Source organism: Choloepus didactylus, chromosome 8 (assembly GCF_015220235.1).
Source record: "Choloepus didactylus isolate mChoDid1 chromosome 8, mChoDid1.pri, whole genome shotgun sequence".
NCBI lineage: Eukaryota > Metazoa > Chordata > Mammalia > Pilosa > Megalonychidae > Choloepus > Choloepus didactylus.
Window position 1 is genome coordinate 122,697,197 of NC_051314.1, and position 112,900 is coordinate 122,810,096.

A 112,900-nucleotide genomic window follows, 5' to 3' on the forward strand; every position below is an offset into this window, starting at 1 on the left:
TTTATAATTTGTTCCACAATTCTTCCTTAAGGAAGATTATGTGGAGTAATTTTCTGTAAAATTTAACATAATTTTTAAATCTACTGTACATCAGCCTTTGTGTTAATATTTTGCATGAATTACTTGATTTAGCCATCACAAAACCTATGAAATTGACAAGATTTCTTCCTGAATTTCATAATTGAAGGCACAGAGGTTTATGAAGGAGACATGTTCAAAATTCTCTAGCTAGAAATGGCTAGGTAAAGACTATCACTAATGTTTGACTAACTCTAGATCAATCAAAATGTAGGGAGCCATTCTGAATAATTCTAAGAAAATTGTATACCATTTAGCCTCAATTATCCTGATAACTTTGAGCTTCTGTTTGAATTTAGATATATAAACAACCACAAATACATTGGATGTATATTTATTATATAATATACATAATTTGCAAGTATATGTATATATATGTATATACCATATATGTGTATATATATATATGCATATGCACACATGACTATTTATTGTCTAATTTTTCTTACAGATGTAAAATCCAGATTTAGGCAGATAATTAAATTGTAGAAACTTACAATGCAATGTTATTAACAATATAAGAGAAATGTAAATAACATGCTCTGGGATAGTAGAGTTAGGTATTATAAGTCTGTTCCATGAGATGAAGTAGAAAATATAAATTATGTTTTGGTAGGAAAAAATTTGTCCTTGTCATGTTAAGGAAATTGATTTTATCCTATTATCTTTGGATAATTAACACTTCTTACATCATATAGAGTACGTTTTATTAAATATGAATTTTTCCTGACTATAGAACTCTTCAGAGTGCAGAAAACTGAAAAACAGACATTGTATTCTGTTTACTTCCTCCCACCTCTTTTAAATGTATTGATTCTCTTATTCTTGACACTGCTTTACCTGAGAAAAAGAGTGTTGAGTGCAGTTATTCCACTCTGGAAAACTGTAAGATGATTGATCCATCTGTGGAGGCATCCAAGAAGAAGAGCATAGAAATATTTCCTATAACATTGTCTCTAAATTATATGCTAAATGTTTTGAAATGGTCTTTAGTTAATCTGAATGATTTTTCACTCTTCCCCTTTGCCACTCCATAGTGAACAGAATACTATTTCTCATATTAAAATTACAAGATTTTTATAGATACAAAGTAAGAACAGCATTAATGGAAAATTGGAGCTAATATCTGAGTGGATTTAAATCATATTTCAAAATAAATCACTATTTAAAAGACATAATTAAATGATTTAGACTTTCCTTAATATTATAATAAAAATCAATACTTGTTTTGAAAATTTTTCAGACTAAAATGGATATCTTCATTTTAGAAATGATTACTGGATACCTGCTAAGCTCCAGGCACTCTTCTGGATGCATCCCTCACTAGAGACAGAGACCCCTGTCTTGGTAGGATTTTAATTCTATTACAGGAGTCTGAAGGTAAGAACATGCATGTGTAAATACTTTGTCAGATGAAGTAAGCATCGGGGAGAAATAGAAAACAAAAACAGAGAATTGGAAGCACTGGGATAGGTGTGAAGTGTGATTATAAGATTTTAAATTGGTAGTGAAGAAAGGTCTTACCGTGAAAAAGATATTTCAAGGATGCTTTGATAGAGGCGAGTGAGCAACCTATTCATTTGGGGGAAGCAATGTTTGCTCTGTGGTATCCACAGCTGAGGATGCAATGATATTTGTCACCCTTGCTTGGAAGAAATCCCAAACTGTTGCTAAGACATATGTAAGCCAATCGTAGAAGTACTTCCTTATGCTAAACCTACATATATCAAGATACAATGACCAACATTGTGCCAGGAATCCTAAATAATTTTATTTTCATTAGGGAATACCAAATAGACTTTTCTTTTAGTTTTTTTCCAAAGCAAATGTTTCTACCTTTAATCAGAAAAATCTAATAATTGTACTCAAACTTTTTAACAAGGAATATACCCAACAGCTCTCTGGTGCTTTAAGCAACAAAATATCAGTAACAGTGAAAAACAGGAAAGATTGTCAGGGGAGAAAAAAGCCTACAGTTGAAGAACTATTTCTAAACTTTTCTCAATTTTTACTTTGTATTGAGCTAATGGGACAGACAGAAGTTGTTATGAGGAGCACAAATCAGTAGCCCAAATCAAGATAAGGTTGCACTCAGAGTCTTGCCTACAAGTGCAGTAAAGAGCAGTTTAGGCAGCCTACCCATATCTGATGCAAAGAATGGCAAAGTCAACTCAACATTTAACCCTCTCCCTGCTTAGGATCAGATATATTCCTGTGCCTGTAACTGAGATCTGTCCTCCTCCTCAGGGAAGAAGGTTTTTTACCCTTTTCCCGATTTGAATTGCTCAAGAAGATGCTGAGAGTCAGAATTCTAATACCAAAAGGAGTTCCTTGAACACAGGAGTAAGAACTGGGCCAGTGTCCCCCAATTTCAGGACTGAATTAGAGTTGAAATGTAGAACAACAGGAGTAAAGGTATGAGTGGCCCATCCAGTGTGCATGGCATGAAAGTGTTTGCAAATTAACAACCATTCAGTTGGGTACAGCTTTCTTCCATCTTGGTGAGCTGTGCTTGGCATTTGTGGGGCGGTGCAAGCAGTGTCTTTGGAGGCTGTCTCTGTCAGGTCAGCCTACAGGCTTGAAGCATTAACAGTGCACTTGGCTCAGGTTACAGCACCTGGCATAACTGAATGCCTTTCTCATATAGTACATGGGAATCTTCAGTCCTGAACCAAGCGTCACTGATGGTTGAGTTAAGCACAACTGAAACCACTAATAGATTGCGCCACAGGAAAGGTGAAGAAGGGGCCCTTCCCAAATCTGGGTTCGTTGCTTCCGCGCAGCTAATAGAAGTCACACCGAACCAGGCTGAAGAGGAAAAGATAGTTTGTTACACCCGTGGAAGGCAGGGGAAGCTTTCTCAAATCTGCCTCCCCCAAGCGTCTCTTCAATTGGGTTTTACACCCAGGTTTGGAGACAAAGAAAGATAAGTCATTCAGTTATTTCCCATTTTCCTGTTTTCTTCAGGAGCGAGGTGACATCTGTGAAAGGCGCAAACTTTACATTTACATATGTAAACAAAAAAAGCTTATTTATATCTGGGAGGTTTGGGACAATCTCTCAGTGATTCTTTAATTGGCTAAACCCATTAGAGACAAAGGGAGTTATTTTAGTTAACATGTAACAGGTTTGGAGAACTTCAGTAATTTAATTAATTCCTGATTTCCTGTTTTCTTCAGGCGCTAGGAGACACCTGTGAAAGGTGCAAATTTTACATTTGACTATACATCTTGCTTTCCTGTGAGACCAAATGTCCTCACCCCAGCCCACTTCCCGGTTTCAAGATTACATTCAAAGCTACTTTAGGTTACATTCCAAGGTTAATTTACAATTTCCTGCTTGCTTACAGTTTTTGGTTATATTTTAAAAGTTACTGTTACAAAGGGATCCTGATTTGTTTCAACTTCACATCCTTATAAAGGGAGTATGGGTGACAGGAATTGTGTGGCCTGAGCTGTATTACCAGGTCATCCAGCAAGCTAACCAGCTTCTCTCTCCTAGAAAATCCTTAGAATGTGAAGTATCTGTGCTAATATTTTCTGTAAAATTTTTGATCAATATCTTGATGTTACATTTGTCTAAACTCTTCGTTGTGATATTGCAATCAAGGTTAGTATTGCTTTTTTTTTTTAAAGAACTTGGAATTTTTTTCAGTATTGTCTAGGTTCTGAAACATTTTATGTAGCATTGGACTATCTAGTTCCCAAAGGTTTTGTAGAATTCTGCTGTTAAACCTTCTGGGTCATGTGCATTTTTTGAGCAGTAGTTCCTTAACATCTTTTTCTTTATTTTTGATGGATATTATTTCATTTGACATTCTATATCTACTGATATTAATGAGAGTAAATGGAATTTTTAAAAGAAATTATCCATTTCCCTCAGGTTTTCAAATTTGTTTTCAGAGTAGTGGAAAGTAGTTTCATAATTTAAAATATATACATATCTTCTGTATCAATAGTTATTCTTCTCTTGCTGTTTCGTATTTTGTATATGTGTGTTTTTCTCTTACTCTTGATTGAACTGAAAATGTTTGCCTTTTTGTTGATTTTTTAAAAATCAGTATCTTAGTTTACAAATTAATCTCCTGTATATTCTTTTTTTTAATCTTCATTTTATTGAGATATATTCACATACCACGCAGTCATACAAAACAAATCGTACATTCGATTGTTCACAGTACCATTACATAGTTGTACATTCATCACCTAAATCAATCTCTGACACCTTCATTAGCACACACACAAAAATAAAAAGAATAATAATTAAAGTGAAAAAGAGCAATTGAAGTAAAAAAGAACACTGGGTACCTTTGTCTGTTTGTTTGTTTGTTTCCTTCCCCTATTTTTCTACTCATCCATCCATAAACTAGACAAAGTGGAGTGTGGTCCTTATGGCTTTCCCAATCCCATTGTCACCCCTCATAAGCTACATTTTTATACAATTGTCTTCGAGATTCATGGGTTCTGGGTTGTAGTTTGATAGTTTCAGGTATTTACTGCTAGCTATTCCAATTCATTAGAACCTAAACAGGTTGTCTATATTGTGCGTAAGAGTGCCCACCAGAGTGACCTCTCGGTTCCTTTTGGAATCTCTCTGCTACTGAAGCTTATTTCATTTCCTTTCACATCCCCCTTTTAGTCAAGAAGATGTCCTCCATCCCACCATGCCAGGTCTACATTCCTCCCCGGGAGTCATATTCCATGTTGCCAGGGAGATTCACTCCCCTGGGTGTCTGATCCCACGTAGTGGGGAGGGCAGTGATTTCACCTTTCAAGTTGGCTTAGCCAGAGAGAGAGGGCCACATCTGAGCAACAAAGAGGCATTCGGGAGGAGGCTCTTAGGCACAATTAGCCTCTCCTTTGCAGAAAACATCTTCCCAAGGGTAAAACCTATGGTAGAGAGCTCAACCCATCAAAACACCAGTTCCCTATGTCTGTGGTCATGTTAGCAACCATCGAGGTGGGGTAGGCCAATACCCCTGCATTCTCCACAGGCTCCTCAAGGGGGCACTACATATTTTTTTCCTTGTTTTTGTTTTTAACCTTTTTTTCCTTTTTAAATCAACTGTATGGAAAAAAAAAATTAAAAAAAAAACAAAAAACAAGAAAGAAAAACATACAATAAAAGAACATTTCAAAGAGACCGTAACAAGGGAGTAAGAAAAAGACAACTAACCTAAGATAACTGCTTTACTTCCAACCTGTTCCTACTTTACCCCAAGAAAGTTACATAATATAGCAACATTTCTATGAACTTGCTCCTACTATATCCATCAGAAATTAACAGACCATAGTCATTCGTGGGCATCCCCAGAACGTTAAATAGCATATCTGTTCTTCTTGGATTACTGTTCCCCCTTCCTTAATTGCTCTCTATTGCTAGTTCCCCTACATTCTACATTATAAACCATTTGTTTTACATTTTTCAAAGTTCACATTAGTGGTAGCATATAATATTTCTCTTTCTGTGCCTGGCTTATTTCGCTCAGCATTATGTCTTCAAGGTTCATCCATGTTGTCATATGTTTCACGAGGTCGTTCCTTCTTACTGCCATGTAGTATTCCATTGTGTGTATATACCACATTTTATTTATCCACTCATCTGTTGAAGGACATTTGGGTTGTTTCCATCTCTTGGCAATTGTGAATTTTATTTATCCACTCATCTGTTGAAGGACATTTGGGTTGTTTCCATCTCTTGGCAATTGTGAATAATGCTGCTACGAACATTGGCGTGCAGATATCTGTTCGTGTCACTGCTTTCCGATCTTCAGGGTATATACCGAGAAGTGCAATCACTGGATCGAATGGTAACTCTATTTCTAGTTTTCTAAGGAACTGCCAGACTGACTTCCAGAGTGGCTGAACCATTATACAGTCCCACCAACAATGAATAAGAGTTCCAATTTCTCCATATCCCCTCCAGCATTTGTAGTTTCCTGTTTGTTTAATGGCAGCCATTCTAATCGGTGTGAGATGGTATCTCCTTGTGGTCTTAATTTGCATGTCTCTAATACCTAGTGAAGCTGAACATTTGTTCATGTGTTTCTTGGCCATTTGTATTTCCTCTTCAGAGAACTGTCTTTTCATATCTTTTGCCCATTTTATAATTGGGCTGTCCGTACTATTGTCATTGAGTTGTAGGATTTCTTTATATATGCAAGATATCAGTCTTTTGTCAGATACATGGTTTCCAAAAATTTTTTCCCATTGAGTTGGCTGCCTCTTTACCTTTTTGAGAAATTCCTTTGAGGTGCAGAAACTTCTAAGCTTGAGGAGTTCCCATTTATCTATTTTTTCTTTTGTTGCTTGTGCTTTGGGTGTAAAGTCTAGGAAGTGGCCGCCTAATACAAGGTCTTGAAGATGTTTTCCTACATTATCTTCTAGGGGTTTTATGGTACTTTCTTTTATATTGAGATCTTTCGTCCATTTTGAGTTAATTTTTGTGTAGGGTGTGAGGTAGGGTCCCTCTTTCATTCTTTTGGATATGGATATCCAACTCTCCCAGCCCCATTTGTTGAGTAGACCATTATGACTCAGTTCAGTGACTTTGGGGGCCTTATCAAAGATCACTCGGCCATAGATCTGAGGGTCTATCTCTGAATTCTCAATTTGATTCCATTGATCTATATGTCTGTCTTTGTGCCAGTAACATGCAGTTTTTTTTTTTCATTTTTATTGAGATTGTTCAGATACCATACAATTATCCAAAGATCCAAAGTGTACAATCACTTGCCCCTGGGTACCCTCATACAGCTGTGCATCCATCACACTTAATTTTGGTTCAATTTTTAGAACCTTTTCATTACTCCAGACAAGAAATAAAGTGAAAGATGAAAAGGGAAAAAAAGAAAAGGAAACTCTAAACCTCCCCTATCCCTAACCAACTCCCCTCAATTGTTGACTCCTAGTATTGATATAGTACGTTTGTTACTGTTTATGAAAAAATGTTGAAATACTACTAACTGTAGTAAAGAGTTTGTAATAGGTATATAGTTCTTCCCTATATGCCCCTCTATTATTAACTTCTAATTGTATTGTCATACATTTGTTCTGGTTCATGAAGTGATTTCTAGTATTTGTACAGTTGATCATGGACATTGCCCACCATAGGATTCAGTTTTATACATTTCCATCTTTTGACCTCCAACTTTCCTTCTGGTGACATATATGACTCTGAGCTTCCCCTTTCTACTTCATTCACACACCATTCGGCACTGTTAGTTATTCTCACATCTTGCTACCAACACCCCTGTTCATTTCCAAACATTTAAGTTCATCCTAATTGAACATTCTGCTCATACTAAGCAGGAGCATCTACATTTCTTCCACAAGGCAGGAGGGAGAGTCATAGAAGGTAGAGAGGCAAAAGAAAGAGGAAGCAAAAAAATGGCAGCTAGGAAGTAGCAAAAGGAAAAATAACCTTAAATCAAAGTAGAATAAAGAATCAGACAATAACTCCAATGTCAAGTGTCTAACATGCCTCCCCTATCCCCCCTTCTTATCTGCATTCACCTTGGTATATCACCTTTGTTACATTAAAGGAAGCATAATACAATGATTCTATTAGTTACAGTCTCTAGTTTATGCTGATTGCATCCCTCCCCCAATGCCTCCCCATTTTTAACACCTTGCAAGGTTGACATTTGCTTGTTCTCCCTCGTAAAAGAACATATTTGTACATTTTATCACAATTGTTGAATACTCTAGATTTCACCAGGTTACACAGTCCCAGTCATTATCTTTCCTCCTTTCTTGTGGTGTCTCACATGCTCCCCACCTTCCTCTCTCAACCGTATTCATAGTTACCTTTGTTCAGTGTACTTACATTGTTGTGCTACCATCTCCCAAAATTGTGTTCCAAACCACACACTCCTGTCTTCTATCACCCTGTAGTGCTCCCTTTAGTATTTCCTGTAGGACAGGTGTCTTGTTCACAAAGTCTCTCATTGTCTGTTTGTCAGAAAATATTTTGAGCTCTCCCTCATATTTGAAGGACAGCTTTACTGGATACAGGATTCTTGGTTGGTGGTTTTTCTCTTTCAGTATCTTAAATACATCACACCACTTCCTTCTTGCCTCCATGGTTTCTGCTGAGAGATCCGCACATAGTCTTATTAAGCTTACTTTGTATGTAATGGATTGCTTTTCTCTTGCTGCTTTCAGGATTCTCTCCTTGTCTTTGACATTTGATAATCTGATTATTAAGTGTCTTGGCGTAGGCCTATTCATATCTCTTCTGTTTGGAGTACGCTGCGCTTCTTGGATCTGTAATTTTATGTCTTTCATAAGAGATGGGAAATTTTCATTAATTATTTCCTGTATTATTGCTTCTGCCCGTTTCCCTTCTCTTCTCCTTCTGGGACACCAATGATACGTACATTATTGTACTTTGTTTCATCCTTGAGTTCCCGGAGACGTTGCTCATATGTTTTCATTCTTTTCTCCATCTGCTCCTTTGCGTGTAGGCTTTCAGGTGTTTTGTTCTCCAGTTCCTGAGTGTTTTCTTCTGCCTCTTGAGATCTGCTGTTGTATGTTTCCATTGTGTCTTTCATCTCTTGTGTTGTGCCTTTCATTTCCATAGATTCTACTAGTAGGTTTTTTGAACTTTTGATTTCTGCCGTATACATGTCCAGTGCTTCCTTTACAGCCTCTATCTCTTTTGCAATGTCTTCTCTAAACTTTTTGAATTGATTTAGCATTAGTTGTTTAAATTCCTGTATCTCAGTTGAAGTGTACGTTTGTTCCTTTGACTGGGCCATAACTTTGTTTTTCTTAGTGTAGGTTGTAACTTTCTGTTGTCTGGGCATGGTTTCCTTGGTTATCCAAATCAGGTTTTCCCAGACCAGAACAGGCTCAGTTCCCAGAGGAAAGAAATATTCAGTATCTGGTTTCCCTGCGGGTGTGTCTTAGAAAATTGCTCCACCCTTTGATGCCTCGGGTCACTGTGCTTTTCTGCCCAACAGGTGGCGCCTGTCAGCCTATAATTCTTGACTGGTGTGAGGAGGTGTGGCCGTGTTCCCCCAGGCTCTGGGGTCTGGTTCTGAATGGAAAGGCCCCACCCCTTTCTTCCTAGAGGAGACAGACCCCTCACGTGGAGGTCATTAGCATTTCAATGGTATCCCTCTCTGCTTCTGGTGTCTCCACCCTTCCCAGAGTCACAACCCTGGAAACTGAAAATGACTGGGGCTTTCTCCACTGAGCCAAAAAAGAAACAGATAGTCCCCTTCAGACCCAGTCCAAGACAACCCTCCGGCTCTCCAAAGTCAGTCATCACCCAAAGCCTCTGTCTGTTTTTTGGGGCTGCGTACCTGTAGTAAGCAGTTCACACTCACTACTTAAAACCCCAGTTGGAGCTCAGCTGAGCTATATTCACTTGCTGGGAGAGAGCTTCTCTCTGGCACCACGCGGCTCTGCGGCTCGGGCTATGGGGGAGGGGGTCTCCCGACCTGGTTCCGCAGGTTTTACTTCCAGATTTTATGCTGTGTTCTCGGGCATTCCTCTCAATTCAGGTTGGTGTATGATGAGTGGATGGTCTCGTTTGTTCCTCCGCAGTTATTCTGGATTATTTACTAGTTGTTTCTGGTTTTTTGTAGTTGTTCCAGGGGGACTACTTAGCTTCCACTCCTCTCTATGCCGCCATCTTGCCGGAGTCTCCAGTACCATGCTGTTTTGACAACTGTGGCTTTATAATAAGCTTCAAAGTCAGGGAGTGTAAGTCCTCACACTTGGTTTTTCTTTTTTAGAGTGTCTTTAGCAATTCGAGGCATCTTCCCTTTCCAAATAAATTTGATTACTAGGTTTTCCAAGTCTGCAAAATACGTTGTTGGAATTTTGATTGGGATTACATTGAATCTGTAGATGACTTTGGGTAGAATTGACATCTTAATGACATTTAGCCTTCCTATCCATGAACATGGAATATTTTTCCATCTTTTAAGGCCCCCTTCTATTTCTTTTAGTAGAGTTACGTAGTTTTCTTTGTATAGGTCTTTTACATCTTGGTTAAGTTTATTCCTAGGTACTTGATTTTTTTAGTTGCTATTGAAAATGGTATCTTTTTCTTGAGTGTCTCTTCAGTTTGTTCATTTCTAGCATATAGAAACATTACTGACTTATGTGCATTAATCTTGTATCCCGCTACTTTGCTAAATACGTTTATTAGCTCTAGCAGCTGTATTGTCGATTTCTCAGAGTTTCCAGATATAAGGTCATATCATCTGCAAACAATGACAGTTTTACTTCTTCTTTTCCAATTTGGATGCCTTTTATTTCTTTGTCTTGTCGGATTGCCCTGGCTAGCACTTCCAGCACAATGTTGAATAACAGTGGTGACAGCGGGCATCCTTGTCTTGTTCCTGATCTTAGAGGGAAGGCTTTCAGTCTCTCACCATTGAGTACTATGCTGGCTGTGGGTTTTTCATATATGCTCTTTATCATATTGAGGAAGTTTCCTTCAATTCCTAACTTTTGAAGTGTTTTTATCAAAAACGGATGTTGGATTTTGTCAGATGCTTTTTCAGCATCTATTGAGATGATCATTTGATTTTTCCCTTTTGAATTTTTAATGTGTTGTAATACATTGATTGATTTTCTTATGTTGAACCATCCTTGCATGCCTGGAATGAACCCCACTTGGTCATGGTGTATGATTTTTTTAATGTGTCTTTGCATTCGATTTGCAAGTATTTTGTTGAGGATTTTTGCATCTATATTCATTAGGGAGATTGGCCTGTAGTTTTCCTTTTTTGTAGCATCTTTGCCTGGTTTTGGTATTAGATTGATGTTAGCTTCATAAAATGAGTTAGGTAGTGTTCCATTTTCTTCAATGTTTTGAAAGAGTTTGAGTAAGATTGGTGTCAGTTCTTTCTGGAAAGTTTGGTAGAATTCCCCTGTGAAGCCATCTGGCCCTGGGCATTTATTTGTGGGAAGATTTTTGATGACTGATTGGATCTCTTTGCTTGTGATGGGTTGATTGAGGTCTTCTATTTCTTCTCTGGTCAGTCTAGGTTGTTCATATGTTTCCAGGAAATTGTCCATTTCCTCTACATTATCCAGTCTGTTGGCATACAGTTGTTCATAGTATCCTCTTGTAATTTTTTTAATTTCTTCGGGATCTGCAGTTATGTCACCTTTTTCATTCATTATTTTGTTAATATGGGTCTTCTCTCTTTTTGATTTTGTCAGTGTAGCTAGGGGCTTGTCAATCTTGTTGATCTTCTCAAAGAACCAACTTTTGGTGATGTTTATCCTCTCTATTGTTTTTTTGTTCTCTACATCATTTATTTCTGCTTTAATCCTTGTTATTTCTTTTCTTCTACTTGGTTTAGGGTTGGTTTGCTGTTCATTTTGTAGCTTCTTTATCCATTAGTTCTTTGATTTTGGCTCTGTCTTCCTTTTTAATATATGCGTTTAGTGCTATAAATTTCCCCCTTAGCACTGCTTTTGCTGAATCCCATAGGTTTTGGTATGTTGTGTTCTCATTTTCATTCGTCTCTATATATTTAGCAATTTCTCTTGCTATTTCTTCTTTAACCCACTGATTGTTTAGGAGTGTGTTGTTTAACCTCCAGGTATTTGTGAATTTTCTAAGTCTCTGTTGGTTATTGACTTCTAATTGTATTCCATTGTGGTCAGAGAATGTGCTTTGAATAATTTCAATCTTTTTAAATTTACTGAGGCTTGTTTTATGTCCCAGCATATGATCTATTCTGGAGAAAGTTCCGTGAGCACTAGAAAAGTATGTGTATCCTGGTGATTTGGGATGTAATGTTCTGTATATGTCTGTTAAATCTAATTCATTTATCAGATTGTTTAGGTTTTCAATTTCCTTATTTGTCCTCTGGTTGATCTATCTATAGGAGAGAGTGATGTGTTGAAGTCTCCCACAATTATTGTGGAAACATCAATTGCTTCCTTTAGTTTTGCCAGTGTTTCTCTCATGTATTTTGTGGCACCTTGATTGGGTGCATAGACATTTATGATTGTTATTTCTTCTTGTTGAATTGTCCCTTTTATTAGTATGTAGTGGCCTTCTTTGTCTCTCAAAACATCCCTGCATTTAAAGTCTATTTTATCTGAGATTAATATTGCTACACCTGCTTTCTTTTGGCTGTAGCTTGCATGAAATAGTTTTTTCCATCCTTTCACTTTCAATTTCTTTGTGTTCCTGTGCCTAAGATGAGTCTCTTGCATGCAACATATTGATGGTTCATTTTATTTGATCCATTCTGCAAATCTATATCTTTTAATTGGGGAGTTTAATCCATTTACATTCAACGTTATAACCGTGAAGGCATTTCTTGAATCAGCCATCTTATCCTTTGGTTTATGTTTGTCATATATATTTTTTCCCCTCTCTCTATTAATATCCTTTATTGTACCCATACCGAATCTCTTTAGTACTGAACCTTTCTCCAAGTCTCTCTGTCATTTCTTTGTTTCTCTGTCTGTAGGGCTCCCTTTAGTGTCTCCAGTAGGACAGGTCTCTTGTTAGCAAATTCTCTCAGCACTTGTTTGTCTGTGAAAAATTTAAGCTCTCCCTCAAATTTGAAGGAGAGCTTTGCTGGATAAAGTATTCTTGGTTGGAAATGTTTCTCACTCAGAATTTTAAATATATAGTGCCACTGCCTTCTTGCCTCCATGGTGGCTGCTGAGTAGTCACTACTTAGTCTAATGCTGTTTCCTTTGTATATGGTGAATTGCTTTTCTCTTGCTGCGTTCAGAACTTGCTCCTTCTCTTCCGTGTTTGACAGTGTGATCAGAATATGTCTCGGAGTGGGTTTATTTGGATTTATTCTATTTGGAGTTCGCTGAGCATGTATGATTTGTGTATTTATGTTGTTTAGAAGATTTGGGAAGTTTTCCCCAACAATTTCTTTGAATACTCCTCCTAGACCTTTACCCTTTTCTTCCCCTTCTGGAACACCAATGAGTCTTATATTAGGACGTTTTATATTATCTATCATATCCCTGAGGTCCGTTTCGATTTTTTCAATTTTTTCCCCATTCTTTCTTTTATGCTTTCATTTTCCATTCTGTCATCTTCCAGGTCACTGATTCATTGTTCAACTTCCTCTAGTCTTGTACTATGAGTGTCCAGAATCTTTTTAATTTGGTCAACAGTTTCTTTAATTTCCATAAGATCATCTATTTTTTTAATTTAGTCTTGCAATGTCTTCTTTATGCTCTTCTAAGGTCTTCTTGATATCCTTTGTATCCCATACTATGGTCTCATTGTTCATCTTTAGTTCTTTGAGTAGCTGCTCTAGGTGCTGTGTCTCTTCTGATATTTTAATTTGGGTGCTTGGGCTTGGGTTATCCATATCGTCTGTTTTTTTCATATGCTTTAGAATTTTCTGTTGTTTTTGGTCTCTTGGCATTTGCTGAACTTGATAGGGTTCTTTTAGGATGTGTAGACCAATTGAAGTCCTTATCTCTAATTTATCAGATCTACAGCTTCGTGGAGTACACTTTCCCTAACTAACCAGCAGGTGGCATCCACGAGCCGCCTGTTCTCCACAAGTCAGTTCTCCCCTGCTTTGCCTTTGTGGTGAGTGGGGGAGTGAGTCTTGTAGGGTCCAATTGGTGTACCAAGCTTGCGTGTGTAGTTGGTGTTGCCCGCCCTGTATATGGGGCGTGTGTCTGAGCAGTCAGGGAGCAGGGGTGGCTCTAACAATCAAATCTCCCTGGTGATCCTAGAGTTTTAAAGCTGCTGCAATAGTCTAATCCTTCAGTTCAGTCCTGCCACAGTTTGTCTCCGCCACTGACCCACAAGTCCTTGGTATTGGCGTATGGCTCCTGAGACTTGCATGTGGGTCCCTCTTCCAGGCCATGCACCCCCTGGTCCTCTGTTGAGGGATGACTGTGCTATGTCACAGGTGAGTGCCATCCCCCCAGGGCAGTTGTGGGCTGCTAGGCTGTGTAGGGAGGCTCCCTGTCTGCTGAAATGATGGTTGAATGGGGCTTTGTTAATTCACACTGCTCTACCTTCCCAACTCTGGGACAATCAGCTGAGGTTTCAGGGAAGGCTAATGTCCACGCCCAGTTTTGTGGAGTGTGCCTGTTATTTGAAGCACTTCCGTCACACTGGGTTGTCTGGGGCAGCTCTGGGCTATGGGACTGGTGATGGGCAGGAGTGTTTTCTGTCCACCAGGATGATGGCTGTCAGCGGAAACCCCCCTTTTCTTGGGAAGTTGTGGTGTTTAGTAAAATTTCTCAGCCACTGGATTATTGCCTTTTGTCTCAGAGCTCTCTTAGTTCTGCTCTTGTCTTGACCTGCCCAAATTGCAAGTCTTTGAAGCTTTCTGTATTGGGCTTCTTAGAGTAATTGTTTTAGAAAAAGAAAAAAAGGATTAAAAAAAAAAAAAGGGGCCCTCCTCACAGATCTAATGGGGTAGTGAAATGCTAAGAGTCAAAGCAATTAGGGTTATTAAGGAAAGTTCCACAGGGCAGAGAGATCAGCTTTTCTTCGTGATTTGCATATGAGCCTGAGGGCCTGAGCTCTGCCCTTCCCCTTTCTATGTTCACCAGAACTCCAAAAATCCTCTGCTTTTATTTTGGAGTTTTTCGTGCTGTTTTTTTCTATGTCTGTCTCCTCTCTGCTGGGCCGGCTGCTCTCAGATTCTCTGGTGTCTGGTCTCAGTCTATCTATGGTTGGAGTTTGGATCAGTAGAATGAGTTTCTGATAAGGGCTGCCACTTCAGTTCTCCCTTCTCCTTCCCGGAGCTGACAGTCCCTCCTCCCACGGGACTGAGCCTGGCAGGGAGGGGCGCGGGTCCCCTGGCCACAAAAACTTACAGATTTCACTGATCTCAGCAGTTCCACATTTTCATGAGTGTTGTATGAAGTATGCTCAAAGTCACATTGCTCTGTGGTGTCCAGTCCACGCAGTTTCTGGCTTTCTACCTACTTTCCTGGAGGAGTAACTAAAACATACAGCTCACCCGTCCACCATCTTGCCCCGCCTCCTGTATATTCTTATATATACTTCCTTATGCATTTTTTTTTTCTTATTTTACTATGTGGCTCATTTTTCTTGAATTTTGAGTTAGAGTATCTCCACCTTATGGAAGCTACTGATGTTTTCTTTGTGCCCTTCTGTATGATCAATCTTGATATACTGTCTCTTTCATACAGTATATGATATTTATATGTGCTTCTTTTGCTCAGCTTTATGTTTGGGAAATTCACTCGTTCTGTGTAGCAGTGATTTCTTCATTCCTATTACTGAATTACATGCTGTTTTACTATTTTATTAATTTAGCTTTTATCTTTATTTCATTTATTTTGTTTTTTCAGTTCAATCTGTTGTTCATTGTCTAGCATCTTGAGAGAGATTATTAGATTATTGATTGAAAATTTTCTTTTCTGATATATGCATTTCAGGCTATGAATTTCCCCCTTAAGTACATCTTTAGCTGTATCTCACAAGTTTTAATATGTCATATTTCATATTTTCCATTTTGATTTCTTCTTTGATAATATTAAAGTTAATTGCTTAATTTGCAAATACTTAAGGGTTTTCCATTTAGCTCTTTTTATAAATTTCCCAACTTAATTCCTGAGAACAAACTGTGTATATGTCAATCCTTTGTTTCAGTGATCATGAAATGATCACTTTTTATAAATGACCACTTTTTATATATATTCCATGTATAATTAAAGAGTACTAAAGGAGACTGAAGGAGGCTGTTGAGTCCAGTTTGTCAATTAAGTCACACTCTTAGTTTTATTTTTTTCCAGGCATTATATAACTGTACTGATATTCTAATGTACATTTTAGGTCAATTACTGAGGGAGTTGTTAAAGTTGACCTCACCTAATATTAGTATAGCTACACCAGATTATTTTTGTTTAGTGTTTTCATACTATATATTTTTTTCTGTTCTTTTATTTTTCATACTTTCTGTGTCATTATATGTTAGATGTATCTCATAAATACTATACAGTGGGATTTAATGCAAACTGACAATATTAATGGAACATCTATTTCATTTACAGTAATTAAGGTTATTAATATAATGCATTTATAGCTACCATTTTACTAACTCTTTTTATATTCACCCCTCCTTTTGCATGTTCCTTGTACTCTCTGCTGTTAATATCTTGTTAATTATGTTCATTTCTTGCTGAATTTCTTATGTATTTCATATATTATAATTATTTTAATTTTTCTTTATTATTATCCAAGATTTTCATTTAACAGCTTATTAGTTATACAGTCTGTTGCTACCATTTGAGTGATTAACTGAGAGACTACAACATTGACCCTTTCACTTATAAAGTCTAATATGAGTAGTTTGACTATGTCTACAACTGTTATTCTATAAATTCACAGGCCTGAGAACACTTTACTGGAGGTTAACCATACTTACCTACTTCCTACCTTTTAATTTTTGATTGTAATACATTTAAGTTCTACATATATATTAAACTGTACAGAGTATTATCATTGTTGTTATTACTGCTGTTGTGTTAATTCACATGTGTAAAATGTTCATTGCTCCTCATGCCTTCTTTTATTTCTCTTTTAAGTTATGGGATAATTTTTTTTCTCTAAGAACTACTTTATTGTATTTCTTTGATTATTTCTTAAATTTTTATTTCTCTAAATTCTACTTTTTTAGGAAATACCCTTTTCCCTTTTTTTTAAAGGTAAAGATAATTTTGGCTGGGTTGAGAATTTTAGATTGGAATTTGTTTTCTTTTGGCACATTGAATAAATTCTTATATTTTTTCCTAGCTTCTATAGTTTCAGTTAGGAAGTCAACTGTCTGTGTTATTAATACTCCTCTGTAAGGGATGTATCTCTTCACAATTACCTTTATGATTTTCCTTTTGTCTTTGTTTTTTAAGCATTTTACCCCAATGTACTGAAATGTGGTTTTCTCTCTTATTTATCCTCTTTGGGGTTTAATACACTTTTTATCCACTTTGTGGATAATTTGCAGACATTATTGCTACAAATATTACTGTTTCCTACATCTCCTAAGATATTTTATAAATTTTTCATCCTTTAAGCTCTCCGGGCTTTACTCTCTCTGTTTTCTTTTAGCAATATATTTTTAATATATTCTTATATTAACATCTGGCTTCTGTAATTTGTTTATCATACTATTCTTTAAGCAAGAATGAAATAAATAAGGCCATTTAAAGATGCTGAGGAATATTTGCATAAACATAAAGTAGCAGAAAACTTCATAGACATTCTGTAAACCACAAAAATCAATAAATGAAATTCCAAGATAATATTTAACTACATAGCCATTAAAATTGTATGTCAAAACTCTAAAAGTCAAGAAAAATAATGGAAAAAATATGTAAAACTCATATAAGCTAATGTTTATTAAAAAGCCCTAAAATTAATTAATAAAAGTTTAAATAACTCAATCAAAAATGCCCAAAATAGATGAATTCATTTAGAAGGATATACAAATAGTCAATTAAAAATGAAAAGTTGCCCAGGCACTAGTTACCAATGAAATGCCAATTAAAAAATCAATTAAATTTATAGTTTATTATCTATGATGTTAGTAAAATTGCTGCCATTCTGATAGGACAAGAAAGAGGGAAAGCCTTGTTCTTTGTATATAATACAATTAATTCTGATTTGTCTTTTGGTAGAGTAGTCACTTATTTTAGATCTATTCTATAGAAATAAGGACACTACATAAGTATATAAGCAAAAAGTAGCTTATTGGGAAATTTATTGCACTGGCAAGATTTTTTTGTACATAATAAACAAACAGAAGTAAACAGGAATCTAATAGAAACTTGATGTTGTCTGACCCGCTAGTCATGCATGTAATTCACTTGAGAGCAATTTTGTAAGCAGTCACTATATGTTTATGGTTGCTTATTCAGAATTTCTAAGATAAATAGCTTTTTTATTCCATTAGATCATATAGATTGAAATTAAACAAAAAAAAAAATGAAGGGTCCTTTCATGGGCTAAGTTAGTATAATGAAATAGTTGTTTGTAAAAGAAAAGATATCCAACAGAATTGCTTATTTTTAGAATTACAGGGAGTTTCAAAAGTGATGGAGCAAAAAAATTATTTAACCTTCCCCCTCAATTTACAGCTCAGGAAACTGTGCAAGGGAATATTAGTTATTTTCCAAAATGGCTACTGCTTCTTTCCTCCCAAAATATTGATTACATTCAAGATTTATGGAGCCTCTGCCTTGTGTTTATGCTACTACAATGTATTAACTGACATTATGTGCACCTGGTGCACTGCATAATATCTAGCTGAATGTGCAATAGGTTATTAATAAATATTTCCTCAAGTGTGTTGCAGTTTTTACTTTTATGTTGCTCATTATTTCACTTCTGTTTCAATATGCCTCTGCAAAGACTCAGCTCTGTTTCTCCTGGTCCCATTTATTTGCTTCATTGCCCATGTGAATTTTAGAATTTATCTTTTTTGACATATCTCTTATCTATCTGATCACATTTATCGAAAAGTCAAGATGACAAAATCTTCACTTTGCAGTAGCCACACTTGTGTTTTCATTTCTCAGCAACTATCCAGTAAACACCCCTGACCACATCCAGTTTTAGTGTCACAGTTTGACATGAGCATCCTGCCCAGAGGATGTTTCCTACCAGCGAGTGTCACTGAGCCTCAGCACTTCCTACTCTTGGGGCACAAGCAGGGCTCAATACATGTTCAGCCACGGACATCTGCCTGAAGCTTAACTGGCCAAGAAGAAGGCCACTTCGATAGCCCTTGTTGTTGGTTCTTCTCAATTAGCTAAGGTAACTTCTAACGAGTTTCTTGTGATTGCCATTGATTTCAAGTGACTTGAAGATAGGCTATTTTCAATAGCAGTGTGACTTTCTTCTCCACTAGTGTTAAGAGGTCAGATGAAGCTCATACTTGCACTATTATAATCAGTTTTATTTTTCTGCATAAATTCTTTTCTTGGTTTCATTGCAATTTTTATGTAGTATATTTTCTGAAAGCTATGCTATGTACTTTCAATTCCACATGTCACAAACATTCACTAATGCTCAGCAAATCCTCAAAAAATATTCCATCATAAATGACAGTTACAGGGTGAGTATATGCACATCAAGAAAGAAATTGGAGTTTCTAGGCAAAAGCTATTTTTTTCCAAATGTTTTTTTAAAACTGTCTTTTTTTATTCACCTTCTAACACTCATCTTAGAGTTTGTCTAATTTAGAATCCTTTCCTTATGCTATCAATTTGTTTAGGGGTGCCTATATATGCGGCCATAGCTCCCTGCGCTTATATGGTACTTGTTCCAGTTTATTAATGCTGCCATTATGCAAAACACCAGAAAAAAGGGGGTTTGTTTGGTTACAAAGTTACAGTCTTAAGGCCATAAAGTGTCCAAGGGTAAGGCATCAATAATAGGGTACCTTCAGTGAAGGATGGCTGATGGCACCCAGAAAACCTCTGTTTGCTGGGAAGGCACATGGCTGGTGTCTGCTTGCTCCAAAGTGGCATTTCAAAATGGTGTTCTCCAAAATGTCAGAGTCAGCATTCAACTGCCATCTTAAAAATGTCTTTTTAAGCTGCAGCAGTGAGCTCCTTCTGTCTGAGTTCTTACATGGCTCCAGTGATTTAATTAAGACCCACACTGAATGGGTGGGGCCACACCTCCATGGAAATAGTTGAATCAAAGGTGTTACCCACAGTTGGGTGGGTCACATCTCCATGGAAACTACCTAATCCAAAGATTCCAACCTAATTAACACTAATACATCTGACCCCACAAGATTGCATTAAAGAACATGACATTTGGGGGGACATAATACATCCAAACCGGCACAGTACTTTATCATGGTATTTTATTCAAGGAACTGTCATCAAAGATATGTCTTTTTGATTTCCTCATAGGACTGTAAGTTTCTTGGTTGCCAGGAAAATATCACATAAAGTTTTGTATTCCCATTGCCTAATGAGTACCCACCCAGCAGAAATACATAACAAATATTTGTTTATAAATTAACATGGGGCTTATGCTTCTACATCCATTTCTGAATTTGTTGTGTAGCTCCTATATGACATAAGTAGAAATATACAAGTAAAAACTAAAATGTCACTGGTGTAAAAGTCTCACATATTCACCTTCCTTGACCATCAAAGAATGTAAATAATGTAGCAAAATCTTATAACTTATAAGTAAGTTTATAAGTACTCTGTGAGAAATCAATACTTTTACATCTATTATTTAAACCAAATGAAGTGTATAGGGCATTCAGATGCCCTGTTTCTACCCTATTTCTATCTCTTTTTCTCTATCTTATATTTGGGAGTTGAATAATCCCAATTTAAATCTAAAACTATGAATAGAAAAATAACACTTAAGGAAAGTGTGATCCAGGTTTCTACATAAACATCCCGCATTTAAGCTTCCATTCATTTCCTTTTTTAAGCCAAATATCTATAATAATGTGGTTGAGTGCAAATTATCAGCTTGAATTTTAGTTACTAAAAGTAGAAACTACAATAGTTAAGGAAAAGTATTGACTAGCTGTAAAGAATATTGATGTAAGAATGTCAGATATTACCTTTTCTTCAACTTGTTTTAGATTCATTTATCTTGCTAAATCCTAAACTTACTTTATACTGACTTGTTCATTTTCTATCAGCTAGACTGAAACATAAACTCCACGAGAGCAAGCAATTTTGTTGGACTGTTCACTTTTATATTCCCAAGGCCTGGGAAATGGAAAAGTCTTTTGCAAACAGTAGTTGCTTAAAAAAAAATGTGTTGAATAAACTTCACTTGGAGAGCAAGTTCCTGAATTTGTGGGAGTTTATCATCCACCCTGCCATCAGAGGTGTGATAACACCAGAGTCAGGGCTAGTCAGACTAAGGCTTCTGATTTGTCAACCAATTAGGCATCATTTATATAGTTGAATGTCTGAGGCATCAGACGGTACAGGCACTCCTGCTGAATCCTGACCTGCTCACTAGTGGCAATGAACAGGGAACGATGTACCTCTAACACTTCTCTACATATATCTCTTCCAATCAAAGGAACCTTTCTGGCACTTAACTAGATACAGAAGTACAAGCATGTAACACATCAATTTTTTCTATATATTCAAATGTGGAAGCAACAGCAATGGTGCATTGAATTGGCCCAAAGGGGGTTCCAACCACAGGGTCATGTTAGGTTCTCTTTTCCACTGTGAATTGTGCCAAACCCCAGCTAAATATGGTGCCCATTTCTGGAGGAGAATGGGTATGATGTGGAACCTTAGTATATATGGTTTAATATTCAATACTTTATTAGTTGTTCTATTTGATTTCTATGTAACAGAATTCCAAGAGAGCTTTTTCGTTTAGGCAAAGGATATTTGATAATGTGCCTATCAAGTAAAGATGCTAATTTTAAATGGACTCTGACTGAATATTTGAATACTCAATTTTTTTTAAGCATGCAAAAATCAACAATGAGTAGGCATTAGGTGTGAGTATGCATACGTGGAATTATCTTGCTTTTGGTTTTATTTGCTTAAATTTTCTTCTCATTTTTATTTTGATTTAGTTTTGGGTCTGGTGTAGATAGAAGGAAATTTGTCTAAATTCACATTATAAATTAGTCATAAAAATGCTTTGAGTTGGCATTAATTATAAAAAAGGAGAAATGGAATGTTAAGCATAGAAATGGGACTTAAAATATGTAAAGACACAGATTTATATATTTTTGTAAAGCACACTTTGATAAGGCAAACTACTTTTCTATTAAAGAAAAAAATCTTACAGCAGGCTGTGTCAGTGGGAGGTATGGTATCCAAAAGAAGGTGCTTGGCAAAATTTCTTGTGATCTGAATTCAATGTACCTTAGAAGTGCTAAGGTGAAAGTTTGATAAATACACTTTGGAGCACAGAAATGTCTTAATTAGCTACTAAATTTAATTTACACAAAATTTTCCTTATTATAGAATCCAAAGAATTGTGTGTTTTAGAAGTAATCAGGAAAACAGAGATGAACATTAACAATCCCTGCATGAGACTTGGGTAGCACCCTTCTCTTTCTGCCAATATTTCTCTAAAGAGTGATAAGTAAAATACCCGGCTCTGTATCGTCTGTCCTACTGGCTTACAGTGTAGATTCCTTTGCCTTGCCTCAGACTTATGGACTCATAATGTCCAGGTTGGGACATAGGAATCTGAATTTTGGGTAGACACAGGAAATTATTATGAGTAATTAAAATCAAAAAACATATGCTATATTTTCATGAATTTTCACCTGTGTAAATTAATTTAAACATAATTTTCTAACATGAGCACACCCAGGCTTATCAGAGAAGTACGAAAGAACCAAACTGTCCTCATTAACATCATATCTTTCCTTCTATCTTCTCTCTTTTTCTGCTCTTTCTGTGGAACTCCTTATTGACTAGGGACATTTTACATGACCCTAAACTAAGCTTTCTGCTTTAAATCTCTCGCCTTCCTCCACCCTACTGTTCTACTTCTAGATTCTCACTGTCAAACTGTTCTCGTAAGAAACTGACTCCCAGAGAAGGTTCAAATCATGAAGAGTCTCAGACTGTTAAGGTTTTATCCTCAATCAAAGCAGAGCAAATAGCACTGCATCAAAAACCTGACTCAAAATCCATAAAGATGGTGGAGAGGAAATCATCATATCTGGAAATAGTGCCCTGGAATTAGGGCTGTCAAATGAAGTTATAAAACACCAAAGATAAGAATTGACCAGCTAAGGGAAACAAAATCAGCTGAGATTAATATCACTTATTGTCTTAAATCTGAAAATCACACTTAACAACATGGAAGAATTACAAAAACATTACACTGAAGGAAAAAAGCTTTACACAAAAGAATACATTTTGTTTTGTTCAAATTTTGCGATGTAGAATAGGGAGAAATAATCTATAGTATTGAAACATCAGGAAGGTGGTTATCTCTTGGGAGTTTTTATTGGAATGCGCTTGGGGGAAATTCCTGGGATATAGTAATTTTACTTCTTGATCACGTTTTGGTTACACAGATGTAAGCAAAAACCCATTAATGGTAGACTAAGATTTGTGAATTTCATTGTATGTTTGTATATAAACTTGATTTCAAAAGAAAAAAAGAAGTGTGAACAAATATTGAAAGGCAGTTAGTGATAAGCATGCTGAAGTACTTAAGTAGAAGTGATTTTGAAACTACTGTGAAATACATTTTAAAATGCATCCAAAATATATTGATCAATGGACTGAGGGATGGATAGATATGTGATAAAGCAAGAATAGTAAAATGTTAATGGTAAAATCTAGGTAGTGTATATAAATGCTGTAAAATTATTTCAACATTACTAGTATTTTGAAATTTTCACTATATAATAATAATGGTGGGGGTGGGGGTGGGGAGCAGGTTCTGATCAGCGACATTTTGAAGAGTCCACACAGACTTGGTGCACAGTTAGTGCATGGCAGTCTTGGGGGAGCACGGCAACCAAGAACTCAGGATCCCAGGGGCCAGCCCTGAGTAGTCGCAAATCTGCAGTCCTAAACCCAGGTGCCTCAAACGCTGAAATACACACTACCTGGAATAAAGGAGGATACTGATATCAGCATCTCAGGAAGAAAAACAACCATTTATTACAAAAACAAAGTGTTTTTATCCATTTCTTTTTAGCGCCTGTTGAAAACAACAGTTCTGAGTTTTATGAAAGTTGGGATATTCAGAATAGTTTTCTCTCCATCTAAAGTGTAATGCTACCACCCTAACTACCCTTAATTGACAAATTAACATATGTATATACTGCAATTGTGAGTTACCTCTTACAACATCCTCATGAAGATACATACTAGGGCAAAATCTAAACTATGGGAGATTGCTGCTGGTTTGCTTTTTAATTCAGAATGACCATCTGGAAAGGGAAATATTTGAGAAGAAAAGTGCAGTAAACTAGGCAGCATGGAAAGGAAAGAACTAATGTTTGGTATATAGAATAATTATGTCATAATCAAGCTGTTTCTGATGGAATAAAATGAATATATTGGTAAATCATAGTTTTTCATTCTTTGTGTTTCATTTTTTTTTCTTTTTTTAATCTTCATTTTATTGAGATATATTCACATACCACGCAGTCATACAAAACAAATCGTACTTTCAATTGTTTACAGTACCATTACATAGTTGTACATTCATCACCTAAATCAATCCCTGACACCTTCATTAGCACACACACAAAAATAACAAGAATAATAATTAGAGTGAAAAAGAGCAATTGAAGTAAAAAAGAACACTGGGTACCTTTGTCTGTTTGTTTCCTTCCCCTGTTTTTCTACTCATCCATCCATAAACTAGACAAAGTGGAGTGTGGTCCTTATGGCTTTCCCAATCCCATTGTCACCCCTCATAAGCTACATTTTTATACAACTGTCTTCGAGATTCATGGGTTCTGGGTTGTAGTTTGATAGTTTCAGGTATCCACCACCAGCTACCCCAATTCTTTAGAACCTAAAAAGGGTTGTCTAAAGTGTGCGTAAGAGTGCCCACCAGAGTGACCTCTCGGCTCCTTTTGGAATCTCTCTGCCACTGAAGCTTATTTCATTTCCTTTCACATCCCCCTTTTGGTCAAGAAGATGTTCTCCGTCCCACGATGCCGGGTCTACATTCCTCCCCGGGAGTCATATTCCACGTTGCCAGGGAGATTCACTCCCCTGGGTGTCTGATCCCACGTAGGGGGGAGGGCAGTGATTTCACCTTTCAAGTTGGCTTAGCCAGAGAGAGAGGGCCACATCTGAGCAACAAAGAGGCATTCGGGAGGAGGCTCTTAGGCACAACCATAGGGAGGCCTAGCCTCTCCTTTGCAGCAACCGTCTTCCCAAGGGTAAAACTTATGGTAGAGGGCTCAACCCATCAAACCACCAGTCCCCTATGTCTGTGGTCATGTTAGCAACCATGGAGGTGGGGTAGGCGAAAACCCTTGCATTCTCCACAGGCTCCTCAAGGGGGCACTACATCTTTTTTTTTCCTTGTTTTTCTTTCTTTTTTTTTTAACTTTCCCTTCTTTTTTAAATCAACTGTATGAAAAAAAAGTTAAAAAGAAAACAAACATATGATAAAAGAACATTTCAAAGAGACCATAACAAGGGAGTAAAAAAAGACAACTAACCTAAGATAACTGCTTTACTTCCAACATGTTCCTACTTTACCCCAAGAAAGTTACATAATATAGCAACATTTCTGTGAACTTGTTCCTACTATATCCATCAGAAATTAACAGACCATAGTCATTGCTGGGCATCCCCAGAACGTTAAATAGCTTATCTGTTCTTCTTGGATTATTGTTCCCCCTTCCTTAATTGCTCTCTACTGCTAGTTCCCCTACATTCTACATTATAAACCATTTGTTTTACATTTTTCAAAGTTCACATTAGTGGTAGCATATAATATTTCTCTTTCTGTGCCTGGCTTATTTCGCTCAGCATTATGTCTTCAAGGTTCATCCATGTTGTCATATGTTTCACAAGGTCGTTCCTTCTTACTGCCGCGTAGTATTCCATCGTGTGTATGTACCACATTTTATTTATCCACTCATATGTTGAAGGACATTTGGGTTGTTTCCATCTCTTGGCAATTGTGAATAATGCTGCTATGAACATTGGCGTGCAGATATCTGTTCGTGTCACTGCTTTCCGATCTTCCAGGTATATACCGAGAAGTGCAATCGCTGGATCGAATGGTAACTCTATATCTAGTTTTCTAAGGAACTGCCAGACTGACTTCCAGAGTGGCTGAACCATTATACAGTCCCACCAACAATGAATAAGAGTTCCAATTTCTCCACATCCCCTCCAGCATTTGTAGTTTCCATTTGTTTAATGGCAGCCATTCTAACCGGTGTTAGATGGTATCTCATTGTGGTCTTAATTTGCATCTCTCTAATAGCTAGTGAAGCTGAACATTTTTTCATGTGTTTCTTGGCCATTTGTATTTCCTCTTCAGAGAACTGTCTTTTCATATCTTTTGCCCATTTTATAATTGGGCTGTCTGTACTATTGTCATTGAGTTGTAGGATTTCTTTATATATGCAAGATATCAGTCTTTTGTCAGATACATGGTTTCCAAAAATTTTTTCCCATTGAGTTGGCTGCCTCTTTACCTTTTTGAGAAATTCCTTTGAGGTGCAGAAACTTCTAAGCTTGAGGAGTTCCCATTTATCTATTTTCTCTTTTGTTGCTTGTGCCTTGGGTGTAAAGTCTAGGAAGTGGCCGCCTAATACAAGGTCTTGAAGATGTTTTCCTACATTATCTTCTAGGAGTTTTATGGAACTTTCTTTTATATTGAGATCTTTGGTCCATTTTGAGTTAATTTTTGTGTAGGGGGTGAGGTAGGGGTCCTCTTTCATTCTTTTGGATATGGATATCCAACTCTCCCAGCCCCATCTGTTGAAAAGACCATTATGACTCAGTTCAGTGACTTTGGGGGCCTTATCAAAGATCAGTTGGCCATAGATCTGAGGGTCTATCTCTGAATTCTCAATTCGATTCCATTGATCTATATGTCTATCTTTGTGCCAGTACCATGCTGTTTTGGCAACTGTGGCTTTATAATAAGCTTCAAAGTCAGGGAGTGTAAGTCCTCCCACTTCGTTTTTCTTTTTTAGAGTGTCTTTAGCAATTCGAGGCATCTTCCCTTTCCAAATAAATTTGATAACTAGCTTTTCCAAGTCTGCAAAGTAGGTTGTTGGAATTTTGATTGGGATTGCGTTGAATCTATAGATGAGTTTGGGTAGAATTGACATCTTAATAACATTTAGCCTTCCTATCCATGAACATGGAATGTTTTTCCATCTTTTTCCATCTTTTAAGGTCCCCTTCTATTTCTTTTAGTAGAGTTATGTAGTTTTCTTTGTATAGGTCTTTTACATCTTTGGTTAAGTTTATTCCTAGGTACTTGATTTTTTTAGTTGCTATTGAAAATGGTATCTTTTTCTTGAGTGTCTCTTCAGTTTGTTCATTTCTAGCATATAGAAACATTACTGACTTATGTGCATTAATCTTGTATCCCGCTACTTTGCTAAATTTGTTTATTAGCTCTAGTAGCTGTATCGTCGATTTCTCAGGGTTTTCTAGATATAAGATCATATCATCTGCAAACAATGGCAGTTTTACTTCTTCTTTTCCAATTTGGATGCCTTTTATTTCTTTGTCTTGCCGGATTGCCCTGGCTAGCACTTCCAGCACAATGTTGAATAATAGTGGTGACAGCGGGCATCCTTGTCTTGTTCCTGATCTTAGAGGGAAGGCTTTCAGTCTCTCACCATTGAGTACTATGCTGGCTGTGGGTATTTCATATATGCTCTTTATCATGTTGAGGAAGTTTCCTTCAATTCCTACCTTTTGAAGTGTTTTTATCAAAAAGGGATGTTGGATTTTGTCAAATGCTTTTTCAGCATCTATTGAGATGATCATTTGATTTTTCCCTTTTGACTTGTTAATGTGTTGTAATACATTGATTGATTTTCTTATGTTGAACCATCCTTGCATGCCTGGAATGAACCCCACTTGGTCATGGTGTATGATTTTTTTAATGTGTCTTTGCATTCGATTTGCAAGTATTTTGTTGAGGATTTTTGCATCTATATTCATTAGGGAGATTGGCCTGTAGTTTTCCTTTTTTGTAGCATCTTTGCCTGGTTTTGGTATTAGATTGATGTTAGCTTCATAAAATGAGTTAGGTAGTGTTCCATTTTCTTCAATGTTTTGAAAGAGTTTGAGTAAGATTGGTGTCAGTTCTTTCTGGAAAGTTTGGTAGAATTCCCCTGTGAAGCCATCTGGCCCTGGGCATTTATTTGTGGGAAGATTTTTGATGACTGATTGGATCTCTTTGCTTGTGATGGGTTGGTTGAGGTCTTCTAGTTTTTCTCTGGTCAGTCTAGGTTGTTCATATGTTTCCAGGAAATCGTCCATTTCTTCTACATTATCCAGTTTGTTGCCATACAGTTGTTCATAATATCCTCTTATAATTTTTTTAATTTCTTCAGGATCTGCAGTTATGTCACCTTTTTCATTCATTATTTTGTTTATATGGGTCTTCTCTCTTTTTGATTTTGTCAGTCTAGCTAGGGGCTTGTAATCTTGTTGATCTTCTCAAAGAACCAACTTTTGGTGATATTTATCCTCTCTATTGTTTTTTTGTTCTCCATGTCATTTATTTCTGCTTTAATTCTTGTTATTTCTTTTCTTCTACTTGGTTTAGGATTGGTTTGCTGTTCATTTTCTAGCTTCTTCAGTTGATCCATTAGTTCTTTGATTTTGGCTCTTTCTTCCTTTTTAATATATGCGTTTAGTGCTATAAATTTCCCCCTTAGCACTGCTTTTGCTGCATCCCATAGGTTTTGGTATGTTGTGTTCTCATTTTCATTCGTCTCTATATATTTAGCAATTTCTCTTGCTATTTCTTCTTTAACCCACTGATTGTTTAGGAGTGTGTTGTTTAACCTCCAGGTATTTGTGAATTTTCTAAGTCTCTGATGGTTATTGACTTCTAATTGTATTCCATTGTGGTCAGAGAATGTGCTTTGAATAATTTCAATCTTTTTAAATTTACTGAGGCTTGTTTTATGTCCCAGCATATGATCTATTCTGGAGAAAGTTCCGTGAGCACTAGAAAAGTATGTGTATCCTGGTGATTTGGGATGTAATGTTCTGTATATGTCTGTTAAATCTAATTCATTTATCAGATTGTTTAGGTTTTCAATTTCCTTATTGGTCTTCTGTCTGGTTGATCTATCTATAGGAGAGAGTGATGTGTTGAAGTCTCCCACAATTATTGTGGAAACATCAATTGCTTCCTTTAGTTTTGCCAGTGTTTCTCTCATGTATTTTGTGGCACCTTGATTGGGTGCATAGACATTTACGATTGTTATTTCTTCTTGTTGAATTGCCCCTTTTATTAGTATGTAGTGGCCTTCTTTGTCTCTCAAAACATCCCTGCATTTGAAGTCTATTTTATCTGAGATTAATATTGCTACACCTGCTTTCTTTTGGCTGTAGCTTGCATGAAATATTTTTTTCCATCCTTTCACTTTCAGTTTCTTTGTGTCCCTGTGTCTAAGATGAGTCTCTTGTATGCAACATATTGATGGTTCATTTTTTTTGACCCATTCTGAGAATCTATATCTTTTAATTGGGGAGTTTAATCCATTTACATTCAACGTTATAACCATGAAGGCATTTCGTGAATCAGCCATCTTATCCTTTGGTTTATATTTGTCATATTTTTCCCTCTCTCTATTAATATCCTTTATTGTACCAATACCGAATCTCTTTAGTACTGAACCTTTCTCTAAGCCTCTCTGTCCTTTCTTTGTTTCTCTGTCTGTAGGGCTCCCTTTAGTATCTCCAGTAGGGCAGGTCTCTTGTTAGCAAATTCTCTCAGCATTTGTTTGTCTGTGAAAAATTTAAGCTCTCCCTCAAATTTAAAGGAGAGCTTTGCTGGATAAAGTATTCTTGGCTGGAAATTTTTCTCACTCAGAATTTTAAATATATCGTGCCACTGCCTTCTTGCCTCCATGGTGGCTGCTGAGTAGTCACTACTTAGTGTAATGCTGTTTCCTTTGTATGTGGTGAATTGCTTTTCTCTTGCTGCTTTCAGAACTTGCTCCTTCTCTTCTGTGTTTGACAGTGTGATCAGTATATGTCTCGGAGTGGGTTTATTTGGATTTATTCTATTTGGAGTTCGCTGAGCATTTATGATTTGTGTATTTATGTTGTTTAGAAGATTTGGGAAGTTTTCCCCAACAATTTCTTTGAATACTCTTCCTAGACCTTTACCCCTTTCTTCCCCTTCTGGGACACCAATGAGTCTTATATTCGGACGTTTCATATTATCTATCATATCCCTGAGGTCCATTTCGATTTTTTCAATTTTTTTCCCCATTCTTTCTTTTATGCTTTCATTTTCAATTCTGTCATCTTCCAGGTCACTGATTCATTGTTCAACTTCCTCTAGTCTTGTACTATGAGTGTCCAGAATCTTTTTAATTTGGTCAACAGTTTCTTTAATTTCCATAAGATCATCCATTTTTTAATTTAGTCTTGCAATGTCTTCTTTATGCTCTTCTAGGGTCTTCTTGATTTCCTTTGTCTCCCGTACTATGGTCTCATTGTTCATCTTTAGTTCTTTGAGTAGCTGCTCTAGGTGCTGTGTCTCTTCGGATCTTTTGATTTGGGTGCTTGGGCTTGGGTTATCCATATCGTCTGGTTTTTTCATATGCTTTATAATTTTCTGTTGTTTTTGGCCTCTTGGCATTTGCTGAACTTGATAGGGTTCTTTTAGGATTTGTAGACCAATTGAAGTCCTTATCTCTAATTTATCAGATCTACAGCTTCGTGGAGTACACTTTCTCTAACTAACCAGCAGGTGGCGTCCATGAGCCACCTGTTCTGCACAAGCCAGTTCTCCCCTGCTTAGCCTTTTTGGTGTGTGGGGGAGTGAGTCTTGTGGGGTCCAATTGGTGTACCAAGCTTGCATGTGTAGTTGGTGTTGCCTGCCCTGTATATGGGGCATGTTTCTGGGCAGTCAGGGAGGGGGGGTGGCCCTAACAATCAAATCTCCCTGGTGATCCTAGAGTTTTAAAGCTGCTGCAATAGTCTAATCCTTCAATTCAGTCCTGCCACAGTTTGTCTCTGCCAATGACCCACAAGTCCTTGGTATTGGCGTATGGCTCCTGAGACTTGCAAGTGGGCCCCTCTTCCAGGCTGTGCACCCCGGGTCCTCTGTTGAGGGATGACTGTGCTATGTCACAGGTGAGTGCCATCCCCCCAGGGCAGTTCTGGGGTGCTGGTCTGTGTAGGGAGGCTCCCAGTCTGCTGAAATGATGGCTGAATGGGGCTTTGTTAATTCACACTGCTCCACCTTCCCAACTCTGGGACAATCAGCTGAGGTTGCAGGGAAGGCTAATGTCCACACCCAGTTTTGTGGTATGTGCCTGTTATTTGAAGCACTTCCGTCACACTGGGTTGTCTGGGGCAGCTCTGGGCTATGGGGCTGGCGATGGGCAGGAGTGTTTCCTGTCCACCAGGATGATGGCTGTGAGTGGACACCCCCCTTTTCTTGGGAAGTTGTGGTGTTTAGTGAATTTTCTCAGCCACTGGATTATTGCCTTTTGTCTCAGAGCTCTCTTAGTTCTGCACTTGAGTTGACCTGCCCAAATTGCAAGTCTTTGAAGCTTTCTGTATTGGGCTTCTTAGAGTAATTGTTTTAGAAAAAGAAAAAAGGATTAAAAAAAAAAAAAAAAAAAGATCTAATGGGTTATTGAAATGCTAAGAGACAAAGCAACCAGGGCCATTAAGGAAAGGTCCACAGGGCAGAGAGATCAGCTTTTCTTCGGGATTTGCATATGCGCCTTGGGGCCTGAGCTCTGCCCTTCCCCTTTCTATGTTCACCAGAACTCCAAAAATCCTCCACTTTTATTTTGGAATTTTTCGTGTTGTTTTTTTTCTATGCCTGTCTCCTCTCTGCTGGGCTGGCTGCTCTCAGATTCTCTGGTGTCTGGTCTCAGTCTATCTATGGTTGGAGTTTGGATCAGTAGAATGAGTTTCCGATAAGGGCTGCCACTGCAGTTCTCCCTTCTCCTTCCCGGAGCTGACAGCCCCTCCTCCCATGGGACTGAGCCTGGCAGGGAGGGGCACGGGTCCCCTGGCCGCAAAAACTTACAGATTTCGCTGATCTCAGCAGTTCGACGTTTTCATGAGTGTTGTATGAAGTATGCCCAAAGCCAGATTGCTCTGTGGTGTCCAGTCCACGCAGTTCCTGGCTTTCTGCCTACTTTCCTGGAGGAGTAACTAAAACATACAGCTCACCAGTCTGCCATCTTGCCCCGCCTCTGTGTTTCATTTTATATCAAATCTTGTGCAATGAGGAAAAAAGTGTTTATCAGTATGCATAGAAGCCATGGAAATCTTCACTTAGAAGAATGACTAGGAGAAGGGGAAATGTAGTCTCTGCTTAATACTGTTTTAATAATTCTAAAACAATTACTAATTTTTCATTTCTGATTTTTAAAAGACACTATCTCATTATAAAAGAACAATTTAAAGAAATGCAAATTTGACAATTGAAATCTTATTGCTGAATTCTTTAACACCACACTCTGACTTACACGTGTATTTTTAATTGTTGCATCAGAGTTCTATGGTGTAGAATAAGTTGGATTTATGGATTTCAGTGAAGCAGAAAACTGTTCTCCAAAATTTATAGAACACTTTTATTTCCTTTGTTATCACAGTTATCTTTTCTTATGGTTAAAATACTCAGTGTTTTATTGCTTAACAATATCCTTTGATTTTGTACTAAAAAAGCAATCTCTATTCAAAAAAAAAGAAAATAGGCAGTGACAATAGTGTAATCTTACATGTCAGCCTCTTTAATATCCAATACTGTCTGCATCAGAAACCATTTATTACAATATCTCCTAAAATTCATAGGCATAAATATATTCTCCTAAATATTGTCAGGGTTATTTTCTCAAGTCATCTATATCAAACTGTATTTGTTTAACAAAAGTATAGTATATTATGAAGAATGACATTGCAATACATTTTAGAAGATTCTATTTTTATTAAAACCAAAGATGTAAATTTACATGCTTTTTCCATAGAACAAGAAAAAAGACGGTTGGCAGTGTGTCAAGGTATAGCATGAGAGAAGAGTGACTCATCTCTCCTGTGATTTCGTAAAGTAAAAAAGGGGTTTCTTACAGATATAGGTCTGTTTATTTTCACAGCTTTCATCTACATAGACTTCTCTTGATTTGTAAGATAAACAGATTTGTTGCCTTTGATATCTAGGAAGAGAAAAGCTACAACAGAAGAAATGTCACAGTCATTATCATGAAATTCTATAATGTGCAAAGAGAAGAAATGTATAATTTATATTATACTGTAAAATATAATTTATGTGTTGTAATAATTATACTATAATTAATATACATATAAAACACAATTTCTATCACTAAGTAAAATGTTAATTTTTTATGTTATTGATACATTTAATAAAATGTCATTGATAGATTAGAGAGATTTAAATAATAATTAAAATCCAACAAAGGATAAGTATATCTAAAAGGGAAGAAAGCACATAGATTATCATCGGTTGTAAAGGTAGACAGACAAATTAAAAATAAAATGATAAAAAATCTATGAACAGGCTTAAGTAAATTCTTCTGGTGGAAAAACATATTTTTAGGCTCATAGTCTTTAGGCTGATAGTGACTGGAATATTAAAAAGCATGAGGAATTTAAGGTTATATTCCTGACTCAGGTTGGAAAAGAACTGTGTGGTTAGTAGCAAAGTAAGTAGACTTTTAGTCAGGGTTTGGAAGAAAAATTCTCAGGAGAATTTTGAAACTGAACTATGTCTTCGGTTTCTGGAATTTGTAATGCTGAATGTGGGACTGGGTTTAAGTTACAGTCTCTTTCTCCAAGTCCATAAATGTCTTGAAATTATTCCCCAGGCAATGTTTCTGTTTCTTTGGGCAAATACGGTAATTAAAGTATTGTGTCAGACAAGTACTTACATATCAGAGGACATAGTTGAATCATTTTCCCATAGCCATTGCTTATCAATTCCATTATGGTAGATTCCAATCCAAAAGAAAGATTTTAAAGAGAAGAAATGCTGGTGGTAAACAAATACACACAAATGTAACTTTCCCATTATTATCTTTTTGTCCACTGCATGAAAGTACTTGTAAAAAATTCAACATCACATGTATATTTATTCAATTTGTCCTTTCTAAAAATTAACGTCTTTTGCAGATGCTGATGATATGCAACTAAAAAAATAAACTCCTTGTCCTCCTGGGAAATATAGAAAATAAACAAATAAATATGAATCAATGATAGTACTGGCTTGGGCCATAAAGGAGATAGTGTTTTTAAAGAATACATCCCTCATGGACTTCTTGAAGATTAATTTTATCCCCACTGCCTATCTTCTCTCTCTCGAGAAGAGAGTACTGTATCTTTCAGGCGAGCTCAAATACAGAGGACTTGAACTTGATGCTGATTTGCATTGTTGGAGTTAGGGAAACTCCCCCATTTCTCACATAGTGTTCTAGATCCTGATGCACTAACTGGACAACGGTATTAGCTTTTGGTCTGCAAACACTATACCATCTTGATGCTGGGCTTCAGCAGGTTTTTTTTCTATGAAAGAGATAGTTCTTATAATAACTGTCTCTTTTAAAATCCAACCTCTATACACTTTTTCATGAAGGGCCTTTCAAATATTACCTCAAAACCTTTTATTCCTGTACCCAATATACACATCCTCTGCTGTATCTTGCATGTGAGTGTTGAAACAAAAGATCCACAAGTGATATCCTTCAGCCATTTGCCTAGTGTGGAACTCAGGTGATTTCACAGTTTAATAGTTAATTAACTCTGCATATCTCACATACTCATATGATGCTCAAAGTAATCACTTACCACCTCCTCCTTATTTATCTTCAGGAGACTGGCATTCTTAGACAAGCAGGCCTGTTGACTCTCTCTCCAAGTTAACTGTTCTTTGGAGAAGTAGTAACAACTGCATCTGAACCAAACCCAGTTCTTTGGGCAAGAATGACAACGAGGTCCTAGACAAAAATTCTCTATCATTGTCCTGAACAGATTCAGAAAGTTTGATGTTCATGTTTTTTTTTTTTTTTTTCCAAATGCAACTTGCAAGTAGAAGTACAATTTTTGTCATTACAGGAACATTATATAAAAACAGAAACTAGTCATAAAAATTAGAAATAAAAACTCTTGGTTTTATTTTTCTCTCAACTTGCTGCTACCTCTCAGATCCTTCATGTGTCATATCTGACAAGCCTTGATGCATCTATCGAATGATGTGAGTAGGCAAACCATTTAGTTTCTTACTTCATTGCCATTGTTATAGCACCTTTGTAAGATGGAATGTCTTCACCTTACATCACCGTAAGGCGAATTTTTGCTGAAATTTTGCCCTTCTAATACAAACTGTACCTCTTTAAATCTGTTCTCAGATTAATTAATTCTACCATCCCTACAAACCAATGGAATCTTACATGACTCCCTAATAAGAACTTATCTCTGTATTCTTATCTTGCAGTTAGTTTTACATAAACTTCTGTCTTACTAGATTATGTTTTTTAATAGCTGGGATCATGTTTTATTATATTTATATCATCTATAGCACATAGACTACCTTGCCTATAGAAAATTCTGTTTGTAGAGTTGATACAAATCAGGAATGGCTTTTGTTAGGGAAATCATAGACCCCTGTTAAGCAGCCATTACCCAGACTTCACCTATCCCCACCTCCTTCTCTGAGGAAGTCACAAACCCAGGCTAAGTGGCCATCCTCTGCTACCCCCACATCCTTTCTATTGTGTGCCATTCCACAACCCCAGGGCAGGAGATGCTAGGTCTAATAAAAAGACCCCTCCAGACCCTAAACCCAGAAACAGGGAACAAGCAGCACCTGACATTATCAGAACAGGAATTCTCAGTGGCAAGCCCCCATCCCACCCCTCAGGTGGATAAAACCTACATTCAAACAGTATAGATTGGTCTCTCTCCTCTGGCTCGAAGCGGGGCTTGTGGAGCTGCCATGTATGGCTCCTAACCGGAGCAGTTTTCGGCCACCCCCAGGGGACAGGGCACAATGGGACGTTATCCCCTGCTCTTTTGGACTCTTTCCGTTGAGTAGGTGACAAGGAGATTTGCCCTTTCTGGCCTCTTTATTCTGAACGCTAAGGGGATCATTTGCTGAAAGTTTCTGTTGTGCCCTGAATATGTGTCCCCACATGTCATCATTGTAGCAACTCACTCTACATCTTTGCTGCTTAAATCAATATTAAGGAAGCAGGTTATAAAACTGTGGCCTACCTTTTTGCTGGGTTGTGACATAAGTTTCTTTAGAAGATGCTACAAAAATAGACATAATAATTAGATCCTCCTTTAAACTGAAATATCAAAATAACTATCAAAATACTGCAATCTAGTGGCCCTCTCTAGCTAAACCAACGTGGCAGGTGAAATCACTGCCCTCCCCACTACGTGAGATCTGACACCCAAGGGAGTAAATCTCTCTGGCAACGTGGACTATGACTCCCAGAGAGGAATGTAGACCCGGCATCGTGGGATGGAGAACATCTTCTTGACCAAAACGGGGATGTGAAATGAAATGAAGTAAGTTTCAGTGGCAGAGAGATTCCAAAAGGAGCCGAGAGGTCACTCTGGTGGGCACTCTTATGCACAATATAGACAACCTTTTTAGGTTCTAATGAATTGGAATAGCTAGCAGTAAATACCTGAAACTATCAAACTACAACCCAGAACCCTTGAATCTTGAAGACAATTGTATAAAAAATGTAGCTTATGAAGGGTAGTAATGTGATCGGGAAAGCCATATGGACCACACTCCCCTTTGTCCAGTGTATGGATGAATGAGTAGAAAAATGGGGGCAAAAAAAAAAAGGCACCCAATGTTCTTTTTTACTTTAATTGTTCTTTTTCACTTTAATTTTTATTCTTATTATTTTTGTGTGTGTGGTAATGAAAATGTTCAAAAATTAATTTTGGTGATGAACACACAACTATATAATGGTACTGTGAACAACTGAATGTATGCTTTGTATGACAGCATGGTATGTGAATATATCTCAATAAAATTGAATTTTAAAAAATCCAAAAAAAAAAAAGATTACAATCTAGAGGAGTAAATAAGCAATTTTAGAGAAAGTAAAATAAAAAAAAAAAGAACTTTGATAAGGTAAAATTGTTCTGAGCCTAATTTTTGCTCATCCTATTCTACGAAATAAATAAAGTTCCGAAAGACAGAGCAATGCAGAATTCTCTGTAGTTACTTACAGTTTCCTGTGAAAGCAGCCACTGCAATGGCGATAGCCATCAGGAAAAAGCATGTGACCCCAAGCACCACAGACATGAGCCTCCATGGAAGAGGTGAGAAATCTATAATCAAAAGCAGAAGTAGCTGGAACAAGATTTTAGGACAAATAATAAAAATAATATTCACAAAGCACTTTACCGTTAAGAACACAATTCAAACACCTTTTTTATTCTTGATTCTGACAAGACTGTGAAATATTTTACCAGATTTTAGACAATAATGATGTAACTGAAGTAAAAGCCTCATTTTTTTATATGGGCTGCTTGCCCATACAAAGCATAAGCAAGTAATGGCAAAAACTGAATCACTAATTCACAAATCCTGCTTCCAAATCCTCTTCTCTTTCATTCCTTTTCACCATAAGATGAGGGAAAAAATTCAATAGACTGAGCAAGTAAACTATCTAAAACTAAAATGGCAATTGATTGAGCTCTTCCCTACAAAAAAATAAAAGTGACTACATTTTAAAATTGGTAGTCAAACAAATATCATTTGTTTATTCTTTTTCTTCCCCACTTTCCTCCCTCCCTTAACGTGAGAAACATTTATTAAGATTCTCAATGTGTCATACATGGATTAGAACCAGTAGTGAAGATATAGAAAGAATGAGATGTGGCCCCCACCTTTGACAGATTTACAAACCATTAGCTGTAGATAGTTAGAAGATCAGAAGCAGTGAAGTGCCAGCTTTATTTTTCTCTCTCTAACTTTGGAACATTAAATATATAAAATGATAACCTGTGAGGTACAATGTTTATCTTTCCTACTAGTTTCTCTCCTTCCACTGAATTTCTTCATTATCACTAACACATCCATCTCTTGCTTTTTATTTTCTCCTCATTCATTGCCATTGCCATGCCTTATCCATCCAACCCAGACTTAATCATGGATCACCTGAATGATTTTTTTTTATTAGAGAAGTTGTAGGTTTAAAGAAAAATCAAGCATAAAATACAGGGTCCCATTTACCACCCTATTATTAGCACCTTGCATTGGTGTGGTACATTTGTTACAATTGATAAAAGACTATTTTTATAATTGTACTATTTACTGTAGTCCATGATTTAACTTGGGGTTTACTGTGTTGTGCATTTCCATGGATTTTTTTTTAAATACTTTTATTCTAGTAACATATATACAACCTAAAATTTTCCCTTTTAACCACATACAAATATATAATTCAGTGCTGTTAATTATGTTCACAATGTTGTGCTACCATCACCACCATCATTACCAAAACTTTTCCATCAACCCAAATAGAAACAATGTATGTTTTAAGCTTAATTCCCTATTCCATACCCCCACCCCATCTCCTGGTAATCTATATTCTAGATTCTGACTCTAGAGTTTGTGTATTCTAATTATTTCATAACAATGAGATCATGCAATATTTGTCCTTTTTGTCACTCAACATGCTGTCTTCAAGGTCATCTATGTTGTCACATGTATCAGAATGATTCTAATGTCACTAACTGTTACTTTTCCACCACACTAAGTAACTGTTACACTAAGCTGAATTGAATTCCACCTTCTCTCTTTCTATACCTGGGTTGCACATATCTGATGAAGGAAATCAAACAGCCTGGTGCTAATTCATAATTCACATTAGGCTTTCAAACCTCACCTTGATTCTTAATGGAATTTGACAATTATCTTTCTTCTCTTGGTCAACTTCTGTCATTTTCAAAACCAGTTTTTTAAAAATATTCACTACTGTCCTTAACATCTCCCTTATTGCAAATGTGCAGAGACCAAAAGGTTTTGATGAGGGGAACTTGCAAAGGGCTTGATTTCCATTTCATTAGTGTTCTCTTTGGATTACAATCCCTTACTTTTTAATCTATTAAACTCCTACTTTACCTAATATTAGTATAGCTATGTCAGATTGTTTTTGGCTATTGTTTGTATATTATATATATTTCCATCCTTTTATTTTCAAAATTTTTGAACCCTTATATTTAAATATCACTTATAAACACTGTATGTTTGGATTTAATACAATCTGATAATATTTGTCTTTTAATTGGAGTATCTTTCATTTACATTTAATGAAAGTATTGATACACTTATGTCTACATCTGTTATTTTATGATTTCTTTTTATAGTTACCACTCCTTTTGCATGTTCCTTTTACACTGCTTTCTTACTTCCTTGTTTATATTTATTTAATTTTTATATTTATTCTCTTTATTATTTATCATTATTTATTTTATCCTTTATATTATTCTAGTTTTTTATTCCAAAAATAAAAGTTATACATCCTTTACTATCAACTGAATGTTTAACATAGATATTAAAACATGCATCCTTAACTTATTTGAGTCTAATATAAATTACTAGATTATAACCATAAATATTATAGTATAACTTCACAGATAATGACAAAACTTTAGAACAGGTTAACCACATTTATTTAACTTCTACCTTTTTTTTATGACTGTACTGCAATTAAGTTGTATACTAAACACCCCAGAGCAGCATTATTACTATTATTTGTATTCATTCATATCTACTCCCATGTTTAAGATTTCCATTGTTCTTCATTCTTTTCTTGGCTTCTCTTTTACCATGTGGGTTCATTTTATTTGGTTAGAACTACCTTATTGTACTTATTTGATTTTTTTGTTGTTGGGTGAAATTGTACTGTTTTGCTTAAGAATTATCTCTTTTCTTTTCCTTTCTTTCTTTTTTTTTTTAGGATTATTGTTGCTGGGTTGAGAATTTTAGTTTGGAAGTTATTTTCCTTTAACAGTTTGAATTGCATATGTCATTTTCTGGATTCCATAATTTCTGTTAAAAAGTCAGCTGTCTGTTTTATTAATTCTCCTTTGAAAATGATGTATGTTTTTGTGGTTACTTTAAAGATAAGATATCCTTTGGCTTTTTTCTTAGGCATCATACTAAGATGTTCCAAAATGTGGTTTTCTTTTTTATGTGTCCTTTTTGGGGTTTGATGCACTTTGTTGCATGTGTAGCTTGATAGCTTTTACCAGTGCTGGATAATTCTCATTCATTATTTCTTCAAATATTACTATGTTTCACATATCTCCTATGGTAATTTCTGAGTTTTTCATTGTCTAAGCCCTCTTTGCTTCAGTTTGTATATTTTCTTCTAATCTATCTTCCAGTTCACTGATTCTTTCTTTGGCTGTGTCCAACCAGTTATTAAATATCTCTGTAGTTCTAAATTCTGTTATTGTAGTTTTCATTTCTACAATTTCAATTTGATTTCTTTGCATAGATTCCAGCTATCTGGTAAAATTTTCCATCTTGTCTGTCACCTAGTACTTTGAACAAATTAATCACAGTTAGAATAAAGCCAATGCTTGATTCTCCTTTAGGTCACTACTATTAACTGATACTTTTTCCTATGAAGCTGCCATTATGCAAAATACCAGAAATGGATTGACTTTTATAAAGGCGATTTATTAGGTTACAAATTTACAGCTCTAAGGTCATAAAAGTGTCCAAACTAAGGCATCAACAAGAGGATAACTTCACTGAAGAAAGGCTGATGGAATCCAGAATACCTCTGTCAGCTGGGATGGCACATGGCTGGGATCTGCAGGTCCTTTGCTGCTGGGTTCTGGTTTCAAAATGGCTTTCTCCAAAATGTCTCTGGCCTTCTGTCTCTCTTAGCTTCTCTCTCTCAGCTCCTGTTCAACCTTACTTGTTCTCCCAGATCATTTTTCTCTAAGCATCTGGGAGTCCTCTCAACTTCTCCAGGGCAAACTCTGGGCTTCATCTTTTAGCTTAGCAAATCCAAACATCTTTCTGTCTGCATCTCCAAGTATCTGCATCTATGTTGGCCCCTGAGCTCTCTTAAAGACTCCAGTAAAATAATCAAAACCCACCTTGAATGGGTGGAGTCACACCCCCATGGAAATAACCTAAACAAAAAGTCTCACCCACAGTTGGTGGGTCACATCTCCATGGAAACAACCTAATCAAAATATCTCACCCACAGTACGTTTGCCTCTGCAAGACTGCATCAAAGAGCATGGCTTTTTATGGGGTACCTAAGATTCAAGCCAGTACGTTCACCTACATATTTAAACCAATGTTAAGAAATATTTCTCAAAATTCTTTATTTTTTCTACACAAGAATGTTTATATTCAAGTTTCATTTACCTGATCAGAAACAGAAGTTCTTCAATATCTTAAAGGATTGCTTTTTATCATCATGGCACATTAGAATTCTCAAAATAATATGTATCTTTTAAAATAATTTCATATTTGCTTTAAAATTTTTAAATGAAATTCATGGAGTGAAATTCCCCTTGATATCCACTACTCTTATCAGATAAGCATTCTAAATAGTTCAGTGTGTCTGCACAGCCTTAAAGAATAATTAGATAATACATATGTGTAAGTGTATAAAAAGATCATACTAGTATTCTGTATCATAATATGCTTTATTAATTCAACAATATATCCTATTATACATGTTTATATATAAATGCATTTAAATTTATTTTATTCTTTTTAATAGCTAGCTCTACAATATTCCACTGTTTGGATGAGGTATAAGTAATTTATCAATTACTCCCAGTAAAGGAGTTTTGGGTCATTTTTATCATTCACTTCTTGGCATCAAAAGACATGTATAAATTCATGCAGTTTCTAGGAAAGATGCTAGAATTTATTTCTGTTATTTATACATTAGTGCTATATATTTTAGCAATAATAAAAATTAAATTTTACATTCATAAAGAAAAAGCTTGCACCATTTAAATATTTGAGGGAAAAATGAAGTTTTTTTTTTTCTTCACTTCATAATATGCACCCAAATAAATTCCAAATAGTTAAAGGGGAGAAAGTTTAAATAAGAAACCATAAACAAAATGAAGCTATGGAAATTTCCATCTGATCTGAACTTCATGTATATGAAAGCAATCATAAAGAAAAATGGTAGTTCTAGTTTGCTAAAGTGAAACAAAAGTAAAAGAGAAATAAAATTTAAAAGGAGACAGCATACTGAGAAAAGTCATATGTTTAAAAGGACTGACAATGCATCAATATTATTAATATAAATTTTTTATACAAATTCTCTATGAAACCTCAAATGTCAATAGAAAAATGAGTAAAGGATACAGATATTTCACCAGAGAAATGCAAATGACAAATAAACATAAGATATAAAAATACTGTTCAGTATTTTAAAAGATGAAAATTAAAATGACATGAGATACTATTTTCTTCTATAATCAAAAAAAAAAAAAAAAAAAATTTAAAACATGGCAGTATCCAGTGCAGACGGGAGTATATTTAGCACACTCATTCACTGCTGGTCTGAGTGTTTCTTGTTACTTTTAGAAAATAATTTCATTGTGTGCATCAATAGCTTTAAATGCCTGAAATTATTTCATTCAGTATTTTTCCTCCTAGGATTTATTCTAAGGAGTACAAACAAAGAATTGTGCAAAGAACATTATCGCACTGACAAACCGAAACAAAATTAGTGCGTGGCAGTAGTGTATTATTTTTAAGGGAATGGCAAATTCATTCAATGGAATACAATACCTCTGTGCCACTTGGGAAAGTTCATTATATTATGCTAAATGGAAACTCTGTATATAAAGAATAAAAAATTAAAAACGTTTGGAAATGAGAAGCCTGCAGCAATCAGACTCAAGTATCCAGAAGCAAGCAATAATCTAAAACTTTACATGTTATGTTAAATATTACTGTATGTAATGTTCAATTTTTATCTTTGCTGGCCCTCCAAATTTAGAAGAAATATATTTATATTTTGCTTGCCTTAAAAAATAATTATGTCAAAGGCTATAGTTTCAGCTCTATTCCATACCCTGGCCCACTAACTGATCAATGCAATGACATCCTCACTTGTAGCTCAATAAATTTCTCTGTGCTTCAAAACAGCTTGCCTAAGCTTAGTGCACTCAAACATGTCCAACGATTTTTCCACACATCAACTCATACCATTCTCATCTCAAATCCTTTTCATTATACAAATTTTATTCTTCCTTTAAAGTCTAAATCAACTCTAAGTTTAACCATGAACTTTCTAAACTATTCAAGTTACCTTTTTTGTTGCTTTTTTTAGTTTTTTTAGCTTTATTTATAAAAAAATTAAAAACAAACAACAGAAAAATACATTTCAAACAAAACAAAGCAAAGGATTAAGAAAAACAAATAATCTAAAATAACTACATTGCTTCCAACATGTCCCTACCAAGTTACCTTTTAAATCATTTATATTTTTTGCCATTTTGCCCTTTATCACAATCTGCATTAAATTGATATTTAAATTTTTGCTTGCCTATTTTCTCCCTCTAACCAGGCTTAGACAGAAATTTTATGTTATATTTTTGTATTTCCCTAGTATGTTGTACACAGTTCGGTACATAATTTTAAACACTCTCTACATGTGTATTAAATACAGTATTTTAAAACATCTTACCTTTGCCACTGACATCTTCAGTTGAGTTTTTGTGCTGCTCTTTACAAGGTTTATGGTGTTTCAGCTCCTTCTTAGTTAATGACAATTCATTTGGACTAAATTTATATTCAGTGTTATTCTTGTATGTGTGCTTCTGCCAAGAGTCCTGGTTTAGTGTCACATAAATTATTGGCTCCTCGTTCATCTTTATATAGGAAAAAACTGTGTAAGATAAAAAGCTTAATTGTCAGTATATGGTTCTATAATTTGGGAAGGTATACTATAATAGGAAGTGGTATATTACAAAAAAGAGGAGTGAAGCAATAATAAAAAAATCTGGGTTGATAACAGCTCTGCCTGTTATCTTTGCTGATGCATGTTCTCAGCAGTTTGGAGCCCCAAATGCTGGAAAACATACCACCAAGAACTTAGAAGTAAAGGAAATAAGATAACCCTACAAGAATTCAGAGGTATTTAACCAATTCTTGTACAAAAAGTAGGAATCAATTCTAGATCTTCAGTGATCTCAAGTCTCCAAAATTTCTAGATCTCTCTCTAATATCCTTGCGGTTTGCCTCTTGAAAGGGGAAAATTATAGGCAGAGTTGATTTTTCACTACTGTCAGAGATCCTAGTGTTATGCATATTAGTTAGCTGTGCATTGCACAATTTCTGATTAAAGCATGAGGTTAATGTTCATAGTTTGCACTTTCCCTAGGTGATTAGATAATGAACGAGGTAAGTAGTGGGCAAATGCCTATTGTTTGCCCAATTGGTTTCAGATTTAAATAAAACCACAGCCTCATCTGTGTGCCAAGTCTATTGACTTACTAGCTTGTTTCTGTGTTTTATATAAACCCCCTTATTATTAAAGAGTAAATTATCAAAATAACTAAAATTCAAAAGTTTGATGAATTATACTGCCATAAATATTTCTTAGTATTGACTGTCGGCTTCAGAGCTGGCAAAACACTGGCCAGGATAAAGTCAGTTATTTGTCAGAGTTCAAAATACCTTCTATTAACACTTTTCAGAGACATTTCATTAAGAAATACTAATAGACATACATCAAATATTTGGGAAGAAAATAGTCAAATAAAACAATATGTTGACATCTTGAAGTCAGAAAAAGATACTATACCTAGTGTATTTTTTTAATGAAAAATGTAAAACAATGAAGATATCTCAAAGAAGACTTGTCTATTGGTCACATCTTCCAAGAGTTAGAGGAGATGGAATTAACCAGAAATGGTTAAACATACCTGAAGCGAGGAAGAAATTTCAAGGACTTGTGCTAAGAATTTAATGCCTGTAATCCTGAAGGAGGAGGAAGCAGGGCCTGGTAACTTGGAGCACAATTAAAAACATGGACTCCAGTTTAAAAAGTATTTGCTATGTAAAGTTTCATAATTAACCGAAAGAAAACTTCACACTTACTTTTTGTGTTTGCCCTGCACACCCACAAGACAGGGAAGTTTACTGTATTGCTTGTAATTCAGGTCAGTCTAGAAAGAATATCACATGCATTTCATTTTGATTCTTGCTAGGTAATACTTTGTGAATCAAAAGGAACAGTTTTGAGAACAAATCTTCCTTTCCAATTGGTGTATTTTTGTTAAGACTTTTACCAGATTTGCCACTCTGGAGCCGTGATTTAGATCAGATTATGTTATAACAACAAGAGAAATGCTCATGTGTATACTTAAATTTTATATGTCAGGACAGGGAAATCATACTGATCTTGTTTATTGAAGTTCTCTTGTGGTTGTGCTTCAGATCAGTTTCATTCTATTATTCATTAAATTTTTCAAAAATATATTAAGTGAAATAGTAACTCTTTAAATATGCTAATTCCTTAAAACACTTAAAAGAGTGCTTAGCACTTAGTTATGTTGATGAAAATACGACCCATGAGAACATTAATGAGAGGGTTTTATGGTTTTAATAGAAACTGGTATAGCCAGTTTTGAAATTTTCCAGCACCAAATCCTCCCATCCATGGTCTCTAGTGTGTGTATAACCATGTGTACCAACTTGATCATTCAGCCATGTATTAAAACATCTAAAGTTCTTGAGAAAAGAACTCCTATTTTATTGTAAAGGAATTTTGATGTGAGACCAAATAGTTCATCCAAATAAGTCAAGATTCATGGTTTGGATTCTTAGTCTCCACCCCAGGATATGAGTCTTCATTTTGTTTACTTCATCTCTGCGTGTATATGTCTATAGAGTTAATTTCACTCCTCCACCAAAATTGCTAAACTGTATGTCCTTTCTAGAGATTAAACACAAGAATACTCTTCCATAGAGCTTTTATTTGAATCCAAGATGAGAAAAGTGATAGTCAGAGATAATTCTTGATACGGAATCTATCCAATTTTGAGTTTATTATTAGGCCAAACTGAACCATCAGGAAGGTGTCCAGCTGTGCTCATAATTTTGCTCCCATGTAATACTGCCCTATCTGAATAGGAGAATAGGGTTATTCTTGCAGCCTTTGTTTTGGGGAGGAACAAATTTACAAAACATCTGATAGCATATGCTGCAAGGAATTTACTAGACTTCTAACCTGCAACATTTCCTTCCAGGAGGTATTCTGGATTTTGAAAAACCATGTTCAGCAAGAGTTAAATCATTCACTGTGGTTGTTTGATTGTTTGTTTTGTTTCTTCACATCTGTCACTGACTCAGGAGAGCAAAGCCAGCAAAATTGTTCCCAGTCAGGCTCTCCAGACCCAAGTCACAATTCACACTGCTGCACTTTCAATGCTGGCTCACTGCCTCCTGTGCACAGACAGTGGAACTATCTTTGCTCCATTACCATTCTCACCACCCATCGTCAGTGACATGTCTTGATTCACTTCAGTCAGCCTGCTGTGAAAGGTATTTCTCTTTTCCAAAGATGAAGAATCTTCATGCTCATTCACTTTGGCAGGAACTAGCTTCTCCCAGGTACACTTTCTTCTCTTGCCTATTGTTTTGAATTAAGTGAAGTTGGATTTTAAATTTGGGTCCCAGACTGCCATTGTAGTAGGCTGAGCCCTCAATCTTGGGGCTTGCCCTCATGAAGCTCATTACTGCAAAGGAGAGGCTAAGCCTCTTTATAATTGTGTCTAAGAGTCACCCCCAGAGAACTTCTTTTGTTGCTCAGATGTGGCCTCTCTCTCTAAGCCAACACTGCAGGTAAACTCACTGCCCTCCCCCCTACATAGAACAGGATTCCCAGGAGCGTAAATCTCCCTGGCAACTTGGGACATGACTCCCAGGGATGAGCTTGGACCCAGCATCATGGGATTTAGAAAGCCTTCTGGACCAAAAGAAGGAAGAGAAATGAAACAAAATAAAGTTTCAGTGACTGAGAGATTTCAAGTGGAGTTGAGAGTCATTCTGGAGGTAACTCTTATGCACTACATAAATATCCCTTTTTAGGTTTTAGTGTATTAGAATAGCTAGAAGGAAATACCTGAAACTGCTGAACTTGTAGCCTTGATTCTTGAAGACTATTGCATAACTATATAGCTTACACAGTGTGACTCTGTGATTGTGAAAACCTTGTGGCTCACACTCTCTTTATCCAGTGTATGGACAGATGAATAGAAAAATGGGGACAAAAAGTAAATGAATAATAGGAGGGGAGGAGGGGTATGAGATGTTTCAGGTGTTCTGTTTTACTTTTGTTTTTATTTTTATTTTTATTCTTATTTTTATTTTTTGGAGCAATGAAAATGTTCAAAAAATTGAGTGTGGTGATGAGTACACAACTATATGATGATACTGTGAACAATTGATTGTATACTTTGGATGATTGTAGGGTATGTGGAGATATCTCAATAAAATTGCATTATAAAAAATTTGGGTCCTGGAGATCAGGTGCGACACAATGGGAAGCTAAGGCCACAATGCTTGAGAAAAGAGAGTGTGTCACTCACAGTTCCCAGAGAGAGAGAGGGGCATCTGAGAGTCGATGCGAAGCGTTCTGGCTATTGGGTGTGGAGCACACAAACAGAGCCAGAGGGACTGTGGGCTTATCCCTTTATTGTGGTCCAGTGATGGAGGTTAGTAGATTTCCAGCGGGAGTCAAGGATTGGTTAGTTTAAAGCAAACATACGTGATAAGTTGGGTGGATGGTGGCCTCAGATGTAGGTTTGAGCTCTGCAAAGCTGCTTATTAACTAGGCAAAAGGTCAGTGTTAAGGCAAGTGGCTTAGCCAGAGTAAGATGGATGAGGAGGCAGCACACACAACAATTTTATAGTTATAACATCAGAATGACTGTTCATCTATTACTCTTGTTCAAGGCAACTGATGATTCTATACAATCATGAATCTTCATACAAATCTTGGAAAGGAACATCAAAGGTGGTGAAACTAACTTCTTATGAGAATATGATGTTTTTTTAACAACAGAAATAACAGTAAGATTATCCACTGCAATAAGCTACAGAGCAGTCATTTGATGTGACTATTAGGAAAATCTTTGCTGCTTCTGAGGAACTAATATGTTTTCTCCACACAATTAGGGAGAAATATGTAACTGACCAGGTCTTCCCTTTTTGCATTTGCTAAATAAAGATGATAAGCAGTTTTGTGGCTCAACCACAGCAACAAAAGACTGACAACCTGTACTCTTTATTTCTCTCTGATCTGTAACTTATATTCTAATTTACATTTTACCTAGTCATGATGGATTTTTAAAAAATCACATTTGTCTATTATATTGTATACATAATCTACAGAATGAGGCATAGTATGCATATCTACATACACATTTATACCTACAAAATGATTCAGTAAATAAATGTAGTGTAATATGATGATGCATTAAAGAAAAATATTAAGCATGTAAGAAAAACCAAAGAAAAGACCATTTTTATTTGCAATATTAAGAAGTAGTAAAAAAAGAAGAAAGTTAGGAAAGGTAAGCATCATTCTCCGAGCAGTTCTACGGCAGTTCTATAGTTCTAATATACCATAGATACTTGGGGCTTCATTTAAGGTTTTTTACAAATAATAAAATAAATAAATACAACTGGTGATTTGAAGTATTTCATTTATTTTGACTCAAAATGCGCACTGTTGCCTTTTGCACTGTTGCCAATAAGTTGAAGTCATGTGAATGATTTACCTTCCCCAAACTGCATGCTTGGTTTTCAAGAGTAAAATGTTACTGAGGATCTAACTAGAGAGGCACTACATATATATTCAGGTTTATGGGAACTTCAGTACAAAATTTTTTCCACCTTAAATAAGGCTCTGATAAGGATAGTGAACAAAAAAGGAACTTGACTGCCAGTCATATGAGGCTTTTTCAATGATTTTTTGCCTATGATCAGAAAACATGGTCATAAGGGCTAAGACTTTCTCCTGCTGTACATCTTCTCTAGCTTCACAGACTCAAGATATCTTATCTTCCCCTAATAAACCATTCATTCTAAAAGTATTTAGTTATCTGACTTTACCAACTTGTCTCAACTCAAGATAGAAGAATAATCAAAGGTGTGTTGTAGATGAAAATTAAAAGTGCTGAGCATTTTAAAATTAGCTAAATAAATGACCAAGCTTTATCATGTAGGAAAGTTTGGGATAATGTGGGGATCAGACACCCCCCAACTTTCTCTTCATCTACACGTAGGTCCCAGACTGAAGGGTAGGATTTTCCAAAGTAGCGGTGTAGGTCCCTGAAAGGACTCTGGATGGCTTTGGTATGAGAAAATGTTTGCGGTCAGAACCACCCAGGGGAGCTTTGTGTTTTGTCTCCAGAGGGACCCCAACATCTGGCCTAAGAGAAAACATACAGATGCACTCTGCCCTTCATCAGAGTTGAGAACCATAAAGCTGGAGATGTGAAATCTCCTGTGTGCTCAGATGAAACCAAACAGGAACTCTCTGAGTCAAGGAACTATTTATGGCTGCTTGACACATTCCCACCCTCTAGGTGACAGGGTTCAGGCTACAAGATCTTTCCTGTGTGACAGCCACTGGCTCAGCCCTCAGCCGCCTTCCCATGTAGGTGTGATGCAACGAGGAAGAATACACCTTGCTATTTATTTTTTTTATAGAAAATCAAGTATGTAGGAATAAGAGTATCTAGGTTGTTTCTCAATAAATAAAAGCAACTTGGTGATTTTCTGAGGGTTTTTTGCACTGGCTCCAAGCCCAACCTTCAACTTTCTAGTAAATATTTTGATGTTGAAGATTAAGATCACGACTTTGGCATCAGATAAGCCAGGAAATCAATTTTATTTTGCCATGTGTTACCTTTGTAAACTTTATCTGCTGAATTCTCTCACAGTAGCATGTCACGCATACCTCATCTATATGATTTCTTACGTGGCATTACACTCAATGCTTTGTTGGTTAGTCTTTCCACTAGACTGAGCACCTAAAAGATCAATATCGTATATTCTTATCATTTTATCTCCACCCAGGAAGGAGTGGAAAAATTCCCTATAACTTCCACCATCAGACTGTATCTCTCCAGCCAGAGGCGTCTCCTCACACACTGATACACACAGAGAGAACTAGAAAAGGAGGGAGCGAAGCACAATCAATGTGGACTGAGTTCAAATTCAGGTACATCCTAAGGACATGACAAAAGTGGTCCCCTTAATGACAATACCATAATAAGGTAAAATGTGTTATGTCGTAAAGTATCACAAAATTCTCAAATAGACGAATAAGGGAGAGATGATTATTTTTTAAAGTAAGTATATGTTCCTTAAGAGGCAGAGAACATGGAAAGAGAGAAACTAGGAAATAAGGCACATAATGAGAGTACACCTGAACTCCCCAAACCACTTTGGTTTTACTGGAAGTTGTTAGGTTTACTTATCTGTCAGAACTGATATTTTGACTCAATGAGGACAGGGAGATAGTACAGAGACACATAAAGGTACATCAATGTTAAGGACTAAATCAAGAGAGATGCAATATGTACAGTCTTTTTATATAGTTAATTCAAACAGAGGGCTACAAGATTACTGGGATAGATTAGGTTAAAAGAAATCTGATTTTCAAATAATTATGCACATTGTCTTTCTCCATGTTTATCTTTCTGGAATGAGAAAAACTGGTTAGACTACTAATTCTTCCAGTTGCTAGCTGGGTGAAATTGAGCACATTAATTAATAAGACTAATGTCCTTATCTATAAAATGTAAACAGTATTGTGATCTATCTTGTTGCATTTTGGCAGAGTTTATGAGCTAAAGCATGCAAATACCTAACACAAAGCCTGGCATATAATAAACACCAATGAAAATTAGCTATCGGTAGAGTTTATACTTAAATTAGATCAGTACTAGATTGTGACTCCACTGAAGGAGCATGGGTTCCTTAAATGAAATTTTAACAATAATCGAGTTCCTTGGTCATGAGTATTTCTCTTCCTCATATCAATTTCTGGCTTCTAGAATTGAACCCTCATAACCTGACTGAGAGTGAGTGGATGACAGTATTGGTTGCAAGTGGTGGTTTGTGAGTTCTTGAGCCTGACAGGTTGTTACAGATTTCCAGTTCCCTGTCCTCCCTGTCCTGAAGTTCTTTCCTGATCTGTCTTCAGGCATTTGCTTGTCTCCTTTATCTTTTACTTTTTAATTTTTTAAAAATTTTTTTAATGCTCAAGTTTCAGGAGTAGACAGACAGACCATAGAATATGGGGTTGCAGAAATTTTCTCCCAAACTCCCTTGCTGGAGAGTTCAGAACCATTTCACAGATGCTTAATAAAATTGCTTGAGTCTTTGACCAACCAGAAGTAACTAATCTGTCACTATCATTTTGCTAATTTCAGAATGAGAAACCTACAGCCCACGGACAACTCACCAGAAAAAACTGTTTCCAACCACATAATGGTAGGCAGCTGCAGAGTCCAGCTCTTTAAAGAACTTGCAGGAGGTATTAAGACCTTCCTTAGAAGTCCCACGTGCAAGCAGTAATTTATTATTAGTCATATGTTTATAATTGTTGAAATCATTGTATTTCCAATTCTATTGGTTCTTTTCCACTATGGTTTATAAAACTTCTTCCAATGAGACCCTCTAACAATGTTAATATTCTACATTATAACACCTTTATTTGCACACCTCCTCTCCTAGATAGCTGTCTCATTTTTCAAAGTAATTATTATACAATGTTGCACACTGATAAAGAAAATAACAATTTCAGGATCTTTCATATTGTTCCATATTTTCGTTTGTATTTGAGGAAACTATTTATTACAAACCAGATACTGAGTTGATAACTGCTTTAGATTTTTCAGAATAGGAAGACTGAAAGTGTGTTCTTGTTCATTCTCAAGCCTGAGGTTGGTGCAAATAGAAAATGGCATTGTGTAATGTGTTGGTTAACATTTTTGAATGATTCTGTTAAAGTCACTGCAAATTAACAAAATGTTAAAATTGCTCCATACTTGAAAAAGAAAATCAGTATGACATTGAAATGCACTGTGACTATTCTGGCCATAACTTTTGAGGACAAATCAAAATGGAGAGTGGAACAAGAAATTAAAATTAGCACTTATCTCCCATTTTCTCTCATTGCTTCCATGTGACTAGAAGCTGCAAGGTGGTCACCCTTCTCCTTGGTGAAAAATTGAGCAAGAGAAGTAAGAAATCAGGTCAACTCAACTCTTGGGTAAGTGTCTCCTGTTCTACAAGAAAACTATAACTAGCTGGCTTACTTAGATTGTGATGGCAGGCTTTCAAGCACCAGAACAGCTTTCAGATATGAGTAGGATTTTAGGAAATACACACTGAAATGTTTAGGGTGAAGAAAGCATCATGTCTGCAATGTACTTTAAATAGAACAGAAAGAAAACAGTTACATATGTGTGTGTCTGTGTGTGTGTGTAGAGAGAGAAGAGTAAAGCAGAAGTAGTAATGTGTTTCATGAGGAATATAGGTTAAGAATATCCGCTAATTCCTTGTACTATTCTTGCAATGTTTGCTCTAAATTTGTAAGTCTGAAACTATTTTATTTTATTTGACAAAAACTGGTAAAGTATTTCTCCTGCAAACTGTTTTTATACGTATTGTATTATAGGTTAACCAAATAATTGATGAGGTCAAGTTAATATTCATAGAAATATTTCAGCCAATAAATGAAGAAGGAATGATTGAGTGAAAATATCATCATTTTACAATGTGTTAATAATAGATCTAGTTAACAATCATCAACTGCTGCAAACATTACAAAAAAAGATACTGGATACTGAATAACTGTGAATGCAAGTACATAACCCTTATTATAAAGTCGTGGGATTTTTTTCCCAAAATCAAACCAATTGGAATATTATCAAGTGTCTGGTTCTTACTATCAATATACAGGAAAGCAGAGACAAAATGTGTCCAACACGAGAGAGAGAGGCAAGCAGCAAAGCCGAGACTGTGGAAACCTTAAAGGACAAATGATCCAGTTTCTTCAGCAACAAAAGCAACTATAACAACAGTGAAGGGGGAAGATGACTTCTCACAGAAGGTGAGAGATGACTTGGCCAATCACAAAAGTGACCCCTATTTAATCTGCTTAAAAACTATAAAACAATCAGGGAGAAGTGACTACAAATTAAAGAACTCAATGACATTAAGAAATCATTAATATTGAGATTTTGTTTTTAAAAGAAGCATTTGCTTCTGAAAGCTTACAGATGAAATGATAAACTTATAGATAAAATGGTAAAACAATGAAATGGTATTTGGGATATCAGATTAATCTGGTTTGGACAGTGGATTGATATTTGTTGAAGCTGGGCTATGCGTACATGGCAGTTCAAACTACTGTCTCTACCTTACTTAATGTACAAAATTTAGCTATAATAGAATGTTAAATAATTTTTTTAAAAAAAGCTTTTCCCTCTGCTAGCCACTGGGCACAGAGGACATCATGACTGATGCCTCTTCCACTGAGTAGTCATGGTCAGAAATGAGATGTTGACAAGAAACTGAACAACAAAGCAGCAGAAGAAAAGGAATCATGAAGAAAGTAGAAATGCTCATCATCCCAGAGCTTCTTGGCAGTCCACCTGCAGTAATTTCATTCTAAAGATTACTATGGTGAAACCAAGCAAGGAAATTTAGCATTGGGCAGAATGTTTTAAGAAAGACAACGATGTAGCACAGGGATTCCATTGACAGTGGAAAAAATAATATGAGGTAATATTTATTGTGAATTTGCCGAGTGCAAAGTGCTTTTCCAAGCATGTTTCACATATTAATGTACTCCATAACCACCCTATGAGGTAGGTGCTCTGATTATCTCCGTTCATCAGATAGAACATCTAAACCACAGAAGGCATACACATCTTGCCCAAAGTTTTACAGCTAGAAAATGGAGAAGCTGGGACCTGAGTGTAGGCAGCCTGGCTTTAGAACCCATGTGCATGCATTCTTTCTAATCAGACAAGAGGTTGGGCCCGTCAGTGCTTAAACACTCCTCTCTGACTGTGTAATTACTATATCAGAGTTTTGAACCAGGGTGCCTAATTGCATGCACATATCTGATTTAACATCATAGAACCCCAATGCTCAATTTCAAGGATGGGTAGATGATTCATAACAATTACATACTGTAAGCTGCTTCCAAGACTATGTGGTTGGAAAACCCTAGTAATTTTGACCACAAATATGCTGATTTTCTACTCATTTCACCAACTTTATTTCAACTCATCACTTTGTTATTTGAATGGATGTTGCATACTAGGTTATTTTAGACAGGATATTTCTCTATCTGTGATGTAAATTTATATATTTATACATATATAAATCATATATGTATATAGTCAGTATATATATATTCTTAAATGACTTGGTTATCTCTTACTTAATATTCTTATCTTTCAAATTTCTTTCTCATGGAGATTCAAATGAAATTATCCACTTACGATAAGTTCTAAGAGTATGAATTCTTTCTAATTGCTTCACAATTCATATGTAGATTTAAAAGGGGGTGTTTCCTTCTAAAGAGGTCCTGCTATTTATTTAACAAATATTTGTGTGCCAACCAGCATAGTGCCTGACACCTGGAGGCACACAATCTATATTTAAGTGATAAAGTGATTACGTGTATGAAAACTAGACATGGTCTCTGGCCTCATTCTTTCTAATAAAAGGAATGACAACATCTAAATAAAAAGGCAAATAAAAAATAATACAAGTTCCGATTAGTGCTAGAAATGAAACAGATAAGAGTCTGCAATTCAGAACCATAGTAGAGGAGCCCTACAACCTCTAATTGGGCAATCAGAGACTGTAATATTTCAGAGAAGACAAAGTGAGAGAATGAGCTGGCCATAAAGGGAGGAGCACTTCCGCAGAACATGTCAGTATATGCACAGACCCGAGAGAGGAAGGAGGTCAATGTAGTTCAAGAAAAAAGGCCAGGGTGGCTCCAGACTAATTAGTGAGAGAATGATGATGTCATGGATTAAGTCAGAGAGATAAAGAAATCACTACTCTATATGTGTATGTACATATGCATATATACGTAAAATATATGACATAATCTCTTTGGAAGATTTGAACATTATGAACAATATTATCTAGGTGTATACTTTGTGGCTGTAGGGGTTTTTTTTGTTTGTGATTATTGCTTTATTTTGTTTTTCTTTTTTTTTTCATAGTGAGGCAATACCAAAATGCATTTCTAGTCTTTCTTTTTTACCCAAGTCTGTGACCTTGATTTTCTAAATAAACAAGGAGTATAGTGCATTTCAGAAAAGCTGCTCAAAGAAATGCTCATTCCCTTTTCCCTATCTGGTCTCCACTATCCACCTCAGCTTAGTAAGTTCTTCATTAATTATAAAAGTCTGTAGATGGGACAAGGCAACAGGGCAAAGTCAGTTCTGAGGACAGAGACACTTAAGGAAACTTAAAATTGATACCTACCTTCTTGGATTTCAGTGACAGACTATAACCAAATTTTCAAGTGAGATTTTGTGTGAATTCTTTTATAGAGGCAAAGAGTGAGATTAAAAAAAAAAAAAAGCACTTTGCCCCCCACCATAAACCTTTATTTGGTCTTCTCCCCAGCACCCCACCCCACCCCTCCACATTTTCCTACCTCTTAGTTAACTCAAACAAAAAAAAATAAGGGAACAAATCTGTGTTATATTATTTCCTTTTAAAAATGTCTCCATTTCCTTCAATAACTGCATTCTTGGATTTGCATCTTTCCGTTTCTTTATTGAACAGAAGAATTTCCATGTGTCTGAGATATGAGTTTTTTATCTAGATGGTGAAAGAGACAGGAGGGGTTGGGATAACATTTCAAAATGTGTCATGCATCCCCTTATTAGGGAAAAATTAAAAAAAGAAAAGTCGCAAGTCAGTGAACTAGATGAACTCTCATACTTCTGTCTAGCACTGGAAATTCTGTGGTCTTTGTTTACAGAAAGGTGACTCACTCTTTATTAGTGGCACATTGGTTGAAAAGAGAAAATAGTAGATATTTGCGGCTAGTGAAGGGGCTGAGAGTCGTTAAACGGATCTTGCCCGCCACTTAGTGGCGATAAGTGCAACAAACATAAGTGTTTCAGAATCCTAGACTCCTTAAGTAATGGAGTCGGGGCTGGGGGGCTGCCTTGCAAGAGAGCTCCAAAGTCCTGCAGGCAGATCAGAGCAGCATCAAAGTCAAAGCTACCTTACTTCTTAAAAATATACAAGAATCCTCATGCTGTCTGGTCTGGTTTGCTAGAACTGGCAGTATGCAAAATGCCAGAAAAGGATTGGTTTTTATAAAGGGGATTTATTTGGTTACACAGTTACAGTTCTAAGGCCATAAAAGTGTCCAAACTAAGGCATCAATAAGAGGACACCTTCATTGAAGAGCGGCAGAAGGCATCTGGAACGCCTCTGTCAGCTGGGAAGGCACCTGGCTGGTGTCTGTTGGTCCTTTGCTCCTGGGTTGTTTCAAATGGCTTTCTCCAAAATGTCTCTGGGCTTCTGTGTTAGCTCCTTTCTCTCAGCTCCTGTGCATCCTTCCTTCTTTCTCCCAGGGCATTTCTCTCTAAGCATCTGGGGGTCCTCTGTTAGCTTCTCCAGGGCAAACTTTGGGCTTCATCTCTTAGCTTAGCATCTCCAAATGTCCTTCTGTCTGCATCTCCTAGTGTCAGCATCAGTGTCGGCTCTTGAGCTCTCTTAAGTAGTCCAGTGAACTAATCAAGACCCACTCTGAATGGGCAGGGTCCACACCTCCATGGAAATAATTTAATCAGAGTTCTCACCCACAGTTGACTGGGTTACATCTCCATGGAAATACTCAATCAAAAGTTCCACCCAACAAGATTGGGTTAAAAGATCACGGCTCTTTTGGGGTCCATAACAGTTCCCAACTGGCACGCTATGGTTTCCACTAATCTGTAGCAGAAATATAACTCACCAACTAGGATTGTTTTAGATTCCGCAGAATGGCAAGAGAATTGATGAAAAAGAATTATGGATCTGAGAAGACCCAGTCTACATGTTAGAAGGAAAACAAGGCAAATTTAGAAGAGCAGCTCCTACTTCTAGAACCGTTCATTACCATTGTGCTTACTGTTTAACAAAGAACAATTACTGATCTCCTGGAGCAGTTATTCATGACCCAGGCTACCCATAATCTCTTGAAGAGCTTATAGAAAGTAAAGATGCCCCCCCACCTCCATCCCCACCCCCACCCAAACAGAATGACACTGGCCTTGGTGCCAGTGTTTATTAGCTCACCACTGATATTACTGCTCAGCCAGAATCAGAAACCACAACATGGTTTAACCCAGTTCATTAGAATGAATGATGATTTTAATAGACTGTAGCTATAAAGACTCAGGTTATTTTGTTCAAGAATAAATGAGAGTGCAGCTGTGAGTGACGTTTTGAAGAAGAGCAAGCTTGCTAGAGAGGAATGTCCTGGGAGAAAGCCATTTTGAAACCAGAACTTTGGAGCAGATGCCAGCCTTGTGCCTTCCCAGCTAACAGAGGTTTTCCGGACGCTGTTTGCCATCCTCCAGTGAAGGTACCTGATTACTGATGTGTTACCTTGGACACTTATGGCCTTAAGACTGTAACTGTATAGCCAAATAAATCCCCTTTTTATAAAAGCCAGTCCATCTCTGGTGTTTTGCATTCTGCAGCATTAGCAAACTAGGACAGATTTTGGTACCAGAGAAGTGGGGTGCTTTTGCTGCTGAGTTTGCAAATACCGAACATGTTGGAACGGCTTTTTAAATGGATAATGGGGAGTTTCTGGAAGAGTTGTGAGGAGCTTGATAGAAAAGGCCAAAACTGCTTTAAAGAGACTGTTTGTGGAAATATGGACTCTAAAGATACTTCTGATGAGGCCTTGAACAGAGATGATCAATGTGTTGTTGTGAACAGGAAGAAAGGCGAACCTTGTTTTAAAGTGGCAGAGAATTTGGCAAAATTGAGTCCTGGTGTCAGATGGAAGGAAGAATTTAAAAGTGACAACCTGGAATACTTAGCTGAGGAGATCTCCAGACTACCTGTGGAGGATGTATCCTGGCTTCTCCTTGCAGCTTATAGTAAAATGCGAGCAGAGAGAGATAAACTTAGAACTGAACTCATGGGTTCAAAGAAACCAGAAGCTGATGGCTTGGAAAATTATGAGCTTCCAGGGGGTGGAATCCCAGAAGCTACAGCCCAACGTGAGGATGTAACCAAACATGGAACCCAGCCGCCATTTCAGTACAAGCCGAGATTGGAGATGGAATTATCCAGAAAAGATTTGTGGAAAGTCCTATTGTCTGATGGCTTTGACCCCTGTATACTTCATGCAAAGCCAACAGAATTTTTGCGAGATCTTTATAGACAGAGCCATTGCTGGTCTGTACTGGAGGAGACAGACAAGGAAAAAATTAAAGGAAAAATCTCTTCAAAGACAGAGCCATGGAGGTTGAGGTCTGGAGTCAAGAGGTCTCGGGCTGGGAGAGCGGAGCAGCCCACATGCATGGGAAGGGTGAGTTTGCCCTGGAGGTCGAGGGCGGGCTTTCCACCTCGATGCTCTGGAACAGTTTTGCCACCTCAGGTCCCAAAGAGGTTGGAGCACATTCCCAGGGAATTGGGGAGAGCCTGGCTGCCACCACACTGTTCTGAAGGGGTTGAGCGTGTGCCCCAGAGATGGAAGGGAATCTGGGAGCTGCCCCGATGTTTGAGGAGGGTGGGGCCGAGAAGGTGGTCTCCCCAATGTGTGGGTATGTTGGAGCACTCCCCTAAGCATTTGGAGAGGAAAGGGCTGCCGAAAAGGCCCTTGGGAAGGGTTAGGCTCCCACTCTCTCAAGCCCCAAGGATGCAACGTTGTTCTGTTAATGACTCTCAGACTTTGAAATCTAATGGAGTTTGTCCTGCAGGTTTTAAGAACTGTTTTGGTCCTGTTAACCCTGTTTTCCTTACTCTTTCTCCTTATGGCAATGGGAATGTTTATCCTGTGAATGTCCCTCCTTTGTATATTGGAAGCATATAACTTGTTCTAAGTCCACAGATCCAAAGCTAAAGGAAAAGTATGCCTTAGGACTGACCATGTCGATATTTGATTTTGATGGGATCTTGTACTTAACTATTGTTACTGAAATGATTCAAGTTTCTGTGGTATTGTGGGATGAATGTATTTTGTATTTGGAAAGAATATGTTTTTCTGGGGTCCAGGGGGTAGAATGTGCCGGTTTGAATGTATTATGTCCCCCAGAAAAAGCCATATTCTTTGATGCAATCTTGTGGGGCAGACAGAATAGTGGGGATTAAGTTGGAACATTTGAATTAGGTTGTTTGCTTTGAGATGTGCCCCACCCAACTGTAGATGATAACTGATAGGATATTTCCATGGAGGCGTGGCCCCACCCATTTGGGGTGGGCCTTGATCAGTGGAGCCATATAAATGAGCTGGCTCAAGGAGAGGAAACGGAGTGCAGCTGTGAGTGACGTTTTGAAGAAGAGCAAGCTTGCTAGAGAGGAATGTCCTGGGAGAAAGCCATTTTGAAACCAGAACTTTGGAGCAGACACCAGCCTTGTGCCTTCCCAGCTAACAGAGGTTTTCCGGATGCCATTTGCCATCCTCCAGTGAAGGTACCTGATTACTGATGTGTTACCTTGGACACTTTATGGCCTTAAGACTGTAACTGTATAGCCAAATAAACCCCCTTTTTATAAAAGCCAGTCCATCTCTGGTGTTTTGCATTCTGCAGCATTAGCAAACTAGGGCATTATCTAATGACAATGACAATAAAATATATCTGGTTATTTAGTTTGTAAACTATAAATTTATTCTAGCTTGAAACATGATTATTTAATTTATTTTAAAATGTTAATCCCACATTTTACGCAAATTGATACTGATGAATCCAAACACAAATAACATCTTTGTTCATATGTGATTTAGAGCCATTTTACATCTTGTTTATAATACTTTAAAAACTTTGCATTATAGTTCTCATAAGAATTCAATTTTCTTTCAGAAGATGATGCTGTATATTTGTCTCCAATCCATTATATATGACAGCTGCAAATGGACTATTCCATGCAAGCTAGGAATAACATGGAAATAAATTTCAATGCTAGAATAAGGATTAAGAGAGTAAAATAATTATATGTTATTAGTACAAGCAATAGGTGTATGAAAAAAAGCTTTTAATAAAAAACATTGAAGACTCAAAAGTCCTTTCTCTGCCAACATGTTAGAAAATACCAGGTTTCTATGGATTGAAGATGAAAAGATAGAAGTCTACTTCAGTGGGGTTTTTTTTTTTTTTTTTTTTAATACTGAGTTGATCTGTTGTGTCAGAGCCATGAACATTCAGAAGCCACGCTTACCCTGTGTTGAGAGGTTATATGTTCTATCAATAGCTGCAGGACAAGGTGAGAGTAAATGTCGCCAAGACATAAGAGGTGCCCAAGAGCCGAAAAACAGATTAACAGCAACCAGTATTCTGACCACAAGTCTAAGTGAAAAGGACTTTCAGTACACATTAGGTTCACCTGGGGAGATTTCAAAAATAGGATGTCCAGACTACGTCAGACCAATTAAATCAGAATCTCTAGGAGTAGGTTTCAAGTATGAGTATATTTTTTAAGTTCCCAGATAATTTTGATATGAGATAAAGTGGGGAATCACAGACTTAGAGACTGAGACAAAGAAACATTGTAGGTATCAGAGAAAAAGGGATTTGACATGTGCGTATCAATTGCTCACTTTTACATGCTTTCATTTTAGATGGAGTCATTTCTGAAAGAATATTGACCTAATGCTTACAGATAGGATTAGTGAAATTTAGTGTAGTTATTTAGTGGTAGCAAAAAAAAGCTGATGTGTCATAAAAACTAATCAATATAGAAATTGGGTGAAAAGTGATACCTAGAATTAGAAGAGAGAGTTAATATATAAAAGCTAGATGCCATAGTATCTACTTGTACCTAGGTATTTGCATTTCTTTAAATTTTGCTCTAACTTTGAATTCAATAACACAATTCTAAAATGCTAACAAATATTATTGCTTAGTTGTTCAACCAAAAAATGATTTAAAAGTTATTGAAAAGAAAGGCATGCAAATAATTTATTTCTAAATTAAAATAATCTTTTCAAACTTGTTCATTCAATCAAAGAGATTTTAACAAAAACCTTGAGTTATCTTTTCATGTTCCAGGGTTTCTTAAAGTGTGGTTTATATTTCACATGAATTGGAATAAAACTGATTGTCTTTTCAAAGTAAAAAAAAAAAAAAAAAAAAAAGAATAAATGAAACCACCTTCATTACAGCAGTCATATGCAGATAATAACAAACCAATATTAATCCAAGTTCTAAAAAAATGATTGGAAGATTAAAAGAAACCCAAAGTTTTATTTTAAAGATTTTCCCTGGATAGGCCCCAACAGATCTGTTCTACAAAAAATTATATCCCAGTTGAGGGGCCTGTGTTTAATGGGAGCTCTGCCGACACCAGAGCCAAACTCCGCTCCAGGCTCAGGGTCTCACAGCTGGAAATAATTCAAGGACGAGAAAGGCCAGTAGCAGCAATTACTCAAGTTGAAAGGATAGTACACGCTAGAGGAATTAGCGCGGCGAGCTCGAGGGAGGGAGTGTGTGTGTGAGAGAGAGAGAGAGATACACCCCTAATAGCAGGGTTTAATTTGTTTTACAGGGAGGTCTTTGCTGGCAGTAGCAACCTTGGAACACCAGGTACTTACATTGTTTGCATTGTTTCTGGACGAGATAACCTCCAGTGTTGGTAGCTCTTTTGATATGTACCAAGAGTTCTTTCTGGGCTCTCGGTTTTGCAAGTTTCATGGTTTGGGGTTTGCTATAGGGAGTTAGTAGCTGCGTATTAACCCCTTCGGAGCTAGGCGGAAGACCAGGGACCACAGCCTAAAATGCCCTATTCTAACCTGCCTCACATGGACCCACATATCTGCATACATAGAATCTTGTTTGAAATGCAATTTTCTCTACCCTCAGGAATTCACTTTTACTAAGCCTGGGTGGACAGTAGAGATCTCCCTTCTTTAACAAGCAATACAGATGAATCTGATGCAGGTGATTTAATGCATCTCACTTTGAGAAACACTGCTAAGTCATATTGCTGCTTGATAATTCACTGTGGGCTGTAGGGATGTACTGGGTAAGGGATGTTCTAATATTTATTTTCTGCTACAGTGGTTTTTGAAGTATGATTCCTAGATCAGCAGCAGCACTGATACGGAACAAAAGCAGTGGGTTATCTGCCCAGTGACCAGTTACTCAAATGACCAATTCCTGAGACACTGGAGTTTCAAAGAGAGAAAGAGTGTATTCATTAGCTAAAACACTTTCATTGGCTTGGTGTGAGGGCTGCTGAGAATTTGCATTTCTAACAAGTTCCCAGTTGATGCTGTAACCGAGCGGTTAGGATTTAATAAATATGACTATTGATTCATATAGATATTTCTTTTTAATTTCTAGTGTATTAGAATAGCCAGAAGAAAATACCTGAAATTGCTGAACTATAATCCAGGTGATTCTGATGCACGCTTAAATTTGAGAACTACTGGTCTCCTTGATGGTTTTGATGGGGTTTTGATGTAGCTTCTCTTTGTTCTTAGAATTTTGTCTTCACATTTCTAACTCATGGATTAAGAAGGTTACCACATCCCACACCTAAAAACCAATATAAGGGAAAGAGCATGGGATTTAAAATTACAAGTCCTGGGTGGTATTCCCAGCTCTGCCACTCACTAGGAATAAAATCATGCCTAAATATTTTCACCCTCTCAGTCCATTTCCTCATTTTGAACAAGAAATTATCCAGGACCTATGGCCAAGAACTTTGCTTGAAGTTTCACTATTATCTCATCTGATCACCCCCATACACCTGCGGTTGGTTTTACTTCTGGTTTACAGGTGAAAAGACAGAGACACACGGAAGACTCAGAAGAGTGAAGAAGCGTGCCTGACCCTGATGTATTGGACACAAACCCTTTGACAGCGTTTCCTTATCTGCAAAATGTAGACAGATGTTTGTTGACAAATGTTTGTTGGGAAGAGTAAATAAGGCATGAAGCTTCAAAGGTAAACATGTTTGTGTTGATTGTCTTAGTGGTCTGGTGTGTTGGCTGGAATCAGCACCCGCAAACTGCAGGTGAGAGAAATCGGCCAGAGAAAGGAAAGGAGGAGGCCCCTTGTGGCGATTTGATAACTCCAGAGTTCTCCCGCCTGACTTAGGAGACCTCGTAGGTGAGCCGGGTGGAACAGGAGCCGCTGTGCTGGTCAGAGGGGAAGGGCGGAGACTTACGCCCCTGAGAGGAGCACAAAGAGACACTGTTTCTAATGCCTGAGAGAAGCCTTTCAATTTCCAGATAAGCCATGCTGGTAAGAATCCTGCAGCTCTTTTCAGCTTAAAAAAAAGCAAACAAACAGGCTCTGCTACCCCCTCAATTCCGTGCTGCAATTCAGAGCAGGCAGCACAGATGTCCCTAAGCCCTGCAAGCAGGGAGCGGATGTGTGACGTCTGCGCCCCTGACCGCGGCGGTGGGGAGCGCACAGCGGGGAGAAACGCCCGCGGACGTGCCTCGCCGGGTAAAGCCTATCATCTTCTTCTAGGAGAAACTGCCCTTCAACCCAAATTTCTGGCGGCACTATTGTAAATCCTGCTTTTTTGCCTTGTCTTTTGCTTCCTGATGGATATTCCTTCACTTGATTATCTTGCCAAATAAATACATTTCTCTTTTATCAAGATGGGTTAAAAATTGTTGTGTGTGTTTCAAGTAAAAGGTGAGTAAAACCTGAAGATAGAATCGTACACTGCTAGTGTTGGTGTTTGCCTATTTAAGAGACAGGTTATGAAGAATAATAAACAGGGTAAGCACTTAGAAAGAAATTATGTATGTAATGTTAATGTCATGAGTGGGTAATTTTTTTTACATAAACTAGTTAAATGTTGAGTTTTCAAACTATGCATTTTTGCATATTTTTTCTTAATTAAGAAATTAAAACAAGGCATGCTGAATACATTAAATATTAAGATATATTTCTGAAATGCTGGAAGTACACATTAATGTTCACGAAAGTAAGGGAGTGGTTCTGTTAAAAAATATAAAAAGATTGAAAACTTGCATCTGGATTATGAGATTACTTTTGGCTCTAAAATTCTTTGTCAATGGAACAATTACTAGAACAAATTTATATTAATGGTTAATTAGGAGATTAAAAATAAAGCAGAAAAAAAAAAAAAAACCAAAAAGAAATAGGACCACGTTTGAAATTGAACATAATTTCTAAAAATTCTTCACAAAAACCTCTCCAATTACCAGGAGTATTTAAAATGAACTGTGGGTGTCAGATGGTGCCGTCAGGTCCTCTTACTCGAAGACTAGTTGTCTTGAGAACATGTATGTAATGGGTTGTATCTGCTTGGCGTATAAAAGGGTGAGATTTTTCTGTCTTTGCAATCTCTTGAGTGGACTGCATGTGATGTAAGACATTCTGGTTTAATGCTTATTCAATAATAAAATTGTTTTCTTACCCTTTTACCCTGTGGAGAGGTTGTCTGGGTTGGGAGAAGATTTTGGTTTTCATTATATTTCCCCAACAAATACACACACACACACACACACACACACACACACACAGTTGTCATTTGAAAAAGGACTACTACAAATGTGTTCACAAAGAATATACCAATAATTATCTCTCCAAAATAGGTTGAAAATTATTGAAAGTGGAAGCATTAGGCAAGTCATTTGACTTGTCTCCAATTCCTTATAAGCAGAAAAAAAGGATTATAATAGAGATTCAAATTACCAATTTTACTTCTACCCACCTTATGTTGATTGTGACTTTTTTAACCAAGGTGGGGATAAAAGACCAGTGCAATTAGCCTTATAACTCATGAAAATAACTCAGTCTCTTTTATTATCCTAGTAATAAATTGACCATGGAAATTTAAGAACAGTAATACTGTTCTTTTCTATGAACCTACATATAAACATTTATTTATAATTGCATTACAATGATTCCACATTTTAAACTCATTTTATACTGTTTTCCATACACTTTGATGAAAATCATTTCACTAATGAGATAGAAGGATTCCTTCCTGTCAGGAGACTGTATATTTAGTTGAGAGAGCTCAGGAGAAATGTTATGAGTTCGAAGTAAATCTCGTTTCCTAGTATAGACATTCATATACTTATTTACTCATTCCTTCATTTAACTATCATTAGCTCCTAGGCACCTAATGGCTACTGAAACAAATGAGTTATGGTCCCAACCCTCAAGAACCTAAAATACAATTTGGGATGAAAGAGAAGTTAAAAACAAAATACAAAACACAATACAAAAAAGAGCACAATAAAATATGGTTGTTTTAACAGAAGTACAGTGATACAGGATACAGTGGGTATACAATTATGTTGCTAAATTTTTATGAGTGTTAGAGGAGATACTAGTAAATGGATCATATAAGAGTATCCATTATCCACTGCATCCATGGTAACAAAATTTTTAGCCAGGCACATGGCCACCCAGAATAAAGGCTAGATTTTCCAACTCCACTTGCAGCTATATGTGGCCACGTTACTAAGTTCTGGCCCAGAGAAATAAGTCTAAGTTCTGAGTGGCTTCAGGGAGTCGTCCTTAAGAGATGGCTAATCTGCACTCTTTGCCTTCTCCTTGACTTCTTCATGTGGCTGCAGGGAAGAGAGATGTGGCTATGCCCGGTTGACAGGGAGCAGAGGGCAGGAGCAGCCTGGGTCTCAGGAGGCAAAGCTGTCATACCAAACCTGGACTTTTACATGACAGTGCAATCAACTATCTTCTTTAATCCACTGTTATTTTAGGTTTTTTTTTTGGTCATTTGCAGTCAAAGCCAAGCCTGACTGTTCCTGGGGAGAGCTCACTAGGCAGGTGGGATAGTGAAGGGAATTCCGGTTACAGGCAGCAATGCACGCAGAGGCCCTGAGGTGTAACATAACCTGGTGTATTTGGTGAACAGCAAAGAGAGGCAACCCTAAATCAGTGTCAGTGATAGGACAAGGAACCATCACAAACCAAAACTGAAATATGATACAACTTCCATCTTTTCTCCCTTTAAAACTATATGGAATCATTAAAAGGCCCAACTTTGCTTTGACCATGGTGAGGGCACATGCATGAGATTTGGAATTAGATCTAGGTTTGAATCTAGCTACATAGCTCTACATTATTAGCTATCTGATCTTGGAAAAATTATTCTCCCTCCTACAGCAGTCAAATTGAATTAACATATTCACTCTACAGTATTTTTTAAAGATACAGAGAATATCTAGCTCAGGGGTTTATACATAAATTGGCCAACAAAAGCTTGTTCTCTTTCCCCATTAATTTCCCTTCTTGCTCATTAGTGGGTGATTAAGAAGCATGGGTCCCCGAGGGATTTGCCATTTAGGGATTATAAAGTTGATTAAAAGAAGGCAAAAAGAAAGGACTCATAAATTGCCATTCCATAACTAGCTCATTCTCCAGCATTGGGCAGCACTCAGCGGGGAGAAAGTGCTTTCAAAGCCCGGGGGAAGCAGCTCCTGGCTGCAGAGGACACCAAACCACAGGTACTTCTTTGGAAGTCAACAGTTTACATAGTTCATTCTGCTCTGGATGGTATAAAACTGAAGGGAAAGCAGATGGTTGTATCGGTTAATGTGTGTACAGTATGATGAATATTGATCTAGACATTTTATAATTAGCTCCCCAAAATGTCAAAATTAAGAAAAGATTCATGGTATTGATTCTAGCCTGATAGGCCTGGAAAGTGTTCTGTCTACCTGTGTCCCACATCTAGGTTTTATCTGCTGCTGGGGAAAAGGACACCAATAGTACCATCTTTGCAGGTAAATGGTAGCTACAACCAACTAGAGACATGCAGTCATGAAGGAGATGGTTTAACAGGAGGGAGACAAGGCCTCACTGCTGTGCACCATGTCAATGTCTGAGCTGGGGCACTTGAGACATCAGTTCAGCATATTCCACTTCATTTCTCCCGGCTCATGCCATATCCTGCATTTGCTATAACCAATGAATTAAACAAATAAAATAGCCACAAAGAGGATTCTTGACAGCTAGCCTAAGTTATTTGCCATTTCAGTTTTAAATATGTATTCTTAATATGCAATAATGCTTTCAATGGTTTAATATGCACAACAACCTGTGATGTAATGATTATATTTTAACAGGAAAGGAACTCAGAATTTGTACAGAAAATGCTTCCAATTTGTACAGAAAGTTAATTGGTCCAGGTCACAGGGCCAGTTAAGCAGAAGAACTGGGATTCGAGCTCTAGTTCCAGCCTTCGGATTTTCTCTTTTAAGCTCCTTGGTGCTCCTGAAGTTCCTTTATGGCCACCTTGTAGTTTCTGCTTATCTGGATAATTTATTTCTCAACCGAATACCTAGTCCTTGAACAGAAGCCTTCAGTCCTCAGTAGAAGCTATTATTCTTTCAATATATATTTTTTTGAGCACTAGCAATGTGTCAGGCACAGTTCTGGCCAGTTTGCATAAATCAAAACAAAGTTTCTGCCTTTGTGGAGCTTACAATTTAGTGGGAGAAGACACACAATTAATGAATTGAGAAAATTACGTTAGGTGGTCAATGCTAAGCAAAAAAGGCTGAGTAGAACAGGGCAAGGATGGCTGAGAAGGCTGGGAGTGGGTGGAGATTGTTGAATTAAAGACAAGTGCCCAGAGCAGGAGTCATTGAGATGACACCTCAGCAAAGACTTGGAGGTGAGGAGTTAGCCAATGTTTGCACATAAAATATGGCTTACTCTTACTTTGTCTTTGAATGCCATGTGCATGTTGCTTACATCAGGCAATAACCAATCTACATGTTTTGAGTGAATGTGAGGTGTCTCTGAGTCTCCTAGTAATCTAAAACTTGAAAATGTGTTTCAACCCCCATCCAAGAGCTCAGTATCACTTTACACAAGTACTGAGTGCTAAGCAACTCTAAATAGAAGCCACTAGGATCTTAAATACCCTGCCATGTTGAAAATACAACTGCCAAAATAGTTGGTCCACACTATTGAACTCATGCCAGAATGGCTTGTCTTTTGCCAGTCACTGCTGAAATATATGCAAGCGTCTACGACGGCATGTTGAAACGTGGCACTTGACTAGTTCTAAGGGTGGTTGTTTCCTGTTATTGTAAACTTTGAAAATAAGCTGGCCCATATGTATTTACAAAGTGTCAGACAGTGTGCCCCTAACTATAAGAATAAAAGAAAAAAAAAAGGGAAAAAATACAGGGAGTGGCACTGACACAACAGGGTGAATGAGCGGATACCATCACAGTCCCTCACAGCTTGTGGGACAGGGACTCCAACATGTTTGTTTTGAAGGATGAGTCCAAATCTATGAGAAAAACAAGTTCCGAAGCCCTGCGTCACCCACAGGCGGCCACTTGCCGACCAAATCACATACTGCAATATCCAGGAAGACAGAGGGGTGGGTGGGGAGCTGGGCCAGCAAGCAGAGCCTGGGAAGGGAACACTTCATCACTCAGGGTTGCCTGGAGGCAGCAGCCTGGACCCACGACCACTCAAGAACAAACTGGCCAGTTTCTGAAAATATTTAGAGGGTTCGTGAAACTTGAGCTTGTTCAAATGTCAGTAAAAAGGAAGGTTAAAAAAGAAAGAAAGCAAACATAGCCAGAAATAGTTAACAAGTTTTGTCTAGAGTTAAAACTGTTTGAAATGAACTTATCAACTAGTTGGTTTTCCGGGAATTACTGAGTTTTCTCATCATTACACTTACGCTGTATCATTGGGCAAGCAGACTTGCATGTGTCCACATGTCCACATGCATAGAATTCTGTCATGCCACACCTATTTTATCTGATGGTTAATGACACGCATATAGTGTCGAATTTGTAAGTTTAGTAAGTGTAACATTTCCCAGGCAGTTGGCAATAACTAACAGTATCGTGTCCTCAGGGACACTGCAGCGGCCAGAAGGACATGCAGCGGACATGCAGCCCCTGGGAATGCCATTTACATTAAGCTGTGATCTGAATGGTGACCACTGGAGTCGTGCAAGGCAGTGGACCTGTCTGCCTAGTTACCACTGTCCATTAGTTCACCATCATTTTTTTGATTCTTTTGCAATCTTAAAATCTAATTTCATAATATAAACTTTTTTTCTTTTTAGAAGTGTACATGCTTTGAAGGAAGAAAAGCAATTCCACATTCAGGTGGGGGTGGAGGAATGGAATAAAGCAGAAGAGTCTTCTGTTCAAGAGTGCAGTTCTTTTTCTCGTCTTGACCCAGAGTGAGAAACATACTGCGGCATGCTGGATCCGAGGGCTCAGCCGCTGTCTCTTGATGGAGTGACCTTCAATTTTTATACTAAATATATGTTGAGTGACATGACTTTTTTGTCCAAGATTAGATATATGCCAGTCCTATGTATAGATACAAATATTTGAGATCTTTCTAGGACCTAGGACTCACTCATCAAATGCTGATACATACTGGTCTCCAAGGGAAAGAATGAGCTAATTTGACACATTCATGCTTGTTCCCCAGAAAGAAGCATCAAGGTGAATTGGTCAATCTTACACAGGAAATGGGACCCAGGTTAGTGGAAGGACATTTCCTAAGCTGCTTTTAGTTCAAAACCTACCTCATAATGGCCTGAAGGTAGTAAGAAAGTGTAAACGGTTGGCTGGCAGCAAACAGGAGGGTGATGTTGAGACAGCCCCAGCAAAACTATTATAGAGTCCAGGAAATAGCATCATATGCAAATCAAATCACCAGATGCCCATGTTGGCTTTCCTCTGAATTTAGCTAAGTTATTTAAACTTTATTGCTCTGTAAAATTGGAGGGCTGGTCTAAAATGGTATGTAATGTCCCATCCATGTATAAAATTCTTCCACCAGGAAAGCTCAGAGAAAAAGACTAAAATAAGCAAAGGCCTCCTGGAGACAGAGAGTCTAATTTCAATGTACCTTTTTGGTTTAGCAATGGCCTGTGATCTCTTGCACCGCATATGCTTTTCAGATGTGTTGGGATCTGTCATGTTTTTGTTTTTGTTTTTGTTTTTTTAAAATATTTAATCTCATTCCTAGGTAGTGGGTAAGTCTATTGGATTCAAAATACACTTCAAATCTTAACATTCCACTGTTTCCATTTGGCATTCTCATCAGGGAACAGCACCCTGCCATCTTTCTCAGCAGACAAGTGTCCATTTTTAATGCTTTGATGTCACCATCAAAATTCCTTGGAGTTTTTCATAGTTTTCTGCATCTGGTGCTTTGTGGGCTTGAGCTTCTTCCTTTCCTTTCAACCCAACTTAGCTTTTTCAATCAATGGTTTGGTGGTTGGCAGAACCCTGCTAAGGTGTATGGACCACCTATTTCTTTTTTGGTGACTATATTTTATCAAACCCTAAACAGGTAGATACCACTTGGGGACAGAGCTGCAAAGGACTAAAGAGGGTTAGAGATGGGTTTTAAGGCTCTCTAAGAAAGGAGTTTCAACTACTCTGTTTTTCATTGTCTAAAATAACTCGTGTTCCCACCAAACACCCACATAATAGTTCCTGAATGACTGAGACTTTCTTACAGTCAGAAGACACTAAGCTTGTTCCGACCCCAGGGGCCTTACCTAGGTGCCATTTCCTTCTTTGGGAGATGGTGGTCTCAGACTGACAAGATGGAGCAGAAAAGGTGTGGTTGAGACAGCAAAACCAGGTGCACAGAGCAGTGATTCTCAAACTTCAGTGTGAAGCAGAATCACATGGGGAGTTTGTTAAAAATGCAGACGCCTACGCTGAGATTCTGAGTCAGCTAAATCTGGGACAAAGACTAGGTGCCTGCAGTTTTAATAAGCACCCCTCCCCCCTTCTCCATCCCAGATAGTCTGATGTATGCATCCTTCCAACTTCAGTTTTGAGAAACAAATAAAGCAATGGCAAAGCATTAATCTGCAGAGAAAATCACCACCAATGCACCAGACACATTGCCCCACCACACCATTCCCCTTTGGACAGTAATTCCTGCTCAGAAAAGAGCTGAGTGAATATGCCTATGTCTGACCATATGTGAGCATTCATTGCTAACAGCCACCCCCACTCAAAGTCTTCTTGCCTCACAGAAGCCACATGCCATCTATTTTAATACACATTAAAGACAATGTTTCTGAACCCATGGTGGAGTTTTCAGATATGCAATTATTTTATTTCCTTGACCTGACAGCGTATACTTCATTATACAAGCAACTGCAGCTGACAGAACTGACACACAGATTTTTCCCAACAGGAAAGACCCTTTTCATTAGCTGAGATGAACTGAAATGTCATGTCAGAGTGTAATTCCTGCTCCCCATCCCCACCCACATAATAACCCCTAGAGTGAAAATAATCAGAATCAATAAAGTCCCATAAATTACTAAAGCTATCCTCTCAAAACTGTCAAATGAGCAGCTGCAGTGGATGAAAACCCAAGGAGGGAAGCCGCTGGCCATCGCTTACCATTTGTGTGTGTGAGACCGAAGGGATGGTGGACAGCAAGCAGTAAAGGATCAAGAATTCTGGATGAATTGCTGAATTCCGGATAGATAATCTATCTCACATCATACCTGCCCCTTCAATACATAAGCCATCTCTGACCCTATACATGGAAAGAAGTTTGGACAATGCTAGAGGAGTGGATTCAGCCTGTGATTTGGCTCAGGCTCATTTAAAGTCCAGGGCAGATGTGGGATAAGAGGCACCAGAAACAGAGCAAGTTAGACAGATATGCTCAATGCTCAGTCAATTCCAGTTTAATGCCATCACATCTATCTTGGTAATCATAATAATCTCATGTCTAACTCCTGTTTTCCAAAGGTAAGAGAGCTGCATTTACATTTCTGTGTCTGGTGTCCATCACCCCTACCAGGGTGTCCTGTGATGTTTGTGTCTGAGATTACGAGTGAGATGAGAGGGAAGTGATGTGGAGATCTGAGAGCAATCACCAGTCACAATGCTTTAATTACAGTGGATTTCTCTTTTGGTCCCCAGGCATGGTCCACTATCACTAGTCCTAAAACAATCCTGGTCCACTTTCCCTACCTGTCTTGCACAAATGTCAAAAACAGAATCTCTGCCCAAAGAGAAGGAAGAACAGGAAATTGCTGCTGGATCGAAGTCATCTCTGGCCTCAACTTCCTACCTCCTGACCCTTCTGTGAAACTGCACACAAATTAATTCCCAGCGATGCTGTGAAATTAAATCATTCCAATTACTCTATCAAAGCCAGTCCAACAGCTCTGTCCTGACATGCTTTCTCCCTGGGCCAAGGAAGCAGCAAAAAACATCAATTGAGCATGTGAAAATATGATGAAGGCATGTGCAGTGTAGTGTTTCCAGATGTCTTCCCTTTCTTTCTCCTCCATGGTGGGAGCCCTCCCTCTTTTGCCCTAAGTCCCACACACACCCCACCCCCAGCCCCCAAGTCCAGGCGCTCCCATCTGCTGGGCTGTCACCACTCACTTCCCATAGACACTCTCATCACTGTAGGCCACATACAGAAAATAGTCTTCCTCATGGTTGTCCTAGGGGAAGAGACATAAGATGACAGTTTAGAAAACACATTCCTGTTAATTATTTGTAGGATTCTGAGCTTCACACTACATTGTGAATAGGTCTAAAATATATCTTTAGCCCCAGTTAAAAAGAAAAACAAAGAATAAGTGGAAGCACTTGGAGTCAAAGTTTGAGCTGAGTTCACAAATAAAAAACCTTCACCAAGAACCTAATACACATGGGTACCAGGGATGTGAAGGAGGCTAGGGCATAGTCCTTACCATTACTCATTCTAGCAAGGAAAACAAAGATACAACAAAACATATATACTGAATGGTACATTATTAGGGAATAGTTGCTACTAGGGAACACAAGCTATGGAATAAAAGTTAGCTCAGAGGTTATTAGAAGTTTCTATGACTCACTAATGGGGCACTATAATATGGCAACATCTTATGTGAAATCCCTTAAGGAATAACAGTTACAGTCTCAAGTTAGACTTAGAGCATGATAAAGTGTTTGACTATAGCCTTATATTAGATTCTGACAGATTACTAACTAAACTAAATAAAATCACATATATTATTCTCCCCAATTGAATTTCTCTATTAAAGACAAATGAATCAATTCTATAGACTTTGCCTTAATTTTAAATTTCATTTCATCTGACTCACTATTGCTCAGGGAATCTGCTTCACAGTTTTAGTTCTATCCTTAGAAGAAAAGGTTTCCTTGTTTGAGTATATGTAGTTTTTTTAAGCTAAAACTTCAGAGTTTACAGAGGGAATTAAATTTTGAGCCAAATCTTTGGAGCTGGAAGAAGTTACTTTCAGAATTAGAAGGGGCCAGCTTTCCTATTTTGGGGAAATAAAAAAATGATTTAAGATATAAACACATAGTTTGCTTATAAATTATATTAACCAACAAGAATGAGAAGAACTGCAGCAGGAAGCGGCTTTGGGTTTTTTGTAATCAGAAACCATTTCCTGCTATTTCAATAAAGATAATCCAACATTAAAATATCACAGTAAGGCAGGACTGAGAATTCAAAAGGATTAGACCTAGTCGGGTGCTTGATTCCTAAAGGACAATGGGTGTCTAATCTCCTGGAGCCTTACACTGCCATGTGTAAGAGGATCCTGATAAATAACACCTCTTGCCCCACTTCCCAGGTGTGTTATCAACACACACTGAAACAAAAGCTAGAGGACGCCCGACCACGTGGTTTGTGGTGACTGAGACCATTACCTCATACAGCTGGCCCATGGTAGCACTAGTGGGGGGGATAGTGTTGTTGACAAAGAAGAATAAGGCGTCCTCAGGTCGCAGGTGGATCCTCTTCCGGATTAAGAAGTAGAACTGGCCAACTGGATGAAGGAAGGAGGTAGATTTTAGAGAAGTAATGCAAAAAGGGGAGAAGACAAGGGATTAGCAGAAGGGTAAGTCCCAGAATTCCATTGCGCCTGTTTCCTCTGGGAGTAAGTACCAGTCTTACAAACTATCGAAGCAGAGCCAAAAGCTTTCCTAGAGCTTTAGAAATAAAACTCAAACTGGCCTGCACCTTCCCTCACTTGCCATCATGGAGTTTACTCCTCAGTTCTTTCTCCATCTTTCCATTTCAGACACTCAAATCGGAGGACTACTTGGAGGGAATACCATGGTATGTCCAGGCCAAAACACCACTGCCATTGTTGAAATCTGACCTAAAATACACCTCTATCACCACCTCCATCCCCTAAGACAAACTGCAGCGATGGAAAGAAGTCCCCTGGTGCCGGTAATCTTAACGTGACACCTCTCCCAGTATCAGAGCAATGAGCTGAGTTCAATGCTTTACCTTTTCTTGAGAATACTGAAAAATGTGCAGAAGTCTGATAGTCAACTCTAATAACCCTGTAGCAAACATATCTACAAAGTCTCCTGGATTCTGTGGGTATTCCCAGAAACGATCAAGATGAAATACGAACATATTCTTTATGAATCTCTAAAATGTAATCATCCCAAGAAACTAGTCTGTTTTTCCTTTGGGAATAAACTGATATCACAATCACAAAGCCGAATTTTAAAAGTGGTTTAAAAAATATGTTGGGTTTTAAGTGTTGAACATGCTCCTTGAAGGAGCATGATGCATACAACCTACACTCAAGTGTTCAGAAAATGGATTGACAGATAGCTGGACAACCAGACAGATGGCTGATAATTTGATAGCTCTATAGACAGCAGTTCTCTGGAGAATCTCAATCACCTCCTTCAACTCTGTACTTCCTCTCAATCTCACAATCTCAGGCACAGAATAAGGACTGAGAATGCTTCGCCATGGGAGGAAGGGTCGGGGGAGGGGAAGAGCATTACCGGTGAGGTCAGAGGGCACGAGGTACTTCCTCTTGTCCAGATCAGGCACTCTGGCTTTAGGAGCCTTCTCCACGATCACCTGGGAGAAGAGGAGAAAGGGAATGAAAGCTACAGAATCCAACCTCGTATTTTAACTTCCACATCCTATAGTCGCTGTAGTCGCTCTATTTGAAGTGAGTTTGTCACATAAGATGAGGCCTGACACGACTTTTCCATTTCCCATTCCCCCTCCTCCTTACAAATTAACAGGAAAATGCAATTCCTTAGTGAGGTCATAGCTTCATTTCTGGAGTAAGAAGAGGATAGAGAAGGTTGTGATGAAAAGTAAAGAGAACCTTGATTTTAAGTAATTACAAGTTACCTGCGAGGTATACTATAGGGCATACACCTTCAAGTATTTAATTAGCGTCAAGAAGACTGTCTGCATGTTCTTGGATGGTCCTGATTACTTCCTAGTTTTGTTTATTCTTATAACTGCTTTTTATTAAAGGTATGGAAAATGTGGTTTACATCTTTGTCAAATTTTTTTAGAACAAGTTCCAAGGAAATTTGTTCAAGACACTACTTTATTAAGTGAGATAAAGCAAGAATTAAAACAGTTCATTATAGTATAATGACATTTTTAAATATAAAGTCAGTACAACAATCTATATATCAGTGTTGATTCTCTGTTAGGCTTTTAAGGGATTTTCAATATCTACATTAAAGACTTCTCTAATACTTTGGGTTTTATAAAGATCATATATTTTTTTAATAAAAAGAAAAAAATGAAGGTATATGAAATTTGGAACTTTTATACAAAAATTTATAAAACAGAAAAGTATTTGTGGTAAAAACATGAGCTTTATATTTTTAACTTAGAAAATAGGATCATTCTAGATAAATGATACGGGAGTACAGGAAAGTTCAAGTGAGCCGCAGAAACAAACACTGAACAAGAACCTCTTTAGTTGTGTGATCTTCAACTACAAACTCTCTGAGCTTCAGCAATCCAACGAGCAAAAGGAAGATGAAGAATTTCCAATGCATCTTTTACAAAGTCATGGGATAGACACCATGTGAACTTGAGTAATGTTTAAAACTTTATGTTAAAATGCTTTGGAAATTATTTTTAAAATTACATAAACAAAGATTAATTTGAAGGGAGGAGTTTGAAGCTTTTAAATTGAAGGGACAGATTAAAACAGTGAAAAACTTATTTTGTGTTTACAAAGAAGAAGAATCCTGCACCAGGAATATCACAGGGACACAATCATACTTTATATTTAAAAATAAAATCTGAGGTAGAGAGATGTCAGTCAAAATTAAAAAGAAAAAGTAGAAAGAGCTTCCTGGAGAACTCAACAAAGGCCCAACAATGAGATTGACAGAAGGCAGCAGAATTAAAATCACAGGGAAACAGGGAGTCTAGCTTTGTGTCTCCCCCAAAGTCTTGAGTCTCAGCAGCTCCTATCACTAAAAAGAGATGGAAACTACAGAGGACAGGAGCCAAAGAAGAGAGACACCTGCAAAGGCAGGCCAGGAAAGCATTAAAAATGGCCCTGGTTTAGAAGAAAGAGTTCAGGTTTCCAGGAATCCCATCCCTATTCTTCACTTACAGTGGACCCTTGGGCTAGATGCTTGCTTCTTTGGGCCTCATCTGTGAAAAGTGGCTAATATTCTATAGGCTTGTTAACAAATTAAAGAAAACAGACATTCTGCTGGCTCTTAGCAGCTTCCTATTAGGTCACAAGTTTGCAAATAAACTGTAGCTATAAAGATAATTTCAAGATCTCATGAGCTCCTTCCCTCCCAAAGCACCAGCACACTTATTCTTCTAGATGGTAGCTATACAAAGATTTATAGCTAGATGGGGCTAAACTCAGGTTATGTGAGTAGACAGGGGATGAGATTGCTCTAATCACACCTATGCTCCAGCTGGGAGGGGCTGTAGAAATCATTTACCTGAACCCTATTTTCCCTATACAGGTCATTTTAGCACCGTGAGATTGAGAAAGGGTGCTGCCTGAGAACACAGGAATTCAAGCAAAGCCAGAACTAGAACCCAAATCACAGAACTAAGAGAGCATATAGCCTCTTCTCCCTGCGTCACAACTGCTGGAAAGACCACCAGCTGAGCACCTAACAAGCGGTTTGGAAGTCTGGCACTGGTTAAAACATAACTAGAAAAATCCTGAGAGCTGAGTGAGGGCCACAGTGGCTTACTTATTACCACGGAGAAAAATATTTAACACAAAACTAGAAACAGGAAAAGAATAGGAGGATCATCTCAAATATGCTTGGTGAATGCGGGTAAACGGTTGAAATGTGGAAGGCTTGGTTTTGAGGAATTATATGGGAATTTTAATTAGCTTTAGGAAAAGGTACATTTCAGAGTTTGTGAATTATGTAAAACTATTGGCACAGAGCCTCATATTTAGTGAGCCCTGAATAAATGGCCGTCATTTTGCTTACTGGCTTACTTCTCTGGTACCATATTACCCTGTGAGCTCTGGAGAGTAGCAAGTTTCTTATTTTTCTTCTCTATTTCCAACACCTAACAGTGCGAGGCATACAGTGTGCACTTAATTCTAGTTAACAGAACTGTATTTGAAATTGGGAAACATATGGAATGGAGATTAGGGGCTCTCAAATCTCCAGAGCCTGACAGCTGGGGATGGAATCCCAATTCTGATAATGGCAAACCACCAGCAATGTGCAACCTTCAGAAAATTACTTTATTTCTCTGTGCTTCAGATTCTTCATCTGTAGAATGGGGGTTTTAACTGTGAGGATTAACTGACTGAATATACAGAAAGCATTTAGAATAGCGCAGGGCAAGTGGTAAGTTATCAATAAAGATGAGCTGTCAGTTCTTAACATTACTTTTAAAGAGGGAGATTAGAATCAGGGGAAGCTTTTAAAACAGTCACCCAAGGTCCAGACATCAGTAAAGTAATTTGTGAAGCACCCTTTACTGAGTAATAAGACTAGCGCCAATTCTGGGCAATGGCAAGGCCCTAAACTCTCCTCTTCCTTATAAGAAAAGGACTACAAGGGGCTTCTACTGTTGGGCTAGTTAAGGCCCAAGTTACCTAGCATAACTATAAGACAAAGTTAGGTAAGTACTGTAGAGAAGATCCAAGGAGTGAGTACCTGCGGTCAAGAAAGGACATCAGATAATTGCAATTCCTTTACTTACAAATTACACGTAATACTTCTCCTAATGTCCCTGCCTGAATTTAAAACAGCACAACCTTAAGGTCGCTGCGCCACCATCTCCAAAACCTACCACCCTTCTTCCTCCTTCCATTCCGGCTGCGCAGCCTGTATTAGAGAAAAACCAGGCAAGTGGGCGGGGGACGGGGAAATGGGAAAAGCGCCCGGATGCTAACGGATGCCTTAATATTTCTCTTCCTCCTCACTGATCGCACTACTTTTAACGCCATATGCCAGGTTCCAAAACAGAGAGAAAGGGGCCTCGGCCCTGCCTTGTTATGTCCAGGTACACTTTGATCAGAATAAGTAGCGGAGGGAAGGCTGGCCTTCCCCACACATGCCCCCTGGAGCCAAGAAGGATGAGGCCAGCGGGCCGCTGCGCAGAGAACGTGACCTTGTTTCCCCGGCCAGGCCTGCCCCGTGGTGCGCGCCCCCTCCCCGCCCCCTTTCCTAACAGTGATGGAACCCAAGAAAGAGCCCACTGCCTTCTCACCCTTTCCTTCCCAAGCCCAATTATACCAGGGTCAAAGCCAACTTGATTAAAGAATCATCTAAGGCATAGATGGATACGAGCGAAGTCCATCTTCTCCGCGGCTTCCGTAACAATATCCCTGCGCTCTTAAAGGCAGGAAATCAAGGGCCCCAACTTAATCACTCTCGCATAAAAGGGCCACATTTTGTGCAAATTTCGACCTCCACATCGGAATTGCTGAGTCACTGAGACGTAGGCTCCGCTCTAAAGATGCGATCAGCCATAAAGATGGAAACGGGCCCTGGGGATACGGGCTTTAAAAGGTCCACAGTCGGAACGCCCACTGGCTCCCACTGCTAGTGAAGGGCGTTCAGGATTAAGTAATTTATAGGGACCTTTCTTCTCCCTTCCGGTCCTCAGCGCAGCCATCCTTCACGACAGCCACCCTCGCCCCGGTCTTTTCCCATTTCCCCTCCCCCTCCCTGTTCCCATTACACTCACTGGGACCCTGTCCGGATATTTCTTCCTGATCTTTTCGCCTTCCTTTTTTCGATACTCAAAGGGATGGTCCTCCTTATACTGGAACTTCATGATGGACCGCAGGGTTTCTGAGATTCCCCGGTCGGGGCCTGCCTCCCTGGCTGAAGATCGCGTCTCTCGCGTATTGCTTCCCTGCGCCAAATTTCAATATGAATCAGGATCGCTTCGGAATGCCAGCTCCCGCCGCAACACTCGGCAGAGCGATCAGAAAGGTTCTAGGGTCCCCTCGTCTGGCGCTAGGGGACAGCCTGGCAAAGAAATCCCAAAGGCTTTCCCAAAGAGCTCGGGACACAAAAACAACACAGCAGCGTACTGGTATCGTGAAGTCACGAAACCCCTCCCTTCGCCCCGCCCCAGAGCTCCAGACCGCGCGGTATAGGGGTGCTCAGAAATATCTTCTGTTTCATTTTATTTTCTTTCTGTCGAGGTTTATCCTAACTGGATTCCATTGCATACCTGAAATTGTTTCCCTTACTGTTTTATTGTAAATTTCAAATGAACGGTCGTTTTAAAACGAAAAGTGTGTTCTAAAGATGTCTTCTTCCCTCTCCCTCGCTGTTTCTTGGTAGGGCCCCAAAACAAATACAAAGGGCTAAAATCCAGACTTTTCCAGCTGGTTGGAATCTGGGGTTTGGAAAAAGACGAATGGAGGGCCTGGGATCCCATTGGCCAGTGCAGATATGACCCATGCTTGTATTTTGCCCTTTGCCCATTTAATTGGACCTGCCCACCTCCCCAGGTGCTAGGCTGGCCTCCTCCCCCCCAGGGCCTCTCCTCCCCCACATTCGCGTCAGTTTTGTTTGGATGCTTGCCACAGTTTGCTCCTAGAGCGACAACATAAACACAGCGTGACTCAGGAATCTGAGAAGATGTCCTACGATGAAGGGCATGAAGTATAATCCGTATCCAGAGGGGATGCCGGCGTAACTAGTAAGGCTGCACGCATGTCCAAGTACAGAAATGATGCACTTTCTCTTATAATCCAGAAGTTGGGCTAGTCTTCCAGAGAAGAAAATATCAGGCAATTTTAAGTGATTCATTCAGCAGCTCTCGAACATTTTTTTTTTTTTTCCCTTCTGTGAAAATTCATTTGAAGGATAGTAGGGTTAATTGTGCTTCCGGTGAATAGGCTGCCCCGGGAGGAAGGATGGTGGAAGACTCTGGGCGGTGAGGCGGCTGGGAGTGGCGCCTCCCTCCCTACCAAGAATGAAAGAACTAAGGCTTTTCCAACTGCTGGTAACGGCGACAATTCCTGGGGCCCGTGGCGGGAAGGAGGGCAGAATTTGTGAAAGATAAAGAGTGAGGAAGGTCCGCTTTTCCCTAAAAGAGTCCAATAAGTCATTTTTAAAAAGGGTTTTTACAACAGCTCTTTAATTGAGAAGTTAAGATTTAGGGGATGATTATGATTACTGAACCATTATATAAATATTCCTTTTTACTCTGTGGTATATTGGAGTACATGGAGGGAAATACCTGAAATCTCTGAACTGTTATCCAGCTGCCTTGATCTCTGATAATGATTGTAAAGCCTTTATCTTGTACTGTTGGGATTGTAAAATCCTTGTGGACTGACCCTCACTTATACCCCTTTAACCTGTTTTTCAAGTTTAGAGCCTTATGATCACTAAGACAGCCTCTAATATTATTAACCAAAGGCCTGGAATCAGCCGGAACTAACCCTCCCCAATTCCAAGGCTATTTTGACAAACGGAGCTGGAGCTGGATCTAACCAAAATGGGCCCATCTGACATGCACAGTAGCTTAAGCTTTAACCTATAAGTGACCTATACCTCATTATAAAACTAAAAATCACATCCATCATCATTCTAAGGCTGCCATTTTCTTACATACATTCTGTGACTAAGCATGTAATCAGTCAGTGCATGCTCAAAAATTAGATAATGTCCAACTTCTTCATCTTAAATCACTGTGCTGTTATACCAAAACCTGCCCATCTTTTGATACTATAAAACTATCTGAATTACTGCATTTCGAGGAGACAGATTTTTAGGCAGATAGGCCATGTGATCTCCTGCTTTGCACCTAGCAATATATTTTTTCTTTCTTTGAAGACTTTTGGTGTCTCAGGAATTGGTCATTTGAGTGCTTGGGGCAGAGAACCTACCGCTTTTGATCGATATCAGCATTCCTTAATGTCTGTCTTCTTTTATCAGGGTCCCAATGTCTCTGATTTTAAAAAACAAACCTATAAAATAAATGAAACCAAATTTCATAATTGAAACAAGGAAGATGAATTGAAGAGTCCCACTTCTTGATGTTAATTACTTTTTTCCATGGCCTCTTTCAGTCCTTTTTACAGATGAAAATTTATGAATGTTTGATCACATTAAGTGTTTATAATTTTCAGTCCCTGTTTTCAAGCTGAAAATAGTTTAATCAACTTCTAGTCACTCTTTTAGCTTTGATCCAAATGTATTTAGATCTTTCAAAGCAATACGTAACTACTAGTGGAGAAAGATAATTATGGTAGAGATTGAACTGTTTTCTGAGTAAATCAACTGGAAACAATCATGTCTAGTTAAAATGCTGTTTTTAACCTTTATTTTAAAAAAAGTACAGTAGCAATTTATATATTAAAAAAAATTGGAGATGAAATTTTCACTAATCATACTACCAAAAAGCTGTCGTAGATGCTAATACTTTGTCTTAGAATACCCGTGTTGGCAATTTCCAAGATTTGCTTTCCTCTTTTATTTAAAGATATTGTACAGGAGGTTATTTTAAATCTATAACACATTCAATCAGATAAAAATATTTCAAAATTCCTTTTTTAATCAAAGAAAAATAATACATTAAAAAGCTCACATTTTCCCAAATACCCGTTGCAATTTTTTATATAATCTAACTTTTTATGCTTTCAAGAATTAGAATCTTTCTAAACTTTTATGAGTATTTTCAAACATGTAAAAAAATTCAAATGTGATGAACACCCGTATACTCACCGCCTTGATTTTTTTCCTTTTTTTTTTTGGTCTGGAGCATTTGAAAGTAAATCAGAAACAACATGATTTACTATGCTCAGTGTGTTCCTCCTAAGACTGAGAACATGCTTCTACATAATCATAATATTGCAATCACACTTGTATTATTTTCTTAGGGCTGTTCTAACAAAGTATGACAAATTGGGTGGCTTAAAACAATAGAAATATGTCTTCTCACAGTCTGGAGACTACAAGTGCTAAATCAAAGTGTCAAGTGTCCCATGGTCTACTTTCTCCGAAGGTGCTCCGGGAGGATCTTCCCTTGCTTCTTCCTGGCTTCTGGTGGTTGCCAGCAATCCTTGGCTTTCCCCGGCTTGTGGACATTATCACTCCAATTTCTCCTTCTGCCATCAATGTGCTGTTCTCCCTTGTGTCTGTGTGCCTGTCTGTGTCTCTGTCTTAATTTATCTTTCTTACTAATTATATCTGCAAAGATCCTATTTCCAAAAAGATAGAAAATGGAGGGTGGGTGGGGAGGAGTAAATTAGAGGTCCAACATTCAAATACCGGAAGTCTCAGAGAGACAGAACAAAGAAAACAGAGGAGGAGGGAGGCAGGTTTATTTAAAGCTTGCTATGCTTTCAGAATTTTAAGGGAAATTAATTCCAGCCTAGAATTTCATACCAAGACAGACTATCATATAAGTGTGAGAGTAGCATAATATGTTCTTAGCCATGCAAGCTCTCCTAAAATTTACTTCTTGTGTACATATTTTTGGAAAGCACCCCTAAAGTAAACCAAGAAAGAAGACATGAGATATAGAAAATGGGATTTAACACAAGAAAGAGATAAAGGTAATTTACAAGATAATAAAAATGGTTAGCATTTATTAATCACTACATGCTTTACATATATACTCTATATAGTAGCTCCCATAATCCTCAATAATATGAGGTAGATGTACTCATTTTATCATCATTTTACAGATGAAGAAATTGAGGCACAGAATGATTAAGTGACCAGACCAAGGTTGGAAAGGGAATAAGGGGTAGAGCCATCATTTTAACCCATAAAGCCTGGTTTCACACGCTTAATCATTAGAGCTCTCTTTCTTGCTTCCCATAATACTGATGTAATGGAGGAGGGGAACAAGAAATGTTCAGATGTGTGATGGTAATAAAGGTGAGATGGTGGTGATAAAAAAAAGGCTGACTTTTCATCTTTCTCAATGGAACATCAATAGATTGTACCCCAAACAACTGAAATGAAAATCAGGAATAGAAACATATGCATAGAATTTGGAGACATGTACATTAAAAACAATTAGCTAAAAAATTGGGAGTAGAAAATGCTTGTGTGGTGAGGAGATGCTATTTTTCTTCACAAGCCTTGTAGATCTACTTGATTTTCTAATCTGTATAACAGTATACACTTAATTATAAAGAATAAAAATTAAATTGAAAAATAAAAGGGTTTCTCAGTTTGGTGTTTGAAATGAGGAAGTTGAGTTTAAAACTGAGCCCAGTCACTCAGCTCTGGGCAAGTTACATTACTTCCCTGCAACTCAGTCTCCAAAACTGGAAAAAGGGAATGAAGAGTTTGGAGAATTAAATTAGGTAATGTACTCGATGCATAATAGCCATTCAAATGGTTGTGATTACTTATCAGTTATTTGATTCTTGATGAACTTTTGTCCTCTTTGAATTGGATTTGAGTTGTTCTACTTTGGTATTTACTGAGTTTAAAATTACAGTCCGTTGGGAGAGGGAGAAGGTGGTACTCAACTTCACCACCTGTAATAATTAGCATGAATATCATAGGGGAGAACAGGTTCTAAAGTCTAGTCCAAGAGGAGAGGTACAAAAGAGGGAAACTGTATAGGCAAATTTGGTATACAAATTGGGACTCAAGAAATGACTTAATACTTGAAGCATTGATATCGTTTGTCAAACAAGAATGGCAAGAACCAAAGTGCAATATAATCAATTGAAAGATGAGTACCATCACTTTGGGATTGTATGTTATGTGAATATATCTCAATAAAATTGCATTTAAAAAAAAAAAAAAGAAAGTTGAGTACCATGAAGCTGAAATACAGAGAAGAGGCTTTAAATGTAGGCTGCCTTATTTCATAACATTGCCTATAACTAAGTTTTTATCCTAAAAATTAGAGAACTGTTGTCAAAGGGGATGGCTCAGTAACCCTAATGGTCTCCCTGACTCCATTTATTCATCTTCTAGTGATACCCAAGGTATCTTACAAGATGCATCATTTCTTTTCCCCCTTGAAAAACTTGCAATGCCTTTCACTGAATATAGGATAAAGTCCAAACTACTTAAGCTCACAAATAGGGCCTTCCATAAAAATATGCCAACCTATATATGACTCTCAGAATTTTTACTATTTTTTACTGTTTTATACTATTTTTACTATTCTCCATGATGCACATTGTCATTTTTTTTCTATCTTTGCTCATAGACAGAATGCCCTTTTATCATGTCTTTGGCTTTTAAAAGTATGTCATCCTTTGGGTTCAATTCAAACACTGCTACTTTCATGACACCTTTTCCAAAACATTGAAATTATGGGGAATTTTGAGGTGGGAAATTGTGCAACCCTGGATTCACCAAGGTGAAGGTGACAACGGAAGGACTTTGACCAACATTACTCAGAGGGAGCATGTTAAATATTTTCCACAGCTGAAATCACAATGTATCTTGGCCAAACCATAAATCACTGAAATCGTTTCCCAGCCAGTCTGCTCAAGGGCAGACTGACCATCCTGGCCTTTTATTATCTTTCAGCCAATCTGCTTACCCAAGGAAAAGAGAGCAAACTTCCATGTTCCCAGACTTTGCAATGTTTCTCCCCCCTCTCTTAATTTTCTAAAAATAAATCCCACTTTTGCTTTACTTCCAAACTCTCATATACAAGTAAACTCTTAGCAGGCTAACTAATCAGATTGTCTAGTATGGATCTTACAGCTACACCTATAAGACAAAATCAATAGGAATCTATGCTGCAATTCCTGACCTAGAACTGGACTGGAAACAGGCACACTGTGCTGTTCTATTTGCCTTTGGAACCAGAGATGGAACTAGTCATCACAGCTCAATCAATCTACTCTCAGATACAGCTTCCACCCCAGAAAAGAGCCTGCATTGCCCTTGTGTCAATTAAAATATGCTCATCTTTCAGGTCTCCACCACAGATTAGGAACTTTGTGCTGGCCAGAGTCGTTTCCTTCTGTCATTTCACATAGCACTGAACTCTGGCCCACCCTCCCTGTAGATATTGACACCTTCCTTCAGGTATTGGCATCACACTAGGAATAACCCTGATTTTTTCCAGGAGTTTGTTTTGGCAAATAAGAGCAACAGAGAATGTGTTTTCTTGCCCAGTGCAATCACCCCAGGAAACCCAGAGTAAGCTGTTGAAGATGGGGGCTGTAACTTCATTGCCAGGCTGCAGGGGAATTGTCATGTTTGTGTACTCTAGGGCTGAGACAGAGATGCCTGCTTAAAATTAGAGCAAAGACCTAGACAACAGTTGTGTAATAATAAGATTTCATAACCACTTGCATTTGAGCACAACTTAGATTTCTGCTGAAAAGAAGAAATAATTTATATTCATTTCATCATCACCCCAATGCCCAAGCCCTTATAGCTTTTAACTAGGATTTTTGCAATATGCTCCTAGCTGGAATTTAGTCCTGACTCCTTGATATTTCAGCTGAGAGCTCAAACCTTCATCGGAGTAATGTTTTTAAAACACTGATCACATTATGGAATTCTGCTAATAAAGCATTAAGTAGCTCCTCATTATCTTTAAGTTCAGTGTCCAGATTGCTTAGCACAAGGCTTGACAATGTGCCACTCTTCTTCCTTGACTCCAGGTTCCAGGCTCCCATATACAATTCATACAATACTATTGAAACTTTAAAGTACGTTCACATCTCAGTGCTTACGCTCCCATTATGTCCTCTCTCTAGGTGAATTTCCTCTCCGAAATGCATGCTCTCTGAAACTACTCTGGACTCTGCACGTAGGAAAATCAAACAAACTTCTCTCTACACAATATTCCCTTGGCACTTTATACAGTTGTGTACTAAAATGTAATTGCAAACAAATATATATAGGAAAATGCTGGTAGAAAGTGAGCAATAAAAGAAGGAGATAAGAGAAAGAAAAAGGAGGAGAACAAGTATGGGAACTAAGTCATTTCATTTATACCCACTTGTATGTATATACATTTTAAATTGATGGCTTCCAAATTTTTATCCTGCAGTCCAGACCCCAGAGTCCCAGGTGGGCAGTGTAGGTGTTGGGAAGAAATCATTTAGTTTCCTTGACCAGTGTTTAAGTTCTGAATGGTAAATGTGAGGAAAATTGAAAGGGTTCAAAAAGGTTGATAGCAATAGCGAAAGTAATTGAAGTGATTAATGGATATCTCAGATTGAGTAGGAAAGAACTGAAGCCAGATTGATGCCCATTGCTTGTGACAAAATGGGAGGATTTAGAAAGGGAAGACTTGAGCCAGGAGTTGTACTAAGATCATACAGATGAAGCAGATCGTGACAAAACACACTGAAGGCTGAAGACAGAAGATAGAGTAACTTAAAGTGAATGAACATGATTCCATATTTTAAATAAGGTGGGGGATGGGTGGATATCTCTTTAGAATAAAACCCTTAGGGACAGGGTTTCTTTCAAGACCTTTCTAAGCTCTTCAACATTTTAACTTCTTGAAGACTGTGGCATCTTGATGGATGGCTAGACTTGATTCTGGACTATTTTATGGTATGTTTGATGATGAAGTGATTCATCTGACAATGGTAAAACAAGGCCACGTCAGGTGCTATTAACAATTCATACATTTCAACAATTTCCAGAGGCAATCTGATAAATGACTCAGGATAAATTCAGATCACCAGCAGGTTATAATCATAACATTTTCCTCCTCCAGGCAGAGTGAGCATCCCAAGAAAGCATTTAATGATGTGCTGTACTAATCACTCATTCCCTGTGTCTGTATTGCCTTACAAAGTATTGGAATTAATTGCTTAATAAGCAACACATTTTCTCAAATATTCCTTACCGCTACACAGAACATAATAAAAAGAATCACATATCTTTAGTTAAGCTCAATCAACAAATATTTATTGATGAAATAACACCACTTCAGATGTGACTTGGGTATAACATAGCAAGCTGGCAAAGGGATGGGTTAGTATACAATTTGCAGATGAATCATAGCAGGCAGGTGAAAAATAGATGTCAATAATAAGAATAACAACAAGTACATATGCATAATACCTTATGAATCATGTCATGTATGTTTAGCTTATTTGATCTGCACACGAATTCTGAGGTGTTATTATCTCTTCTTTTACGATGAGAAAACTGAGTTTTAAAGATTTTAGTGACTTATCTAAGGTCCCTGGAGAGTAACTTTTCTCCAAATCTGCCTCACCTTCTAAATATTTCAATAAAAAACTGTGGGGTGGGAGTGTTTTATGTGGACAGCTTAGTCCTGCACAGCAAAGTGGTGCCATGGGAAGGAGCCACCGCAGGCTTAGTTCAGTGTTAGTTCTTCAAGAACTGGAGAGGTGTGCAAATAAGTCCAAAGGGGAGAGTGGATTTTCCACCTTGCAACCACTAGGTGGCAGTGAGGGCCATCACTAGAGACTAGTGTGTCTCACTGCAGGCATCTTGTGGCTTTAAGTAGCCAAGCTGGAAGGAGGAAAGAAGCAAAGCCATGCTATTCTTTCAGAGTTGTCATGTAATTAAGTTAGCAAAGGGTGTGCATGTGTGTGTGTGTATTTGTTTGCAGGACAGAGGAACTGAAAAAACTAATAGAACTCTTACTGTCCTCTATGCAGTATCTCATACTGCCTGGGGGTAGAGCCAGAGTGAAAGATCTTGATATTTGGTACTTCTATACTGTATTCCCTTAGCCCATACTGGCCATCCCACTATTGGATTCTGGATGTCTAGTTGGGTATTGTATGATGTCTAAAATGGTCATTCTCATTCAGTATGGAAATGGATATTCTCTCAAGAGCCATGAGTTTGCTGCACTGATGCTGATGGCTGGGCTTACACTGTTGTCTTTACCCTCCAGAGAAAAAGGTACCTTGCAGTATTATATGGGGATAAGAATGTTATATGCATTCCATAATTGAAGGCATTCGGGACACCTTTGATGCTTTCCTGGTGAGTAACGATCAGCATGGCTAACGATTAGCTGCCAATTTGGCCATTGTATAAAGAATGAGCTTTCCTGATCAGAGCATTCCATATCAGAAAATATGTGTAGCTGAGAATGAAGAGACAGTACCCATCTTTTCCATGGAATGATGTTTAGATGCTATCCTAAACCTTTTGAAAGTTAGAAAAGGAAATGTTTCATGTGACTGTGTCTGTGAATCTCTTCAGAATCTGGGGACATCATCCCTTACCCCATTTGTATAACCAAAGTTCCCATCAATTTGAAGAGTGTTCTATTCAAGGAGACCCCTTCTCCTTTGGAGGCAACTGCTTTTCTTCTGGCACTGGAGGTAGATCAGGTGCTTTCTGCCCACACCTTGCTACAGTGAAGCGACTCATATGAAGAGCTTCTTCATACCCTGGGAGTGTGTCCAGAGAGGAGGGCAACTGGCCCAGGGAGCCGTGGGAGTGAGCTACTGCCAGGATTCTTCGAGCTGCAGAGCCAAACACTGACTGGAGGGCTGGTGAAGAAAGAAGGATAGTGATATGGTAAACTTGACGTCATCAGAAATTCGAGACTTACTTTGCACTGAATGCCCCTTCCTTTTTAACAAGTGTCCAAACTCATTTTCACTCTCTGCTACAAATTTTATGAAAATTCTCTGGAGCTTGTTTAGAAACCAGCTTCACTCTCTGATAAAAGACTTGTCTGCTTCTGGTATCCTCAAATAGTCTAAATTTTGTTCCCATAACTGTATACACTTAGAACCCTTTACACCAACCTGAAGATACTGCAGACTCCTTAGGAACATTTATTTATACTTAATCTTTTTTCCAAGAAGACAGTGAGAAAAGAGAGATGGGAAAGATGAACCACAAAGAGTTTTATCATTCTTTCTTCATAAGAAAAATTAAGAGTGTGTTGGCAATTGGTGTTCTGCCTGGTATTTACTCCCCAGATTTTAGGAAAGAATAATATAGAACAGAAAGAAAAGGAAAGTGTCTTATGATCAAGAGGATATTGGAGTGAAAATGTAATGTATCAATACCTGAAAAATAAACTTCTAAAAGTACACACCACTAATTTCTCTAAAGATATAAAATAGTATAAAATTTACTATAGATATAAAATAGAATATCTATAACAGAATACCTTCAGAATATACTATAGGTTCAAAGAATAAAATAGGGCATATTGATTTTCACAAAATCCAAGACATTTTGGAAGAAGGATATGCTCAGGACTTAAAATAATTTCAGCAAAACGATTTACAAACTGGGTAATTCATGTATGGAGTTCATTATCCTAAGCTGTGGCAAGAACTTAAAAAAAATGTCATAATAGGTTCAAAAAGATCTTGAGATTACAATGATTCAAAAATGACAGAAATGTTGAGGTTTCAATTTATAAGATTAATCTATACAAGCTGATTTAAATGAGAAGAATCATTATTATAGAGAACATTCTAGGGTAAATGAGCCATGATTTGGTTTTTACATGTAGAACATCTCCAACAATCTTGTGTTGCCATTTTCAGGCCTTGGTCTCCATGTGAACCTTTTGGCTTTACACCTCACTACCACACACAGGCCCCTGCCATAAATTCCTGCTCTGACAAATTTCATCTTGTCTCCAAACTTTCACTTCCTTTCTTCACTTTATCATCATCCTCCAGATAAATGACTGAGATGAGAACAAGCAGAAGTGAGAGCTAAGATCACTATGCAACTAAGCTTCCAGAAATTAAGACTACCCAGAGTTCTAGAATTGCTAATACTATTAAACCAATATTTCTACGATTTTGTACCCTCCTAGTCCTTCCCATGTTATAATGTCCATGCACCCACAAGTGATAGTGCTCTGAAGAGTGCTGTCATGATCGAAAGCGATGACTGTCACTTCATAGGGAGGTGGGCCCCCATCTTCTCCATTTTGCTGGCGACTCAGGCAGCAGCAACGGAAGCACACAGAAGTCAGGCCGCACAGGAGAAGGAGCCCTCCGATTGCCACCAGCAACCTGCAAGGAGCCCAGGGAGTAAGTGAGAGCTCTGTGATTTGACTTGTTTCCCAACTCTGTCATAATCAGTCTTTAATCGGTGCATTTTGAATTCTTGTTTGAATGTCTTACAGAAAGATCATATGATTTTAATTCCAAGGCTGGAACTTCACCTCTTTACTCATTGGAACAATTGATAAGAGATTTGAAGGTGATTTGGAGGGGCTGTTTTTTCACTTCATTGAAGTAATCTCTCCCCTGCAGGGAAATTTCTAGAATAGACCCCAAGGGAAGGAAAAAACAATCTTTTGATGTTGGCCAAGGAGATGATATTGAAATAGGAAATCCTGACATTGTCACATAGGTTAGTGATGAGGAAAAGAAACTTTATGAGATGCTAGGCGTGTAGGCAGGCTGTCCCAAATATTTTCTTTATGCTGACAGTGTGTTTAAAAACTTAAAAAAAAAAAAAAGTGACCCTAGAAAAAATAAAGTCTGTTTTGAATGTCTTCCTGGGTATCATAGCTGAAACTTACCATATATACCAGAGGTGTACCCAGTCTGTGGTCAGGCAACTAGGAAGAAAAAGTAAAGTTTTTTTTAACAACAAAAATATAATCAATGCCTGCCATAATTCCAGAAGTAATATGACACTTTGTTACAATAAAAACATATCCTCTTCATTATAGTTTGTATTATTTAAGCTTCACTATAACCAGCTGAATCTGTCATGAAGTGGAATGTCTTAAATATGTTTTTATACCAAAAACAGCATTGTGCCAATCATATTGTACGACAAACTAAAGTAATGATTATGAACATAGTGTTACAAGAAAAAGGTAACCATGATGATTATAAACAGTTTTGATGACAATTATCAAGAAAGACCTTGGAATGCAAGTCTTGGAAATAACGGGTTTGAAAATGAATATGAAAACCAAGTTTTGCAAATATTTGCAGTAAAAAAAATAAGTAAAGAAAATTTCGATTATAAGCATGAAATCAGTACAATTAAGTTTGTAATTCATGTTTTGCAAGCTGTTGCAACACTCCCACCCAAAAGAGGGCCCTGAACTTTCACATCCAGGATTAAAACTGATATGCATACCCACTGAGACCAAGCAAGAAGGGGTAGAGTGAGGGGGTAGAAGCCAACTTCACCATGATGAACGCTAACTAAATATTCTGGATGAATTATGGCAATTATAAATGATAAATTTTCTCTGGAGGGATAAAAAAATAGAAATGGTATGAGAGAAAGAATGCATGATTAGAGCAGAGGCTGGAGGGGGAGGGAAAAGGAACTATTTTTGTATCTTTGAAGATGAGAACATTTTGTCATTCAATTATAATTTTTGGTACATAGAGCTATTGAAATCTAATTCTACTTCCTCTCTTTGGTCACATGTTTGTAGAAAATACAGTTTGCTTTTTCATTGAACAGTGTCACCTCCAGGTGTTCTCATGAGTGTCATTAGTTCAAGCCTCTTCTAGTTCTACAACTTCAGGCTTCTGATTCTATAGGAGAGAGCTCTTTCTTTGATGATAGGTATCTAAAACCTCAGGCAGCATGTGTTAAGTAACCAAGGTCCAATGTGCATGTGACAGGTAACCAAAGCCATCACCATTTCCCCTGGGTTTAACAGACATGTCTATTGGGAAACCCTTCCCGTGGCTAAATATGTCTTTTCCTTTAGCCTGAACAAATCTTTTATTCACACTGTCTCTGCTCTTTTTATAGTTTGCCACCAAATAGAATGACTCTCTTGCACTTTATCTTGATGTCCTCTTTGCATAAAGTTTAAATTAAGGGATAACTACATCAAAGCGGTAGCTAAATCAAGCGTGCAATAAATATTAACATGCTCTAAAAACTATAAAATGCTTTTTGGACTTGAAGTGGTGAAGCTACTTTGGAAATCACCCAGATACGGTTGTGACTAGATAGTGAATCCACTCTGCCTTGATGAGTCACAGAGAAGTATGGGTAAGGAAGTCTTTTCGCAAGTCTCTATGACTGTATACACAGAGACTAATTCTGTCACTTCGAAGGGAAGATTGGCTTTGAGAAAAAAGCCGTCAGCAATGTTATTTTGAGTAGCTAGGATGGCATAATAGATGTCTTATTTTGGGATAACCCGTCTATGATATTAGTAAGCTGATGCCTATTTAAGTAAAAATGAATAAAGGGAAGTCACAGATATCTAATGACATCTGGACCCTATTTTGGATAATGATGTTTTCATCTATCTTTCCCTCCTCCCGGCTGGGATTTCAGCATACTTACTGTTCAGGATTGACACAGTTTTCCTCACTTCTTGCCTCAGGAAGCTGTAAGAAGGGAGACAGTTTCAGACGGGGAAATAGTCTGATCTGCTGTGTTCAGAAGACTATCAGTCATCACTTGTGGTTGGGTTTGTTGGATGAGTTGGTGAGAGCAGGGTAAAGATGAGGACACGGTCATAAAGTCAGTCCATGTTTCTGAATGTTTGTTTTCACCCCTCCCATGCTTGCCCACTATAGTTCTTCAGGTGAGAGGACTTGGAAAAAAAATACCTAATCCATGTGATTTTGGTGGTGGGTGCACATGATCACATCTGTGAATGAGGAGCAGCCATAGATATCACTTTGTCTTAGACATTTCCTGATCTGTCCCTCAGGATATTGTTATTGGCCTCCTAATGCCTACCCAGTTGCAAATTAGATTCTATTCCACTGCCCTTTTCATTCCCTAAGCACCACATCATTAATTTACCATACAAAAGAAGAAGGGGAAAGGGAAACACAACACAATTTATGCATTGAATACCTACTACTTTCCAGCCTGCTAAGAATTTTAAATATTTTATAATGTTTAATCATAATAAATATTTTATAACAAATAAACATAATAACCATGGGTATAGGGTATATTTACTTCGATGTATTGAACTGTATTTTTAAAGGTTAAGGGATTATGGAATAGGTGTTTAAGTATCTTGACCAATTGCACACACCCATAGATGTAGCCAGAATTCAAATCAAACTCTATCATAAATTAGTACACATGCATCAATGTAACCTCATAATAAATAAACAAACATTCTGCTTATTTATCTCCCCAATTACTACCCCTCATATATCTCTACCCCCCAAGTCCCAAGATTCTTCTGAGATTTGTCTGACAAATTAAAACAAAAAACAAAAAGAAGGCTTCTTCCTGTCTTTTCACACTTGAACTCACCTTTTGGATGAAAAACACCAGGAGAGAGGAGCCCAGGGCATGGGATCCGGCACCCATCAGGCTGAACTCGTGTTTCTCCAGGCTCATACACTGAGGTTCTGTTGTCTCCTTTCCACGTCCTGTGCCATGCCTGACTTCTTGACCTAGAGGACTAAGGAGAGAAACTCTTCTCAGCAATAAATCAGTTTTCCCTTCTCTTTCTTTCCCTCTCTGTCTCCCTTATCCTTTTAGCTTCTATTTTCTGTGGTCTGTCTCTCCTCTTTCCTCCTGATTTCCTTCTCTACTTCTATTTATGTTTTTACAGTCTTCTCCACATTTGCTTCCATTCGCCTTCTTCCCTTCCCTTCCATTACTACTTCTTTCAATATATTTTTTGATTTTCTTTCTTCCACTGCCCCCAGAAGGAAGACAATCAAGGAGGACACATATATGCTCTGAATTGGTGTTTTTTTAGGCAATGATGAGGAACTTGGCTTTGAAGAGGGTCAAACGCAGATTGCTGGTGACCAACTATGTTCTCTTCCCCATTAGAAAACGTATAGTGTTCTTGGTCCCCCACCACGGCACTCTAGGGAGACTGTTGAAGGCTGAAAGTAACCTCGCCAGTCTCCATTCACCCTCCCCCAAACCCCACCCCCATGTTACTAGCTCCCCTCTCTTGCTCTTTGTAATGTAGGCCCTCCCCTTTGCTGTGTTGATAATCAACTCTCCTGGTTCTGGGTCATTTCTTCCTAGCCATTGCAGGAGGACTGAAACATTGTCAAATGAACTGGAAAGCCATTCCATTTTCGGAGAAAGCAGGATTGAAGGTTGGACTTTCCAGATGCTACTGATGACATCCCTCTCCACTCTGACTTCGGTTCCCGTTGAAACAGACAAGTCAGAGAGCCAACTATATTGTTTCATTTTGTTTTAAAACTGGATTCCAAGATGTATTGTAGTCTTTCCTCCTTCCTTTCTCCTCCCACCCACCTTCTCTCTTTCTTTCTTTTGTTCCTTTTCTGTTAAGTGTCATTGCTATTGAGAAATACATCTTGTCACCCAAGAAAATGAAGCCTAAGGTGGGAGTAAAAAGAAGTACACATGGAAAGAGGATCAAAAATTTAGAAAAAAACAAGCTACAGAAACAAATGAGTACTATACCAATTATTTATACATAAGAAGGTAATCTATTACTTAATACAAATTATTTCATAAGAAAATTTTAAGGTTTGATCATAAAATAGATACCAGTTATCATGGCACTTTGCACAGAGGCTGGTTGGAGCTTGTCAAAGATGATAGTTCACAAGGATGCAAACCAAAGCATCTTTCATATCCTTTCTCACTTTGAAAACTTAATAAACCAAGTGATTGTTGAGGACAGACAGGTGGGATGGATCCCACTCTAAGGGTCCTTGCACAGCATGTGAATGTGATATGAGAAGGGAGAATATAAACTTAATTTTTTTTCCTCAGCAAAAGAAATCAAATAGTAGGAGTGTAGCCTCTTATGATACCGGTGATTCAGAATCTGTCAGTTACACAACTAGATGAGCGATTGTATTCTTTCAAAATGTAAGGGAGTTAGGGTTAGGATAAAGAAGGTTTTACAAATTTAGCAGAGAGCTTGGTAAGGTGAAAGGTATTTACAGGACAAGAAGAGCAGAACTTGGCCTACCACTAAATTATTACAGAAGTTATCCAGCCCTAAAGTTTCTTGTTCATAAAACAGGAGCAGGAAATACCCACTTGACCTGCCTTTGATGTTGTTTTGAAGAGAAAATACAATCAGAGGCATGAAGGTGCTTTGAATAGAATGTTTCTATTCAGAGTTCTATGTAGCATCATTAATCTTTCCTTTCTCTTTCTCTTCTCAGCCAGACAGTAGGGCATCAAGGCTGAGTCTAGCTAGATTGCCTTGGTTTAAATACCTCCTTTGTCACTTAACTCTGTGAGCTTGGCAAGATATTACATCTCTCTGTTGACTCAGTTTCATTTTATATAATATGGAGTGATAATATTTACTTCATAGGCTTATGAAGAGTCAATAAGTTAATATGTGTGAAAAGCATATGATTTCCCTGATATTATAACAAGTACTTTATAAGTGTTAAGTAAGATTATCCTGGCTTCCATTCAATTTTACTACTGAGCTTCACCTCCAATATGCTTCATAATAGACGGCCCTTATATGTTGCTTTTATACCAATCTTCTCCAGACAGCTTTTTAGTTTCCCAATATTCCAACTCTTGAATATTTTCCCATGCTAGCTTGGACTTCTCTCAGACATGCTAGTCCTTCCCTGCATGAACAGGTTTGCTAATTAACAGGACTTTATTTTCTTCATTGCATTTCCCTGTCATGTGATTACCATCATCTTTTGCCCTCCAGCTTCCTAACAAGTTTGAACAAAATAGGACTCTGTTACTGACCTCCCTGTTATTTCTCTTTCATAGAATTGCTATTGCCACATTTTTTCCCCCTGACCAGATTATTCTCTGGGGAAATGAAGGCTGGGGAAATATAACTTCTTGTTTTCCTGATGAAAGTGATTGTGCCTTGTGGCAATTTGCATTCTGAGCTCAGTTGCTATCAAAGCCTCCATGGAGGAAATAATGAGACAGGAAAGAAATTTCTGGTGGGAAGACTTAGGAGGGTCTCCCATCAATCTCATGGAGAGATGGTAGACATGAGCGGGTGAGTAGGTGGGGTAGCAGGGAATGATCTCCTACAGAATCTTGTTACAATCCTACACAATCTTGTTGCAATTCCATTAAGCTTGTGAATCATTAACTTACACCCAGGCTGTTAAGGACTTGGAGTGGAGCCAATGGAAGGTTCGTGTACACGGGCGTTTTCACCTATAGCTTCAGGGAGTTGTTATACAACAGTAATAACAAGTGAGCTAAATAATTGCTTATTTCTGGTTCATTTGATTACCTTCTTTTTGACCTTGCCTAGGTCAGTTGACCCAACCTGGTTTCCCTTCCTTTCTGCACCTCAGTGAAATAAAGGTCAGGATATTATTAACCTGAGGCATCAAGCTCCAGCTACAAAGAGCTGAGTAAGTGAGGTGGGCCACAACTGTGGCTTTAAAAATAGACAACATGGCAAAAGAAGCCAGATCCATCTTGCAACTATTGGGAGCTCCACCAGCAAATGTCTCTGTCTTGTGAGCCAAGGCGTGGCAACTGCAGAGGCATTGAAAGTATAGGAAGAGTATTTGATTTAAAGAATTTTTGTAAGGCAAGAGAATTAAGTTTAATAGTTTTTTATACTGTATGAAAATTATGCGTGGCCATGTAAAGCAATAGACATGAATTATCTCACAGTTTCTGTGGACTGGGAATCTGGGCACAGCTTAGTTGTGTCCCTTGTTTAGGGACTGACAAGGCTGCAATCAATTCAGCTGGGCTGAATTCTCATCTCATGACCCAACTGGGGAAGGATCCACTTCTAAGCAGCCTCAGGTTGTTAGCAGAATCCATTTCTTGTAACTATAGGATCCATGACAGCTTGCTTCTTCATAGCCAGCAAGAGATCTAGAAAGAAAGAGAGATTCTGGCAAGATGGGTGCTATACCGTTATGTAATCACGTTTATGGCATCACATACATTTCATCACCTTTGTCACATTCCATTGATTAGAAGTAAATCACAGATCCTGCACACACCCAAGAGGAGGAGATTACACAAAGCTGTTTATGTTAGGAGGCAGGGATGTTGGAAACCATACCCCATGGATCTTTAAACCACTCCTGTAGACCTTTAAAAACAGGAGAGGAATCCGTTTGCTTCTGTTAGACTTGGCTAGAGAAGGGCAAAAAATGACAATTCTGAGGAGATGGATCCCACAGAAAACTGTGATTTCTCTAGCTTCCCAACTCTTCACTTTTGTGGGTACTAAATATAAACTTCTGTTTTGAGGAAGAGTTAAGAAGAGATTTGAGGGTAACCCTGGTGTCAGTATTCTCTGCTTCACTCTGTACTTTTAAAGTCTTTTATGAAATGAATACTCTCTACTTTGGTGATCCCCAAAGTCTCTCACTGGATCCTTTAGAGAGAGAATCATTACTGCCTTTAAAATATCTCTTAGAAGATGCCACCTATGTTTTTTATTATCTGGCATAATTGAAAGAATGTTGAACTGAGTTCTTGCATGGCACCAGATAGAAAAAAAGACACTCAGCAAACCCCTTAAACTTTTCAGGCTTTAGTTCCACTTTCTCAAAATAAAAGAATCCAGATTGAGTTTCCTTAAATTTCTTTGCATTTTTAAAACCTAATGTAGACTGATGATGTTATCATAGCTAAGAAACTCAAGTATCATAACTGTCCATCGTTTGAAGAGTATTACCTTATTCATTTGATAGGGCAGGAATGGTAGGAGAGAATAAGCTTTTCTTTTTAGAAGGAGATCTATCCTTATTTTTAAGTGGTTTGTAATCTAGTTGGGGAGATGGAATAACATAAATGGAATTGCAAAACAATATATTGCACTGTTAGAATATATAAATGAAGAGAGGAAGAAAAAAATGATGATGACAATCCTAGGTGTAGATGTTAAGTAGTGAGAAACTTTTTAAGGAAAAAAAAAATAGAACTTTATTTGAAGAGAATAAGGGATAGGTAGGGCTTGTCATCACAGCCTGGACTGCCTAGTGAGCTTCTTATGTCCGAACAGACAATGGATGATCACACTCTCTTGAGTCTCTTGGGTCAAGTGTGGAGGTGGTATCAGAAGTCTGAGGAATCTGTCTCAATTGTAGGCCTTCTCTAAAGGTGTAGTTCTTTCTGGTACTGTCTGTACATTTGGGTATTTTAACTATATACTCACCTATATCCTTCTGAGGCACTTCTTCCTAGAACAAACTGAGATACTAGGATGTGACATGCTCACATGAAATATATACTATGTCCATTTCATCAATATTTAAATGTCTCATCTTTTTTTTTTTTATAGTTTCTTTTTGTTAGAGAAGTTGTAAGTATACAGAAAAATCATGCAGAAAATACAGAATTCCCACATACCCCCAAGAAGTGCCTCATCTTAATCCACTGGAACATTGGCATCTGAAGTAACTGAGTCACTGTGGGGGATGATGGGGTGTCCTCTTCATTGTTGTGATATTACCTCAGTATTTATTAATTCATTGTTAAAATGATTTTCTGCTATCCAATTTGTGTGAAGGTCACCGTGCAGAATGCAGAAATGTATTCAATCAAGTCCTTGCTTCCAGGCACTCACAGTTGGGGGGGGGGGGAGGGCTTGGGCAATTCAAGTAACACTGATCTGCTATAAGCCGATTTGACTAGGATATATGTACTCTAGGCTGCCTGATTTTTATTTTGTTTGTTTGTTTTTGTTTTGTTTTGTTTTGTTTTAACTATGTGATTGGAGTAAAATTTTAAATGACACAAAGACTATTTCCAGTTTGACCTTAGATACCCTGTATAGAATAAGAGAACACAGAAAACATAGGGAGAAAGATGGAAATGAAATCCTAATTAAGCTGTAATATTGTGGGTTTTCCTAATAATTTCCTAGATATCTTATTTATTTTAATTTTTCAGCCCCCCTTCCAGCTTTATTTTTCCTGGAGTAGTTTAAAGCAAATCCCAGAATCATATCATTTTACCTATAGGTACTGCAGAAGGAATCCCTAACAGATAAAGATTAAAAGCAAAACAAAACATATAACTGCAAAGAGACATTTCTTTTCTGGTCAAGAGATTGTGGAGGTGGTGAAAGGAAATTAGGTAAGGATTCTGTCAGTGAATATATATAGATATACTCAGGGGGAGCCTCTGGAAGAGACTTTGTGGTTTGTGGTTCCAGACAATCACAGGTTGGATGGAAATGTGTTTGCTGGCCTGGGCAATTTAACTGCAATGAATATTACTACTGCTAATAGTAATAACTATCATTTGCTGATATCTTATTAAGTTCCAGGTATGGTACTTATCATTTTACAGTCAATATCTATTTTGAATCCCCATAGGGACATATCAAGTGGGCATTATTCCCAATTTTATAGACAAGGACACAGGCTCAGAGTGTTCACTAATCTCCCAATATTATGGACTAAGGGTATAAAAAGGGAAAGATTTGAAACTAGATCTATTTGGCTCCCAAAAGTTCTCTGCTGCTGTATTAATAGTACCCCCAACTCAGTTCTAAATTATCAAGACATCATGGCTGGAGATAGGAGTCATACGTGATTTACCCCCAAATTTCCTAAGTCTGTTGCTGACTATTACAGTCAAAATTAAAAAGGAAAGTGTGTGACTTATGAAAGACATCATATCAAGACAGTCTCTTCTATAGTGAAACAAACAAACACTGATGTTATAAAATCAAATAATCTGGTCCACTGGCAAACACTTCCACATATTTGAGTGAATATGTTTGAATTTCAGTTTCCTTATGTAAAGAGTGTGTAAAATATCTCTCTTCTCATTGTCATAGAAAATAGCTTTCCCTTTCATAAACTGCTTAGTGAAATATCCTGAAACACCATCAGAAGCACCCCTTTCCTCACCTGCAACAGACATAAGGAAGAATTTGCGTCAGCCAACTTCCCAGTATGAAGCAAAGCCTCCCCTTCCTCCTACCAATGACTGAGTCATTCTTTTAGATAACAGTAACAATTTAAATACTCCAGCAGAAGCTCACACATCTCTAGTTTGCTGAAGTCCTTGAATGCTTCACTCTCCTTGGTATGAATTTGGAAATGATGTGTGATGATTTCAAGATGAAGACCATGAAGGACCAGCCTGATCAAAAGCTGAATGGAGAGAAATCTAAAGGTACTAGGGGTAGATAAATGTGTACTGGGAAAGAATCCCACTTTTAGCTCAAACACATAAATTCATTTAAGAATGGGATTAAAAGGCTAAAAGACCCAAGAATGGGAAAATGTTATAGAATTAATAGCCTTTACTTAAAAGAAGCACAAGTAGAATATGAAGACAATGATGGTGATGATGATGATGAATTAACTTGATATGAATGATGATGTTGTAGATGATGATAACTAATGTCTACTGAGAATTTAGTAGAGGCTATAGTCTATGCTACTCATTTTATGAGCATTATCTCTCTGAATCTTCACAATATTTTGAAATCTGTACTATTATTATCTCCTTTTTATAAATGGAAGACTGGGGAGCAGGGGGATTAATTTAATTACCCAATGTCACGCAGCTAGTAAATGAGCTAAGATTGGACCACAAACTCCCATTCATCCAGAATCTAATCCACCAAAGGTTCAAGAAATCTTGAATCCACCCAGTGTATATAATGATAATTTTTATAATAGAGGTCTTTGAGGCATTTTAAAAACCCAAAATATCATTTTAATGATCCAAAGCAGAGTAGGTGATATTCAGAATGGTTTAGCAAAAATTATATTTTATTGTGTACCATTTCCTTAAAAAATGGTAATCTGTTTTATGGATATAACAAACTGCCTAAGTACAGATTAATCTATAATCCAAGTTCCGCAGGCAATTGAAAAAATTTCCTTTTATTTTATATCCATTCTCAGAAAAAGGAGCAAAACACAAGGAGGGGAGGACAGACACTTATTATCAGGAGTTTGCATAAAGGAGTTCCGGATTATGTTCCCATAAACAAGACAGAAATTTCTCTCCCTGGGGAAAGTAAATGTGAGCATCATATGATTTAACATTTGAGCTGATGAACTAACTTGATATGAAAACAATGCCTGGAATTTATAGGGCTGCAAGTTAACACTAGTCATTTGGTTAGCCATTCATTCACTCATTTAGTAAATACTGAATGCCTGATTTTTGCTTCACTTATGAGATAATCCTCTCATAATCCTGGTTAAATCAGTCACCTACGGCAAAGTATACAGCTGATTTCTGATTAGACAAACATAGGAAAGATGGCGGGCTGGATTAATGATCTCTGTCTACAGAACAAAACGCAGCCTGTAAGAAATAGGAACACAGGCCTTCCTTGCCCAGGTGTGGGTCCTATAATTTTCTTCTAAAGATTTAGGAGTTTCATAACTCAGGAGTGGTGGGCATATTCAATCTCCTCTATTAATAGGGTGAATTCTGACCAGAGGGAAATGTTGGTTGAAAGACTTATACAGTGACATTTGTCCCCAAGGCCAGGATTAGATAATTATTAGCAAAAGATGCAAATTTAGTTCTATTTCTCTGCCAACTCTAGGCGTTCAGTAACGGTTTATTGAATCAGTTGAACTGCATTCACACTGGAAATTTTGTGATAGAATGTTTCAGATCATGTAGTTGCTGACAGTTGGGTCAAAGTCTTGGGTTTAGATGTTAGCATCTATGTGATCTTAGGCAAGTCTCCGAACCATTCGGTTTCTTCCTTGACATTAGGAGGATAACCACATCAACACCTTATTTGCTTATCTCACAAGAAGAGGATTTCAAATACATTGGATGAAATGTTTTCTGCTGAACCAGTGATATCTAGGCTTTTTAAGTGGTGGAACACATAATTAGGTATTCACAGGAACACCTGTGAGCTACATGATTTGTTTTTAAAACAACAGTGACTCTTTTGTAACAACAAGGTCACAGTTGGTATGAATAGAGGACAAGATATAAATATGAGCCAAGTGAATATTGAGGTTTCATTTATATTTTTCTGTGGTGAATAATCCCTGTTCCAAGATGTAAATTTTAGTGAATAAAAACAGAATAGCATATAATTATTATATGCTGATATTTTTGAGGCAATCTCAGTTGATTAACTGGCTGAAACTTACTTGCCTGACATCTGACATTAGTTTATGCTATGTTATAAAACACAGTGTGTGTGTGTATGCGTCTGCTTGTGTACTGTGGTGTATACTAGCACATTAGACTCTGTACTGTGGATGAAGTTGACCCAAATAAAGTGGATTGAGCATTTCTTGAAGAATAATTGTAGGGAAAGTGGACAAAGGACACGTTTTAGAATCAGATATTTAGAGTCAGGTTTCTGGTATTGGGTCCTGGTTCTTAAACTTAGCAGTTGGCAAATTACTTAAATCCTTTAACTGTCCATATTTTTTCCTCTGCAAATATTTGCGGAGCCATTGGGAGGACTAGAAGTAAGGAATACAAAGCACCAATTACAGATAGGATCCAAAGAATTGTTTGATGAATAGATGAAATTCTTGATTCCATTCTTTGCTGTCTTTCTGACTCCATCCTCTGCCACTGTAGGTTGTCATCTTCTTTCTCGATTCTGGCGCCCTGCTGCTGTGATTCTAGGGATCATTTGCCTGGCGTTACTGACCACCACTGTATTGCTGGGAGTGCAATGTAAGTGCTGAAATAGAAAAATGACTGGAAAGAAACATGAGGGCTTATAAATGTGGTTGATAAGTTGGTTTCATAATAACTACAGAACAGCCTTGATTGAAATACATTTCAGTCAAAATATTCTTATACTGAATGGGAAGATGAATGGGTACATTGTGCTCATTTCTCAAATGGATAGAGGCAGGGAATGAAGATTGTGAATGGCAAGTATTTTTTTTTTCTTTTAATCACATCAGAATAGAGAATATTTAAATCCTAAAATAATGGGAAAGAGAGTAATTTGAAGTTGCTAATCCACAAGATCACCTGAGAGACCAACAAGTAAAGAAAATTCGTTTAATTCATATTGAGTTTTGATACAGATGAGTAAACACTATAATAGAATAAAGAACCCCAAACCCACAACCTTATAAAATAGAACACTGAAAACAAAATGTCCTTCAAATTTATAATATGATCATTTAGGAAAGGGAGGGCAGGTATTAAAAGGGAAAGGAGAGTTGCAAATAAGGACCAGAGTGGCCAAGAAGGAAAAAAAAATGGTGTCCCTCATTCTTCTCATCTGCCTGTATATTTAGGTTGTAGATATATGCTAATTCAGCTATCCAGGACTCAGATTCTTAAGGCATTTGAAGCGCTGTTTGGCTTCTCACTTGTTGTTGAAGGTCACCAAACTTTTTTTTTTTCTTTAATATGCAAACACTGAAGATCTTTCCTAATGATTGGAATAAGTGCCTTCACCTCAGGAGTGGTCTTTAGAATAAGCTTGAATCAATTTACAGCAGGGTCACATCTAATCTTTAAGCCATGAGACTGCTTTGTACTGCACCATCAAGCTTCTAGAACTGAGGTATTAGATCCTTAAAATTTGTTGCCTGCTTGATTTCACAACTTTTATTTCATCTCCACCCTTCTCAAAATGTCCTGTGGCAAAAAAAAAAAAAAAAGTTTGAGACTCTTGTGACACAGCTACTTACAATATTTCTGTGGGTGGGTGTCTCAAAAAAGGGGAAAGTGTCACAGTTCTTAAATAAAATTAGGAAGTCTAGAAGGGTAGACAGGGAGGAGAGATGAAAGAGGAATTAAGAGACGAAGAGAGAATAAATCATTAATGAGAATTCCTACCAATAATTACTGAGTCTGGTTGGTATCTATTTTGGATTATCTATATTTTATTTATACCCCTGATACACTGGTGTGTAACTCTCAATAAAAATAATTTTTTTTTAAAATCGCAAACACCTGTCATGCCACTGACATTAAAAGAAAAATATTGCAGTAATGTTGCATAACTTTCAAAATCCTAATTTCTGAGTAAATTGAGTCAACTTCCAGGAAGCTGATCTGTTGTCAAAATAGATTATTGGATTCTGTTCTTTGATTTCCTCAAAGTTCAGTTGGGGGATTTTTATTGGGGATCGGGATGGAGCCTTGATTCAGCTCTGATTTAGTATCCCAGGTATCTGCTCTCCTGAAGCAACAGCAAGGCAACCTTACTCGCCAGGAGCATGTGCCGGAGGGACAGATGTCAGCCCAGCGGCAGGTGGAAGGAGCTTCCCAGGAGTCCCTGAAGGAGCTCAACGAAATGATAGAATTCCTTGCCCAGAAGCTGGAGGAGAGCTCCAGGAAGCAAATGGAGCTTCATCACCAGAACCTGAATCTCCAGGAAGCTCTGAAGAAAGCAGCAAACTTTTCAGGTACAGTAGGAAGGTATTGGAAATGTCAAATGTCTAAAGGCACAAAATTGTTATATTGATATCCACACGATTATTCATTCATCATGTTCTACACCAGAAGTACTCAATCTCTGCCTGTCCCACTCCACCCCACCCTACTCCAAATCCTTAAGATATATGGATTTTATTTAAGCTTTTCTTCCTTATTAGTTTCTTTCTTTTTCAAACTCTACTTTTGAGATTTTTCAGGAGGAACCCCCTCACTCTCACCCCTGGCCACAAGCCCTTAACGTGCTACTCCAACATATCTTAAACCTTGGATTTATTTTCCTAAGGGGTTTCCTTTGTCCCTGGGACTCTCTATCCCTGCCTCCATCATTTGCTTCTTTCTATGACACTATTTCCTAAAGTTGCTCAGTTTAAATTGAGTCAGTGGATGTTGGCTGTCTTGAAAGGGTTAAGCCCGTACTTCAGTTTAGACAACAGTGTGATGGTCCAGGAAGTCTGCTTATATGGGAAGAATTGGGTTGCTCTCAGCTGTGTAAGTGGGCCCAGAATCTAAGAGGCAGGCAGAAATGGTAATGTCTCTAAGAGGAGATGGCAATATGAACTCTGATATAATTAGAAAATATATTTGTATTATTTAGTCTTACCTACAGTGTGTATTTGAATCAGGTATATACTTTTAGCCATAGGGAGGGTGACTGGGTGTGAGGTGGAAATACATACCAATGATTCACTGTCAGAGGGACTTTACTTCCTTGGAGGTGCCGGATAAACGCCCAGTTCTTAGCATTAGTAACTGCCATTAAGAAGCAGAGATTTCCCCAGCTTCTTGTTTGTACAGTTCACTTGATCCCAGCTATTTAGTCTCTTTGAATAAAGATAATACTTCACAGATACCCATCCCTTGATTTTTCATTTTATAGATGAAAAATTTGAGATCCAGTTAAATAATAATAATGGTAAGTAGTTTTATACAAAGTTTTGCAGTTTATAAATCCCTTCAATATTCACAGGGTCAGTTAAATTTTCAAAATAACCAGAACTTTTTAGACAAACTGATTTTTAGCAACTGTCAAACATATATTTAATCTCTTTAAGGAGGAACTAGCAAGGAACTAAAAGAATACACCATTTTGAAGACGGCTTAAAGGAAGGAGGCTTATATTCCTAAGGATGGGAATGTTTATATAAGCAGACATGGTTACATACCAAACAGTGGTTTATTTCACAGGCAGAGCTGTAAAACAATTTTGTCTTTATCAGTTGTATGGGATTAAATCTACGTCATGACTATTCAGAGCCATCTCCCGGAGATGTCAGGTATAGATGAGTAATCAGAAATAATAAGCAAAACAAGTTCCGTTTCTTGATAGTATCAGATAAAGGCCAATTAGCAGAGAAAACAAAGTTCTGTTTTTTATCTAGCAGCTTTGAGAAAAGTCTCAAAAAAAAAAACCAAAAACCCAAAAACCAACCCAATAATAACAAAATAACATATGGACAATATATGCCAGTTTTCTCAAGTTTGAGACAAATTTTGTCTTTCTTACTAACAGGACTGTTGTCCTCGATGTATAGACAAGGAGGAAGAGTCTCTGAGAAGTTACCATGTGTGGTTGCTTGAGGTCATCCAGCTAGTAAGATGCAAGGTGTTCACACTAACACGTTGTACATTGAGCACTGGAATTAGAGGTGGCTCTCAACTCTTAGAGTACATAAATATCACCCAAGTAGCTTGTTAAAATGGCAGATTACAGGCCAAGTCCAAGATCCTGTATCAAACTAGAGGAGCACAGAGAAATCTGCCTCTTGAACATTTTCCTCAGATGCCTTTAACTTAGCACTCTGAGAGGTAGCGTGGAGTAGTGGCTAAACACAGAGACTCTTAGAGTGCCTGGATTCAAACTCCCAATTTCTCTGTCAAATGAAAAATAAAAAATAATGAAACTTTTCTCCTAGGGTTTTTATGAGAATTAGATGAGCTAATATATATAAAGTACTTAAAGCAATTCCCGGCTCATAGTAAGCAATTACAAAAAAAAAAAAAAAACATAAAAATTAATACAGACAATGTGAACACCACATTTTAAGATGTGTCTTTCTTGCTTTGTCATAGCTTGGAAAACTTGCCTAGACTTTCCCTTTAGTCCTAGAAAACCAAATATTCTTCCTACTTATATAACATCATGGGTTTAGGCAGATTAAGATTCAGTGCTTTCAACCAAGCCTCTGTATTTCTTTTATCACTCACTTTCTTCTTTCATGGTTCAGTGCCTTCCTACTTTCTCCCTCTTATAGCAGTATCTAATTTTTATACACCATAATGAAAATTAAAGTTAAATTTTGGTCTTCTCAAGGATTTTTGTTTTTTCATCTTTTAGTCACAGTGTAGACTAAAGAGCTTTGTTTCCCATTAAAGAGACTCCAAGTGTGACTAACAGGTGGGAGAAATGATGATGGTGTTAGTGATGATGATGATGATGATGATGATATTTGGGGGTTGTTTAAAACATCTGTAAACATATAGAACTTGGCACAGTTTGTCCATTGCCTAAGCCCTGATTTGGGTTTGTTGGACTCCCTAGGAATTTTGCTAGTGAAAATTTCTCACTATTTTTTGAAATCTTATTGAAACTGAGAGCCTTACTTTGTATCAATATACTGCTCTCCCTAGAACAATGAAAAAATATGAGTCACGTATGTAATAATAAATTTTCTAATAACCACATTTAACAAGGATAAGGAAATCTGTGAAATTAAAATTAATAACAAATTTTGTTTAACTCAGTATACCCAAAATATTATTTCAACACTGTAATCAGTATAAAAATATCAATGGGATGTTTTATGTTCTTTTTTTATTTCGAGTTACATTCTTTTTTTCATAATAAGTTATCAGCACATCTTAATGTAGATGAGCCACATTTAAAGTACTCGAGAGCCACGTGTAGCTTGTGGCCACCAGATTGGACAATGCACATCTAGAAGCAGGAGGCTCAAATTTGTAAGCTGAAAGTCCATTACTAAAAGACCTTGAAACGTTAAAATACACAAGCATAACAGTTTTTAACAGTAGAATGGCTATTAAGTATGCATTCACTCAAATCTTACTTCCATTAGAAGATTTTTAAATGGATTTCCATTTTTAAACAAAACTTTAAAAAATAAATCAAATTCTAAAATTATATCTCAGCTTTTCAATAGGGGAAGTGAAAATAATAAATGAGAAGTAAGTTTAGTTTACTAAAATCAGAATGCTTTATTTGCTTTTCTTCAAACAATGCAGAAATAAAGACTGAGACTATTTAGGTGTTTGCAGAGGCTGGGTATAATTCTAATTAAGAAGAGATGGTATGCATATGAGAAGACTGAGAGAATTGATTTAAGAATTGTGAATTTTTTTTTTTGCTCAGACATAACTCACTTATTAGGTATGCTACACTTCCTAGGTCCTTGTCCCCAAGACTGGATCTGGCATGAAGAAAACTGTTACCAGTTTTCCTCTAGTCCATCTAGCTGGGAAAAGAGCCAAGAGAGCTGCAGATCTTTGGATGCCCAGTTGCTGAAAATCAACAGCTCAGCTGATCTGGTGAGATTTTATGGATCTGAATTGGGCTGGAGGATTGGTTTATCAGTAAGTGCACCTGGTTAGGCTCTTGATGGAGGAGCACTTGTTTGAGAGTGAGAATACCTGTTTTCTAGACTAGTCTTGCCACTAATTACGTGCATGACCTTGGATGGCAGTTCATGAGGAATGTTTGAGCCTCAGTAAATATTTCTGTGAAACCATCTCAAGGATGTCAAAGATCCCTTTTGTTTTTTTAGTTTTGTGATTCTAAGGCTGACCAACTTTCAGAATCTAAAATCACTGCAGTGGCTCTACCATCAGCTCAGACACGTTATTCCCCACAGGAATTCATCCAGCAAGCCAGTGCCCATTCCAGTTTCCCGTTCTGGATGGGATTGTCTCTGAGGAAACTCAGCAACTCATGGCTCTGGGAGGATGGTTCTCCTTGGATGTCCAGCTTGTAAGTTTCTAGTTCCTTGCTGAACCTACCAATGAAGCTACTGCCCCATTCCACACAGCGTCCTTATCTCACCATAGAATTTCTACTTCCTCATCTCTTTCACACAGGGATTTGTCCATTTACCTATTTAGAACTTCTCTTGAATTTTCCTTCCCACATGTATTTATGATTGAAGTTTTAAGACAAGGATAAGTCCCTGGCACAAAGTGGAAGCAAATCTAACCTTTTCCTCCCACTTGCAGGTTTAAACTTCGGGGAGCTGTTTCCCAGATGTACCCTTCAGGCACCTGTGCATATATACAAAGGGGAGTTGCTTATGCTGAGAGCTGCAATTTATCTGCATTCTGTATATGTCAGAAGAAAGCGAATCTTTTGAGAGCATAGTGAATCTGAAGGATCTGGAGGAAGAGGACGAGAAGGTCTTAAATTCCATCTGGAATTGAAGTGATTCCTCAACAGTCAAGTGCAAACCACATGAGTCCTGGAAACTAGAGCCTGTTATTATCTGGCTGCAGAACTCTTTAGCAGAGTCTGGGGCTCCAGCTGCCTGACACCTGTGTATCACCTAGTGTTTTTTAACCTAGTGTTTCCCAAGGCTCCCTGCCAGGCTTCAATTCCTCTTCCCTTTTCTATTTTCAAATTTTGCTTCTCTCCAAGTCTTGGGAACATTTGCACTCAGTCTTCTCTACCTCAGACTGCCTTCCCCTCACCCTCCTAAAATTTCATAGAAGATAGAAGATGGACAACTTGCCCAACTTTCGGCAGAGTGCGAAATAAAGGGGAAATATGCACGGGAAATAGTGCACATGAAGAAATAGAAAAGGGGAAAGGTCACATTGAAATCAAGAAATTCGTGTTCTCAAATTAATAGTCACCTCTTGTTGGTCTTTCTAATTGTGGTTCATTGCCAAGCTTCAACACACACACACTCACACACACATGCCTACACACACACACTGCATATTTGGGTGGCAATTGGGGAGTTCTAGAAAGTAATTGGATGGTCTTCTTTGTGAACTAGTCCACAACCCATTATAGGTTCCTGAATCAGTTATTTCTTCATTTTTTTTGTCTACCAAAGAACAGCTTGACACCACGTGTGTGTGTGTTTGTGTGTAGTGATATAGCACTGTAGTTTCAATTTGCATTTACCAAATGACAAATGCTCTTGAGCATATTTTCATGTTTTTATTTACCATTTGTATATTTTCTTTGATAAAGTATATGTCCAAATCCTTTGGGCATTTTAAAATTGGGTTATTTGTTTTCTTATTGTTGAGTCTGGGGAGTTCCTTAAATATTCTGGATAAAAATCCTGTATCAGATAAATGTTTTGAGAAAAAAAAATTATCTCAATCTGTGACTTCTTTTTCCATTCCCTGAATGGTATCCTCAGAAAAGGAGAAGTTTTACATTTTGATTAAGAGATTAAGTGCATTTTTGTGTTGTTATTGTTGTTTCTAAGAAGTCTTTGTCAAACTCAAGGTTGTGAAAATTTTCTTCTATGTTCTCTTTTCAAGTATTACTTTGAGGCCTATAACTATTTTGGGTTACGCTTTGTGTATGATCTTTGGTGAGGATTGAAATTATTGTTGCTGTTGTTTTGCATATTGGTATCCAGTTGTCTTAGTGCCATTTGTTTAAAAGGCTATTATTCTTTCTTGCATTGTCTTTGCAACTTTGTCAGCAGTTTCCCATACATGTGTGGGTTTATTTCTGGACTCTGTTCTGTTCCATTGATCTATTTGACTGTTTTTATACCACCACCACACTCTTTTGGATATTGTAGTTTTTAAAAAATGTCTTGCAATCAGTAGTGGTAGCCCTTCAACTTTATACTTAGTTTGCAAAATTGTTTTGGCTTTTCTGTGTCTTTGCATTTATGTATTAGCTTTAGAATCAGCTTTTCAATTTCTATAAAAAAAAACCTTTTGTGTCATTGATTGTAATTGTACTGAATCTATGGATCAATTTGGGAAAAATTGACTTCTTAAAAATATTGATTTGTTTGACCCATGTACAAGGTATATCTCTCCATTTATTTAATTTAACTTAATTTTTCTCAGCAATGCTTTGTAGTTTACAGTGTACAGGTATTTCACATCTTTTGTTATGTTATTGTAGAGTATTTCATATTTTTGATGCAAATGTAAATGGTGCTATCTTTTTAAAATTTTTGTTTCCAAATGTTTATTGCTAATAAACAATACATTTGAATTGCAATTGACTTTTCATATTGACCTTATATTCTGCAACTTGTTTGACTCATTTATTTTAGTAAAGTTGTGTATATTCTTTTGATTTTCCATGTAGATAATCATGCCATCTACTATTAAAGACAGCTTTACTTCTTTCTTTCCAGTTTGTATGCCATTTATTTCTTTTTCTGGCCTGATTTCACAGAGTACTGAGAGTGTTTATCAGGAATAGACATTGGATTTTGTCTAATACTTTTTCTACAACTGTTGAGATGATCATATAGTTTTTCTTGTTTTAATTTCTTCACATGGTGAATTACAATGATTGACTATAGAAGGTTAAACCAAACTTGCATTCCTGGGGTGCATCGTCATTTTATTATATAAGCATAATAGATATTCTTAATTTGAATTCAAATTTTTATCTGTGTTTATGAAGGTTATTCTTTTCTTGTAATGGTTTTGTCTGATTTGGTCATCAGGGTAATGGGTAATGCTGGACTCATAAAATGAGTTGTAAAATATTCCCTTTCCTCATTTTTCTGGAAGATTTTGCCTATCAGTGGTAATATTTGTTTCTTAAATGTTTGATACAATTTGCCATTGAAGTCATCTGGGCATGAGGTTTGAGGGAAGGTTTTTGACTATTGATTCAGTTTCTTTAATAGACATAGTGCTATTCGAATGATTCCTCTTTGTATGAGCTTTGTCGGTCCATGTCTTTCAAGGAGTTTGTCCAGTTCATTTAAGTTTAAGTTGTTTAATTTATTGGCATAAAGTTGTTCTTTATATTTGTTACTATCTTTAAATATCTGTAAAATCTGTAGTGCTGTAACTTCTCTCTTTCCTGACATTGATAATATGTGTCTTCTTTCTTTTTTTTCCTAGTTACTCTGGAAGGTCAATTTCATTGATCTCAGAGAAGCAGTTTTCAGTTTCATTGAATTTATCTACTGTTACCTATTTCATTATTTTAGCTTTGATCATTATTGTTCCCTTTCTTCTGCTTAATTTGGTTTTAATTTTCTCTTCTTTTTTTAGTTTCTTAAGATGGAAGTTAAGTTTTTGATTCAAGAATGTTTTTCTTTTTGAATGTAGCCTTACAAGTGCTTTAAAATTTCCCCAAATACTGCTTTCACAGCATCCAACAAGTTCTCTTTTTTCCATATTCATTCAGTTCAAAATATACTTTCCCTTTTAATTTCTTTCTAAGCATGGGTTATTTAGAAGTGTTTATTTAATTTGAAAATATTTGGGGATTTTACAGAAATCATTATGTTATTGGTTTCTAATTTAATTCCATTGTGGTCATAAAACACACTTTTAAAAAATAACAGCTTTATTGAGATAAAATTTACAAATCATACAATTTACCCATTTAAAACTATATAAGTCAATGATTTTTAGCATATTCACAGAGTTGTATACCTATTACTTTTTACGACTTGAATCTTTTAAATGTATTGAGACTTGTTACATAGCCTAAAATATGGTCTATCTTGGTAAATTTCCCAAATTCACCTGAGAAGAGTATGTATTCTGCTGTTGTTGGGTGATGTGTTACAAAAATGTCTATCAATCAAGTTGGTTGACAATTTGGTACAAGTTTACTAGGTTGACAGATTTTTCTTTCTGTACTTTGGAGACAATCCACTGTCTTCTTGCTTGTATTATTTTTGATGAGAAATCTGAGTTTTCACCCTTATCTGTTTCTCTGTACATAACTTTTCCCTTCGAGATGTTTTATAACTTCCTCTTTAGCACAGGTTTTGTGCACTTTTGATTATGGTGTGCATTAGTGTTGTTCTCTCCATGTTTCTTATATTTAAGTTTTGTGGAGTTCCTTGGATCTATTGGTTTATGCTTTTAATAAGGTTTGGAAATTTGGGGGACATTGTCTCTTCAAATATTTTTCTCACACCCCCCCACCCCCATGAACACTTTTTGGGATCTCCAAATCACATGGACACTAAGCCACTTAAAGTTATTTGACAGCACCCAATACTCTTTTCCCTTACTCTCTCCCTCTCCCTCCCTCCCCGCCCCCCAATCACTCTCTTTCCTTCCGTTTTAAACTCTTATCTCTCAGTGTTTCCTTTGCCATAGTTTCTGTTGTTATATCTCCAAGTACACTAATCTTTCCTTCTACAGTGTCTAATCTGCCATTAATACCATACTGTCTTTCATCTCACACTTTCTGGTTTTCATCTCTTCATCTCCAGAACTGCACTTAAAAAAACTTTCATGTGTCTACTTAACTTTTCGAATATATGAACACATTTTGAACATATTAAGCATTTTAATGTCCACATCTTCTAATGCTAACCTCTGTGTCAGTTCTGAATCAGGTTTGATTGATTATTCTCCTCCTTATGGGTCATGTTTTTCTGAATGTCAATCTGTGAT

General features: G+C 37.5%; 4 protein-coding genes and 2 long non-coding RNA genes across 9 annotated transcripts; 3 read left to right on the top strand and 3 right to left on the bottom strand.

Annotated features, from left to right (window-relative positions):
* The first annotated feature begins 18,794 nt into the window (after nt 1–18,794).
* LOC119543458 lies at nt 18,795–51,939 on the top strand. Its single transcript, XR_005218589.1, has 4 exons — nt 18,795–18,840; nt 49,798–49,942; nt 51,159–51,262; nt 51,922–51,939. It is a non-coding gene; the product is annotated as an uncharacterized LOC119543458 (long non-coding RNA).
* LOC119541983 (killer cell lectin-like receptor subfamily E member 1) lies at nt 32,664–44,887 on the bottom strand. Of its 2 annotated transcripts, none has more exons than XM_037846428.1 (7): nt 44,809–44,887; nt 43,394–43,594; nt 36,930–37,031; nt 35,946–35,984; nt 34,521–34,669; nt 33,608–33,708; nt 32,664–32,890 (listed from the first exon to the last, which is right to left on the bottom strand). In XM_037846428.1, exons 2-7 carry the CDS (start codon nt 43,575–43,577, stop codon nt 32,746–32,748), a joined length of 720 nt encoding a protein of 239 aa, XP_037702356.1. In that variant the 5' UTR covers nt 43,578–43,594; nt 44,809–44,887; the 3' UTR covers nt 32,664–32,745. The 2 variants fall into 2 exon arrangements, with proteins under 2 accessions (XP_037702356.1, XP_037702355.1); XM_037846427.1 differs by lacking the exon at nt 44,809–44,887 and adding an exon at nt 44,634–44,766.
* A 34-nt stretch (nt 51,940–51,973) lies between the features above and the next one.
* LOC119543459 lies at nt 51,974–63,885 on the top strand. The gene is made up of 4 exons (XR_005218590.1): nt 51,974–52,000; nt 52,693–52,843; nt 61,486–61,523; nt 62,721–63,885. It is a non-coding gene; the product is annotated as an uncharacterized LOC119543459 (long non-coding RNA).
* Nucleotides 63,886–71,000: 7,115 nt separating this feature from the next.
* On the bottom strand, nt 71,001–79,238 carry GABARAPL1 (GABA type A receptor associated protein like 1). The gene is made up of 4 exons (XM_037847720.1): nt 78,879–79,238; nt 74,708–74,786; nt 73,604–73,722; nt 71,001–72,384 (listed from the first exon to the last, which is right to left on the bottom strand). The coding sequence occupies exons 1-4, from the start codon at nt 78,966–78,968 to the stop codon at nt 72,319–72,321; spliced, it is 354 nt and encodes a 117-aa protein (XP_037703648.1). The 5' UTR covers nt 78,969–79,238; the 3' UTR covers nt 71,001–72,318.
* A 7,768-nt stretch (nt 79,239–87,006) lies between these two features.
* Nucleotides 87,007–93,869, bottom strand: TMEM52B (transmembrane protein 52B). The gene is made up of 5 exons (XM_037846859.1): nt 93,290–93,869; nt 92,354–92,397; nt 90,603–90,641; nt 89,918–90,087; nt 87,007–88,590 (listed from the first exon to the last, which is right to left on the bottom strand). The coding sequence occupies exons 1-5, from the start codon at nt 93,374–93,376 to the stop codon at nt 88,367–88,369; spliced, it is 564 nt and encodes a 187-aa protein (XP_037702787.1). The 5' UTR covers nt 93,377–93,869; the 3' UTR covers nt 87,007–88,366.
* Nucleotides 93,870–98,926: 5,057 nt separating this feature from the next.
* Nucleotides 98,927–110,451, top strand: OLR1 (oxidized low density lipoprotein receptor 1). 3 transcript variants are annotated; one of them, XM_037846477.1, is made up of 7 exons: nt 98,927–100,081; nt 100,822–100,942; nt 102,488–102,586; nt 104,038–104,283; nt 107,718–107,857; nt 108,181–108,296; nt 108,539–110,451. In XM_037846477.1, exons 1-7 carry the CDS (start codon nt 100,064–100,066, stop codon nt 108,678–108,680), a joined length of 882 nt encoding a protein of 293 aa, XP_037702405.1. In that variant the 5' UTR covers nt 98,927–100,063; the 3' UTR covers nt 108,681–110,451. The 3 variants fall into 3 exon arrangements, with proteins under 3 accessions (XP_037702405.1, XP_037702406.1, XP_037702408.1); XM_037846478.1 differs by lacking the exon at nt 100,822–100,942; XM_037846480.1 differs by lacking the exons at nt 100,822–100,942; nt 107,718–107,857; nt 108,539–110,451 and having other exon boundaries at nt 108,181–108,444.
* The last annotated feature ends 2,449 nt before the right edge of the window (nt 110,452–112,900 follow it).

Coding starts and splice junctions, on each gene's coding strand:
- LOC119541983 (XM_037846428.1), bottom strand. CDS start 43,577: ATGAACGAGGAGCCAATAATTTATGTGACACTAAACCAGGACTCTTGG. Junction 37,032..43,393: donor TGAAGATGTCAGTGGCAAAG/GTAAGATGTTTT, acceptor TTTTGATTATAG/ATTTCTCACCTCTTCCATGG. Junction 35,985..36,929: donor GGCTGCTTTCACAGGAAACT/GTAAGTAACTAC, acceptor CTATTTTTGTAG/CATCTTCTAAAGAAACTTAT.
- TMEM52B (XM_037846859.1), bottom strand. CDS start 93,376: ATGAGCCTGGAGAAACACGAGTTCAGCCTGATGGGTGCCGGATCCCAT. Junction 90,642..92,353: donor AACTGTGTCAATCCTGAACA/GTAAGTATGCTG, acceptor TTTTCTTCCTAG/TTGCCTGACCACAGACTGGG. Junction 90,088..90,602: donor GTACACCTCTGGTATATATG/GTAAGTTTCAGC, acceptor GGCTCCTTGCAG/GTTGCTGGTGGCAATCGGAG.
- GABARAPL1 (XM_037847720.1), bottom strand. CDS start 78,968: ATGAAGTTCCAGTATAAGGAGGACCATCCCTTTGAGTATCGAAAAAAG. Junction 74,787..78,878: donor AATATCCGGACAGGGTCCCA/GTGAGTGTAATG, acceptor CTCTTCTCCCAG/GTGATCGTGGAGAAGGCTCC. Junction 72,385..73,603: donor CCATGGGCCAGCTGTATGAG/GTAATGGTCTCA, acceptor CTCTTCCCCTAG/GACAACCATGAGGAAGACTA.
- OLR1 (XM_037846477.1), top strand. Junction 104,284..107,717: donor GAAAGCAGCAAACTTTTCAG/GTACAGTAGGAA, acceptor TACACTTCCTAG/GTCCTTGTCCCCAAGACTGG. Junction 107,858..108,180: donor TCAACAGCTCAGCTGATCTG/GTGAGATTTTAT, acceptor TATTCCCCACAG/GAATTCATCCAGCAAGCCAG.